Source organism: Centropristis striata, chromosome 23, assembly GCF_030273125.1.
Source record: "Centropristis striata isolate RG_2023a ecotype Rhode Island chromosome 23, C.striata_1.0, whole genome shotgun sequence".
Taxonomy (NCBI): domain Eukaryota; kingdom Metazoa; phylum Chordata; class Actinopteri; order Perciformes; family Serranidae; genus Centropristis; species Centropristis striata.
This window is the reverse complement of record NC_081539.1, coordinates 28,436,738-28,580,916: the sequence shown is the minus strand read 5'-3', so window position 1 is coordinate 28,580,916 and position 144,179 is coordinate 28,436,738. Positions and strand designations below refer to the sequence as shown.

Sequence of the window (144,179 nt, the reverse complement as noted above, 5' to 3'; positions counted from 1 at the left end):
CTTTTTACCTAGCTGCCTATAAGCCTTGAGTTTAAGGCAAACATTGTAACCATGTTCTAGTTAAATATCATATTATAATGCTGATGATTGCATAGGTAACCCTACAAATATCAGCCTTGGTCCTCAGAGGCTAAATCGTTGTCAGACCAATAGCAAATTGTTTCCAAGATTGTCTGGTTGATGTTTCAACGGGTCAACAGCCAAAGAGGACCCGCAAAAATCTCATAGGATTCATGAATGAATTCAAAAGACCCACAGCTCAGTTGACCTAAAAACTCCAAACTGCCACTGCTTGCTCACTTCAGTCCCCTCATTCATAATAAACCCCCATATACTTCAATGTGACCTCTAAGGGATCCTTCAGGTTTTGCTTTTTCCTCACATATGTGTTACTCAACAGCTCCCTGTAGGTTTGTGTTGTCAATTTAAGGAGATAAACGTTGGTGTCCTGGTTTATTCCCATTTCCGCTCTCCCACTAAGAATCTTACTGACAGAATATATGGCGTCAGCATGCTCCAAATCTTTGAGCCTTTTAGCCTCTTCTGTAATGCTTACACAGGGAAATTGAACAAGAGGACAAACTGTGCCACCCAACAATATTATAGACTGTAGAGCACAAACTTCATTCTCTTAAGCCTTAAACTTTTGTGACCCTCCCATTGGCTTGTTGTCACAAAAGCTGTTTTGTTTAAAGCCAAAACTTAAATGACTTACATCAACCCTATGTTTTTGCTATTTTCTAATCTATTAAGGCCAATTAAAGCATGTATACATAGTTAACATGAAAGTGAAAACACTACTCAGAGAAGGTGAGATTGCGCAAATTATGCCAATGTGTAAATCATTTCTATTTAACTGAAGATTAGATTTAATGTTTTCATAATTATGCCTCTTGCAAATGATGGCTGTTCTTCTCAGTGATTGCTCTATCCTTTCATTTTATTCATCCAGAAGTAAATCATGTAAACGTGGACCAAGAGTGGATAACAGCGACCCAAACACCAGTTAGGATATCTTTCAAAGCCACATAACCATGCAAGCATAGGTTGTGCCAGCGCAAAAAGATCAAAGTAACCAACCAAAAGTTGTTCTGGTGTATTCTTTAAGTTTGGGGTGACTCTAACGAGTTTTGAGGGGCAACAAAACAGCATCATCATCCACATAATACCATAATTAGCCCATTCTGAGGCCAGGGGACTCTTGGGCAGCTGATGATGATGATGCAGGATCTGCCCCCTTGTTTCATGTTGGCTAATATCCAGCAATTTGCCACCTCACTCCTCTCTTTTCTCTCTGAGGAGTCTTTGATGCTGTGTCAAATGTCTCCCTCTTCAAAGTGTTCAAGGATATGGACCGCAGTACCAAAATTGGTTACATCCATACACTGCCGGGCCTGTTATGAACCTGCCAAATGGAGAGGGCATTGATGGAGGAGTATGCTGATGCAAGGTTGTATGTTTTATCAGCTCTCAAAACAATGTGAGCCTGGCTCGATTTTCAATTTGATGGGACGAAGAGAGAAAAGTTTTGTATGACTGCACTTTGTGAATGTGCCTCATTCATTATGGTCCTCAACGTCATCTCTCAAAGTTCAAACACAGTGTCTGATGAGTTAGACTTTATCATACGGTGTGAGACATTTAATCCTTTCATGGGGCCAGCTCTTCTCTTTCCTGCCATTGATTTTGACCATCATAAGCTGTACTGTAGATAACGATCAGAGTCTAATCACCTGCATTATCAGTATGCCCTTCCCGATCAGAGCAGCCAACACCTCAGGCTGTCCAGTCAAACGCTGCTCTAGTGCACAACTCAATGGTAGATAAACAACCTTGCTATGATGTGCCAAACACTTGTGAATTAATGTCCTTTTCCTTTCTGCTTTTGTTGTTTTTAGTTTTTTACTTCATTCTTCTATGTACACATGTAATTATATGGGTGTTATAACAATAGATGTGTTAGTCATTAAGCTTTGAATGGAACTAAATGCATTTTAGATTTGTCTTTAGTCATGCCAGAGGCTTGGCTCTAGGCATGGCAGTGTTGGTGAAATATCTCAGCAACTCAACAAGTGCCATGGAATTTGTTTAAAAAAATGCATCTAAATTTTGACAAATTAACACTATCAGTTAATTAGTTAAAAAAAATATATATATATATATATATATATATGTATATATATATATATATATATATATATATATATGTATATATATATATATATATATATATATATATATATATATATGTATATATATATATATATATATGTATATATATATATATGATTGAAAAAAAGTTAATGTAAAAACAAACAAACGTTGGACTGTCAACCAGGAGAACGGGGGTTCATGTCCCGTGTGAAAACTTTTAACGTACCTTAAGTTTTCTATGCTTTTTTATGTAGCTTATGTAATTTCCGTGGCTCACGTCACCCTCTTAACTATTTCACTTCTGGCATTTACGTACATTTATTTACTTTTTATTTTTGCGTTTCACGTTTTTTGTTTTATTTAATTAACTTTTTATTGATTCCATTCAGCATTGTCCCATTAGCATTTAACATCTCACACATGTTTTCCATGTAAACAAGACATGCAAATATTTTACACCAGGGATCAAAAATATAAATGGACACACAAAAAAATCACAATTAAACCCAAAATTCAGTAGACAACAGATGAGTTTTCCTATTATTTTCATTTTCCCTACCATCCACATTTACATTCCCCACTTGTAAATACATTTCTCTCCTGATGAAGGATAATGCTGAGCACAATCTTGTGAACATTAATTCTTGTGACGTTTTGTAGCATAAATTCCACCGAAACTGCAGCTTTTTTTTTTTTTACAACCACGAACCGTACGTGTATTTATAATGACTTGTGTGCTATTTTGAGAACGATCCGCTGTACCGCTTGCTGATTTTGACAAACGCTCATATGTGTCGTTATGGGGGGTATTGACAAACAGTCCATTCTGTCTTTTAGGTTAAAAAAGGTTTGTTAAACAGTTGAAAAAAAAACCCACAAACAAAGCTACACAACCTCACAGAACTACTTCAGAAGTACAATTGTTTCACAAAACTCTCAAAAAAGACACAGCAGTTAAAAACTGGATTACAAAGCTGAAGCAAAAGTACCCGGGTTTTTTTTGTCCCGTTAGATCAATTGGAACAGCAGTAAACAGTGCACATCATAGGTATTTAAGCTGTGTTGGTAGTCATTGTCTCAGAACCTGCCTCCTGTTTCCTGTCCTCTCTCTGAAAAGCACACTGATGTATGACGTCATATGCAAAGAAGCTATTACATACAGCTATAATGCTTCCAGTGTGGCTATGACTGATTGTGGGCAGATCCACCAGTGATTTAGGAAAGATCCCGAATGTGTGTCCTCCATCAGTTATAACTCCTTCATCCATGTCACTCTGTGGTATGCATTATTTCTGCAGCTATTACTAAGAATTCATTATTTAAGTGATTTGCTATCAGCAAAGAGGCAAGCAATTTACTTGTCAAAATACATTACTATGTGCGGTTTGAAATATGACTGGGGGGAGCTCCGGCCTGGTGCGAGCGGAGAACAGGCAGGAGCCGTCTGCTAAATTATGGATAGTAGGCTATATTTCAAATTGGGATGCTGAAAACAGTACATCTCCCATTTTTTCTTTTAAGGTTACTTTGAATCCTTTCAACTGGATCCCTCTTCGCCCAGCTTGCTTTTCAGAGAGGTAAATGGAATTACCGCTCTTTTCATTTGGTGAAACGCTGCTTTTTTTTAAATGGGTACTTATGCTGGTTCGCTGGTATACCTGCCATTAAAGGCAATCCAGAAGTGTGTGATTCACGGTGAAGATCACTGCCGAGGCCCAGGAAACTTTTTTTTTTTTGCATCTGTCAAGTCTTTAATGCTAATCTACCTCTTCTTGTTACATCAGCTTTTCCCTCCTCAAGACTTCTCTTATTTTCGCTGAAACGGCTTTGATCCCCCACAGACCCAGGTGATCTCCACCGCACCTCTTTGGTTAAGTGCTTAGGCGGGATTAGGAGGGATGGATGAGGAAAGGAAGGAAGCAGCCCTATCTACGCTCTCTTTACCCATAACACCATGGGAAAAGGCGACATCCAGCTGTGCTGATTGGCAGCTGGCAGGGCAGCAACCCCGGCGCTGCAGACTTATCTTGTCTTCTACCTGGTTCAGTGTGGGGCTTTTTTTCTCCCCAATCTGTCATCTACCTCTTTACTTTGTGCTTCCTCATCTGCAACCCCACCCTCCCGAGACCCCCACTTTAGAGGATTAAAGGCGCTCTAATTTGATTCATGAGATACATCGAACTCATTCTCTTCTAGTTAGAGAACAACATTACACTCCCGAGAGAGTCCAAGAGAGAGACTTGGAGAAAAAAAAGATTATCTAATGGAGTTTTTTGTTTCGGTGTTGTTAAATGGCTGGCCTGCCTAGCGCTGTCTAAATGAGGACTGTCGTTTAGTCCCTGGTGGGGTTATCTTTTTCCTCTCTACCCACGCGCATCGCCCAGGCTCTGTTGGCTGCTACCCACTTGGGAGAACAGGCTAGATGATCCGCTGCTGCGTAGCTCCCAGCAAATCTAACACAAACCAAAGAACCTTTCAAAGTTAAACAAATCACCCTTGGGCGTTGTGTCCTTCCACATTTGGCTCCAACTCTCAGAGCACAGTAATGTTTGTAGACTGCATAAACAGCTGGGCGGCACAGAAAGTGAGAAACAATATTGGACAATAAACTGGCCTTATTCATCTGCAGGATTATCTGAAGAGGCAACAGGAGAGAAGTTATCCCTCTATGGTGAACACTGGATAGTTGAAATGCGGTCATTCTAACTTAATGGATGTTGTCACAAACTTTGACATTATAAGGTTAATATTAAACATTAAGTTAAAATGTTGGGTCTTGTTTTTTAAATATTTGCCTCTGTTCATCCAACAACCTCCAACATCCATCGCAGATTACAGACCGACCTCGTGCTTCACCTTCAGTGAAGTTTCACTTTGCAGTTTTAGTGAATTTAGGCTACAAAACCACTGACCTAGCTTTAGAGCAAGAAACTTCCTGGATAGGCGGTATAGAAGACAGTTTAACCCATTGACGCCTAAAACTGCCTGTAAAATCTCTGGGCGATTTTAAAATCAGCCCCTAAAACCTGAAGTTTTTCTGGAAATTCAACAGAAGTGTCAACACTTCTACTAAATAATAGATTTTTCAGCCTCTGTAGCAAATAGAAATTAAATTCAACTTTAGAAATTAAACTTCAGAAGATATTGGTAAATGAGGCTCAATGTTATCAAAACTGACAGAAATTAAAACTAAAAACAGTCTTGCGATGGGATCCCATCAACTGTGATGCCAAATCAAGCCAATTTGATCTTTGCTACACACTTTTAAATTCACACTGACAAAATTTGTCCACAGTCTGACTCACAGAGACATATATACACTTGCAAAGTACTCTAAACTGCTTCTGTGGTAGTTCTTGCTACAGTAGGTGTCTCCAGGACATACAGGATACACACACACACACACACACACACACACACACAATGCTAACCACACACTGTCACAGCTGGTAATTGTAGGAATTATGCTTTGGGACTGATGTAAGAATCATGTACAAATGTTATTTTTATGGGAACTCCTTAGTAACAGCTTTTCAATCTTAAGTTTTCCACCCAAAATCTACCAAGAGCTTGTGAGAAAGCCTGCAGATGAGATACCATACAAACATCACGGCCATCAGCAGAGGCCATCTGCCTCTTCATTATGTATCTCCAAATGTGTCACTAGTGGGCTTTCACAGTTTAGGCAGCATTAGGTAGGTGGAAGTGAGTCAACTGCACCAAACAAACAAAGCGTGTTGGCAACAAATACCAAAGCACTGTGGACTTTTAACATTCAAGGGGGAGAATTGCTTGATAATTGTATTTCAGAGCTACTAACAAACAATAATTAAAACTTAGGTGAGAGGCTGTATTGCGACATATCGCTCCAGTACACTGAAGAAGAAACGATGAAAATAATACAATGTTCTGTCAGTGTACTCTTCCTTTCTCCCTGCAATCCAGAGCCATAATTATTGTCTGGCCATCTACTATATCCGAGGTCCAGAAATTACAGAATCAATAACTCTCATTTTGGACTTGAATAACTGCAAAAAAAAGAAGCCTGGATTTCATGTTGCATTATAAGATATGCCATAGAGAATCAGTGGAAATTGCTAGGTCCACACATGCTATAGATTAAATGGTCATTAGGCTGAACGAGGATACTTGTGCCTCCACTGTGACATAGTTAAAAGCTCCAAGAGCTCTCAGATCACAGTTATTTCAGACAGAAATGGCTGAATAACTGCCAGGCTATTAAACACTATTATCTGACAGCTATTGCTCTGGCTGGGCAAAGCATCACATATGGCAGGTTCAGAGAGGGAGGAAAGATTATCTTGATCATGACTGAACTACAGTACAGAAGAAAAGTAGTACAATATGAGGTTAATGCTTGTCATATTAACCCATTGACGCCGGGAAAGCATTACCGCATTTCTCCCGTTAAAGCCGGAAGCAATGTTGCGTCACTCTACCATTAAGGCCGGGACAGCGGATATGTCATTTTGTAGTATTTGTATTTTTTTCCACCTATTTTCGGTCTCTTGGACAATGAAATGCATCAGAACATGATCAGAATACATGCGGGAGTGTCGCAATGCAACATTGGACTTTTCCAGAACTTTAAATCATGTCGTAAGACGACTATAGTGGAGGAGCTCAGCAGGAAGTGACGGAAGAGATCTGATGAAAACAGCGCCGATGATTTTATTGCTGATCTGGACTTTGAACCCTCGGAACCAATCGACCGGCATTTATGGATGAGGAATATGTTTTTAGACGACATATTTTCACCGAAGAACAGACAGATTTGTGGCCATCTGGAGATAATAATAATATTATTAATAATATATTAATATTAATAATAATAATAGGCTAATTGATTGTGATGATGATATAAGAAACCATGACTGTTTATGTCTTATATTACTTTATGCGTCGTTGAGTACCCTGAAAAGTGCAATATATAAAATGTATTATTATTCATTATTATTATTATTATGATAATAAAAATCTTTTTTTATTAGAGTAGGCTAATGAGAACTATGTCTTGTTCTTCCAGTGGTCATATCATGTTTGCATCTTGCTAATGGGCATGTATTAGTATTATGCATATGATTTTTATTCAGTCAAATGTAACATTTGCTGAGTTTGTTGATTTTTTAAAAAACTTTATTGAAGGTTTGGACAAATAAACTCAACTTCGTATGAAAGCCACGGGTATAAGCTCTCAAATACTTTTTGAATTTCATTTTTATCTGCTACAGAGGCTGAAAAATCTATTATTTAGTAGGTGTTGAATTTCCAGAAAAACTTCAGGTTTTAGGGGGTCATTTGAAAATCACCCATAGGTTTTCCAGGCATTTTTTTCCAGGCGCTTTAGGCCTTAATGGGTTAAGAGTCTTGATAGGTCAGTTTAAGAAATTGTTTGTGTTGAAGTGCTGGAGAGGAATAACACACAGACATGCAGGAACAATCATAAAGTTGACTGCCTACTTAAAAATGTACAGTATATATAAATGGGACTGGGAAAGCTGTAAATCTGTCTGAATCACACATACATAGTCAACACCTGTACAAGTGGGTAGCACTTAGCAGCAGCATTCATGATCTATTACTGCTGCTCCATCTTAGCCCACTGGGAGCTTTTCATCTTCAGCCATATCACTCCCGTTTGCATACCCTCTTTTTATTTTATCTCCCATATATGACCTGTTTTCAATCTTTTCATGTTCAATAAACTATGCATGCATTCTGTATCTCGAGCCTTTTAGACTGCACACTTAATGATGACAGCAGTAAAGAGCGCTGTCCTGGGTGCTGATCAGGGTTCAGCTATGTATTGTGCCAGTCGGTCCCTGCAGAAAACTCTGTTAAACTTATAGTGCAGTTAAGGCACTTGGATCAGATATTATGGCAAGACTCGTTACCTTTATGTCCTCTAAACTGTACATAAAGTATATAATTTGCTTGTGGGGAAAATCATCATTTTCTGTTTTAACGTGTACAAATCAGAAATAGAATAGTTTCACATAATAAATTCCCATATTCCTTCCCTTCCCACCCCACATCCCAGATCCTCTAGACCAGCTATTCTCAACCTTGGGGTCGGGACCCCAATTGGGGTCGCGAGATGATTTCTGGGGGTCGCCAAATCATTTTGGAAATCAGCTCTGTCTCCACTGTGTTAAAGTGTTCGTGTGTTAATGTGTTTTAGTCTTTTTGGTCACTTAATGTCTTTTTTTTGGTCATTTTGTGGTAAATTGGTGTCTTTTTTAGACCATTTTGTGGTAAATTGGTGTCTTTTTTAGTCATTTTGTGTCTTTTTTTGATCATTTTGTGGTCAATGTGTGTCTTTTTGGGTCATTTTGTTTCCTTTTTTTAGTCATTTTCGGTCTTTTTGGTAATTTTGTTTCTTTCTTGGGTCATTTTGTGTCTTTTTTTGGTAATTTTGTGTCTTTTCTGGTAATTTTGTGTCTTTTTTGGTCATCTTGTTTCCTTTTTTTGGTCATTTTGTTTCTTATTTGGGTGATCTGAACTGTGCGTGTGAGATTCCGTTCAGTGAGCGGGGGTCACGGACAACATGCATGTTAAATTGGGGGTCGCGACTCAAAAAGGTTGAGAACTACTGCTCTAGACTGCAGGTACTTAAAAAAAAAGAATATAAATCACACAGCAAGATCATAGACGGATGGAAAAGGTAAATAAATACATAAAATATGAATAGGTGTTTTTATATAATAAAATATATATATTTTTAAGCTACACAAGAAACCAAGTACAAGACAAATTAATCAGACAGCCTCAACAATATTTGCCAAATAATCACATAACAATACATCCTGCAACTAAGTCAAGAGAGATCCCAGTTTGTTTCACTTGTTAGGTTCTCAAAGTAGATCTTTTCTTGAACTTGTCCTTATTACCCATTGAGGTCAATTTGATCTTCTCCAACTTGAGATGAGACATTAAATTTCTCATCCACAGAACATGGGACGGAGGTTTTGAGCACTTCAGTTTGACAATATTAGGCGAGCAGGGTGGTGAAGGCCCCCATCATAAGCATGTTTAAGGGGGCCAGTCGCAGTCTTCAGGTCTCACACCAGATATAGAAATCAAAGGATGTATTGAAAACTTTACTGAGGGAATATGACTAGTCAGAATGCACATAGAGCATGTCCAAAATGTGTGTATTAAGGTAGCTGGTATTCCCAAATCTTTCGTAGTTTTTGTGTTCAATACAACATTTCTACATTGGTTTCACAACCACAACATGATTTCAATCCAGCTTCTGTCGTTCCAGTGAGGTATAAAGACTTATTAATTAAACACTGCTATCAGATTACTTGGTATGGGCCAATACCCAAAGTTCAGGTATCTTTATCAATATCTGAACTGAAAAAGTCAGAAAGGTGCATCTCTAGTGAATCATTAAAATCTGTCCAGATCAACACAAATTACTTGTATACTTTTGGAAATGTCTGTATGTACTTGAATTGCATGCTTGTCTGTAGACAAATGTTGCATATCCTGCTGTGTACTGACTAAAAGTGTTTCTAGGATACACTACACAGTAAGCAGAACTATATATCAATCAATCAACCAATCAAACTTTATTTATATAGCGCTTTTCATACATATAAATGCAACTCAAAGTGCTTTACAAAAGCCATCAGCCCGTCCAAACATATAAAACACCAACAAACAATATGACAGAGGTAAACAGGACAGGGAGACAGAGTATGAAGAGAGAGAAATACAGCACAACATGAGGGGAGGAAAGGAGGGAAAAAAATAACCTATATAATTGGGAGCTTCCGTCTCTTCTTTCCCCTTTGTAGTACAAAGTCACAAAACACATTTCTATACAGTGACCTTTGTCAGACATGTCCTTCCTATTACCTACCAGAATGTGACTATCCATTAAATTGACCATACTGTATGTGTTGTCAGGGTGTTGGTGCTGCTTTTGGTTATTTAAACTCATCCCTCAGCACCTGGATGTATGAGGACGTGAAAAGACGACCTTTCCTAGTATTACTTCCAATATTTAGTTCTACATTGCATAGATGGTATATAGATTTCTAAGTACCACCCTAAAAAATAACTGTGATTCAGTTAAAGTCTCTCTCTAGGACACTTTAAAGACAAGTCCTTAGTCAGTTTTTGCTACAATACATTAAGCTATAAAACCATCTTACAGCAAGTAGAGCTGTTTACCTAGCTAGGAAAGGGACCAAGCAACTCTCCTCTCTCCCTCTTTCTCTCAGTGTAAGAATGATGGATCTCTCCATCGGTGATAAGAAGCTCTTCTCCATCATGCGCCTGCTGCCACCTCTGTCCCACTTTCCCTGAGCTATCATAGCGAGCCTGTCTGAGAGGCCCATGATAACGACAGGCCTGGGACACAAAGGTAAATCAATCTCAGCAAGGGAAGTGAGGGAAGGGCTCGCTATGTCTATGAGCGTGTGCACATCTGTGTATTTATTTCTTGCAACAGCTGACAGGGAGATGTTACCAATAAACATATCTGCATCATTTACATGTGATAAGATATTTGCCTCGATACTGAACCCCAAAACAACACATTCGGTCATAAGTAGTACACTTATGACTGATTAAATGAAAAAAACATTGTGACAACACCATTTTTTTTCCCTTTCTTTTTTTTAACCACTGAATGTTCAGGTGTCCCGCCTGGCAACCTTGTAATTTTCGCCGTTTTTTTTAGCGGGCTCAATTTTAGGACTATACTAGTGACCTCTATATTTATTTTTCTATTTTTTTTTATTTATTTTTTTTTATTAATGAATAAACAAAGAAAAGAACAGTGGATTACTTATTAGGAGCCACAATATGAAAACAAAACACTAAAACACAACTCTAGATAACAAAGACATATTTACAAATTATACATAATGTACACACAAATAACATACAAAGAATAATATAAAGGATAACCACAACAACAAAAATGAAAACAACGATACACCAGTACAAAGCCACACGGCGAAAACAGACAGACAAACAAAAGACCAAAAAATAAATAAATTAAATAAAAATAAAAAAAACAACATGAATTTATTCATTTATTATTATTTAGTGGTCATGTGACCTCTGATGTCATGCTATCTCAGTGAAAATAAGCTCTCTGGGTTCCCACAAGTCTCCTCTTTACACACGACTTTATGCTAATAACATGCAGTTTAAAGCAAAAAACAGTTTTTCTCATGTAGTACAAATTTTCCGCCTACTTTATTTGAATATTTGTGCACACTGAAGTCCCTAAACAGGCTTTGAATTAAATCAACTGGGTATCAGTGGAGAGCTGAGCCAGTTTTCTTCATGTAGGATGATGTTAGTCATCAGTAGTACTAATGTTATGACCCTTTATACACCCTATTAGGTTTCAATAAAAATAAAAAAAAGAATTAATTAAGTCATTTTTATTGGATATTGTTGATCAGAACAACTTGACACACAGTGCTGAGCTGCATCTCAAATTAAGCTTAAAGCATGAAGCTTTCAAAAGATGTTCACCACTTCTATGTGGCATTTATTGTTGACCACACAACAACCAATTCTCAAAAAAAAAAGAAAAAAAAGAATGGTAAGTGGATTAAAAACTCTAAGAATTGTTACTACGCCTATGTTGACTTTGGCTGCAACACATAGTTTGTTAGACAAATACATTTGCTTCATTAGATTCAGTTTTAGATCTACCAGTAACAGGGTTTCCCATTAGTTACCCGCCAGAGTAATGGTAATTGGTAATTGGTAATTTTGCAGGTGTAGGTACCAGTTGTGCTCGTACATACGGAGTCAGCACATGAATGCAGCATAAATGGCCTATTTTGCCAAAACGAACATGAAAAATCTGCCCTGTAATCCGGATCCACTCCAAAACTTAATGGGTTCTTCTTTGGCCCATGCTTCAGCCTTCCACCAACTTTCATGAAAACCAGGCCAGTAGTTTTCCTGTAATCTAGCTGACGGACAGACAGACAAACAAACAAATCAAGCTGAAAACATAACCTCCCTGGTTGAGGTAATAACGAATTAGGCTGGGGTTTCTGGAGCTTAAACTTCCTCAAACCCAATAAAGAGGAGTTTGCCTAAACTTTGATAGCGTGCAGGAATGCCTCCCACATTGTGAAGAATTACTAAACAGCACGTCTCACCATGAATGGGGCCTTTTTTTAACATAACCTGTCTATTTATAAGACCTCCAGTGTTCTGTTTTGTCATAAAATTCACTTAGGTCAGGAAAGGGCAATTAACAGCATGATTAAGTATTACAGATAATTTAAAAACACCTTTAATTATGTTTCGTCAAACTAAAGCAAAGAGATTAGGGATGGGCATTGCCAAGTGGAGCATCAATAACGTTAACAATGAATCGATTAATCGCTATGTTTTCATACATATTCCAGTATAAAAACATGCATACATGGGCAAAATAAAAGATATATATGTATATATATATATATATATATATATACAGTAGGTATATATATATATACAGTACTATGCAGAAGCCTGTTTGTATAATGGATGCTTTTAATTTGAAAGAATGAAAAGAGACTTCCTGTCGATTGTAAAACTAACTCAAGTGAGATTAAACTGTAAAGGTAACGTCATGGAGATCATTGTGTCATGTTTAGCCCCTGAAGAGGCATGAAGTTACTTTTCCCAATAATCTTGCATAATTATTTAAATGTATTTTGTGTTTAAATAAGTTTTGGAAAAAATTACACCAAGTAATTCATGCTAGCAAGGTTTGACACAGTAAGCTAGTTTTGCTCTAATCAATACTCAGATACGCAGTCAGAGATAGAATTCAAATAAAAAAATACACAGATCGATTACAAATTCCACGTGATTGACCAAATTCTTAACTATTAATCGATCATCGATTAATTATTCCCATCCCTAATTCTGATAGCTTGATTATGTGACAATGTGGTTACCCTGTTTACTAACACTTCTAGGTTTATGGGTGATTGGTGAAAAGTATTGCTTATTGCTGGCTTTGTTTTATTGTTGCGTATACATATGACGGTCATATGTGTAAGAATATACATGATTGTCAGTTCACTTTTTGTTTTCTGAGTCAGTCAAGAAGGATTTTGAGTTTTTTGGTTTTTGTATTAATTATTTATTTTAGTATTCTTGGAAAAGTTTTTTTGTGAATATAAGTGAATATATTTAAGCTTCCACATTGCTATTTTGAGATGACATTTCCGCTCGTTTCTAATCTCTGTACTTTATCATCAATTGCTGAAAAATGTCTTGAAGAAAAGTTTCCGTCAGATAAAATGGAATATAAAGGTCTCAAAAATGACATCTGGCATGTGAATTTTTATGGTAACTATCAAAATACTTCATCTGCCGTTTGGAAAAAATAAGAAGTTTACAAACAACTGGAGCCGCACCAGTGTTGTAGTGGTTGGTAAAAAGAGCTGGTGCATCCAACTTTACATCAAAAGTTTTGTTTAAATTTAATATTCCTCATGAATGGATTGTGTCGGAGAACTTACAAAACACACTGCAGATACACAGAACATTCCAGTGTTGGATGGAGTCTACCAAATTGACATATGAAGATGTCCACAGTGAAATATAATGAGGGTTAATGATATTGTCTGGGCAAGTCATCCAAAATAACCAAATCATATGGGCACAAACCCCACTACAGGGGCTATATCCATCAATAGCAATAAAGGGATATCTATCATTATACCAATTATTTCAACAGAAATAAGTGCATTATGTACACTGTATGCCACTGCAAACACACAGACAGGAGTAGGTGTGGATGGGGCTTTTAAATCACAATGTTGGGCTAAGTGGTCAATGACTGTCACCACCATGATGAATGGTGACATCGTCCATCGGCCAAACCCCAGTATGATCAGTGTCAACAGTCTGAATTTTATGGCGCCTAGAAAACCTTTTCCCATATAAAAAGTAGATGTTTATTAATGTAAGGGGTTGGAGTACAACAGAAATCAGTGTCACCACACATGTAGGGCCATACGTATAAACACTGCATACAAAAAATATGCCTCTTCCTGCACATGCACTGGTATCTATATAGGATGAAAGTGCGGTGATAATGATAATAGGCTTTTAGAGCCAACTCTTCCACTGCGCCCTAAAAGTCATTGATTCCAATCGGTAATGCAATGACGCCCTTGCAATGCAGCAAGCAAACCTTAATTTTTATTTGCAAAGGATAAATTTAGGGATGCAACTAACGATTATTTTAATAATATATTAATCTGTCGATTATTTTTTCGATGAATCGGATAAAAAAAAATATACAAAAAAAACATTAATTTCCAACCCTTTATTCCAAAAACAGAACTGATAGTGCAAAAAAACTTAACAGGATTTTTTTGAAAGTTAGAAGTTGTTCTCTACGCTACACTCACAGACGCACACACTCTCACACTCAGACACACACGCACTCACTCTCTCCCTTTGTTGATACACTTACCATTGCAATTATTACCATCATTGCAGTAAGTGCAAGTTAAGTTCATTTATACACCACATTTAAACACAGCTTAAGATGACCGAGTGCTATAAAATAACTTGAATGAAATTAAAAAGTACAATACACACAAATATATTTGTCAACACTAAACGATATGGGACAAAGCACAGAATATAAACATAACAGATTGAAAATTAATTGGCCAAAAAAGGCGAGTGAATAAAAATGTGTCTTTAGTCTTGCAGACTATACCAGCCCTGCTTTACCACTGTTATTAACGAGCTAACGCTAGCTTGTCAAGCTGGATAACAAGTAAACAGCAGCACCAGAAGAGCTGCTGGAGGAACGTTACCTTCCTCACTTTGAAACAGAACACACACCTTGGATGACTGAGGTCTCCGACATGTCGCAGAGAAACGTTACTACGTCTGGTCTTCCCTTAGTTTTGTCTCTCTAATGCTCTTTCCTTTTTCGTTTTTACTTCGTTTTGCTCCGCTCTGCTCTCAACTCAACTTTTTTTTTTTTAGAAGCAAACATCTCCACGACTTATTGAATGGTGTAATAATCGCGCAACACTAGTCAATAATGAAATTCGTTGCCAACACTTTTAATAATCAAATTTTATCGATTCGTTGTTGCAGCCATAGATAAATTAATGATGTCTTAAAATATAGTGGTGTACGATTGGAACTTCACCATATACTGCAAAGAACAGTTCTTCACAGATATTGTTTCTCAAATTAACCCCAACTGAAAATTCAACTTTCTCTTAAATTATGCTTCTCTTTATATAATGTGTATAAAGTATATACTTGTGTAATGTAATGCATAGTATATTAGAAATTCAATCAACTTATATGGAGAAAAAATATTGAGCTTTGACAGATTTACCCTCCACTGCATTCCCACATATCAAGCAGTACAGTCTACAAATTTTCTGCTCCATTTCTGCATATACCGTGCATACAACTTAAGAGCATAATTGCATGCAGCGTGTGCATGTGTGTGTGTGTGTCTGTGTGGCCCAGGTGCTGTCAGAGCGAGGATTGCCCCTGACAGGGACAGGTCACCATGAAGCCTGTAATTCATGAGCAGTGATGTGATCTCTGAGAGACAGGGGGAGATGAGTAATTAGACCCTGTCCTCGTGCTTGATTACAGTCTTGTTTCTACATAAACCACATCTACCCAGGGAGGCCACATTACCATTTCCCCAGTGCTGCCTGGTTATGTCAGCGAAGTGCTTGGAGGACCCGCTTTTTCTTTTCTTTTGACAGCTAAGATACTCTACAGATATTACATGTGTGCACCTATTCAATCTTGAAACGCATTTCACTCATCATCATCTACTTATAGACACACTGTCTCATCTATGTACAGTAGGAGCTGATCACAGCAATGAAAGTGATACACATGTTGAAGTTCTGGGACAAAAAATAGTTGAAGCATGCACATTCTCTTAGCGAGGTAAACAGTGTTATTTACAGTTGACGTTAAATATCACTTAATGACCTGTTCCTCACAAACACTGTAAGCTGTGATTTAGTGACGGGGGTAAAAGTACCTACGACCAGTTTTCCTGCTGTTTTATTTGGAGAGGAGAATTTACAACATTTTAGGCTGACGTTAATCTGTATCACATACTGTAAAATAATTTAATAGCACTGTAAATTCTGACCTTGCATTAACTTCCTGACTGCCAGTATAATACCTAGACCGAAACTCTTTCAGTATCCCTGCCCCTTCATCTTTTTTTTTTTTTTTTTAATACGTTAAGGCTTTGAAACATTTATACCTTCAGCGATGCAAATTTCCAACAGATGCAACACATTTTTGGTTAAAGGTTAGAACAGGTTTACAGGTTTAGCCTCTAGAAACAAGGGGCTGATATTTCTGCGGTTCCTGTGTAGCCATTGAATATCCAGGTTAATGGATATTTGCTTAAAAATTTCTGTGTGCAGTCATTGTTTACAGTCCAATTAGCAACTTAAGACAAGAGAATGGAGTTAGAGTTGAAAGATAATGTCAATGTCTGGAATATTTCATAAATAGCCAGTTCAGCTAAGTTAGCTTAGCTTATATATATATATATATTTTTACATATACACACACACATTTTACATACACTTTATAAAAAGACAAATATGCTTTTCATTTCACCAAGATTTTAGCCAACATGATGCCAGCGACACGTTTTACAGTCTTTTCTGGCATGCTGCTTCTGTCTCTGCCTCTTGTCTGCTTTATGTGTCAGTTTCTCACACACACACACACACACACACACACACACACACAAAAGTTAAAGAGTGTACTATTATTTTATGATTACATCTGTGGCATTAAATTGTTTCACACTTAACAAAATAACATTTATGGGACAGTATATAATCCAACAAAATGTGGTTATCATGACAGGCTGACTAGTACTACAAACAATATATTCAGTACCAACAGATATTCCATTTAAACAAGAGATTCTGTTTGGATATAAACAATCAGTATTTCACTTCCTCTCTCAAACCTCCCATTTTCCACAAAGGCGTCAACTTGTTCCCAGCAGTAAATACATCTTGCCCCATTTCTAATACAATCAAATTGGGATGAAAATACTGTGTGGTCAGTGTTTCCCACAGGATTTTATAAGACTCTTGGTGGGTCACCGAACCACCTAGGGGGTCCAGGGGAGGTCTCACAGGGGGTCCCCCTGTGAGAAAATTTTGTACATTTATAAGTAAAATGCATTGTGCACTTTGAGAGCTAAATGAGAACAAACACCTCCCAAAACATTTTTCACAGTCGGGAGATACCGTATTATAGAATCTTTGTTATCCTACTGTGTCATTAATTGCTGTCAACATGCTTTCCACAAGAACATGGAGTAGCCAGCCATTGTGGAAAAATAGCTGGCGAGGGGGGTTCCCCAGAGATCTTTTGTTTTTTCAAGGAAGCCCAAATTTGGTGCCTCTCACACGTTCTAATGCTACTATTCCATCATTTGCACTGATCTTATCATTGCATATTTTAAGAATTATTTTAAAGGAGAATAAGGGTTCTTGTATATTTTATTTAAAGCATCTTATTTTGACAGTCAAATTATGTGGTTGCTTCTGTTAACACACTGCTCTTATTCTGAAAGCTGCTTGCATCTAGCGACAGGCAGTTATTCAAAACAGTTAGTCACAGTTAAGTGTGATTAAAACAACTTTAATTGTTAGGCTAATGTTAGCTCGCGGCTACAGAACGGCGTATGCAGCAGTGTGTTTCGACCTCTGACCGGCCCGGACTAGTTGATGGTATTTAGTTCGGCGCGGACACACACATACGGAGCAATCAAGTGGGGGCGGGACTAGGGATGGGTACCTTTCACATTTGAAAGGTTGCAAGTGTGTCCGTGTGATTTGTTGTGATGATGTAGTAGCCGTGCGGCTCAGCACCGGTCAGACAGTATTGTGGGCGTGGCACAGTTGGAATAAACAAAGTTGAGTCGGGCTGCTCTGTGCACATATCGAGGATGACGCAGGAGTCCAAGGGATTTCATTTCGTCAAGGCAGTTTGGAGTAAAGTGGCAAGTAATATTCCTGAGTTGAAGAGCGGAGTATTGGCGGACGACCAGAGATGCAGCAGCTAGCTGCTAGCAGTTAATGACTGGTCTACAGAAGAATGGAGAGAACAAACGGAGTAAGGAAGGTCCAATTTGGAGGCAGACGAAGGCCAAGGCTGGGTAGAGACATTGGAGAGATAGCAGATGGCGGCTAGCAGGCCTAGAGCCGGGCTGTTCGTCTCTGCGCTGGGGTGGAAGAGGGCAGCAGCTAGTGGGAAGTGTCCACGGTGAGCAGACAGGACCAGATGAGGAGGGAATCATCCAAAATACCAGGAGTCCAGGCAGGGTAGGACCATAGATCCTAAGGTAATAGCTGTTCCACTGGGTCAACGGCTGGTGAGGCAGGGCTGACGGCTATCAGAGGAGCTAGCCACTGATCGGGGGCTGACAGCTAAACGTCAGGGATATGGTGAGTAGCCGGCTAGGATGATGGAAAATGATATCCAAGTGGAAAAAGTTAATCCAGGAGCAGGAGCTGGAAGCTGAACTGGTTGTAGAGGAGTAGCAGTGGATCATGTGAAGGATAGATTGCACACAAAACACAAACACGACGTGAAGAACCTGTGTGTTGCTTGCCCATTAAATAGTGCGATAGTCAGCACGCTTGTTAATCAAAGACGTCAAATGAAAAGAGGTTGAAATCAATAATCAGTTTAAAGGAAACACCGTTTAGGTACCGAAACATGGTTCCGTTTGATTTTACATGAATCGATAATCGGTAGTACCGATGGAATTCGGTCGGTACCTATAAAAGTACCGAATTCGGTACCCATCCCTAGGCGTGTCCATGTCTCTGAGGAGGACGGAGAGCCGTGGCTCTGGGTTTTGACTGACTGACGGGTGACAGACATTCTCCTGAGCAATGGCAACACAACGCCAAATAAGTTTATACTATGAATCATGTAAAAATACTTTCAGTAGCTTAAAATGTGATGTTAGCGCAGCATATGAGATTCTGGCGGGACAGATTAGAGTCTGGCAGGCTACCAGAGTCCAGGTAGTTAACGGGAAACCCTGGTGGTGTATTTAAGGACATGCTATGTGGCTTGTGTTGGAATCCATTCATACTATATGCATGTATTGTGTGTTAGTTCAAATTAGTTTTAGGAGGTATGGATGCAGGTAAAGTTAAAGACGGCTGTTGCTTGGTGGAATTGGCTGACCGAACAATAAATAAACTAATGCACTAACGGATTCAACAGCCATTCAAAATGCCAAATAAGTCAATTTGCATAATTAAAAATGGACCAGCAGACCCAAAGAGACATCCAGTAATTGTGAAATGTATCTCTGTCGTCATACTAAATCAATTTAAGTTGAACACTATCACACACATTTGTTAATACCTCCCAAAAGACCTTTGCCAAATACATTTTGACATTAAGCTAATGTCCTGGTCGATCAATATGCATTTCGCAGATTGAACAGCAGCTTGATTAAGTGAGTAAACAAAACACTGGCTGCCTGCTGGGTGGTAAAGTTTAAATGTGATGAGTAAAAAACATAATTATTCATTGTTTCCAATCAAATATGTTCATTTATTCTAGTATTTCCCACTAAGCCCAGCTCTCCAACTGTTTCCCAGTCACAGAAAAATGAGTCTTTGCCATCCTGCAAAGTCAATCTGATGTCACATACTTGACAACAAGATAGAAAAAAAAAAATCAATATTTGATTATAAAATGTATATTTCTTATCTATGTTGTTAGTATCGCAACAGAATCTTGTTATCTTCAAAAGCTCGACCTTGACAAGGTTATATGGGATTTACTGATGGTTGCTGCAAGCTGTACTGTTTGAGAGGCACCAGTTGGAGGCCTTGGATATGCTGGGAAAATCAGAGGGGAGAAACTGAATGCAAAATGACTGCAGCCTAAAAACTGTGGCAAGACATTACAACTGTTGATATGACATGGTCCACACATGATCCTGAGATTTGAGCGAACTGTGACGTCACTCATTGATTTGTGGACTCTCATCCGGAAGTCTCGTCACCTGTCTTAAAGGAAACTTGAAAGTGGAGTGGAGTGCCCCCTGTTGGCCATTATGCAGGCATTCGCACATAACCATCACTTTTCAGACTCTCAGACAGTACTAACTGTACTGTATCATTAGCAAATGATAGAATACTAACAAGCGTAACTCAGGTGGTAATAATTATATCTCTCGTACTAAGGATGTAAATGTAGCCTTTAGCTTAAACCTGATATACCTGAATAACTCATCTGTTCAGCCACCCTGGACAGTAAAAACAAGCTGTGAGCACAGCTCTGGCATCTCATTTTGGAGATGTGGTGAACTTGTTAATAAACTGTTGTTTACACAACCAGCTGCCACTGAGTGACATTATCATTCTTTTTCAAGTCGTGTGTGTCAGCCTGGCAAATTTAAGTCCAAAATTCACATACTTGTAGCTCTGTTTTTGGCCAACTCCTGAGGGAATTATTAGCGGCTAACTGCTCTACTGTGTTCACCAGCTAATCGCTAACTGTGTCACCAGCTGTGGTAACTGGCTGCTGAGCAGGTAGTGCACAATTAGATTTTACAGCTGCCTGCTGTGGCCAAAAACATGAAACTGAACTGAAACACTAAAGTTGAGGGCTGGACAGCTAAACAATGAGTTGAAAGTCACTATAAAGCCGAGGGAGCAGCAGATACAGGTGTTAGTTCTTGAGTTAGTTATAGTTCTGTAGGTTCATCACATCAAGTGACATATTTCATTGTCACATTGTTTTCACATTGACATTTGATACATTGTATAAGAAAAAAACATCTATTTTAGCAGCTGTAAAGCACCGCTGTGGCTGAGTACAGCAAGCTGAAGACAGAAATATATGTACTAGCTTTCATTAGAGCACCTGCTAGGGTGAATCATACTGAGATGTCTACTAAAGTCTAAAAAAGGACTACATTTATAGGGAAATTGCTAAATTTTCCAGTTCACACTAGGAAATTCAATCATTCTGGTTTTCTTAAGATTCACTTTTCCTTGGCTACACTTTTGCCTCATGTGGCAAATTATTTAAGTTATATATTCTGTTTAAAGTGGACTGTGATTGCTGGACTAAATCTCTGCCATTGTTTTTCATCAGAGCCCCTCCTTCCCCTCCCTCTTCCCACCACAACAATGTAACTTGTATGATATCAGGTCTGCACTGCTATATCAGTATTCCTCACCTCCCAAAATTAAGAATGCAATTACAGTGGCACAAAAGAGCAGGCGATGGCTTGTTCTCCTCTGCGCAGCTTTATGATAATTAAGCGACAGGAGGTCAAAGGCAGTATGTGTAAAAGTAATCATGGAGTCACACTTTATGAATTTTAAGTGACCAGATAAAAGGTAAGGTTTGGGGAGAGTTAACACTGAGGGGAGAAGAAACAGAATCTGCTCTTCTCATATGCCACAGAGGGAATCTAGCAGAGGGATTTCAAACATTTTGCCATTTTCAGGGAGACGTCTGTTTGCAAAAGATACCGGGAGGTTCACGACCCGGTCAGCGCATCGGTACGACGCTGGTATTCATGTTGAAAGAGCCTTGTGTTGCCATTTCCATCCATGACGAGTATTCGGGGAGAGAGAAAAAAATACTGATGAGCCTCCCGCTTTCCTAATTTGCAACACAAGCCAACTCAGTCTGCCCACAATTTACGCTGCTGTCTTTGTTCCTGAATTATGTCTCAAACTGGTACCCAAGAAAATAATAATGGCAATTGCTGTTGGTGTAATGTGTCCAGATTGATAAAGTCAAGTCAAATTATTTGCTCAAATTTAAAATGGTAAAATAATGAGCGAATATTTGGGCCTGTGGCAGAAATAATGTAGTTTATTCATAATTAATTTCATTTCTCTGAATCACAGTGTGTTACTCTCTGCTGGGAGGAACACATTGGCAGTATCTGACACTAAATGAGCTCTCACCGTGTAAGGAAAGTAACTGAGCCTGGTATTTCTTAAAAGTACATGGGAATATATGCACATGCTTCTGTTATGACTGTGGTCATATTATAGTTATTGTTTAGCAAACTGCATTTGTATGTGTGCCCTGTGTTTTTGTTTTCCTTTTTAATATGCAGATTGGAGTGTGCCATAGCCACGGTGCGATTGGTGGAGAGGTTTCACGCCTGGGCTGGGATTGGCTGCAGCCAGAACCACCTGGTTTAAATGGAGCCAAGATGGCGGCCGTCGGTGGCAGCAGGCTTTTTCCTCATCCTCCTCTTCTCCCAACCGGTTCACACCTTTTGAGTTAACTTGTGGTTTTGGACTTAATTCCCTCGTTTTGAGCAGTAAGGGTGGGTTGCCAGGTTTTGTTTTTGTCTTGTTTAAGTAGGTAGGGAGGTAAGGTTTTGTATCTTTTGGTTTTTCAGGTAAATTTCTTATTTTTAAGATAGGATTGTTTTGTTTGTTATTTTGGCTTTAGTCCACCCTTAAGTTGAAGAATATTTGTATTTACCTAAGTTCTCTTTGTAAATAAATATTTACCCATTCTTCAAACTTATCTTTGTTTGTGGCTACTTGGGAGATGGGGAAGATGGGGTCTTTTCATGTTGTGCTCTAGGCCCCTAGACTGGGGCATAACACTTCACTCTGTAGGAGTACCAAAACCAACCAGCTCACCTTGCTATGCTACTCATGGGCCTTTCTGGCAACAAAATCCATGTTGGCTAAAATTGCAGGTGTGAAGTTTTCCAACATAGAAAGAATTACAAAAAAACATTATCAACTAAAATCAATGACAAAATTAGTTGCGACAAATTTATTTGTTGATAATTACTATTGGTTATGTCATCGCATGTTTTTTCCGGAGGTGAGTTTCTGGGGAGTGAGTCATCTTACACCAATATTATTTTTGCTGAAAGTTGTGCGTGCCAAACAGCGGGATCTCTCCTTTTCGCACAGCTGGCGCACCATCCAACAAGAAGTGATGACGAGTGGCAAAGAGGAGGAATAAATCTCTGAAATGGAGGGAAAACATTTGCCGATGGAAGGAAGCGTCATCTTAAAAACAGTTAACAGTTATCTGTTAAAGAGGTCAAGGCTTAGTGTGTCAATATTGTTGATGAGAGAGAAAATATTAAATCCGCTGTTTGCTGTATGTTATAGGAACCATAGCTGTAAATGTACAGCGTGGCATGAAACGCATTAGGCAGATAAACCGAATTCTAATCAATTTAACTTTGCATTGTAGTTGTGTTTGTGTCAGTCGGACTTGTGGATGACGCCAACTCGTCCACGTAAGATAATTAGCTTCTCAGCTAGCCAACACCAGCTACCAGTAGATTGAGTTATATTAGCTTTAAACCTCTTCCACACAGGTCTTGTAATCAGAGGGTTAAAAGCTGCTCTCACCTTGGCTCTTACTTACTATTATTAAAATATCATATTATTATATTTTTTCTGTTGTATTAGTAGTGGCTAAATTAGTAGCAGTTTATCAAAAGTCATTTTTGAATGAAGTCATATATTGTCTTTATAATTTGTTATCACATGCTTGAAGGGTAGGGATATTTAGCTTAGCTGTAACTAAAGTGTTAAAACTATTATTTGTTAAAAAAACGTCAGTGACTTTGCAGAAGAGCAATGGGCAAAGACTTTTGCCCACACCCAGAAGTTAACTGTGAATAGAGGAACTTGTTGGCACTCTGACTTTGTGATCCCGGCTTGGACACAGTAGAGTCCAGCGCTGCTTATTACATTTGGCTATTATTCTTTCAATAAATGGTACACTGTGTTCAGTTGTTTTGAGTCTTTTGTAAAAACCAAGTCCAGAACAAAAGAACCGGGGCAGAGTGAGGGAGGCTTTAAGAGCCCCGACTTTAACATGCTTAAAAGAACCTACAACTAAATCTAAAAGCTTAATAGCTAAATAAGAGCAAGTAGTATTTACAAGTGCAATTGATTGTCCGATTTGTCGACTAATCAGTTTCAATAACCTATGACTCGGCTATCAAAATAGTCACATATAGCCCTATTGTATGATGAAATTTGGATTACCTGACCACACAGGACCACAAGCATCTGCACGAGTAGAAACATAAATTAATATGCGAAAACATCACAATTCAACTCCCAGTAAGCACATAAACGCCAGACAAAACAGAGAAAAAGGCTACACAGCAGTACAAAAAAAATTACAACCAAGGTTCCATAAAAGACAAAGTGGAGTTGTCAGCCTGCTGTTCTGAGTAGCTAAGGGATGTTAAGGATTGGAGTCTTTGGCGCTACCACATTGGCTTCACTTGTCAGCCCCGGATGTTGACGCTTACAGAAAATGTTCATGTAACCCATTACATTTTGAATCCAAATCACATGGTGGATACTCAAATCCTTTTTCACTTCATAAGTCTGTGCTCTCTGAGTGGATTTCTAGTTTTCTGAAGGATTGTGGATCTGCTTCTTCCTCCTTGTTCTCTAATGTCTCAAAAAACTATGTCAGGAACTGATGTTTTTCCAAGTGAAGCTATGCAAATAAAAAATCATGTTCTTGCAGTTAGTGAGCACAAATGAGCTTTGTTATTATAAGATGAGATAATGAAAAAACTCTTTAAGCTAAAACTGGAGGAAAACAATTACTGTAGAGCACCATTTGTCTAATAGTACCATAATGCATCGGTAGCAACGACTTCTGGCTGTCGGCCTACAAATACAAATTTCCCTTATAACCTTTGCAAGTTTAATGTCTACCTTGGGTAGCTTTGCATTGCCACCAGCGATTTTAGTATGCAAGCAGGAAAAAAGAGCAAAGTCCGACTAATTTGTTACTCTGCTTAGATTTACATTCCCCGGCCCTGGGAACAGCCGCTCGCCTGCTCCGGCCCATTTGTTCAGCACTTAATAAATTGCATAGCAGGTTCAGAGAGGTGATATGATTGATCACTAGATATGGAGCTCCCTAGCAGCAATATTTGTCTGAGGACGCAGGGAGAATTAGCAATAACTATGTATTTGGGAATTTGACTTTCACAGATGGCATAACTAGGGCGATGAAAGTGCTTTTATTAAATGCAATGAGGCTCTGCTGTGTTTTCGTAAAATAGTTTTAGAAGAACAAGGAGAAGCCGAGCAAGGAAGTCACGCTCATTCATCAAAAACAGTTAAATGAAGACATTTTATTGTCAATAACATTTACTTTAGAGTCTGCAATCACATTCATATTGGCCTGTGTTTTTTACCAAACAGATTACATTCAGGCCTTGTTCACTGACTGTTTAATGAACATCTCCAACTCAGTTTGGTAGTAATACAAGGGATAAATGAATTTCACCTTAGTCATTCAAATGAAGGGCTCAGTAATCAGGGTAATTGCAGATAATAACCCCGGCCTACACTGTAGGGCCTAGGGTTCTCAGCCATCCCCTCCCCTTCACATCCCCTGTTCTCACTGATGTCGCCATTAACGGAGAGGGGCTCTGAGGCATTCCCCACTGTTCAGCATGATTAAGACAGCCTCTGACTCTTAACATGCCACCCAGGGAGGCGTGTTGAGAGTCAGAGGCTGCCTGTGCCATGAATTTTAACAGCATCACTTCGCAACTTATTGAGTATTGTTTTTTCCCCCCAAAAGTAACAAAATATATAAAAGATATTTGACCATTTATCATGGTGTTTAGTGTAATGGTTTACAACCTTCTTTCTTCTGATACGAAATCAAGCAAAGTACCTCTTCACCAACCATCATGTTCCAAATGTGTTAAAATGAATGGTATTCATATTACTTGTTACATAGCTGCTGCTGTTGTCTGCGCAACCATCTGCTCTCGAAAAAACGGGTTTGGGTCAATATATTCCCGCTAGTTCCCGTCGTCTTCTGACACTATTTCCTGTGTCCCACCCTCTATTTCTCATTGGCTGTTGGCAACACATGTTTGCAGTTGGGTCAGTAATCAGTTCAAACTACGCAATTGCGCCCGATTTGGCAAAACAAATTCAAACATGTTTAACTGATTCCGACTGAGGATGGGTCGGGTCTGTTCCCCTCACACACCAACAGATTTTTGTGCCAACTAGCCATGCCAACTGTTCCCAACTAGTGGGTAATTGTGGGTCAAATCTGGCAAATTATCTTGTAGTATGTCCCCAGCATTAGCTTACTATTTCCACTGTTTAACCCTTACCTTTAGCTCTCTATAGCCACTTTCACACAAGCAACGATTCCCTGAAATACTCAGGAAGGTTTCCCACCTCAAGACCTAATCATGGAAAATGCCAGTATGGCTGAGCTGTCAATGAAAGCAGTAACATTGTAGGGGAAAGTACATAACATCATTATGTAGAAAGACGCCTTTGCGTGAAGTGAGCAAACCAATCACAAGACTCTGCTGATGATTATAAGAAACATATTACAACACGGACACGTGCACCCGGCCTTGCCCCATCTTTTTCTGCTGTTGGCATTCAGAAGTGTTGCATTACCGCCATCTGCCGGACTGTTCCCTGCCCAATCTATTTTGGCAATGCCATGGTATGTGTGAAAAGGCGCATGGTCGGAAATGTTCCTCATCGTAGTGCATGTGTGAAAAGTGATGCCCAAAAAGGTTATTGCAGTAATTTACTGTGAAAGAGGCTTATGTTAACCATTCATTCATTACTTTTAGCTAGCGGTTTAGGCTTCTCTGCTTTCTAACTCTAGTGATTGTAAAAAGTAGTTGAGCTGCTTTACAATCTTTTTCAAGTAATCTGGCATCTTAACAAGCATCTGTTGGCACTCCTGGTTAGGAATCCCGAGCTTGACATTGTGGGAAACATGCCTATCACTTTGTCTTGCATGTGTGTTTAGCTGTAACCTTACATTCAGTTGATGTATAGTATATGAGAGTAACTTCTCATCTGACGTGCCACCAGAAAGTGCCTCCATAATCAAATAATCAGCTGTCTGTTTTTGCCATTTAAGACATCAACCCAGCAGTTGATATTTGTCCTGAGTCTCAATGTTCAGATCCCTGTCTCTTAATTGATGTTATTCTGCAGACAGGAATATTGATGGCGCAGCTCAGGCGGATTGGCAGCTGCATGAATCGTTATTAGCCAGGTGGTTGGACACCCCGGTGGGCTGGGAGGAAGTTCAATAGGCTGCCTCTGATACAGCGTTATGCTGCCGGGCCCCTGGGGAGGTGATCACGGCTCAGACAAGAGATAATTAACCATCTGAGGCTGGCAGCCCACAGGCCAGCGGCCAGGTGAGGAGGTGAGAGGGATAAAACCACAGGACAACACAGAGAGGAAAGCAACCCTCTGGTGTACTAACACCATGCAGGCAGTTGGTGGACGTCAGGCTGGAAATAGAGACTGACTGTATATCAGACAGGATAATATGGGATGAAACTGTAATGAGGCCTGTGGGGAAACTGAGCTGTTGCAGCAGCAAATAAAGATTGTACACTAAATACACACAGTAACACTTTTAACAACAAATAGTAACAGGATATAGCAAAGGAAAATAAGATTTATGAAAGCAATATCACATAAGACAAGTAAATAAATCTGTCAATGTCATTACTGGAGCACAAATAACAAAAGTATGGATGAAACCATGGGGATAATGAGGTAATGGCACTGAAAGTGTAAGCATAACAGCTCTCTTAGCAGACAAAATTACAACATGCATACTATTTTGGAGAATGAAATTAGTTGGGGAAACATAAATATTATATTCCTTCCTTCCTCCCTTGGCTTAACCCATTGACGCCTAAAACTTCCTGTAAAACCTCTGGGCGATTTTAAAATAAGCCCCTAAAACCTGAAGTTTTTCTGGAAATTCAACAGAAGTGTCAACGCTTCCACTGAATAATAGATTTTTCAGCCTCTGTAGCAGATAGAAATTAAATTCAAAAAGTATTTGAGAGCTTATACAAATACTACAAAACGACGTATCCGCTTTACAGACTTCAATGGGTTAATGCTAACTTTCACCACTGCAAACTAACTGAACCCCACCAACCCATGGGCGGGTTTCAAAAAGTATGTTTTTTCTTTCATTTTTGAAAGAAAAAAAAGCGTTTTGCCATAAAAGCGCAAATTTGGTGGCCTCTCGCACATTCTAATAGCATATAAACTATATACAAGGTTAAGGAATCGCCGAACTGAAAGTTACCAACCTGACAACTGTCTACATCACTTTGAATACTCTTTGTGAAAACCAGAGTTTGCTATGAGTCTTTGAGCTCTGACTTTACTCAACTAAAGCTTATTGTTGATGTTTGGTGTAGATAGATAAATTCGGTGCGCGCCTAAGTGTGTGAATGCCTGCGGAGGGGGGCGGAGAGGTGGGGGGTCAGGGGATTTGACTGACAGGAAGTGACAGAAACGCAAAATATCTTCACGTTATGAAAACAGTCAAAAGACTTTCAGTAATTTATAAAAATGTAACGTTGAAAATCAAAATAGTCTGAAAATCAGACAGAACGGCAAGCTCAAACCTAATTCTTTTTTTCCTTATTTTTTTATAACACTTGAAGGCACAAGTGTTTTTCTTTTTTTTAAATGATGTATGTCTTTATAACTGTTATTCTTTGAGCTGTTCTAGCCATGTCTGTGCTGATTACATAGACGTGTGTTATATACTGCAGTGAAATACAAGGCCACATGTAAAAAAAAAAAAAAGTACTCAAGTAAAAAAAAAAGTGTTTAAAAAGTGTTAAAGAAAAGACCTTACCAAATGTATTGATGTACTGTAAATTCCTTAGGCCTGCAAAACTTTCCCATTGCCTATTAATTAATTGGCCTGCCACAATCTGTTTATATATGAAAGCATGTCTACAACATAACTTGTCAAACAACAGTGATTTTTCCACTGTATTTTTCTATTAATATTCCATCTCCTACCAAGTACAAGCAAAGAACTTTCCAGAATGGCGTTGACAGGTAATTATTAACCTGCTGTACTCCATGCTGATGAACTGTGCACTGAACTAGGATGCCATTATTGGAAAAATGAAAAAAAATCTAATCTTTTCCCTCATCTGTACTGTGCCTGTTCACTTTGAAGATTCTGGTGGAGGTGCTGACGACAGCATCAACGTAAAGATGAAAGACCTTAGTGTACCCTGCTTAGCTCAGGTCCCATACTGTACCACCGTCGATTAACATAAACACTCAGGATACAGCTCTAGGACTCAATTTGTCCCGTTTTTTACCGGAGATTGTCAAAACCTTGCTAATCCCAACTTTACATAACGGCTCCTTTTTAATCGCATTTGTCAGGGAAGTGAGACGATGATCATCAGACCGACTCATCGCAAGAGCTGTCACAATTTCCACTACTTCTGCCAATTGAGCCCTTTTCAAAACAAGTCTAGGAACGGCTTTTGCAGAGTGTAATCCATATAGCTTCTCATCACATGTGCTCACAGAAACCCACACAGTGCTGGGTCTAATAAACCCACACCCCCTCTGTCTGTGCCCTGAGGCTAGCAGTGGAAGGTAAACTGAACGGCAGCTCGGGTGAAGCAATGTGATGGAGCAGACTATTGTTGTGGACATAGGATTAAACACCATGTTCATTTTGTGCTCAACACGGATATTGACTTTCTGTTGTCCTATAGTCAGTTCATCCCCTCTCCACACTGTTGAAATGGAGACTCAGCTTTAAGCATTACACTGACACTAATGTAGTGGCGGGCCGGAGCGCGATCTCTGCAACCTTTCAAAGTGCATCCAGTCAAATTACTTAATTCTCTAGTGGCTCCTATTCATATTCATTAGCCACATTATTGTGGCTCAAAGGCTCCTTGATGACAACAAGAATGCCATCATCCTTCACTTTGTGTCTTGTATTGTTGAATAGATAACGTTTAATCAATACATGGAAATGTCTTTCATTCTCATACTCATCCATCTTAGGTGACAAAACACAAGCTTGTCAGGTACTTGTGTATTGTGGAGGTCCTAGAGGGCAATATGGTTGAACATGTTTTTTTGTTTCTTATATATGAGTGCTAAAATATTAGTCAAAGACTCAATTGACAGACATTAATCAAATGCAATTCAATAAATCTGGCAAGCTGTGCTTTTTTGCTCATGTAGTTGTCTAATATTCCATCCATGTGTTTTATGTTGAAGCTAACACAGACTGAAACTACTGAAAATGTTGCAGTACACACACAATGAAGCTCTACTGTTGCATTTCTGGGGCCTGATGTATAAATGAGATGTGGGCACAGAAACCATATGTATGCCATTCCCCACACAGAAACAGACTTATGTTGTACATTGTTTTTATACACACTTTATATATCACACCCAGTGATGGAATTTAACAAAGTGCTTTTACTCAAGTACAAATTTGAGGTCTTTCTTTTATATGCCACTTTCTACTTCTACTTCACTACATTTCAGAGGGAACTTTTGTACTTATTATCAAACAAAACATATCTAGACTATATAAAATAGGATGGTTTGTATTAATTAAACTACCCAACAATATATAGGCCTACAAGTGAAAACTGAAACAATGAAATGATTAACTAATTAATTCAATTAGTTGACTGACATATTTTTTGCTTTGTTCTAGTCATTTCGAATGTAACAAAAAAAATCATGTCCCAAGTTTGTTAAATGCGAAGACTTGTCTGCGATGTGATTACTTCTACTTTTAATACTTACTACTGACTAAATTTTCTTGATTATACATGCATACTTTTACTTAAGTCACATGTTCAATGCATGACATCACCGTGAGTATTTTTACAGTGTGGTAAGTAGTTAGTTCTTCCACCACTGATCCAACTTCCCATTTACAAATTTTCACACCTTTAACTCTGCAAGTGAACCTGGTCTCACAGGAATCCGTGAAATAGCCACGGATTCGCTTAACTCAAAATCCGTGGAATAGCCACGGAGTCACTCAAATTTCCGTGAAACTGACACGGATTTCGCTACAATGCAAGTTAATATTTTTTCCTATTGGTTTGTTCCAAGTCACGTGACTTTCAAGGTCCTGGCGGTCAGAACAAAAAACATGGCGGACAGTTCTCTCATTTTTAGTGAAAAATCAATATTTTGACTCAGTTTCTGCATAAAAATGGATTTTGATTACATTTCTAGCGAGAAATATATGTTTTATTTTCTAAATGTTCACTCAGTGAATGTACATAATCACTTTGTATGTTGGAATAGCCACGGGATATGACTGTCATTAACTTGCATTGTAGCCAAATCCGTGTCAGTTTCACGGAAATTTGAGTGATTCCGTGGCTATTCCACGGATTTTGAGTTAAGCAAATCCGTGGCTATTTCACGGATTCCTGTGAGACCAGGTCGCTGCAAGTAGAAAGCATGCTTGTACATGTAGAATCTGGTTATTTGCCTACTATTTTCTCAATGAATTGTGATGTCTACAAAATGTCATATTAATCGACAGTTTCAGTTTTAGTACACACAGCTAAATGTTTGTACACAAACTCTTATGTCCGCCATGTTTTTTGTACACAAACTTTAGGCTGTGAATCTAAACTGAGTTATATGTAATTGACCGGTGGTGTTGTATCTTTTGAGACATTTCTAGTGGCCTGTTTGCAGGGACCCACCACAGAGTGCGGCAGCATTTCAGACCGGAGTGAGCAACACCTGCTACTTGGCCCTCTCCAGCTCCGGCCAGTGGGACTTGATTAATCATACCGTGACAGCCCCTCCACCAAGATACCAAATTTAATTATGAAAGCAATAAATAACCTTTTCTAGGACTGTATAGATCATCTGCTGCTCAGGATCCACAACTGGTGAATTATCTTCCCGCGGGGAGCATCCCATCTTTGGGAGTGGGGTGATAGATTACCGACATGAGGCTTCTGGGGCTGAAATATTTATTTACATCCAGAGTAAAATGCTCTCATTATTAATGCTCTGCATCTTCATGTGGAATTATGATCATTCAGACTTTATTCCCTCCTCTTTTTCTTTTTTTTTTAAATGAGTAAACAAGAAATGTGTGCTTGATGTTGTTTTGCTAAACTTTTGAAAAGCAGTAAACATATTTGTTTATATATAATAAGATTATGTCAGTCCGAGAAGATGTATTTACTTGCTGTTGTAGCTATAAACAAATTGCCATCTGATTTATTAACAATTTTCTTTTCAGTTTACCATCTGTGGTTTTGGAAATTATGATGCAGTGCAAGGACTGTATTTCATCACCCGCACACACACTCGTACTCTATTACTATTAAGCAAATTCTGATTATGTAAAGGACCTTTAGAGATAATAAGTAATTTACTGAACTTTTCCCAACCTCGTGCATGTATATATATTTTATTGTTTTATTATACTCCGTTCCTCTTTTTACCCCTTTTCTGCCACTTTCTGTGTTCTCAAGGATGACAATGGCTGTTTGTGGTGTACATACACAGATCGTTCGTGGCAGTCTGAAGGTTACAAACAGCAGTAGAAGCAGAGTGAATTTACTCTGGATACTTCAGAGCGTCAAGATATATCAGTGAGCATCACAAGTGAAGGGAGGACGGGAGGGGAAGGAGGAAGAAAAAAATCAAATAAATTCAGAGGCAGGCTGGCAGACATTATGTCCATTTGTCACCTCGCGCCGCGCGCAGAATAAAAGGCCTGTATGAATGGAGTCTATTATGGGAAGAGAGAGCCGCTAAGCTGCTTGCCACTGTTGATTTCTTGCAGCAGTCGATAAATTGAGCAAGGCCTAAGCAGGCCGTGTATGTTCCGTTAAACAGCGAGTGCCGCTTGGCGTGTCGCACTTTTCACCAACGCTCGAGCAGTTTCTCATGATTGCTATTCTCTGTATTGATTTGCTGTATTCATGCGCTCGCCATGCAGAAAATGCAGAGGAGACAGATGCGGTCTTTTTGGGAGACATAATGGTCCTAAGAATATACCTCTGGTGATACAGGCCTGCACATTAAACCAACATTAGCACTGAGGGCTGCAGCCGACGTCCCTGTTACACAGACATTTGTAGATGTACACTGAAGGTCTAATACTGACATTATACCATTCCTTATAACTGCTTCAACTGTAGAATATCAAATCCTTTCACATTATACAAATGTTGCTTCATTATACAATCGTTTCACTTGGGTAAAAGTTGAACAGCAGTCTGAAGGCATGATGAGACAGTTGTGTCAGTGTTAAAGCTTTCATTTGTGTCTTTTTCAGTGTCCCACCATGGTACAACATACACCAGAGTCGAGATATGAACAACATATGGGCAAGGAGTATTCTTTGTGAAACATGTGACCATGTTCACAACAATTTTCTATTTTCAACTTGGCGTGTTATATGTATTTTACAGTTGACTGAGAATGACCTCTTCTTCAATCTCATCTGAAGAAGAACTGGCTGGATTTGACATATTTTAACCTGTTTTTGCATAGGGATGGTAATCAATAACCTGCTCCAGGTATGAAGCATTTCCAATTCCAATTGTCAGATCTATCCAGCTTATTAATTCCTTTTATTTATGGTTTTCTTGATAGTGATTTTGGTTATTATCAAGAAAACCATGGAAAATGGCTAGATTCCAGCTCTTAAATTAAACTCTTATGAGCTATTTTTGTTGTTATCATTATATTTGTCCAAACAAATGTACCTTTAGTTGTAGCAGGCATAAAAATGAACAAGAAATTGAAAAAAAATAATGGTCTAATATTTTTTTCCATGACTGGATATACACTAGTACTCAAATGTTTGGGGTCACCCAGAAAATGTCTGTGTTGTTTTCCATGAAAACAAACTGCTTTATTCATGAAATGAGTTACAAAATGAATCAAAACTATAGTAAAGACATTGACAAGGGTAGAAATAATAATTTTAACCTGTACAAATCCAACTTTACCTCTAGATACTCAACTACTTTATTGCTTCTCAAATCAGCACAAAACCGTTTTCAGCTGTGCTAACATAATACACAGGTGTTTAATGATCAATGAGTCTTTCAACATTATAAACATGTATTAACACAATGTGCCACTGGAACACAGGAGTGATGGTTGCTGACAATATATAATAGATATATCATAAGAAAATCAACCGTTTCCAGCTATAATAGTAATTTGCCACATTACCAATGTCTAGACTGTATGTCTGTTATTTTATTTTTTTTAAATTGTGCTTTTCTTTAATTGAATAAGGGCATTTCTAAGTGACCCCAAACTTTTGAGCGTTAGTTACATTTTTTGTTGTGTTAACCATAGTTAAGGGTTAAATTTGATTGGTTCAGAGCTATGAAATATTAAATCATTAATCTTTGCTCAAAATTATCTTATCGGTATGGGCCATAAGAACCAAGTTATTATCACTGTTACTGGTAAAACAATCCTTATCATGCATCCTTACTTTTTTCAACTTTGTTTCCACTCAGAAAATGTATCAAGAATCAATAAGGGAATCATTGAAGAATCTGACTGTTTAGCAGAATGGTATGAATAAAATATTATCAACTCCCATCTCTATTACCTGAAGACAAATTATACTTTAATTATCTTCCACAAAGTTAAATGAGAGCATGCAAAGGCTACAGCAGTTTTCATTATTTTGCGGCAAAAACAGCTTTTTACTGTACTGTTAAAAAGAAAGATATTATTAGAACTAGATGACATTCGACCTTTAGCCAGGCACATACTCTGTTACTTGGAAACTTTATGTAAATACACTAGCACTAATGTGTGGCTTGTGTAGCGTCCAATCTATTTCTGTGCATTAAATAAATCTACTCTGGCCTGGTTTAGTCACACAAAGGTAGTTTATTAAGAGTAGGGTGCGAAAACAGAATCTGCCTGCGGAGAGCCCATCCTCTCATTACTGCGGCACTCTTATATCACAGAGATAGAACTGTGCCATAAGAGGCACAACAACATTTCTCCTACAGGTTCCATCAAGTGTCCTGTCTCCTAATTACCAATCTGTGATCTTTCCTCCATCTTTCTCCCTCCCACCAGACTGCGTGCCTCTTCCTCATTATTCACCCTCAATTATGTGAGGAGTTTGTCCTGCACTGCTTAATTACTTCATCCAGGAAGATGATAAGTTAATTTTGTGATTAACCCTCTGACACCTGAGCAGACAAGAATATCATGAGGCGATTATCATTTTAGTTTGTGTCCCCTCCAGAATTGCTCTCTGACATTGGGACACTTATTTGCAACGGGTGAGTGGATGTCAAAGACGCCGCGCGGCCGAATTTAAACACGGCAATTTTTTTACATGCAAAAACATGTTTTAATGTTTATTCATTAGTCATTTAAGCCACATAAGTAGATGGACTCAACAATAAATAGCAATCCATTAAATCAGAAGCTCTATTTGTGGCATAGAATACATTTTCTCCTCAGGGCCTTGGCAGCATTGTCATGTTAAGAGGATGGCAGGAAACAAGTTGCAGGTACAGTTTAATTAGTGCTTAGGCTCGCTGTTGGCTTCCCTTCATTTCTCTCTCTCCACTGTACCATCTACTCTGATTACTGGCATTACAGCAAATTTGCAGTTGATAATCAGCCTCAGATTCCTGCTAAATTTCTCATTACGCTGCTGGAGATGTCACTTGGGCTTTGAGTTTGCATTAATAGGGTTTAATCTGCGAGTGTTTGTGAGTGTGAGTGTGTGTATGTGCGTGTGTCTCCGGGTGCGCATCCATGCCAACACGACGCCTCGTACACATCGCACATGTCAGGTACAATCTTGTAAGAATTCCCAGGAGGCCACTTGTTTAACAATTACCCTTCATACTTCATTATTTCATATTGGTGGAGAATGATTACATTCAACCCTTAGAGCACAGGGCTCGACAGTCTCTGCAATAAGGAAAGTGCTCATTAAAGACACGATCCAAACTCTGAAACACAACACCACCGCCACACTGCATTGTCTCAATTCTGATATTAAAGTATGGAGGCAAATTATGGCCAGAAAGATTTTAATACTATTGGCAGATACCTAATTGTGAAATGTAATTATCACTATCACAAGTGCTTAGTATTCAAAACTTTGTTTATATTTTTTCAAATTCATTAAAGCGGCTGAAGAGGGCCATTTATTTTTGTGTCATTGGGGAAAAACAATAATTTTTGAGCACATTTTAATTCAATTTGTTTGAGCTATGGGAAAGGCAAAAAAACTGAATTTGAAAATACAGCCCTTCTCCTAAGCCCCTCCCTCCAGAGGAGCATGCACATATTAGGGTTGGATCATTGTATACAAATCAAGCCCCCCTAGTTGGCTGGAGAGCCATGTCATTATGTCACTGTATACATCTGTATACAGTACAGGCCAAAAGTTTGGACACACACCTTCTCATTCAATGCGTTTTCTTTATTTTCATGACTATTTACATTGTAGATTCTCACTGAAGGCATCAAAACTATGAATAAACACATATGGAATTATGTACTTAACAAAAAAAGTGTGAAATAACTGAAAACATGTCTTGTATTTTAGATTCCTCAAAGTAACCACCCTTTGCTTACTAGAATATAAGACATGTTTTCAGTTATTTCACACTTTTTTGTTAAGTACATGATTCCACATGTGTTCATTAATAGTTTTGATGAATCTACAATGTAAATAGTCATGAAAATAAAGGAAACGCATTGAATGAGAAGGTGTGTCCAAACTTTTGGCCTGTACTGTACGTCTACGCTTTCCTACAAACACTAGCGCCAACTTCAAGCATAATAAAAACAATGACAAAATATATTGTTTCTCTACAAATGTTGCTCCTGGCTTTGTGAGCCTACATTGGCATCCAAACACGACTGATTCAACACATTTGTGCTGCTCGTCTTGAATGCTATGGGTGGCAATTACGTTCTCATTAACACTGAACGTAAGATGTTAATGTTAGCCTTTGTGGTAAGCCAACGCTAGCCTGCTAGGTCTGACTAGCTACCTAGCACAGACTACCTGCTATCAAGCAAACTGCAGTTAAACAGACAAATTAAAATGAATGATACACGTTGCTGCTCTGGAAGCAGTTGTCTTGGCTGAGAGCCAGTTCTGTGGCTGGAGAAACGTGAGATCAGGCAGTGTATATACACTACTGGTCAAAAGTTTTAGAACACACCAACTTTTCCAGAATTTAATTGAAAATTATGCAGTTTAATGTCTCAGTGTACTCTGAAATGAATGCACATTTGCAACATTTAAAATTCTTTATTGAGCATGATAGTGTTTTGAAAGTAAAAAAATCACATTTTATGTTGGACTAAAGGTCTAAAAAAAGACACAAAATGACTAAAAAAAGACACAAAATGACTTACAAAGACATGAAAAGAATTCAAAAATGGACAAAATAGCCCAAGACTCCATAGAGTTAAGTTGTTAACCCATTTCTTGTTCCCTGAAAAAGGCCTACTTGTATAATTCTGAAATGTACATTATTTTCCAGTTTTGGTTAAGCTTACCTTTTTTTATTTACCTCTGGCAGTTCACCACTTACCTTTGTACCCTTTCAAGCTGTTCATTTGATTTGAACTGCTTGAATTTCAATAAAAAACTGGAAAAATTGGGGTGTTCTAAAACTTTTGACCGGTAGTGTATATATATACACAACATAAAACTTACCATGGCAGTGTTTTTCTGACACAAATAAATAACCAAAGAGATAAGCATTGACAGTTGTTTCAAACCATCGTCTATAGTCAATTCAGAAGACCATCAGCCCAAGCCTAGCACATATGGTCATGCCTCACATAGTAACCTGTCCCAGTACTAGTCATTCATTTCAATCATCCCCATCATGACTGTGTTCTCAATACCATTATATATCGCAAACCTGCCAATGATCACCTTTTCAGTGTAATGTGTTTCTGAATGATAAATTAAGATTAAGATTAATTACTTTATTAATCCCACAATGGGGAAATTCAACCTCTGCATTTAACCCATCCTTTTTTTACACACAAGTGAACACACCATGCAAGGAGCAGTGGGCAGCACATTAGTGCACCCCGGGGGGCTGTGGAGCCTTGCTCAAGGGCACTTCAGCCCTTGACCTGTCAGTACCGGGATTCGAACCGGCGACTCCAGTTACAAGCCCGATTCCTAGGCCACCGACTGATGCTTTTCTTCTGATTACAGTTCAAGGAATCATAGAGTTTGATGACTTAAATCATGAGCTAGCAAGTCATTCCTGCTAGATTTGGACTGAAGCAATTTTTTCACCAATTCAGTCACAGTCAAGTATTTATTTTCATTATTTACTTCTATACCAAACTGAAATGAAAAGATAGTAAGCTCTTCAGTAAACAAGCAGATGATAAGCAGTAACCTAGATATTAATGCTTAAACAAATGTAAGACTGCACCCATTAACTTTTTGTTCTTGATTAAAGTGTGAAGCATCACGCTGTGCTCTGCAGAAGTGACTTGTAATCAACTTCCAATCATTAATGGCCCTGTTATCTGCACCTGGCTCCTGAATAAACAAAAATCTCATTGCCCCCCTCAATCACTTGAAAGTTATCCCACTGAGTGGCACTTCCAACATCATCAGCGATACAACTGGCTGATTCTGGTACCAGAGAGGCAGAAAACTCCCTCCGAAGAAGCTTGATCACTTTCCTTTGGGCTCAACATTGCTATTCTTTGAGTCATGCTGTTCACTGAATAATAATCACAGCTCGGCTCAATTGGACTCATTGTTGCGGGGGCCTGCAAGCCTGTTTTGTCTGCTGATTGATTCATGTCATGTGAGAGCAAGATACTCAAAAAGACCTATCATCATTCATTTGTGTTGCTTTCTGTTTATAGGCCACTCTCTATTGATGATTACTATATCGGAGGATCTTTAATTAGTGGCTTTTGTGTGGAAGACAAATGAAGAACAAAAGGCAAGCGTGGTGCAGTGAGATCAAAATGAGAGAACGCTTGATGAGTAAACATTTTAATTACGGTGTTAAATATAAAATGAAAGGTTACATTTCCGAACAAATTAGTCTAAAGGTCAGTCCGGTGTTCGGCAGTGATGTTATTCCTGTCCTGTCTGTTGTAGTTAATTGTGTGCAATCTGTAAATGTAAGCTACATCCTATACATTCAGTCAATTCTCATTTTTCTTTTACGTAAATGTGATTGATTGCGCATTCTCATTAGAAATATTTATTTTTGTAGCAGTGGCATTTCAATAGTCGGGTCTTGTGAAGGAAAGACTGTTCTTGCACATGAACTACGGGTGAGTCATGAAAAAAAAAATGTTTTCTTCAATTTCTTGTTCATTTTAGTGCCTGGTACAAATAAAGGTACATTAATTTGAAAAAAATATAATGAGAACAACAAAAATAGCTCATAAGAGTTTACTTTAAGAGCGGATATCTTGCAATTTTTCATAGTTTTCTTGATAATAACCAAAATCATTATCAAGAAAACCATGGAAAATGGCTAGATATCTGCTCTTAAATTAAACTTTTATGGTTAAAACGTGTATTGATCTTTAATGAACACAAATGAAAATATTCAGACTTATTTGGCAGATGTAGATGGGTGTTTATGAGTAGATCCTGAGGTTTCCTTTTATTTTGTTGTATTTTTTATGTTTAGTTTATGTTTACATCTATTTTTATTGTTATCACTTTCCAAACAAATGTTCAGTTGTACCAGACATTAAAATGAACAGGAAATTCGAAAAAACAAGGGTGGTCTACTAATTATTTCTATGACTGTATATTAACAGCCTGTATGAAACATCTGTCTCATTTGCTGTCAATGTACGAAGGTTTTGCTGATTTTCTTTGTTTTATATGATGGTATGGTCAAACACAATAAGACATCTACTGACATCACCAATCATTACTGGATTCCTACCAATATTAGGGAATTAAAAAAAAAAAAGTATTGTTACAGCCTGACATGAGCACAACAGTGCGTGGAATTGACATTGGGCCAAAAACAAGTCACAATTTTCCTGTTAAAAGCTACAAACCACAGATGGACTATAAAAAGAGGTAAATTGAAAACACACCAATGCACCTGATGTATCACCATACCTGCAGCAGTGAATTAAAGACATAACTAGGGGTGACCCAACTCTCCAAATTTACGATTTGATTATACTTTTGATTTTAATGTCACAATTCTAATCTGTTTTTAACTTACTTATTTAATTTACTTCTTTTGTTGCACTGTAGTTGGACTATTGAGTCCAGATTTTCAAAGATCAACAGATCATTGGTTTTATTTTTTTATTTCACCGATCCTGCTCAATCGATTTTAGATTTAGAAATAAAATCATGACACCTCTCGACTGAGGAGAGCCTCTTTGCAATTCTTGTTGTCATTCCTAGGTCATCACATATAGACACTTTTTTACTCACATGCACTCACCACCAGAGCAGCTACCACAATAAAGAACAGAGGAACTTGGATTACAGCACAAACAGAGGGAGTGGTGCTTCATTCTCTTGGCAGAACTCCATAACTCCACTATATCCTTACATGGCAAATATTTGTTTACTGCTATATTAATTTTCTGAATGCTGTGTACAGCCCCTTTACCTACACTGCAGGTATTCATTTGTGCATATTAAATAGTAAATTCATGGCCTTTAGCTGACACTGAAACCCCCTTATTAAATATTATGCAGCATCATAAACTGAGGACAATCAGTACATGGACTGGAGCTTTGGGTGCCAATGAAAACAGATACAGCAGCAGTTTAAATGTAACCCATCGCAACGCTGTAGAGATGATAAGAAACCCAGAGTGCATCAGTCTAAAGTGACCCGACTGAGTTTTTATTTACAATATCTTTGCAATAAATTAATTTCATCATTCAGTATTCCAGGTTTCACTCAATTAACTTGTTTTTGGTCATCATATGTCCTAATTTTTTGCTTTCATTTCTTACTTTTTGAATAAAAACCCTTTTTGTATCACTACGCTTCTAATGCACAACATGGGTGAAAAATGTCATCATGGGGTATTGTGTGTATAATTTTAAGGAAAAATGAATTTAATGAATTTTGGATTAAGGCTGAAACATAACAAAATGTGGAAAAAGTGAAGCGCTGTGAATACCTTCCAGATACAGTGTATGTGTGACAAAATGATACATAAACATGTTAAATATATTAAATATATGAGTGTTTGGTCCCTCTTACTGCTAAAGTTTCTATTCAAAACAAATTACCATTATTATAGTATTAGGTCATTTAATTTTAAATCAAATTTGGATGAATGAGTCATTTTTTACCCATGTGTGTAAAATGGATGTAATACAAAAACTATTTTTCTTTATAAAGTATGAAAGGAAAAATGGACATAATGATCAGTTGTAATAAAAAAAGATATTCAAAGAATACTTGGACTATTCAATCATAAAATAAATTGATTTAAAAAGATAGAGCAAAGAAATACACAGCCAGCATGAAATAACATGGGAAATAAATTAGCAGGGGTGTCAATATGTTGTGCATCAAAGGGTTAAGCACTTCAGCCATTACACATACACTCACACACTCATTTTTCAGCAAAAGCATGTAGACACGATATTGCACCTGCGACAAAAAAGAACAGCTGAGCACCAAGCAGTGCAAATCATCACATTGTTAAAATAATCGACTAAGTCATTTTTTGTCAAAATTGTTTTTTTTTTGCCTAAATCATCTCCTCATGACGCCGGCCACCTATGGTAAAATCGCCTACATCCTCAGTTGATCAGATCATGTGATTTTACCCCTTTAAGATAATGGCCTATGTCAAGTGTGTGACCTAGACAATTTTTGAACATGCCTTTGTGACTTAAGCAAGATACGGTAACACTTTATTTTGAAGGTGTCTACATAAGAGTGACATGAGTGTGTCATAAACATGACAAAATCTTTCCTTCCACATGCCATCACACTGTACAATAACAAATAATAGTCTGGTTCATTACATACTGTCTATGCACTTTATGTGTTTTTTATGCACACTGTTCATTGCACCTTATTTGTTTCATAGCACCAACATTTGTATACTGTATATTCATATTTATTCTGCACTGGAATTCTATTCTACTCCTTAATACATACTCCTTCTTTAGACACTTTCTTTTTTGTATTTTTATTGTATTTTTATATTTTATTGCTTGAAGTATGCCTAGGTTGTTCTTCTTATTTAATTGTGTTGACATTGTCTATGTGTGTAATGCTGCTGCTACACTGTAATTTCCCAGCTTGGGATAAATAAAGTATATCTATCTATCTATCTATCTATCTATCTATCTATCTATCTATGACATGGGATGTGTCATGAACATTAATGACACTTTGAAGTAACATTAATACTCATGATACTTGTCATGTCATGTTTCTGACAGGCTTGTGTGACTCTTATGTAGACACCTTCAAAATAAAGTGTTACCATATCTTGCTTAAGTCACAAAGGCATGTTCAAAAAATTGCCTAAGTAATTTATTTCTCTTAAGTTACATAATTTACACACAGTGTTATTACTATGCCAATAGCCATCCTTTGTAACATCCTTTTTGAGTGAAATGATCAATAAATGTCATATGTTACACTTTTGGTGAGTTTTTTTGTGTTTCCTGCAAATCTTGAAAAAATAGTTAGGCGATTATTTTAACAGGGTGACGAAATCATCATCTGTACATCAGCCTCGTAGTTGTACTCCACCCACAAGACATCATTGACACACCTAGCTTTATGCACTTTAGTGGAGTCGCAAATAGTAACCTTACCTGGTGAAGTGAAGTAGCATTCCCAGGCATCTTAGCGGAGAAGACATCGCAGGAAAAGTCGATTGAAAGCAGCCACAGAGGAACATGTCCGGTCGCGTGGAACAGAGCTGCGGGTACAGGTGTAACAACACATTTAGTAACCCGTCACATTCTGTGACTTGCTAGTTGTTTACCCATTAGCTTTAACTTTAACTGGTTTTCTGGCCGCTTTGTGACCGCGAAGTCAAGCTGTAAACACAACATTGGCATTCATGACTTCTTATGTCATAGACAAATTTACAGAAGAGTTAAAATGACGAACAATTACTAGCAAACAGTTGCTAATTAGCATAACTAGCAAATACAGTGTAGCATTAGCATTCATTTGGAGTTGTTTGGCCACCTGTGAATTAAGGTCCAGTCTTCTTTCGACTCCACTCCACCGACCAAGTGAAATATCTGTCCCTTAAACGGCTAACTGCTACATAAGTTTACATGCTCGTTCATATCTGTTTTTGTAGTCTGATGCTTGTTAGGTTTTATCATAGACTATAAATAATGGACGTAGTCACCGTGACGTCACCCATTGGTTTGTGGCCCGTTGGAAGCATCGAGCTCAGCGTTACACTCGTCGCCATCTTGTTTCCGATACAGGAAGCAGACCATATTTGGACTGTGGAGGCGCGAGAGGGATCTGATCACTGACTACAGCCTCTCTACACCTCAACCTGACTGAGAGAAGCTGCTGCTAATTCATGTTAGCATTAACTGGAGCATTAACTGGGATGTTAGTTTTGGCTAGCAAAAAACAAAATGTACACTGAAAAAAGAACCAACTTAATTGAATTGTTTCATTTGGTAACACCTAAATGAATTAAGTTCTTTCAAATTAATTTAAAATCAATTAAATTAATGTCAAGTTCTTTCAAATTAATTTAATTGAGTTTAAATTAATTTGAAAGAACTTAATTCATTTAGGTGTTACCAAATGAAACAATTCAATTAAGTTTGTTCAACTATTTTCTTTTTTCAGTGTATGTTACTGACCTCAGAAAACTGAAAAGCGACTCCTTGGAGTGTCTGTTAGTCCAACCAAACACTGAACAAGACATTTTTACTGAACAAAACGTTCAAATAAACTGTCATTAAGTGAAAATACAGTGAAAGGGCCAAAGTTATGAGACCAAACTGGTAAACGTCCTTTTTTATATCTATATATAAGTTATAGATCATTTTATTGACACATTGCTGTGGATACACATTGCTCGTTAGCCACCTGTCAATCAAAGGTAGCCACGCCCCACATCATTCGATTCTTTATCTTCTATTTTCTTCTAAATGGGGCCATTATTTGAACTATTAACATCAAATTGTCTTGAAGAAGATTTTTTACTAGCGATTGAGACTCTAGTGTTGTCCTAAAAAAAATTCTGAGGTAATAAATCAAGTGAGAAGTTTTCTCATTTTGCACTGAAATTAATTGACAGATTTTTTTTCGTAGCCAAACTGAGCGCCCCCTGCTGGAATTTTCAGTAGAATGCAGCTTAAGGTACTTCCTGGTTTGCCTCCTTGCTCAGACCCGGAGGTTGCTGCCAGGGTTTTATGGAGGCTACATATTTCAGCAAAGTTTTTGGGTGCTTGAACTCACAGCTGGTGAGGGAGGAAACAGTGCTGCCTTAGAAAAGAAAAAAAAAAACAAGCTCTACAGTATTTAAAAGGAAGTTTAAAATAATAAGAGAAAGCATTGTTTATGTATTTATTTATTTATATAGAAATTTCATTTCTTATTTCATTCTTTCCTGTTTAGAAGGAAGCCACTTTCTACTGGGTTCAAAGACTAAAACATTACCTGTGTCTACCCCTTTCTCCTGAACAATAAAACCATGAAGCCTCATTCATGGGCATGTCCCCATCCATTTGTCTGTATCTCTGGGTTCCTCCAGGCCGATCATCGATTCCCATTCGACCCTCTGTTCATCTTCTCCTATTCAACAGAGTTTCATTGCACCCTCAACCCCAAGGGCAGTGGCGGTTCTAGACCAGTTTTACTGTGGGGGCCAAGCAGGGGCCAGTGTTTAATCAGAGGGGCACATTAAAAAACGCCAAAGATGATATTTAAGCATTCAAAACCTTTATTTTAGCTTTTTTTTTTTTTTTTTTTTTAATCTCATTGAAGTATATTTGGAAGATACAAAAACATTGATTTAAACAATGAGACTTACTAACAATAACAATTATTTTTGTACGACAATGACATTTCTCATTTTTGTGCACAATTTTTTTATTTTGAAAGTGCAGCACAGTGAGAATTATGTTTTTTACATATACACAAGCTTTTATTGCACAATTAGACTATCATACAATGTACACACAATGAGATATTCTTTGAACAAAAAATAGGTAACTGTTGGAGCTATTTAGTTCTTTTTAGTATCTAGTTGTCTGTTTAGTTTATTATTAACAATGAGTATTATTTGATTATTCTAGACGTTTGTTTATTTTGATAATATTTTGTTTTGCTAGTTAATTGTTTAGTTTAATCATCATTATTGTTTAGCATATTTAGTTTACATATTATATTGTGGGTTTTATGGAATTTGGATTGGCACCGTGGGCACCTGAGGTTATATAGGTAGGTAGGTAGGCAGAGGGCCGTCATGCACCTGGGTGGGCCTATGGTTTTTTACCAGCGCGAAGATAGGCAGCAGGAGCCATGTTTCTTTGTTCTTTTGTTTGCTTGCTCGCAATGGACAAAATAGACCTTTGGAACTATCAATCATGCATGGACATCACCTTCTTTGCCTGCGTACACCACACGCTCATGGTGCATCAGTGGTATTTTGATTAAGTTTGTTTTAAGTTTAATTTTGTTATTTTTTCGGACAAAATTGCCACTACAGGTAACAATTGTTCAGTCATTCATCATTATAAATGTATCATTTTATTATTAATTTGACACAGGGGCCACAGCAGGGGCCAAGGGCTTCTTCACAGGGGCAGTAGAACCGCCACTGCCCAAGGGGAAGGATCAAGTTTCACAAAATTTGACAAAATGTGTCCAACTATAATGACTGTGACTTTAATAGATTGCATATTTGTGAAAAGTTTAAAATCTCTCAGTAGATTTTCATTGCATAGTAAAATGGCTTGATCGTTGTTGAAAACATCACGCATATATATAGCCCCCATTGTGTCCAAGTGTACAGACTGCATGTGACTGAGGTTGCTGTTTTTTTCATCCTGTCTATTATATAAACTGATTTGGCCGGAGACCTTCGTCTCGCTGGGAGCCAAACGTGATGTGATGCTGGCTGACACATCATGACGTCCCTCCCCCTTGCTGACTCCGGGCGCTCTGGTGGAGTCTGGTGCTCCACCTCACAGCCCGCAGTTACACGAATATCACCTCACCGTTTTTTGACAGCAGGGAGAACAGCATGAGATGTGAAACACAGAAACTCAATCGTCTGCGGGAGTCATATTGAAAGATCTCTGCATGTTAGGGGGAAGATAAAGCTGTGTTTGAAGTGTGACGATAAGGAAAAATATTACATGGTGTCATACGTGTGCTCAAAGAAAATTGTGTTAGCTCTCGCAGGAACAAATATATTTCTGTGTCAAGTTGCATAGATCTTTTACTCATCTAACATATCTTACAGCATGAAAGATGCGAGTGAAGCACCGTTTCAACATTTCAACTCTAGGTGAACTATTCAAAACATTTTTTTCTTTGAGAAAAAGTGGAATATCACAAAAGATGGAACTCCAACAGAGCTGAGTGAGATTTAGGAATGTCAGAAGTCAGAGAGCATGATTCACTGTGATCGCGGAACGACAAGAAAACCTTTGATGCCAAAGAATTTCATTCTCCAGATTGTTTTCTTAGCGTCTGGATAATTAACATTTGATAATTAAACAATTTATCCCCATCCTTTATTGTCAGAAATAAGTAGAATTGTCTTTGACCCTGTACAAATACTGTAAACCCTTCACTGGTTGCATTTTTACTTATCAAAATGTCCTTGCCTGGCATCAAACAGGGTGCTTTACAGATAAGGTATACCACAGAGACTTAAGCAGTGTGAAGTAACCCAAAATTTCTGCCTCCGCGTCTCACACTGTGCTGCACCCTGGAAGTATGGCGGCCTTAACCAAAGGCAGACACATATATAAATAAATAAGTTGGTAGAAGATGTGCTCTTGAAGCTGTATTACTGGGCTGACGGCTTAAGCTTAGGGAGAGGGAATGAGGGACAAATTTAGCAGCAGATCTTAGAATAACTAGGTGGGGATAAAGCTTATAAAAAGTGCAAATGGCTGCACTTCTGGACGGTGTGCTTAAGGCCTTCAGATGAAGTGCTGACTGTAATGTTTGCAGTTTTGTAGGGAGAAAAAAAAAGTTTAATGAACTCATTTATGCTTTTCAAACCTGTAAAAACTTGAAGAGGGATTACTGGAATCTCCACAACCTTGAGTATGCAACGCTAAAGTGATCCGGTTTGGAGACAAGAGAGAGGAAATTAGCTTTTTGTTCAATACAATGAAATTGGATCAGTGGGAAAAGCCAACTTTGCTAACTAGTAATAATGATTTAATTCTGCTTTACTTTTTTTTGAAAATAAAATACAACAAAAGGGGGAAAATGTTAAATTTGAGGCTAAAACCATTAGACGCTAGTTGAGCTTAGCATTAACACTGGAAATAGAGAGGAAACAGCTCGCCTGATTTTGTTTAAACTTGGTTTTTTATATGGATTGAACAAATGAGATATAATATGTAAAGCATTTTTATGTTCATGTTCACATAGCTTCAGTAGTGCTGTTGGACAGGTTTTGTTAGCTTTTGACAGAATCAGGCTAGCTCTCTCTGATTCCACTAAGCCAGCTAACTGTCTGCTGGCTATCTTTTTGTCAAACCCTCAGGGGGAAAAGAAAATAGGCATACTTTACTTTACCATTTGAACACAGGTGTTAAACAATCCCAAAAGACTGTTTGAAAATCACTGTCACTAGGTATAAGCTGTAAATAACCGTAAAGCCGATCTTAAGAAAATGCTTTCATTTTAAAATGTGTCATTTTACGCTTTAAATTTAAAATGTTTTGCATTTGGTTAATAGAGAAAAATTACTTAAGTATCAATACATTACTTTGTAAATAAACACAAGAATAAGTAAATAAGTTCAGACATTAAAAAAGGAATAAATAAATGATAATTAAGTAACATTAAAAAAATGCATAAATGAATATGGAGAAAAGTAAATAAATCATTGCTTTAAATCTATCTTCACATTTTTTATTTATGCATTTGGGTAGGTGGTTATCTTGGGGTAGAAATACATTTAGGATATATATACATTTATGTCATCCAATCCAATCGACTTTATTTATATAGCACGATTTTAGCAAACAAAAGGTTTCCAAAGTGCTGCACAAAAAGATGAACACAATAAATACATAAAACAATAAAAGACCAATAAAAAAGATGAAGTAGACAATAAAACGCTAAAATACAATAAGATAAAATAAAATACAATAGAATAAAATAAATAAAATGTACTGCCCGCACAAAATAAAATTATATGTATACACATAAAATCATAAAATCAACACTCTACGTGGTATCAAAAGCCAAAGAGAAGAGGTGGGTTTTAAGAAGAGATTTAAAATGACAGTGAGGAGGATTCTCTAGCGGCAATTCATTCCAAAGTTTCGGAGCTGCAATGGCAAACGCTCATGCTAAATTATCACTTTTTGTATCTATCTCTAATTTCTGCATATATTTACTTTTCTATTCATTCATATTCTCATATTTATTTATTTACGTTTAAAACATTTTTGTCCGAGATATTGGCCCTCCAACACAAAGTCAAGTCAAGTCAAACTTTATTTATAGAGCACATTTAAAACAACCGGGGTTGACCAAAGTGCTGTACAGATATCACAGTTGCAGGAAATACGGTAAAAACTAAAATACTAAAATACATTAACACAGTGCAACAATAGAATAAAATAAATAAAAACATAATAAAATAAATTAAAAAATTTAAATAAAATTGTTTTTGCAAGATGTCCACTTAAACTTGATTAAAAGACAAAGACAATGAAACAGCTGGTTGAGCCAGACTGTGTTAAGCTTTGTTCACACTGATCCCAATTCCTCACCACTGAGCTCAAAAACATCAAAAACACAAGGAACAGGTGGCAAAGCATCCCAAGGCTCTTCCAACAGTTTGGGAAGACTATTATAAACCACACAGATTAAATAATGTCATAAAAGAACTGTTGCTTCACATGACAGGGAATTACACAAAAACCAAGTGAGAAAAAAAAGTAGGCTAAATATTAACCAGACCACAGCGAAACAGGAAAAATCGACAGCATGTGGAGAAATACTGGAAAATAAACATTAATTAATATGCTTTCTTACCAGCTTAGAACAAAATGAAGTGTACAGTACTTTGTTATGAGTAAAGCCAACAAAGAGCAGGTCGACCCTCTCAGTAGGAACACTTTAAAACATGTATGATTACAACACTTGGTACTGTACATCTTACTGTTTAAACCTCTAGAACTGATTGAGACTAAATTAACAATTATTCTAGGCTTAATGGCTGTTTAACATTCTCAAGTGAAAAAAAGTGGTTCTATGGGAATGTGAATTACAAAGACCTCTGTAGCCCTCTCCTCATCTCTGCCTGAGGATGTTCCCATGGTTCTATGTTCCTGGGGTCCTGTGATCCTTTGGTTCTGTGTTCCAAGTGTCCTTTGTTCCTGTGTTCTATGTTTCCTGAGTACTGTGTCCCCAGAGTCATAGGAACATAGGTTCCCAGGGAATATAGATCCGGGGAACATAGGACTCTGGGAACATAGGACCCTGGGAACATAGGACCCTGGGAACATAGGACCCTGGGAACATAGGGCCCTGGGAACTTAGGGCCCTGGGAACATAGGAATCTGGGAACATAGGGCCCTGGGAACATAGGACTCTGGGAACATAGGACCCTGGGAATATAGATCCTGGGAACATAGGACCCTGGGAACATAGGACTCTGGGAACATTGGACCCTGGGAACATAGGACCCTGGGAACTTAGGGCCCTGGGAACATAGGAATCTGGGAACATAGGACCCTGGGAACACAGGACCCTGGGAACATAGGAATCTAGGAAAATAGGGCCCTGGGAACATAGGCTTGTGGGAACATAGGACCCTGGGAACATAGGACCCTGGGAACTTAGGGCCCTGGGAACTTAGAGCCCTGGGAACATAGGACCCTGGGAACTTAGGGCTGTGGGAACATAGGACCCTGGGAACATAGGACTCTGGGAACATAGGACCCTGGGAACATTGGACTCTGGGAACATAGGACCCTGGGAACATAGGACCCTGGGAACATAGGACCCTGGGAACTTAGGGCCCTGGGAACATAGGAATCTGAGAACATAAGTTTGTGGGAACATAGGACACTGGGAACATAGGGCCCTGGGAACATAGAACCTTGGGAACATAGAACCATGGACACATAGGACCTTGGGAACACAGGACCCTGGGAACACAGAACCTTGGGACCACTTGGAAGCCTGGACTTCTCTACCATCAAGAGATTCTCAGGCCCTGGACGTGGTCTATGCTAATTTGAATGTACATTTTGTCAAACTAAGTGCATAAAAGGTACCTTATAAACCATACTTTTGATTTGTCACAAACATTAACAGCGATCTGTCAAATTTGCACACCGTAGTTGTTTCACGTTATAAACTCAAATAAACCTACGAATGCACCAGAGTACTATCTCCACCCACCCAGCAGCCTCCACATGCCCCAAAAAAGAAAGAAAAATGGGAGGTGTGATTGCACCCTCAGCCTCTGTGACTGGGACATCTGTTCCACGGCAGATACTCCTCCCTGAAGACCTGCACTCTTCCAGAGCTGGGAGTCACCCTCTTCAAACTGCAGACAGAAATGTTTCCTCTTTCCCTCCTCCATCTCCTTGACTGGAGTCAATACACTGCTGCTCCTGGAGCTATTACCGATATGCTCCGGCCAAGTGTAAAACCTCTATCTGCCACTTATCAGCACACCAACTCTCCTCTATGAAAACTTCCCATTATGCCGCACCACCTCTCCTCCACTTCCAGCACACGTGATATCGGAGCTATTTTGGTCCATTTGAGGCCTTCTGAGAAGAAGTTTGATCAGTTAGTGAAGTATCACCTGTAGCAAGCAGCACCACCATGTTTTTTACACCCGTGGAAACGCAAGAAACTACAACTCCAGCATTTCTGTAATTACCTTTATTAAAAATTCTGCTACTAAACAATACTGTATCTTTATAAAGGGTGTGTTGGAAGCTGGGGGAAGCAAGATAAATCATATTTAGTTAATTAAACTGAATGAACACTTTATGTAAATAAAACATCTGACTCAATCGGAACAGGTTTTCTTTGAAATAACAAAGTTATGGAGATTCATGAGCTTTTTAGGAAAGCAGAATTTCATTACCTTACATCTCTATTAGGATCTTTATAAGCATACATAATAAAAGGGCCTATTAAAGATTTAATAAATTAACTTTTGTGTGAAGTCAAATGGATTTGGCAAAGGCTGAGGGGTAGCAGCTCTTGCTCTCTCTGTCTCACACACACACATGTACACACAGAAAAAAAAGGGATCGGGGGTCCTATTATGCTGGAAGAATAAGCAGATGTCAGAAATGGATTAGGCGTTGTAAAACAAATTTAGTTTCAGTTTTGTAAGAATGGACCCATGCTCTACTCAGGGTCTGTTGGTAAAACAAAGCACAAAGTGCTTCAATGAAAACAACCTGTGAGATGTGATAGGCACAGTCCGCATGTACAAAACATGTAAAAGAATAAGAAGTGTGAGGAAAAAACATCAGATATCCCAACTATCAGCGAAATCACACTTCAAGAATACAAGGGGGAAAATATATGAAACAACCTTTTAAAATCTTATTATGTTATTTTTGCTCCCATTATAAAATTGCAAAACTAGGTTTTCATAGGAGATGATCAAAAGCATGACTACCTCACCTGAACTCATCAAGATTTTCCAAAGCCTTTGTTGTTTGCTCTATGTTCCAAGGTCCTGTGCTCCAAAAGGTCATGTGTTTCAACATAGGACCCTAAAAAAACACAATAAATCCTGGTCACGTTTTAATAAAGTTACCACCAGCTAAGCTGCCTTTGTGGATCTCAAATTACAAGCAGGTATATATTGGATCAAGATCAATTACATCAGTAAAAAGACAGGGATAAAATGTTTTTTTTAAATATTTGAACAAAAAACACAAATACATTTTGTTAGGCCAATCCCTTTAAGTTGCCCACTGAAAATCTAGTTGGAGTCAAATAGCACATGCAAATTTTAAGCTGAAATCTCAGTGTAAGCTAACAGGCTTCCAGGTTTATCTTGTAGGAGCAGTGGATGCAACACATGTGTTTTGTGTTAGGTGACTCTTAATTGCCAGTATGTGTGAATGTGAGTGTGAATGACTGTCTGTCTCTATGTGTGAGCCCTGTGAAAGTCTGGTGATGTGTTCAGGGAGTACCCTGCCTCTCACCCAATGTCAGCTGGGATCAGCTACATGTCTCTTTAATGTTGCAGATGGTAAATGTAGGGCTAATGGTAATTACTTCATATATTGCTGCAAAGCATAATCAATCATATTTGTTTAGTTGTTTAAAAATATCAAATTAATATAGTGGAGCAAAAAGTTTCCCATAAAGTAACATCAAATAGAAATAATCAACGACTGTGGAGTAAAACTACCTCCCATTTGGACTTAACAGGGACATATTATGCTAATTTTCATGTTAATACTTGTATTTTGGGTTTCTATTAAATCATGTTTGTATGCGTTATGTTGAAAAAAAAATACTTTTCTTATTCTGTCTACCTGAATAAACCAATAGTGCCTGTCCCTTTAAGACCCCCTCCAGAAAAAGCCCAGTCTGCTCTGATTGGTCAGTGTTTCTGGGTCTTCCACATCTGCGCTCTCAGTGCTTTTGCACTGTCATTGCAGCAGGGGAATGACTGAAATCGCTCTGTAGCACTTTCTGTCTATATATACACTGTCGCCCATAAAGTTGGAATAATTTTGTTTTTAGACAGAATCCTTTGTGAATTGTGGCTTTTCATTTCCATTGTGATATGTTTGGAAGAGATTGACAAATAAAGTTTTCAGAAGATATACACTTTATCTGCCAAGAATAAATCACATTTTCATAATAATTTTCATGGAAAGAGGTATAAAATGTTTTTTTCCAACTAGTATAAGTATAGTTGTGACATCACAAAGTCACCGAAGATGTGATGGCTCATTTAAAGGCACAGTTATTGCATGCTTTCACAGTATTTTTATAGTACCACAGCTCTTTAAATAAAGTGTTACTGACCTGCTTTCTAATCAAAACAGAGATGGACATCTCACTTTTACAATAATGAGACCTTTAAGTACTATACAGTACTTGAGTAAATGTACTTTTAAAGTGATCCTTGCTGACAAGGATTTGGTCCAAGGGGAGCATCAGAAACAGAAAAGTAATGCCATAAAACTGACCTTTGAGAGACACCATACTGAGTGATCAAGTTAAAGAAGCATTCAGTATGACGAAAGACAATTTTCAGTCATCAAGGCGTAAACAGGTTTAGAGCTATAAGAGACATGTTGAATCTCTTCTCCACACACTGTATGATTTCCCTTTGAAACTAACTGGCATATTCCAGACATCTTAAATAATAACATCTGCACGCTCTCCTTTAAAGACTAAGAGAGTGCAGCAGCTCTCCTTTAGTTATTCCATAAACATGTGTTAGCCCCTGGGGTGGCTAATTTTGAATGTAATAATCTATTTAATCACAACTTAACATTATTGATCCCTATGTTAAAAGCTATTTATGTGAGGGCCTGTGGGCTGGCAGAGTGACGGGCCCACTCCCCTCTGTGTCATTTATTTCCCATTCCACCATGCTAGCCAGAGGCCTGCAGCGTGCTGCGGAGATAACAAATTAAATATGTGTCCGCTGAGAAGGATCATGTATGCCAGGGCTCGGGAGGATGGACAAAGTCCTCACTCAGACCCTTAGAAAAACATACAGTACAGTGTTTACTGTAGACTGTATCAACATCATAATAATTTGTGTTTGCATGTGTCAATTTGAGAGGAAGAAGACATGGAATGGGCCTGAAATATGTGATCTGGACACACATAGATTAGTATTTTCTGGCTGGTAATATGAGATATAGTATAATGTTTATATATTCTCTGGTTTTAAGTTATGCAGATATAGTTCAGTTGCTCCAGAGAGGTCAGATAAGGTTATAACTTTTCACTAAAATGATCCAGACTGGATTTGTTTAGGTTTTTACTTTCTTAAAATCTCAAAAAAAAAAAAAAAAGGACAGTTAATGCCTTAATCCATCTTCATGTCTTGTTTGTTTATTGACACATTATATTTATCTGCATCGGCGGTCAGAACCCTCAGACAGCTCCAGCACTCTTGGCTGCCGCAGGATCAGCACCCTGGACAGCGGTCATGACACACTTGGGTGCTGAAGTTATGCAGGCTGAACTCCAACAGAGGAGCAATACAAATATGTTCTACGCCTAAATACATTCCGCTGTCTAATTTTACAACGTAAAGTTGGGAAAAATTCCAAATTTCAAGACAAACTTCAGCTGAAGTTAGGCAATTACGTTAAAGGCACAATGAGTAGGATTTTAAAAAGAAAAAGAAAAACTATGGCTAGACTCAGAAATAATTGCTCTCAATCATCACTTATGACCCACTAGAAGTGTATCTGTTAATCTTCAGCCCCTGGGTGTGTAGCCCAGTATCAGTAATATTTTACACAAAGAACTTTAGTTATGCTTTTGAAATACAATACATTTTTAAAGATTTAATGTGTGATTCCCACCCAATTTGGCTTTCTATTAGCCTATTAGCCTTGCACGCTCTATTTCGTTTCGAAAGGCGGCATGGTTTCCATGGCAGATTCTTAACCCTGCTTTTGGTATCCAATCACAGAACGGGGAGGGACGGCAAGATGATGACGCGTACTATTGGACAGACGGAAGCTTGTGGTTTGCTTACAGATCCAACATGGCTGCAGCAGACGCCAAGCTCTCTTTGGATCTAGCGGTAGACGGTGTTCTAGATAGTTTAGAGCCAAAGTTTATTTTAAAAGAAGAGCAACATTTTGCTTTACCACCAAAAAGGATGTTTTAGCCTTGATTCCAACAGGATTTGGCAAAAGCCTAATCTACCAACTAGCCCCGTTAGTGGCTAAAAATGAATAGGTGGTCTCTGGACTATATCTCATTTGTGATATAGTTTGGCGTTAGCGAGGCTAGCTTTCTATGAGTTCCACCTGAGAATGACATATTATATTATACTGTAGTATATTATTATTATCATTATTATTATTATTATTATTAGGTCATCTGAAATCACTCAGCATGAAAGTCAACAGATGATTTACACATCAACATTTAACTTAAAAAAGAATTAACACTTAAATACAATACTATGTTAAATGTATTACTCTGATTTTCTTCCAAATTAAAATTTGTACTTGTAATTTGAATGTCAAAAAAATATAAGCTGTGTCACAGAAGTTGTTAAAAAAAATCATATCACTCAATCATCATCACTGAATGTTACTGGGGGTTTTCATGATATAAAAATGCATACAGTTTATGGTATATTAACAGTTCAGGAGCATGAAATAAATCAAATCAAGTTTGGCTATATGGCTGCTCATACATGAGATGCAAGTCCAAGTTTATTACACCAAGTGTATATGTACCATAATCTATCACATTGATAACCGCCATGCACGCACATACATCCTTAAATACATACACATACACAGACACACACACATACACAAACACACACACACACACACACTTCTACATGCATTAGAGTCAGCTGCATGTGCCAAGTAATTAAAGCCCAAATCATGATATGTCAGAGGCCTTCCTCGGGCCCTGCAGCTTCTGGAAGGTGTCCTGGCTTATCAGAGCCATATTGATCTGAGCCGGAGGAGAAGCTGGTCTGAGGGAATCTGTGTTCATTTTGGAAGAGGACACAGCTGTCAGCGGGCCAAAGATTAGTCCGTCTAAAGAGCTTTTCTGACAGCATCACTAAATAGTGTCTGGCTGGATGCAGACAGGGAGAATCAAACCTCAGTCTCCTGTGTGTCTGATAAATCATATATGTTTCATTTGTCCAACAGCAGATGTGTGAGACAGGGTTCCTACACGAGGAATGTTAGACTCATTAGGAATCCACAGCTAAATCACCAGTCTGCCGCCATTGTTATTCTGTGTGAACTGATGGGTTCATCACTGCAACCGTCTCATACTGTAAGGTTCAAATCAGCCGATCAACTGATCTGATTAGTTGACATTGTTTCCCAATATCACTCATGTCTTTCAGCATGACACACCTCCTTAAATATACCATGTTTCATTTGTTTTGAGGTTGTAGTGACATGTCATACATACAAGGTCACCAATAAGGTTGGAATCATAGATATACACTACTGGTCAAAAGTTTTAGAACACACCAACTTTTCGAGAATTTAATTTAAAATGATGCAGTTTAATGTCTCAGTGTACTCTGAAATGAATGCACATTTGCAACATTTAAAATTCTTTATTGAGCATGATAGTGTTTTGAAAGTTAAAAAAAGATTGAAAATCACATTTTATGTTGGACTAAAGGACTAAAAAAAGACACAAAATGACAAAAAAAAAGACACCAAAAGACACAAAATGGGGAAAGGACACAAAATGACCAAAAAAAGACACAAAAAGACACCAAATGACTTACAAAGACATGAAAAGATTTCAAAAATGGACAAAATAGCCCAAGACTCCATAGAGTTAAGTTGTTAACCCATTTCTTTTTCCCTGAAAAAGGCCTTCTTGTATAATTCTGAAATGTACATTATTTTTCAGTTTTGGTTAAGCTTACCTTTTTTTATTTACCTCTGGCAGTTCACCACTTACCTTTGTACCCTTTCAAGCTGTTCATTTGACTTAAACTGCTTGAATTTCAATAAAAAACTGGAAAAATTGGGGTGTTCTAAAACTTTTGACCGGTAGTGTATATTTTTACCTCTTTCCATGAAATGATAATGACAATGTGATATATTATTGACAGCTAAAGTATATTTCTTCTCAAAACTTTATTTATCAATCTCTTCCAAACATATCACAATGGAAATGAAACCACAATTAACAGAGGATTGTGTCTGAAAACTTAGATATTCCAACTTTATACTGACTTTAGTGTTGTGAAGACTGGTAGGTGACAGACATTCATGTTTCCTCGAAGATGAATAAAAATGCCAATTAGTCTGGTACTTACCATTACGTCCAACACATCTAACAGCTGAGGAATCATTTCCGACACAACTTGAGAGTATGTGTGAGTCAGTGCCTTTACCTCTTAGCAACTACATGCTGAACACTTATTACTAAAAGATTTATGCTGTACTTGTACATTAAACTACTTCTTTACACTGTATAATTTATTAAATATATATATATATATATATACAGTGTGAAGAAATGACAAAACTGAACTTTAATGATTTATGGGATGAGTGGGTATCCATTCTTTTAAATGTTGCATCAATGTTATTTCAGTGCATGTTTCAGCTTTTTTTAGTTGTAATCTTTTGCTGCTGATGTGTGCAGCAAGCTCAGTGTTACACCCACCATTTCTTCACAGTTGCTAAAGCACCCCCGTCTGAACTCTATTCCCTCTGATGGATCCCCTTGTGTTCATTTATTGAACCCAGGTAGGTGTATCCAATTAGTGTTTCTGTGTCGCCCATGTCAGGCTATGCTAAATCTGCCTCCAAAAAGCTGGGGATCCCATTAGCTCGGAGTAACGCCTCTGTATTTTATACTATGGCTTTTATGGGCTCTCCAATGTCACTGCATCAAAGGAGCCTTGTCTGTACATGAATCTCGCCATGCCAGAATCCTTCAACCCCATTATCTGGGTGAAGTGCCCTTCCTCAGCTATTTGTATCCTCCTGCGCCTCGCGCCATTACCTTCCACTGGGTAATAGCTCTTTAGGCTTCTTGTCTTTCTGTCCTGCTTCTGTTACAAGAAAGAGAACTAAACTTGTTTTGTTTCTTTTTCTGAAATGCTTCTACAACCCTGATTCCAAAAAAGAGTTGGGCTTAATAAAGCCTAAATAAAACAGAATGTAATAATGTGCTTAACTTTTTTGACATATATTCAATTAAAAACTGTCCGAAGACATATATTTCATTTTTTACCATATCATCTTCATGGATTTTTGTAAATATATGTTTATTATAAATTTGGTGCCAGCAACATGTTCCAAAACTGTTCACTGCTTTGTAAAAAAATGTGTAGGTTGTAATCCAATAATTTAATAACAATGTTTCTCAACAAACTATTACAAAGAATTTAGGGATCTCACCATCTACAATCTATGGCACTTTTTAAAAGATTCAGAGAAATCTCTGCACATAAGGGCAAGGCTGAAAACGAACATTGGATTACGGTTGCAAAAGAGGTGGAAAATGTCCAGTAAATTTCCAGAAACTTTCCATGGGAAGTTAGGCAGGAGAATTTTAGAAATATTCCAAATCAGAAACTTTCCATGGGAATTATGGAAATTTATGGGAATTGACTGGAAATTGGGGGTAATTTAAACAAAACGTATCATATCCAAACATAAATATAAACAATTTAAACAATTTGTCATAAGAAGATATCTATGCAAAATCATCCAATAAAATTTTAATTTTATTAAGTAAAATGTTATGGGCCAACCTTCAATTATGTAAATTTACGGTTTATTTAATCATTCATTTAATCCCAAAAATTCCTGTTACTTCCCATTGAAGGTTTCCAACTTTGAAAATTCCTGGAATTTTGCAACCCTACATTGGATCCCTGTTCATTCGACCTGTTAGGTGGCACAGCATTAAAACAGACATGACTGTCTAAAGCAGCTATTCTCAACCTGGGGGTCAGGACCCCAATTGGGGTCGCGAGATGATTTCTGGGGGTCGCCAAATCATTTTGGAAGTCAGCTCTGTCTCCACTGTGTTAAAGTGTTCATGTGTTTTAGTCTTTTTGGTCACTTAATGTCTTTTTTTGGTCATTTTGTGTCTTTTTTGGTCTTTTTGTGTCTTTTTTGGTCATTTTGTGTCTTTTTTTGATCATTTTGTGGTCAATTTGTGTCTTTTTTGGTCATATTGTTTCCTTTTTGGTCAATTTGTGTCTTTTTTGGTCATATTGTTTCCTTTTTGGTCAATTTGTGTCTTTTTTGGTCATTTTGTTTCCTTTTTGGTCAATTTGTGTCTTTTTTTAGTCATTTTTTGTCATTTTGTGGTCAATTTGAGTCCTTTTTTGCATAATTTTATGTAATTTTTGGGTCATTTTGTGTATTTTCTGACAAATCCCAAAGTAGCACAGACAGGGAGATGTTTTAGTTGTTCTCTGCTTCATTATTTGTCCAAAATTCGTCGTATCAACTGAGTTTGTATGATCTGAACTGTGCACGTGAGATTCTGTTCAGTGAGCGGGGGTCGCGGACAACATGCATGTTTAATTGGGGGTCGTGACCTTAAAAAGGTTGAGAAGCACTGGTCTAAAGAACATGACTATATGGGCTCAGGAACCCTTCAGAAAACACAGTTAATCACAAGTTAAGACTGCCATTCAAAAAATCAACAATATCCAGAAACGCTGCTGACACAAAATGGACAAGTGTGGTTTGGTCTGATGAGTCCACATTTCAAACTGGTTTTGGAAATTCTGAACATTATGTCCTCTGGGCTAAAGAGGAACAGGACAGTCCAGACTGTTGCCTGTGCAAAAATCAAAAGTCAATATATCTGTGATGGTATGGATGTGTGTTAGTGCCCATGGCATTATGGGTAACTTTCACATCTGGAAGGTACATACAGGTTTTGGAGCAACACATGCAGCCACCCAGACGTCTTTTCCAGGGACGTCCCTGCTTATCTCAGCAAGACAATATCGAGACACATTCTGCACGTGTTACAGCAGCATGGCTTTAAAGGAAACGAGTGCAGATACTAGACAGGCCTGCCTGCAGTCCAGACCTGTCTCCCATTGAAAATGTGTGGCACATTGAAATGCAAAATACATCAACGGAGACACCGAACTGTTGAGCCAGTTACTTTTTATATCAAACAAGAACGGGAAAGAATTCAACTTTGAAAACCTTCAACAATTAGAGTCCTCAGTCCCTTAACCGTTGCTTATTAAAAGAAAAAGTGCCAGAGGCTAGGGGTGTGCCATATCGTATCGTTCATGATAATATCGTTGTTGTTTTTTTATGGTTACAAAAAAAATGCATATCATGATATTGGCAACATTCCTTGTCCTTGATGTAGTGGCGTAAGGCTAACAATTAAAGTTGTTTTAATCACAAAAAGCTACTTACTCTCTGTTGCTAAACACATGCACCTTTCAAAATAAGAGCACAATGTGTTAACAGAATCCACCACAGAACTTAGAAGACTTTCAAAATAAGATGCCTTAAAAAAACATACTTGAACCTTTATTCTCCTTTACAAAATGTCATTAAAATATGCCCCAGGAACCCCTAAATGGTTATTTTTATCATTTGCTCATACTCAAGAGTCAAGAGTAATTTCTTTTGTATTTGGCAACTGTTGAGATTTGCACTTCACACTACGTTTCACATTTTTATTTATTTATACAGACTAAATCTTTATCTTTTTAAGTATTTCGTAATATCGTCAAGAATATCGTTATCACAAAAATAGCCTGAAATATCGTGATATTCTTTTAGGGCCATATCGCCCAGCCCTAACAGAGGCAAACATGTTTGCCAACCTTTTTGGAATGTGTTGCAGGCATCAAATTCAGGATGGGTGTATATTTACAATAAACAATAACGTTAATTATATTGTCTGTCTGTTTTTCTAACATCTTTGGAACCGTTGTTGTACACCACTCCTGTATATGTTGTAACACTGCTTGGATATAACTGCTGCCTTATAAAGAGTTTGGCTGATGCTGGAGATAACAGGCACATCTCCGTCATGATTGTCTGTAACATGGATCCAGAAGCAGCACTCATAAAGTGATAAGCCCTGGGTAAATACCATAACAGCAGCTCAGTGAAACATCTGTCAGCGACACTACATTATATAATCTTACCTTGAGAAAAACTCCAGACACCACTTCCATCTTTTTACTGCTTTCCCATTAAGCTCAAATTAGATGATTATTTACTCTGGATCTGCTCAGTCATGCATAGCCGATCTCTCAAGTCCCCTCCGCAGAGCCGGATGGATATGAAAAAAAAAACCTGGAAAAAAAAACTCAAGGATAATGGAAAATTGATTTTTATCTCCCCATATCTGTTTAAATATGATTAACAGTGAGTTTGACACAGCACATCAAATTAATAATGACGTGCAGGGGGAAAAGGCAATCAATAATTGACAAGATAAATATAGATAACGGTTCATAATGCTCCTGACGCGGGTCGCACCGATAACAAATGAAGCATTAGCATGTGAATGATAATCAGGAGTCATTAGGCAGGTGTGAATGACAATACAATAGCACAGTGGCGACATCACCTCTAGCACTCTGAGGGCAGCCTGTGAAATTAACTGAGCCCCGTATCTCTCTGTTAATCTGCTCTGCAGCCTGATAGGAACCTAGAGGTCATTTGGCAAAGCACCGTGTTACTCCTCCACGTTGACCTCCCCTCCTCCACCACCTCCACCACCACGCAGCTCCACTGTTTCCCCTGAATCAAAAGTGAAGTGGTGGCTAATGAAAACGAATAGCACATTTGTATGTCGTTAGCGCCGAGCGGGGGCCTCCGGAGGGGAAGTGTTAGGCGCGTGAACGCAGTTCAACAGTGATTACGCCGAGGTTAACGGCCGCCCCGACATAAGTGTTAGACTCCTCGTATTATGTCGATTCACTGAGCTGTTGAACCATTACCACTCTCTCCCCCTCACAGTCAGATAAAGGTATTTGCCCACGGCGAGACAGATTTGCATTTATGAGAGCATACATTATGTTTGACATCAAACATTTGCTTAACGCTGCCTTGGGATCTGGTTTCATTTTAGTCAGGTTGCAGTTTTGTAGCAGATAGCGTTTCCTCTGTGATACATGCATTAAATAAATACATCTGGGGCTGCAGGAGTGTAAGATCTGTGCAAAGTCCCGGCCTTAACTTATCATCCGCCTGCTCAAAACTATAGGTTTTAGATGACAGGGCTCGTAAATGGGTTATCTAAAATCCAATATATATTGGAAGAGAGATCGCAGGGGGAGAGGCGCGCTTGACTGTATCATCCTGATCCATAACTTTCCCTCCAACCAGGGGCCCATTTATTGTCGATTCCATCCGAAAGATGGGTCTGTCAGTTGGGTGGGAGTCTCGCTGCTGTTTATTTTCAAATCAATACTCAATTACTATAAGGAAGATCCACTCCCCTGCCCATTTTCAAGATGAAATTATGGACTGCAGCAATAACACTTAGTCAAGGCGAAACCTGGTGTCATTAACTCACAACTGGGCAGGATAAGTACACCAGGATTTTACAACAACTGGATTTCTAACCCCCCCTCCTCCTTTTACCCTTTTAGTTTCTAATTAATCACTATGAAAAAGACCCTTCACGACATGACGGATGGCCAGAGAAAACAATTTTCACCCTAAGAGCCTTTTAATTTTAAACTCTGAGAGCTCATTGACTGCAACTCCCAACAACCCATCAATGCTAGTTTTTAATGCACTTCCTCTTTTGTTATTGAGAAGAATGGAGAGGCAGCGAAGGCCCCGGCTCCTCTTCATAACTCATGTCATTGATTTGCTAAATGCCAGACATTTGCCATAGGAGAGAGTCCTGTCAATGGCTTTGGCAGGGTGTGTGTAAATTACTCCATTAGGGAGCGTTTTTGGTTATTTATAGTTGAGAGAAATAGAGGTTAGGCTGCATAAATGAGCATGGATTGGGAAGTCAAATACACCCCTTGTTTGGTCCTGTCACATGAAGAGGTCTTTAAGTACAAGAGGGAAAAAAAGCGCTCCTCCAATATTGCAGCAGAAAAACAGAAAGGCCATCATTCACTGTAACACATTATGACAGACGGGCTTTGCTCTTGTGAAAGTAGGCTAGACAGGTCCGAGGGCAAAATCCAGCCCTGACGGAAACTGTGCCAAGCGGTTCTGTTGTAGTTATTGTGAGTGTCCACACCAGTTGGACGGGTCAGTCAAAACAGTCCTGTGACATTGCAACGTTTTGGCAAAGATGCTGTCTTTAGTAGAACGCAAAAACAACAACAAAGTCCAGCAACAACAGAGGCGGACACAAACAGGTCAGAGCTGTGATTATAATATCTTAAATCAGACTGATGGCAAAAGTTGGAGGAAAATTTGAAACTTTCCATTAAAGTTGGTAAAGTGTATGCGTTGCTTAGGGTTAGGGTCATTGATAGATTCCCAATGAGCCTACAGGGCACAGGCCCAGGAGCCCAAAGTGTCAGACTGGCCTTCACCTCAAAAATGCCTCCCAAAGAGACACATACCAACCAGGAAGAGACTCAAAAACACCAAAAAGACTAAGATGGTAAATGGTAAATGGACCTGTACTTATATAGCGCTTTTCTAGTCGCTTTGCGACCACTCAAAGCGCTTTACACTACAGACTGCGCTCATTCAACCTTTCACACACACATTCATACTGGTGGCAGAGGCTACCCTAAACGGTGCCATCTGCCACCATTGGGAATTCATTCACACACCGATGAACACAGCATCGGGAGCAATTTGGGGTTCAGTATCTTGCTCAAGGATACTTCGACATGTAGGCTGCGACGGTCAGGGATGGGGGCCAACCGACTCTACCAACTGAGCCGCAACTACAGAGACATGCAAAAGAGCTGCAAAGAGATACAAAACAACAATAAGGCTGAAAGGACAGACAAATAACTTAAAAAAGACAATTACAATAACAAACTTGAGTTCTGTGGCTCAGTTGGTGGGGCGGTCACCCACTGATCAGAAGGTCGGTGGTAAAGCGCTTTGGATAAAATCGCTATATAAGTGCAGTCCATTTACCATTTACCATTAAACCACAATGAGATTGTCCTCCCAATAGCAACACCAGCATCAGTTGTTTCAGCAAGTGGATCAAAAGTGGTAATTACTAGCGATTGTAGTAATTATCAAGTCAAGTCAAATTTTATTTCCATAGCACATTTACAGACGACTGAGTCACACCAAAGTGCTTCACATAAAAGTGCATAAAGTGTAATAAAATACAGGATTGACAAAGGTGAAAGAAACAAAGAGGGTTAAAAGACATAAAGGCCTAAAAGAGTTAAAACAAAGCAAAGGAGAAGGGATCATTTTAAAGGAACTGAGGGATTACAAGGGGACGCTATTCCCTAGCATTTGCAAGAGGAAAAAGTTAATCGAAGGCAAGAGTAAAGAGGTGGGTCTTCTAGTGTGACTCATTCAGGGACTGCGCTGCACTGATGTGGAGGGGGAGGCAGCTCCAGAGTCTGGGGGGGGGCTGCTACTGCAGAGGCTCTGTCGCCCCTTGTTTTAAACCTGGACCTGGGCACCTCCAACAGCAGCTGGTCAGCTGACCGTAGGGCTCTGGAGGGGGTGTGGTGGTGCAGAAGGTCAGACAGGTACGTAGGGGCCGGACCATGGAGGGATTTGTAAACAGTCAGAAGTTTGTAGACGGGCTCCCAGAAGACCACATCCGGTTTACTTCTAACCAATTAGATATTTTAGCTTTTACTTCCTTACTGGCAAGACGCAATCTTCTTCTTCACTGGAAGTCAACTAAAGCTCCATCGAGCACTCAGTGGCTCAATGACACCATGTCTTTTCTAAAGCTGGAGAAGATCAGATATTCAGTGAAAGGTAACTCTGATAAATTCTATAACAAGTGGCTTCCCTTTTTAAATTTCTTTCACTCTCTTCACTCTATACCTACTGATTGATGGACCCCCACCTCCTCTCTTTGTTTCTCTTCTTCTTCTTATTTATTTATTTTATTTTATTTTATTTTATTTTATTATTATTTTTTTGTTTGTTTTTCTTCTTTGGGCTTCCCTTGTATTTTGTCTACATCCTGTAGCTAAAACACTTATTTACTTATTACATACAAGAATCCTCAGTTACTTATTTATTTATTATTATTATTATTATTATTTATTTATTTTCACCTTATTTTTTAACTGTTTTAAAATTATTATTATTTTTTGATTTACACATTTGTTTGTTAGTCACCCAATCATGTTCCTATTGGGCCATAAATATAAAATAAGAAAACATCCTAGGAGGCAGACCGTATGTCTTGCTCTTCATTCTTCATGATGCACAGTATTTCTATTGTATCGATATGTTTATATTTTCAATTGTGATGTGGATTTGATGTGATACTCCATGTAATTATAACATTGGTTCCTGTTCTAATGTGCGTTACCTCCTTATAAAAATATTAAGAAAAAAAAAAAAAAAAAAGAAGTTTGTAGACAATGCAGTGACGGATGGCGAGCCAGCAGAGCGACGCGAGGACCGGGGTGATGTGATCGGGCAGCTGAGTTCTGGACCAACTGCAGGCGGCCAAGCTGCAATTGATACATGCCGGTGTAGATTTGTAGATAGCATTGCAATAGTCCAGTTGTGATGTGATGAAGGCATGAATGACTCTCTCTCAAGGTTATTCTAACTACTGCACTAACCTGCTGCTCCAACTTGAAGGCACTGTCGAAAATCACGCCAAGATTTCTGACAGAAGGCCGGATTTTGGAGGCAAAAAGGCCTAGGGCATCGTTGGAGAAGGCCGGAGAGGTTTTGCTAAATATAATGAATTATGAACCAAAGAAGAAGTCAGGGGGCTTTGTTGAGGGAGGAGGTCGTAGAGCAGGGGTGTCAAACTCAAATACACAATGGGCCAAAATTTAAAACTTGAATAAAATTGCGCGCCAACATTGAACAAATAAACCTTTTAATATATACCAAACATGTTTTGCTTTAACATTAAATTAGGAACCAGCAAGGCTTATAAACATACAATATATAACTAAATAGTGCAGACATGCAAAATCAAATTTCATATAAAAAACACATCAATGTCATTAATTTATTAAATAAAAATTAAATAAAAATCGTATGCTTCTTTTCTATTTGCATCCTTCTGATTTAAATATCAAAATAAAGTTTTTCAACAGGTTAATACATTTAAAAATAAAATAACAATAATAAATCTAGTATTAGCGGTAAATGCGCCGTATAATACTGGCGGGTCAGCTTTTATAGTACAATAATAATATAATAATTTGTTATTGGCTCCCCTGTCGTAGAGGATTCACAGGTCAACAATATATTGGACTTGGGAGAGCAGGAGAGTTTTTTTCCTGTTTCCAATTGTTAGTCAATATTAATTTATTTTCAATGTAACCACAATTGCTCCTTAAGCTTAAAGGTATAGCTCAGATTTGTACTGCTTCACCTTGGCATCAGACAGCCCTGTTTAAGTTTAGACAGGAGGAGCCATTATCTTTGCTGTCGTCAAAGACACCAGCCTCCATTGACAAAAACAGTCATTTTGCCTCACAGAACATTGGAGTTGCTGCTTTACTACTGCCTTAATCGGTGAGTTGTTATTGTGAGATTCTTCAACCAACTGCTTATTGTAGTAAAAAAGACAACAAATGTCCCCCAACTTTAACGAAGTTGTTAAACTCAAAACGAAATGTGTCCCTAAACCTTAACACTTTGTGCCTTAACCTTAAATATTAACCAGCGTCGTCACATCAATATTCAAAAGTGATTCGAAAGAGTTTCATGAAGCAAATTAATTACGTCCTACTGATAAGGGTGTCAGACCGGAACTTCGCAAACTGACAAATACAGCACAGAAGCATTAGTGCTGTCATTCAGACATAAACTCTGGGTAAGATATGAGCGTGCGTCATTAAAAAAAGACATGACTGAGTAATAATGAAGCAGGAACAACATGAACACTTCATGTTCTCTGTATACACAGATATCAGCATATATCCATGCTTCCTAGAACATTATTTCAACCGCTTTTAATGTAAAAGCACATCCTGTCAGGCACTATAAAGAGAACATGTCACCATTACTGTGTCAATAACTACAATAAAGCCTCTTGTGGATCAGAGACAACTGAATAATAGTAACCCAAACACATATACATGTGCGCCATTAAATTATGGAGTGAGTGATTGTGCATTCTTGTTGACTACAGTTATCATCAATCATGGCCACAATTCAGAAACCCTGTAGCTGTGCATGGAGTGATATAGAGGAAAATGTATATTTCTTCAGGAAGTACCTGATGGTGTGAGCAGCTATGGCCACAATCAGTATCATTATTGTCTGAGTTTTCCTCTCTAATCATGACATTTTAGGCCTTTTTTTTAGAGAAATATTTCATGGCTGCCTTTAATACATATTTCTAGTATGGAAAAAAAGTTTCCTGTTTTGAAGTGATTGCTGATGAGGCAGCATTCAACTTGATTCAAAGTTGTTTTTCTGCACTGGTGTCAAGACCTGCTAGTCTTTAAGATGCTGGGGGTGGATTCCTATAGACCTCACTATTTGTTCATCTCTGCTGTTTGTTTTCAATCACTGAAAAATTACATGGTACAACATGAGCCAATAGCAAGCCCTGCAGGAAGCACAGCACTTCAGTATCACATCCTCAGGAGACGACCACGTGATTTTGTATATTTATCTGAACTTTTTATAACTCGACTTTTTGAGCTTTTGCAACTGTTTTTTATTAAATGAGATTAATTAAATCATGCAGGGTTTCAATTTGAAATGTGTCCCATGGATTCTGATGCTGAAATGTGATCCTTGTTGCATTCTATTTATATGCAGTGAGGCTTGTTTTTGTGCCACCATGTGTGTTGCCCGTGGATGTGGGCAAAGTAGTATTCACAGATGCCACACAAACTCTTTTACTCATTCAATCTGTGAAAGTAGTGCGATGGGACTGCATTTAACGGAATAAAAGATAAATGGAGAGTAACAAAGTGCCCCTGAGGGGTAGTGATATTTTTGCCTTGACTCTTCTATGACACCTTGATAAGGCAATTATAGAGTAATTACCTTAACAAGTGGCATTAGAGGGAATTATCCTCATTTTTCAGCTAAAATAACACCAAATCAGTGGTGAGTGAATTTCAGAATCTCCAATCAGCATCTCATTAACTGTTGCAAGTGCCTGATTTAGTCAGCCTTCAATGACAAATGCAATTAGTGCTACAAAACAACAAGAAAGTGACAACATTGTGCCAAACCAGGCAGATGAATCTGTCACATCCTTCAGAGACTTCACATGTTTCTTCAATTCATACGGGCTAATTGTATTTGGAGAGTCTGTGTGCACGATTCCAGCGGCTCCTGAGATGCTATCCGTGGCCCGAGTAAAACAAAAGGTTCAAAGTCAACGGGAGCCACGCCGGGAGTGAGAGTTGGAGAGTCTTTCCTCTTCTAGCAAATGGGACAGATAAGCGGAAACGTTCTCCTCCTCTCTTCTCTCCAGTTAGCTGGTGCAGCAAGGTCAGGTGAATGTGATCAGCCACTGTGTCTAAGCGTATTATCAGGTGAAATCTGTGGAGTGACGTGAGCGAACCGGGCCAGTCAGCTGTCTGGAAAAATCATTACACAGAGCCGGACATTTTGGATAACTTTGGAGGCAATCGGCCGCTTGGGATGCTGGCATGAAACTCTGCGTGACCAAAACGCCCTTGAATGAAACACTTTCTCATCACGCCGGTCAGGAGCCTAATCAAGACTTCACTGTTCTTCGGAGTACAGGCTGAGATGAGTTTATGACTTTCAGTAAAACTTACTGTACACCCGTGCTTTAAAGCTGCAGCACCTACAGTTATATCATATGGTTTAAACGTGTCTTTCACAGCTATTTTATAGCATTTGTTCCGAGTGTACGCTGTGTATACCACCAGTGATGGAATGTAACTAAGTACATTAACCCTCCTGTTATGTTTGTTTTTCAGGAATAATGTTCAATGTTCAATTTGACCCAGGGCATGTTTAATTATCTAAAAGTGTCAGAAACTAAGAAATCCCAATAAACATTGTTTATATTTCATTTCCAACCATTTCAATCAATATTTAGTGCAATGGTGTGTTTTTACCTTTCACAGATCATGGTTCAATGAGGATAATTCACTAATTTTTCATTTAAAAAAAATGCACATTAAGACTGTTTGTATACCACCATTGATGGAATGTAACTAAGTATATTAACCCTCCTGTTTTGTTCATTTCTCGCATGTTTAATTATCTAAAAGTGTCAGAAACTCAGAAATCCCAATAAACATTGTTTATATTTCATTTCCAACCATTTCAATCAATATTTAGTGCAATGGTGTTTTTTTTTTTTTACCTCTCACAGATCATGGTTCAATGAGGATTAGGATTCACTAATTTCTCATTTTAAAAAATGCACATTAAGACTTTTTTTTATGTACATTGGAAATATCTACATATAAAATAAAAATAGTTTTACATCACATTGAGTTTTTTGAAAATTTTATTTTACATTTTAATTCTTTTTCTTTTTATTTGATTTGATTTGACTTATTTGGCACAGTTTTAAAAGAACGCAATAACAATTATACAAATGATAAATTCCCCCCAAAAATATAATATAAAAAAAGAAGAACAAGGAACATAGAATCATACAGAACAAGAAACTAGAAAAACAAAACAAAGTCTGCTGATAAATTATCACAAGTCACCACTTCTGTTCAGGGTCAGATTGACCCGAACAGTATTTATGTAACATAAATATGCAAATATGTGAAATGAGCCATTTTCATTTTGTATCCTGATTACACTTATTAAGCCAAGCAGAAGACGTTTCATCCAGAAAAAATACTTTTAACTATTTTTTTTTTATTTTTAACCTTTGAAATGTGTCAATTTGACCCACAACATTACAGGAGGGTTAAGTCAAGTTAAATGTACACTATATATTCAGAATACTCTCAACACTATACTTTTCCCTCAGACAGCCCTGTTTTAGTTTACGTGGGGGAGGCAGAAGCAGACGTCTAAGCCACCAGACTCCATTGACAAAAATGTTAATTTAGCCTTGCAGCACAAATCTACCGCTGCCTCAATCAGGTAGTTTGTTTGTAATTATTGTCTGACTTCAATCCAGACAGCAGTTGGTAAAATGTCTGGTTGCTAGATATAAAGGGCTCATAAATTCAAATTATTAGTGCCTGGTGATAATACGCTAATGAAAGCATGGTTATGAGTATTATATTTAATTTCTGCCAATATATTAGCGTTAATTCTACACAATGCTCCTTAAAGCAGTTTTTTTTCCAGCATGCCTTAATTTAAAAATTACAACTGGTATTAATCATCAGCGGATTATGAGACAATGGGCTTCTGGGCACAGACACGCAAAAGGCTCCACCAACTTTCCAACACAGGCGCAAGGCACACACACACACACACACACACACACACACACACACACACACACACTTCATATTTGTTAAACCTCTTTTTATTGTTGTATTCTGTCTCTTTATAGTCATTTCAATGTTTTAGTCTTTTAGTAGTGTCATTTTTTTGTGTGTTTTTTTTGTAGTTTTTTGCCTGTCATTGCAGTTGATTTGTGTCTCTTTGTGTTCATTTTGTGTCCCTTTCTAGTTGTTTTGTGTCATTTTGCCATTTTTTGCACTTTTTATAGTGTAGTAGTTATTTTTCTGTCCATGGTGGTTTTGCTTTTTTATGTAAGTGGCAAAAAAATTATGTGAACCCTTTGAAATTAGACAGTTTTCTGCATTAATTTGTTGTATATGTGATCTGGATAGTGGTTTGTCTGGTATTAGGTTTAGCCCACTGTGTTTGTCTATACTTGCAGATCAGATCACATTTTATGAAAACGTCATGCAGAAAACCAGGTAATTTAAAAATGTTCACATACACTGCAAAAAAAAGAAAAGTTGGGTGAACTCAAAATTTCAAAGCAACAAACTTCAATAAAATTTTAAGTTGGACAATTAAACTAAATATTTTAAGTTCTGTTTTTGAGTTTGCTCAACTCTGAATTTCTCTGGCACGATTGTAACGCCGCTATGAAATGTCAGCTAATGTTGTGACCACAATTTTGAGTTAGCATTGATACGCTAATGGCTACTCTTGTAGCTGTAACAAGCAGACATTGTGTGCTAACTTACATTATTGCCTTAAATGTCAATAATTTATATTTCCAAGTTTTACCGAATCAAATCACTGTTTCAAAAAATCACTGTTTCAAAAAATACAAGTTGGCTTTTTTGCAGTGTACTTTTTCTTGCCACTATTTTTTTGTGTCTCTGTGTAGTTGTTTTGATACTTTTTGTACTGCACTGCAAAAAAAGAAGGCAACAAACTTCGATAACATTTTAAGTTGGACAATTAAACTAAATATTTTAAGTTTTGTTTTTGAGTTTGCTCAACTCTGAATTTCTCTGGCACGATTGTAACGCCGCCAATGTTGTGACCACAATTTTGAGTTAGCATTGATACGCTAATGGCTACTCTTGTAGCTGTAACAAGCAGCGCCGCTAGCAACAGTTAGCCGCTAGCTTCAGTTAGCCGCTAGCATCAGTTAGCCGCTAGCATCAGTTAGCCACTAGCTTTCGCTAATGACCAGATTTCACAACAAAGAAATAAGAGTTATCAGAACTATTGTCCCTTGTTGTGAACCCCAACTTAAAGATATAAGTAACAACAACTCACCAACTTGTTTTTGAGCAGACAACTGGCTTCCTTTGTTGTGCTAACTTACATTATTGCCCTAAATGTCAATAATTTATATTTCCAAGTTTTGCCAAATTAAATCACTGTTTTAGGCCAAAAAATACAAGTTGGCTTTTTTGCAGTGTAGCTTTTGTCTTTTTTACCAACATGTTGTGCCTCTGTGGCTGTTTTGCCCCTTAGTCATTGTGAGTCTCTGTCATTTCATTAGCTGTTTCTTTGTGGTCATTGTGCATGTCTTTGTGGCCAGTATGTGTCTCTTCAAGTGCATTTTTTAGCCTGACAATTTGCATCCCTGGGCCTGTGCCTGCTGGTAGAAATTCACTGTATAATATTATAACTTTTTTCAAGTTTTCAATATAGTTATTACTGTTGCTCACAATTATTTTTGCTCATGGCAAGTAGCCACTGTTTCTTGCGTTTATTCCAAATATTCTTTTAATGTTTATTTCAAGTATTTTATGTAAAAATAGATCCAGAAAGACTAGTTGGTGCCAAGGTAACAACTAATGGAGATCCAAAAACCTGGACGTAAAGCACATCAAATGTAAAGCCGCCTTGTTCCACCGGCTCCCTGAGGATTCACTCATGATGCTGTTCAATCAATCTGCAATAGACAGGAAACAGATGCGTTCCGTTCCTTTAAAAGTCACCAAAGTCAACTTCTTTAATTTATTTCCTTAATGTTTAAACATCACGCAAACTTTAACTTGGAATTCATAATTAGTCTCATAATCACAGCTCATTAATTATAAGCTATAATTAGTCAGAGATCAGCCTAATGATAAGACACAATTATGTCTCCAGATGCATTGTTTCTAATCAAGCCTTAATATTCAAACACAGCCCAGTGAGTGTTAGATGTATCCTGTCTGTCATCAGGAAGTAACTTCCAGCGTTTGTGACCCCCTTTAAATACATTTCACCCTGCCTGCCTGTGTGCATGACGCGTGTCTGTCTCACTGCGTGTGTGTGTGTGTGTGCGTTAAGTGTGATGAGGTATAGTTATTACCATACATAAACTGGACGTTTGAAGTAAAATAGCATTTAATGACTTATTTGAAGTATTTGAATTGCAAAAGGGATGAAACATCCCTTTGAGGGAGGAAATGCCATATTCCAATCAAACATTTCACTGTTGCGAAGGTTAATGAATGCCATTAGCCCAGCGCCAATAAATTCAGACTTGTACTTTCACGAGATGCATAAATTAGATAAAGAGCCAGAATCCAAAGCTTCATACAGGGGGGAGAGGGAATGTATGACAGCAACACAATTACATGCCTGTGGAAGAAACGGCTGCTAAATGGAGACAATTTGACAAGCTTCTACAACTGGAAGTTTCCATCAGCTTTTTGCACAGCACACTTCCTTCCAAACAAGCTACAACATCAATAAGCTGTTTTTCTTTTGGTCTGCTAAAATATTTATCAATTAAAACAGCATTCATTAACATATATTTACAAAATGTATCCTAATTGTAGCTCATCTCCATGCACATTAGCAAGATTCATTACTAAACTAAATAATGCAACACCAAAATGTTACCAGTTCCACCGATTGGTTTGTCGCATGACTGACTGAATGGACGATAATATTTATTTTCAGAGATATTACAATAATTATTAACCAATTTGCACATTATGTTTCCTTTGAGATGCTAATATGTTGTTCATTTAGTTGTATCCTTTTGGCTAATGGCTCATCACTTCTAAAAGTGTCCTGCTTGGCACTAATAAGGTCTGACGTAGGCATTTTCTATACTTCATTACTCCTTTCAAATGATCATTGGCCTCCTTAATTAGATGATAGTTGAATTATAGCCCCACTGTAGTCTGCGACCTTGAAAAGAAGTTGAGATCTGACAAATGATACCTCAGGCTTGAAAGCTAATGGCTGAGACCCAATGACACTTTGTTTTGGTAGGTGTAACTGGTCACTTTGAGGAGTTTTCACTTTCATGCCATAAAGTTACATTTCAGCTCCATGTAAACCCCATTAGGATAAACTCTCCTGTAACAAAAGATCTCCTTGCAGTTTACTTTAAGTCATAAAAAAACAGCAGCAGGAGGGGACTGGGTTAATGTTGACTTCATGCACAGTGGGGTGGGATATTAAAAATCTCTGCTCTCACCTTTGCAGTCTCTCCAGATTGAACAGTATTATTGAGAATTCATTTCCAAACTGATTTGATGACACAAATGATAAAAAGTTTGATGATCGAAATGCTTTCAATGTGCCTACTACTGCTTAAAGTTTAGTTTGGTTAAAGTTGATTCTGCCTAGTAGTGAAGTAGAAATGTATAGCAGTGTCAGTAGGCTTCATCTTCTGAACACAAGATGCTGGACTGAGTGACCAACAGAACCTAACATGTCCATCTCTTCATTAATGTTGTATGTAATTCAGGCGGCAACCTCCGGGTCTGAGCAAGGAGGCAAACCAGGAAGTGCCTTAAGCTGCATTCTAGTGAAAATTCCAGCAGGGGGCGCTAACTTAGGCTGCAAAAAAATTCTGTCCATTCATTTCAGTGCAAAATGAGAAAACTTCTCACTTGATTTATTACCTCAGAATTATTTTTAGGACAACACGATGGTCTCAATCGCTAGTAAAAAATCTTCTTCAAGACAATTTGATGTTAATAGTTCTAATAATGGCCCCATTTAGAAGAAAATAGAAGATAAAGAATCATATGATTTGGGGCGTGGCTACCTTTGATTGACAGGTCACTAACAAGGTGAGCAGAACAATGCGTATCCACGGCAATGTGTCAATAAACTTATATACAACGTTATATAGATATAAAAAAGGACGTTTACCGGTTTGGTCTCATAACTTTGACCCTTTCACTGTATTTTCACTTAATGACTGTTTATTTGAACGTTTTGTTCAGTAAAAATGTCTTGTTCAGTGTTTGGTTGGACTAACAGACACTCCAAGGAGTCGCTGTTCAGTTTTCTGAGGTCAGTAACATACATTTTGTTTTTGTTTTCTGCTAGACAAAACTAACATCCCAGTTAATGCTCCAGTTAATGCTAACATGAATTAGCAGCAGCTTCTCTCAGTCAGGTTGAGGTGTAGAGAGGCTGTAGTCAGTGATCAGATCCCTCTCCTCCTCCACAGTCCAGATATGGTCTGCTCCCCGTATCGGAAACAAGATGGCGACGCAAATGAAATAATAAGTTAGGCCAATAAGTATTTTTAAGATCCAACACTGGTTTCTTTTCCACAAAGAAGCAAGCCCTACATAGTATTTAAGAAAGCGGGAGTGGAAGAAGAGCCAGAGCTTGTGGAGAGTTGGTGCCCCTAGTTAACCAGACCTGCTGCAGCTCCTGCTCCATCACTAAGGCACGACTATCACTCTTGATGTACACCACCACATCACTCCAGTAAGCAAAATCCCCTGAGACGGGTCTTTTTTCAGTGCTAACATGTGAAATATTGCTTTGCTGGGTGTTCACTCAGGCGAGCAAAAATCATTGCCTCTCTCTAGGTAAGGTTGACAGATGGCCATCCACACTGTGAGAAAAACAAAGGCTTGGATGGCAGAGTGAACAACCAGGTCGGCCCATGTTTTATCTCCCTTCACTTTGTAAAACGGCCTCCAAGGTTAACCCCGATTGCCTTTCTTTAGTTTTATTTAAGGGGAAAATTACAAAGAAAGCCGGTTCGGGTGGACATTCTTTGAGACATTTTCTCCTCTGTGGATTAAAAATGAGAGTGAACTTTCCTTCAATGTTTTTGATTTGAAATCCACATTAATACCTGGCAGGATATCTCTTGACATATTCTTACACTTAATCAACACGCTTAGAAATTAACAACTTCAAACTGAAATGCAATTTGCATGTGTTTGCTTGTGCAGAATAATCAAATCATGCGGTATTAGGGCACGCATCAAGCACTGCAGACAGTGGTTTTGTTCAGCCGGAGGTAATTGAGCCCCTCTGCCATCTTTTTTAGAACAGTGCCTGACATAACCACTGGTTGTCGGCAATCTGACGAGTATCAGATGAATCATTTTAATGTTAATTACATACTAGAAGAAATACATTAAAAAACCCTTTCATGATGGGCAATGAAGGAAGTTAAGGATGTCGTTAAATGCCGTATGCTGGGATATTTTTAAAAACAGAGGACATGGGAGAGCAAAGAGCTGTGTTATATTTATAAGTGTTGCAGGCCGAGTTATCATAAACTTTCTTTTCAGTTCAGATAAGTTTGAAGTTTGCTTGGTTTCTGATTTAACTCTGAAAGCTCAAAGGTTTTTTTACTGTAGTTTACAAACCTGGAAGAAAAATTGGAAGAATAAGGCTAAATAAATAAAAAAGTATTTTTAAAGCTCATATTTATATCAGAGGTAGTCTGTTATTTTTTCATTGTTTCCTAAGTGCAGAATCTTTTCTAATGGCAGCACTGCTGCTGAGGCTTTGTTATTGTTTTTCATGGCTATGATTTACACTTAATTTCCAGAATAGAAGTTATTGATTTGCTAATCTACCTGCTGTGATCTCCTCAGAACGTCTACATAACCGCTGATGATCTCATTTTCAAACACTGTGACATGCTGGATTCTTAAAATGAAATGGAAGATTGATTCGCAGGATATGATGAAAATCTGGGGTTGATCACTGGAACATTTCTGCAGGAACACAGTGACATCAGTAACACAATATATAATACTGTACAATGTTGAATATCTGGTGGATTTTATGTTACTTTAAAATAAGCCTGATTTATTAATATAATAGCATTGCAAGTATATTACTCAAAACTGTTTTAATAGACCGATAAAGGGTTACTGAGACCGATAGCAATTCCAATTTTAAAACGGGACAAAAACACCAATAATCAATATGGTGGCCGATATAGTGAATTTTGGAGCTGGACAAATGTAGACCTTTTCTTTGTGGATTGTGCACCAATACGACTACGCAAATCTACTCAGAAGGCTTTTTTCTTTCTTTCTTTCTTTCTTTCTTTCTGGACAGAAGTGTGTGCATATTTATGGGTGTTATCACTGTTTTCATCTTAGAACTTTAACTCTTTTAGTTTATGAAAGTTAATTGTAACACTTTTGTTGCCAAAAAATGTCAGTCGGTGTACAGCCATTAAATTTTCATTGTTTTGTTTAAGCCTGTATTTCGTTAGCCAAAAATTAGCATCTCAGTGAATGGATTTTTACGGATTACTGATACACCATGCTAAGCAAGGTAGCTAACCAGCTCCACCCTGTTATTCAAATACAGTCACTTGGGGCTAAAAAAAAAAGCCAAAATTCCAAATTTGAGGCTTCTATACAGTAGCCCATAAACCAATAGGTGACGACACTGGACATTCCTTCACAGTCTATGGGTTAATCAGAGCTTTTTCAATGAGAATTGCATTCAGGAAACAATTAAGGTTTTAAGAGCAGTGACAATGAACCTAAACAACAAAATTGTGAGCCATGAAAGATGCTCAAAAGCTATATATCACTATGAGACGTGGAGTCGGGTGTTGTTTGTCATTAAGAGCAAACCGATTTCCATTACACAGTCATTTCATCCAAACAAAGTATGTAGTAGAGCAGCTTTATAATAGTACATTTTTTAAAATAGTAGATAAATTGTGTGTGCTAAGATTTAAGTCAGTGTTGTATCTTTAAGTTCAAGAATTTCCCTTCACCCTGGAACAGCAGCACCAGCTATCTATCAGAGGAAGATGGATGCTGAAGTCTGGTGGGTGACATAAAGATGACCAACTCTGGCTGAGGCAGTGATGGAGAAGCTCCTTCGCTTTGATGCGTCGGCTTGCAATATGGTGTAAGCAGAATGGACTGGATGGCTGTAAACGGAGGTGTCAAGCTGTAAGTCTGCATATAGACAGGGTCACTTCACCTGGTTACTGAGGGCGAGAAGCTGCTCAGTCAACCCTGAAAGCATGTGTGGGGGGTGATTCGATCTGCTGAGGCGGCATAGAGGAGGAAAATCCATCACATGGAGGAAGAGTTCACTCAGAGGCAGGCTAGTTGGTACTTGGAGATTCAGGCGCTTGAAACTCAGGATTAAAAATAACATAGCGAGCTGCTGCATCATGTCATGCCGGGCACACCGTTAAGCTCCCATGTATCTTTTATTCTTACTGCCGAGCTTCACTGTCCATCACTCCCGGCACTTCTTCTGGGCGGTCACAACTCATGCAGAGTTTTGTCATAGAAGAAGTCTCCTGTCCTCTGGGATCAAGTCCATGTTATCCCCCTCAGCATTGATTAGCACGGTGTTACACTGACATGGACAGAGACAGATAGAGTCTCTTGGATCTGTCTGCCAGATAATCCCCACTGCCAAAAGAGGGGAAGGACGTTAAACCAAACAGGCACAATGTATTCCGACGTCTCTGCGGCTAATGTCAGAAGGAGGCGTTTCGACAATGAGGAAATGAGGGGGTGACCCGGCGAGGCCATGATGCATATTGCTTTGACCCTCCCACTTGGCCCCGCCATTGTTTTTCAATTAATCGCAGCCACTTTGCAGCGAACGACACTGACAGATGGCAAGGTCTTTGTCGGGGTTCACGGGGGTGCGAGGCAGATAGTGCTTACTGGTGGGGAAAAGTGAATTTTGGGGCCAAATGATACACGCCCCCGAGCAGAGCCACTGAGGCAGATTTCTAAGTGCTGATCTATTCAAAGTGCAAGGAACCAGGAAATAAGGTAGAGGTGTCTCTACAGGTCTAGAGGATATTACACCGCCATGTCAAGGGAGAGTTTTGCATGATGAAGAGACGTAATTTAAGTACCATCATAGTTAGTCAATTAGTCCTTTAAACTTTTATTGCGGCACACAGCCCTTTGTTAGTGATTCAGAACATCAGAACTACACTTTTGTTGATATATGGTGCTTATGTTTATGATGATTTAAAAATTATTACCTTAATTTCTTGACCTTTGTTATTAAGGCTCTCTATTAACCAGTGACACTCAATCTACGGCCCAGGGGCCACATCTGGTAATTGGGTGCCTTGGCCATTTTATAATTTACAATGAAAATAAGTAGATTCACAATAGGATATTTTGTGTGCTTGACTAGTTTTGAATTAAGTAGCAGTAACACTTGCTTTTGTGGCTGTATGTAGTTAGAGACGTCCTCGACTGAAATATACATAGGTACATACTTTTTATTATTTCTTCTGTATAGTGTTATTTATTCATTTGCACCTTGAATTCCTGAGAAATGCTTTTCATTCTGCCATGCAGAGATATGTATGGTAATAGCATATGGTATGGTATAATAACTAAACTTGTCTTGATTTCTTTTAGTTGTGGAACCCTTTCTGACCTTATGCAGTTGACTAAATGTTCAGATAATTCTTAATTCAACTAATAAAATCAAACCTCAGACTCCGTTATGAGTCAAAAAAGAAAAAGAAAAAAAAGAGAAACAGAATTTAGGTCTACCAACTAAAGAACTAAAAGAAATTCAAGTTGAACAGCTGCACTGCAAAAGCCAACATGTATTTTTTGGCCTAAAACAGTGATTTAAGTTGGTAAAACTTGGAAATATAAATTACTGACATTTAGGGCAATAATGTAAGTTAGCACAACAAAGGAAGCCAGTTGTCTGCTCAAAAACAAGTTGGTGAGTTGTTGTTACTTATATCTTTAAGTTGGGGTTCAAACCAAGGGACATAGTTCTGCTAAGTCTTTTTTCTCTGTTGTGAAATGCGGGAAAGCGGTGTAATTCGGTCATAAGAGAAAGCTAGCGGCTAACTGATGCTAGCGGCTAACTGATGCTAGCGGCGCTGCTTGTTACAGCTACAAGAGTAGCCATTAGCATATCAATGCTAACTCAAAATTGTGGTCGCAATATTAGCTGACATTTCATAGCGGCGTTACAATCATGCCAATTCAGCACATTGCAGAAGTTAGCAGAAGTAAGGATGAAAAGTTATTACAATGTAAAATTAGAAATTCAAAAAATCTGAATTCAGAGTTGAGCAAACTCAAAAACAAAACTTAAAATATTTAGTTTAATTGTCCAACTTAAAATTTTATTGAAGTTTGTTGCCTTGAAATTTTGAGTTCACCCAACTTTTCTTTATTGGCAGTGTGACAACTGCAGAATTGAAGTTTAACAAACCCATTGCAGAACTTTGAGAAGGAAAGAAGAAAGAAAAAATATGACTTTAACCACAGACTGACACAAAAAAGCCCTGAAGTCACCAAAAAATAATTTGAAAAATCAGTCATAGCTGGTTTCAGTATTGTTGAGTATTGTTAGATATACTGGTAGATGAATGTGGCGGACCCTTTACTGTCTCTAGACAGCAGACTCCAGTGCTGTTGAGGGCCAGTCCATGCCGATCCCTCTCCTTTATGGCCCACTACAGCCATGGCAGATGTGCTGTTAAGTAGCTCTCAATGATTGTTAGTGGAGCCCTAACTTCTCCCTGGTGCTGAGCTATTGATTTTGCATTAGATAAACATGAATCTTGTAAATAAGAGGTGAGCGTGGATCCATTGACCAGCCCCATTGTGCTCTGAGAAAGAGAGAGAGGGACGGAGAGAGGGAGCTTTAAACATTAACCGACACAATGAACGGAGCTTCATTTGAAGCGTAATTATCTTTCCCACTGAAGTGCAGTGAGGGGACAAATGGGAGCGCCAGAGGTGACATAGATTCTCTGCCGGTGGACTACAAAGGTCAAACCTCCGAGCTAAAAGAATAGTGAGGGAAAAAATAGAGAGCTATGATGACCAACAAATAGCATTTTGGCTAAAATCAAAGCTGCCCGAGAGATGGAAATATCGATGACTTTTGGCAAAGAAAAAGGATTGGGGTCAAGGTACTTTCAGTAATCTATCTGCTTGGCCTTTACAGTTCAGATAGCAGGAATCGGCAATGCATATGAAGATTTAAAATGCACGACAGAACAGCTGTGAAGTGAATCGAGACATTTTGGCAAAGTCTAAAGCAAGTCACAGGTCATTTTGTCTTGGGCAAGTCAAACCACAGGCTATACCAAATCAAGTCAATTCGAGTTCCTAGTAAAGGCAAGTCAAGTCAAAACCATAGACTGTATATAAATAATGGACGTAGTCACTGTGACGTCACCCATTGGTTTGTGGCCCGTTGGAAGCATCGAGTTCAGCGTTACACTCGTCGCCATCTTGTTTCTGATACAGGAAGCAGACCATATCTGGACTGTGGAGGAGGAGAGGGATCTGATCACTGACTACAGCCTCTCTACACCTCAACCTGACTGAGAGAAGCTGCTGCTAATTCATGTTAGCATTAACTGGAGCATTAACTGAGATGTTAGTTTTGGCTAGCAAAAAACAAAAACAAAACTTATGTTACTTACCGCGAAACGTCCTTTTTTATATCTATATAACGTTATATTTAACTTTATTGACACGTTGCCGTGGATACGCATTGTTCTGTTTCTGTCCTGATGACGGCTCGCCTTGTTAGTGACCTGTCAATCAAAGGTAGCCACGACCCAAATCATACGATTCTTTATCTTAGATTTTCTTCTAAATGGGGCATTATTTGAACTATTAACATCAAATTGTCTTGAAGAAGATTTTTTACTAACGATTGAGACCATAGTGTTGTCCTAAAAAAATTTCTGAGGTAATAAATCAAGTGAGAAGTTTTCTCATGTTGCATTGAAATTAATGGACAGAAATGTTTTTGCAGCCAAACTTAGCGCCCCCTGCTGGAATTTTCAGTAGAAAATTAAGGCACTTCCTGGTTTGCCTCCCTACTCAGATCCGGAGGTTGCCGCCTAGTCAAAACATGGATATTCAACGGATAACGTATATTTAATACAGCAATAAATCACGCACAGAGGTTTGTGTTTTCAATGTGATCATTGGTCAATGTGATCAACTCGGTATCAACATATCCGTGGTTTGCCGAAATATAATGTTACAATGCTAACGTTATATCCTGTCAGTTGGGTTGATTGGTGATATCAATCGTTATCAGACTAATGTTAGCTAGCTTATGAGTTGTTAGAGAACGTAATGTATCTGGCTAACACTAACTAGCTACAGAGTTTTTAGAAAACAGATTGTATCTGGCCAATGTTAGCTAGCTACAGAGTTTTTAGAGAACAGATTGTATCTGGCCAATGTTAGCTGGAAACAGAGTTTTAGAAAACAGATTGTATCTGGCCAATATTAGCTGGAAACAGAGTTTTAGAAAACAGATTGTATCTGGCAAATGTTAGCTAGCTACAGAGTTTTTAGAGAACAGATTGTATCTGGCCAATGTTAGCTAGCTACAGAGTTTTTAGAGAACAGATTGTATCTGGCTACTGTAGCCCTCACAGACACTCACTGATCCGAATGACTCTTTAAATGATGGACGCAGTCTGATGTTGTAGTAATGTTACACAGACACTTGTAATGCCAACAGCCACCACACTGAACATTTTTAATATTTCATATTTAAACTGAAAACATGAAACAGACAAACAAGTCATTTAAGCTATCAAGTCAAGTCTTAAACTTAAAAGTCGTCAAAATATCAAAGTGACTTGAGTCAACTCAAGTCCAAGTCTCAATGATTCAAGTCTACGACTTTTGTGTTTACTGTTCGCCATCCTCTATAAGCAGAACTAGATGGCAGAGAATCGGCCTTCTGGGCTTTAAATTAAATGTCCATGTCTTTTAGGGTCGAGAGTCCCACCAGATTTTCAATATATACAAGTTATGGTCCTGATCTGATCCAATAATCTAAATCTGCTGTATGTGATATGGACATAACAATAGCTCGGTGCTATGACTCTTGGCTTACCACCACAGGTTTTCATCAGGGCTTTAATGATACCAATAATGTTCTGAACACTGCAAGGACAGAAATTCATTTCAGAAAAGAGTAAAAAAGAAAAAAAAAGAAGAAAAAAAAGCCCTGGTAGTGTTTCATCCATCTGTTGAAGTGGCTTTTTTCTGCAGTGAGGAATTTATGAAAAAGTCTCTAACAAGTCTGATTTATGTTTATAGGCTTCTAAACAGACAGGTAGTCAGTGGAGCTCGGGGAGCGCTAAACAGAAGTACATAAAAACAATGGAGAGGGGATTGGATCAGCTCAGCTGAAACACATTTGTCCTGGGGGAAAAAGCCTCTTCGGCAGCAAAAAGAGCAGCGGCAGGCAGAGACAGTATATCTGGGAAATGGAATCCTTTGACCGTTTATTAATCAATAAACACATTGGGTTGCATCAAAGCGTGACGCATTTTGGTCTGTTTTTTAATGTCACTGATTAATTTTACCAGGGTCCTTCGGTACTGCAGAGGCCTGACAGCTAACAAATTGTGTGCAAGCCTGTGTGTGGTTGAATCTGACGTAGTAAATACCTCACTGCTGGAAAGAACACGGATGAGAATGGGCAGCACATTATCAGCTTTCACATTTCTCATTATAAAATACAGTTATAAGTTGAATTCAAAACAACCGTACTGGTTCAATGTTTAGTTGGCTCAGTTTTTTACACATACGCAGTTGAGAATAAAATGCCCATATATGTTGTCTCTGCGTGTTGACATCCAAAGTCCCTCTATCTCCTGAATCTCTCGGTCGAGGCATGTAAGTTGGAGGCTGGATGAGATTGAAAGTGAAAGCCTTCCAGTTTTATTTAACCCTGTCCCTCTGATTCAATATGAAGCCTGCCTGTGTGCAGATGATAACTGAGAGCAAAAGGTTGACATCAATAGGACTGACTGACTGTCTCTGCTTGTGTGTGTACCAGTCTGTCTACATGCATACATGCATGTTCAAGGGGATGGGGGGGTTATGACTGTGATTACACATGAGCGTCCGAGTGTGTGTGTGTGTGTGTGTGTGACAGCAACACCCCAGACAGACAGGGCTGCTGGCACAGAGCCGGTCTGTCAGTGAGTGATTAGTGAAACCTGCTACACTAATAATCCTCCTGTAATAGTTTTCTCAGAAGATGGCCTATTTGATTATTGGAATTCATTGGGGCCTTTAATTACATGCGCTAGGCATTTCCAGGCTAATTTGTACCTCCGCACCGTTTAGCATTTCAAAGTGGCAAATCGTTCTCGGCACCTTATTAGACATCTCCGATTCCTGACGCAATATTCTCTGCAGCCTCAGCCACGTCAATATGGAAGTATTTTCAAGAAAGTTGAAGTATAAAAACTGATTTGTTGCACAGGAACGTCAAGGTATCACAATCAAGGTACATCTGCAAGTATAATAATAAACGGCAGGCTGATTTCGCGGATTTTTTCCCTTAAAGGGACAGTTCACCCCCCAAATTATATTTAAAAAGTTGTTTTCTTACCCGTAGTGCTATTTATTAGGGATGTAACCATACACTCAACTCATGATTCGATACAATTTCCGATACAGGTTTAACGATACGATTTTCTCACAATTTTCTCCTTAACAAAATGAGCTTGCAGACAATTTATGACTGAAAATGATTCCTTTATTTCTCAGACAAAAACACATGTTTACTACTACAAAATGTATTTTCTCTTATCTTTAACCAATTAAAGAGAATTTTATTTTATTTTATTTTTATTTCTCAGAGGTAGCATAAACTGTGCAAAACCACACATATGTCCTCTTAAAATTGCAACTGAAATTATATTTATGTTAAATAACAAAAATAAATTAAAAATTGGACTTAGACAAACAAATCCCACATCAAAGTAATTCAATGAAAAATACAAATCAATAAACTATCTTCAAATAAACAAACAAACAATGTAAGCTAATATCTACTTTAGTGCATTTCACCACTTAGCAGACATTATTCTGTTGTTTGCTAACAGAGACTCCTTCATTAATTACAAAGACAACGCAGAGCGATGATTGTTTTGCCCTCCAGTGGGGGCGGGGCTGATATGCGATCTCTCTCTATAACTGACAGTGACGTATGGCGTCCAACAAATTAAATCAAAAGTAGACCACGCCCTCTGCTGTTGAAAAAGGGTATCACAATTCATTTTCTACCTCGACCGATTTAAATCGTCACACATTTGTATCGCAATTCATGGTTACATCCTTACTATTTATCCATCTTGATTGTTTTCTTGTGAGTGTTTGAGATATCGTCTTTAGATATGTCTGCCTTCTCTATAGCAGAAAGAAAACAGTTCCTACATGAAGCTGCTCACAGGTCTGTGAATTATCTTGACTAAACAGATCATGATTACTGCAAAGAGAAATCTCTCCAACACTCAGCAACTCACACCGAAACATTTGAGATAGACTGATAAATAGCAGGTAAAAAGTAAAATATATAATTTGTATTTTAGGATGAATTGTGTCTTTTCTATTATTGAGTAAACTGACAGTAAAGTGACATATTTTATGAATATTTTATATTATATTAAATGCATAACAATAACAGGACAGAACCAGTGATGAACTGTACAATTTAACCAAATAGTTAACACAATAACTGCAGGACGTTTAAGAAGATTATTTCCTAATTTATTTCATAATATTTGAATACAATTATAATACTATTGTCTGAATTATGTTACTTCTTAAATGATACATACTTAATAGGCTTTTTCTTTTCCTTTTTTAAACAAATTTCAGAGTTCTCTTCGTTTGTTATTTTAGGTTATCCTGTAAATAAACTGTAAAAACCGATCTCTATGCCCACACCTGTAAAATTATATGTTTCCTGTAAATACTGAAGTTTATTATGAAAAGGTGCAATGCATGTAATGAGCAGAAACTATAGGGGTACGTAGAGCAACACATATTTATTTCATGTATAAGGGGAGCCAGTTTATATAAGGGGATGTATAAATGGGTTAAAAATGACCTGGCTGTAATTATAATATTTCTGCATGTTGTATTCCACGTATTTCTCAAAAATTCTCTTTGATAATCTCTAAGTAGACCTTTTATCTACCAAATGCATTATAATCAATGTGTCTTTCATTACCTGTTAAAATACCAGTAAGACTGAGAACCATCCAGCTAATGTCACAGTAGTTCACGTTTATGCTAATTGATTCAATATTAATGCAAACATTAACATATTTTTTTTTCCATCTGTATTTCTTTTGTCGCCAGATAAAAGGAACTTCCATTCATATGAAAATCTAATAACATTCATCTCAAAGGGAGTTATTGATGTTCTCCCTATGAGAGCCATTTATATAACTTAACAGGAAATCAAAAGCCGTTTGACAATCCGAAGAATCAAACAGAGCTACACAGGCTTATCGTTCTCATCTGCTCTTGAAATTTTATAAAAGTCTGCGATTGTTTCTTCATTTCTTCTTCCCTCTTTTTTCCAATCACAAAAGCCCCCAAGGCATACTTTTGTTGTATTTTTTTTCCCTCCGTCCTGTTTCTTAGACTTTTTCTCTAATTGTTGCACCACTGCTATTACAGCCATGAATTACTCCTTTTCCTCCCTTCTGGCCGTAGATGCTTGAAATGATTCCTCTGCCTGCCTACACTGATAAGGTGAGGGAGCCTATCTGATGGTGCTTGCTGAGGAAGCATGATTAGATCTAAGCTATAAAGTCACTTTAGTCTTTTCTAAAATAGCCATGAGGCAAAAAGTTCTCACTGTAGAAAAATGTAATCTACAGGACAAAACGGTCAAACAATCCTCTATACATTGTTACGTGGTCCATGATCTCTCAAACATGGTGATATTTTCAAGGAACATAGCTTTTGTTACTTGGGAAAGACCAGTCACAAAAAATTACAGATGAATGTGCCTTTTTTTTTTTTTTTACAGAAACATCCTTAGAGACAAACCTGTTCTGGTGCAAGGTAAATATAGAAACATCTCTTATTTCCTGTTGCAGACAAATATATTTTTGACTCTCCCTGTGCTGTGCTTCTTTCCACATGTTTGTTAAATAATACACTTCACATTTTCTATATCAATTATCTCTGTGTTCTCGGTGAGCAGAGATTAAAAAATGGAGTAAACCCTTTATTACCTGAAATAAATGGGGACCATTTTTAATAAAGATTTGCTCAGGTTTTGGATTCTCTGTTTATCACGGTGGCATGCAAATAAAGTTGTCTTCAAGCATTCGATTCTCATTCTACTCAAATTAGCATGCAGGCTAGTGCTGCTAGCTAGCTAATGCTAACAGTGAGAGAATTATATAGGTGCAGCACCACAGTTTCGGCTAATCTTTGCCAGTCTGCTAAGGTGGCCCTGACAGCTCACATCGTTGCAACTTAAGAAAACACATGCAAATACACAAAACACAAGCAAATTGAGAAAACATCTTCATCAATTTGACAACACGAGCGCAGCATTTAGAAAACCACTAAACCACCAAGGTTATTATAGTTTGGGATTTTTCATTAGTTTTAGTTTTAATTTCGTTGTGATCTTTTGTTTTTCAGTTAGTTTTAATTCGTTTTTAGAGTGAGTTTGCTAGTTTTAATTCGTTTTTATCTTTTGGAAAATGCTTAGGTTTAGTTTAGTTTTTATTAGTTTTAGTTTTTTTGTAATGGGGTATTTGTTGGCTGCCAGATTTAAAAAAGTTACAATGAATGTTGCCTTTATTTCCTTTTATTATCCATCTCAGCCCCAATAAGTTTATTAAGTCATAAAACCTGATAGATTAAATAGATTTCATATCAACCACAAAGGTGTACATATGAAAAAAATTGACAAAGATGAAAACGAAGGACATTTTCAGTATAATTTTAGCGAGTTTTAGTTAGTTTTGTAACCACACAATACAGCTCTGGTTAGTTATCAGGTTGTTTTTTTTTTTAAAAACTCTGTTTTTTATTTTTATTTCAGTTAAAGAAAATGTTTTTTCAATTCTAGTTTTTGTTATTTCGTTAGTTTTTGTAAACTATAATAATCTTGTGACATTAAAAATGCTGCAAAGGGGTTTGGAGCTCATTGTGGTGGTTTTCTGAACCCTACATTTCACTGTTTGGTTAAATCCCACAGCTCTCATTAACACCTTTTCAAGTAGCATCAGTGGTTTTCAGCAAGAAAGCCCCAGACGGCAAACAGACAAATTTAACATCCTTTACATGCACAATGACTGAACCATTCCGAAAAAATAAAAAGTCTGTTATGATGCTACAACAACCATGCAGCCACTTATGCTAGCAACTACACTGTGATTTTCCAGTGACAAGATTGTCAAAACAGGCTCCTCAGTTAAACATCTTACTTCACAGCTGTGTTCTACCAGCACAGGGCTTCACTTTAACTTTGGTTAAGTTCCAGCTTGTATTTCTGCGAGTGGACACAGTAGTGGTCTATCTTGTGGCCGTGGGGGTAGAGCAGCCAGACTTTGACTTCTGGTTCAAGGTTAATGCCTGTTGGCTCACCTCTGGACACACACGGCTGTGATTGATGCATGCTCAGTCGCTATGCTCGAGGGATTAACACTACCCGAATAACAGCAGCGTTTACATTCACTGACCTCTTGCATCACCTTCCCACTCCAGCATGGATTACTGTCACAAACGTCATTCGTGTTCCCTGTCTACCTTTGTTTTCCCACTGGAATACAAATTTCTTGAGAAGATGCGAGGGAGCTTTATCTTTGGAAAATCAGAACCAGGAACTGTTTTAACCCATTGAGGCCTGAAATGCCTGTAAAACCTCTGGGCGATTTTAAAATAAGCCCCTAAAACCTGAAGTTTTTCTGGAAATTCAACAGAAGTGTCAACACTTCTACTAAATAATTGATTTTTCAGCCTCTGTAGCAGATAGAAATGAAATTCAAAAAGTATTTGAGAGCTTATACAAATACTACAAAACGACGTATCTGCTGTCCAGGCTTCAATGGGTTAAGGACCATTTAATATTTTATCCAACCACTTTGTATGAGTAAAACGGTAAAACTGAAGACATTGACTTTGGAGTACACAGCTCGTATGAGATCTTAGTTATGGCCGGATGCAAATTATGACAGATAATATGACAGATAGCCTGTGCTCCCACGTACTGATCTGTTGAAAAAATATCCCAGAAATAGTCATCCGTGTCATGCTGCATTTCTTGCGCCTTATAATGCATGTGAAAAGTAAACTGGGCCCTTGGGCGATGGACGCGCTGCATGTGTATTGCACCACATGAGAGTCGATCACAGGCCATCTGGTCAGGCCCAGCAACAGCTCTGCCCCAGGCAAACTGTACAAGCAAGTCATTTATAAGTGTCGCAGGTGGTCCCCCGCGTCCTCAAACACTGTAATGAGTAATGAGGGTTAGTCCATTGAGGATCTGTCTTCCAGCAGGGGCTGCAAATGCAAGGACACCGCATTCACCAGCAGGTAGTGGTTTGATAATGCAATATGTGAATATGACCAGCAGGCTATGCATTAATGGACACCTTGACCTTCATTTATTTGATTTATAATGCAGGTCCCTACAAACGTTTTTTATGTTGTTGACGATGAAAATCTAATAGGAAATCAACCGAAGCATTTTTATATAAATCAATTTTTATGTCGCCAACTCAGCAACTTTGATGTTGCTAAATGACTTTTGAGATGACCAATGCGTCTTACTCAAAAGCAACTTGAGACAAATGGTGAATGTGTACATTATGTGTTCTGCTTCTGGTTGTCCAAGGCAAAATGTCTTACACCAGTTTCACACCAAATTTAGTTTTTCACAAGATCTAGTACACACTACAATCCATCTATAATTTGTAATCCTGACTGTCTTCGGTACATTTTATGACGTTGGTCTACTCCAGCTATTCTCAACCTTGGGGTCCCGACCCCAATTGGGGTCGCGAGATGATTTCTGGGGGTCGTCAAATCATTTTGGAAGTCAGCTCTGTCTCCACTGTGTTAAAGTGTTCATGTGTTTTAGTCTTTTTGGTCATTTAATGTTTTTTTTGTCATTTTGTGTCTTTTTTATGGTCATTTTGTGTCTTTTTTTGGTCGTTTTGTGTCTTATTTTGGTCATTTTATGTATTTTTTTGTCATTTTGTGTCTTTTTTGGTCATTTTGTGTCTTTTTTGTGTCTTTTTTGGTCACTTTGTTTCCTTTTTTTGGTCTTTTTTTGTTTGTTTGTTTTTTAGACATTTTATGTCTTTTTTTGGTCATTTTGTTTCTTTTTTGGGTCATTTTGTGCTTCATTATTTGTCCAAAATTTGTTGTATCAACTGAGTTTGTATGATCTGAACTGTGCGCGTGAAATTCTGTTCAGTGAGCGGGGGTCACGGACAACATGCATGTTAAATTGGGGGTCCCGACTCAAAAAGGTTGAGAACTACTGGTCTACTCTACACACTGTACCACATTATCAATTTGAAAGGTATTAGGTTCTTGGGGGAGCTCACCAGTGGGCAGTTCCTCTCATGGAGTGCCCACAACCTTTTGGTCTGAAACCTTATGACACCGACTACTTTAGCAAACAAAATATTGTATAAATATTGTTCCAAATTTCAAAGCACCTGACCTCGTGTCAGTACTACAGTAGTAGTACTACTACAGTAGTAGTACTTGGGGGCAGCTGTGGCTCAGTTGGTAGAGCAGTCAAAGTCAGCACTGACCATGGCAACCTAAAGTCAAAGTGTCCTTGGGCAAGATACTGAACCCCAAATGGCTCCCGATGCTGCATTCATCAGCGTGTGAATGAATTCCTGATGGTGGCAGATGGCACTGTTTAGGGTAACCTAAGCCACCAGTATGAATGGGTGTGAATTGTGAATTGGTGAATTAGCGCTGCCTGTAGTTTAATTCAATTCAATTCAATTCAACTTTATTTATAGAGCGCATTTCATGCACAAGGCAGACTCAATGTGCTTCACAATACACATAATTACAGTTAAAAAACAACAACAACAACAACAACAACAAAAAACACAGAAAACAAAAATCGATTACAAATTAATTGAAGAGTGCAGGTAGACAAGCTATTCCATATTCACCACATATACACTTACTTACTCACACATGTGCACCCACTTTTTTTTTACACCCAGTTTAAAGCACTTTGAGTGGTTGCAAAGACTAGAAAAAGTGCTATACAAGTGCATTATTGCACATTTAGTATGTGGAAGTGAAGAAGAGCATGGACGTATGGTATAAAAGCATACACCAGTACAATATCATCAAGTGATTTGTTGCTATAGGGCAAACACTTGAATGTAAAGATCATGAAACTGTGAAAACACCATGGATGAACTGACAAGAAAAAAAAAGATAGAAACTCTTGTGTGATCAACAGAAAATCCAAGGGAAAGAGGTCCCAGTGCCACCCACACTGTTTGACTGACAGCTGATCTCTGGCAAGTCCAGTGCAGACACTCCACAGCATCTTTGGCTGCTAAACACCAAATACAGAGCCAGAAAAAGAGCCAAACATACACACATAAACACAGATTCATGGATTACTACTACTTTACTGCTCCATAACCAATCCAAAAAGCCATTGATAAAAGAAAACCCTCAGCGTCACTGCTGCCACACAGGGCAGAAAGTTCTGCAGCATAGATCAGAGCGACGTATACATGGGGATCATGGTGTCCTTCCCTCCTCTGCCACAGTCTCCCGCTCTTCTATATCTGAGGACCTAAAGACTGCTGTCCCTGGCTAATAATTGCTGACACACCAAAGCCAACATAGCCCATCGAGCCTTTAATAGTTTTCATTTTTCTTCCTTACAGGATGGCCTCTAAGGTGCCATCATGAATGATCAGCACACAGCACTGCAGCTCCCTGTGCAGGCTGCAGCACACATACACACACATACACACACACACGCTCCCTCTCTGATCCTATAGCCATCCCAGACATTTCGCAGCTCTCTGGCCATTACTCCCTCTGTGTCTTCCTCACCTCTCATCTCCACCCCATACAGACAATTTATATAAAAGATTTTCCTGCCCACACCTTTCATCACAGCTCCTATTTTCATCACAGGACCCATTTCACAACATTAATACTCTCTCTCTTACCAAAACCATCAAAACATTAATTCATAAACTATTTCCGGGGTACGATTTATCAGATCCTGACAGAGGATTCTGCACAAACATAGAGACAGGATGGTAGCTGCTATATTACACTGACCTCAGCGCTGGTTACTAACTGACCATTATTTAGCCCATGAGGCTAAAATCGTGATAAGTAATGAATAGAATGAATCACTGGAAAACTGAGAGCCCACAAGGCTGAAATAACCCACCTGAGTGGAAGTGTCTGTGAGGAATTGGCCGCTCTTATGTTCGGCCTTGCGACTCATTAGCGCAGCGGTATGCATGGGTGGAGGAGAAGCAGAGCATGGAGTCTCAGCAGAAACAGATAATTCCCACATCACTACTTGGTGCCCAGTGTGGAGGCGACCTGCAACACTGCACCATCTGATGTTAGTCCTATTATTATTAATAACTCTAAACCATTATTAGGATCCACAACATTCATATTGTAAGATGCATGATTTATGTGTCCTCACGCAATATTCCAACAAAACAGGGACCTGCTCATATAAATATTACCCCATGGTCAAAACTCCACATTTAACCTAGCTCCATGTATATATATATATATATATATATATATATATATATATATAGTACAGGCCAAAAGTTTGGACACACCTTCTCATTCAATGCGTTTCCTTTACTTTCATGACTATTGACATTGTAGATTCATCAAAACTATTAATGAACACATGTGGAATTATGTACTTAACAAAAAAGTGTGAAATAACTGAAAACATGTCTTATATTCTAGTAAGCAAAGGGTGGTTACTTTGAGGAATCTAAAATACAAGACATGTTTTCAGTTATTTCACACTTTTTTGTTACGTACATAATTCCATATGTGTTCATTCATAGTTTTGATGCCTTCAGTGAGAATCTACAATGTAAATAGTCATGAAAATAAAGAAAACGCATTGAATGAGAAGGTGTGTGTCCAAACTTTTGGCCTGTACTGTATATATATAATGTAACAGTGCATTCATACAAATAGATAAGAAAAACTTTTCTTCAGAAATAGCTCCCAGTAACTAATTTACTTCTTCTAATGTGTCTGGTGTTGGTTTGCAGGTTAATATTCAGATAGGCAGAGACAGCTGTCAGTCCCAAACATATTCCCCTCTTTAAGTCCCTTCTTGTTGCTTGTCACATCTTAGCTTCACCCGACCTGTCCCACCTAAATCTGGATTTTCAAATCGAATCACCTTTGAGGACGATAAATGGCACAACAGACGCTAAAAACACGTTAGTTTCTACAGTCCACTGTAAGGGCTCATCCTCTTTTTTCAAAATTCCAGAAAACTAGAAGTCTCTGATAGTCTTTTTAGATCAATGTGAAACTGGTTATAGAGCCGGGCTGGTGCTGGTGCTGGTGCTGGTTTGCAGTTGATTTAACTTGCGCACCTTCTCAGAACCAGTTTGCTTTTCCACAGGCTCAAGGGCCACGTCATTACGTCACTGTCTCCATTTTCCCAGAAAACCTAGAGCCAACTTCAAGCATAAAAGCATAAAAAGCATTGAAGCATTTCGTGTCCATAGTGAAGCTCTGTTTTTAAAAATGGCGGTCAAATCGATTTTGTTGGTCTTGTTGGTCACGATAATCCTGACCCCAGCTCCTGAAAGAAGTGTTTTATGGTTTGAGACCAGAAAAGACTTTGTGCTGCATTGGAAACAGTTTTCCTGGCCAAGAGAAAGTTCTTTGGCTATTGTAATGTGAGGAACTGGTTCAAGATTAGGCACCGGCTCCGAACCGTCCCTCGAATCTGCCTCGGTCGAAAAGGGGTATGAGTGTAATGGTGCCGTGCCATTGTTCCGACTTCCCATTTGTCCGAAGAAGTGATCTTTCTCTAACCAAGTCGTTTTTGTGGATGAACCTAATCTATATCTATAAAAGCAAGAAGTGTCTGTCTGTCTGTCTGTCTGTCTGTCTGTCTGTCTGTGTGTGTGTGTGTGTGTGTGAGTCAGACTGACCTCAGATTTCTTATGTGGTTTGCGCATGTCATGGAGGTGTGCATCCTCGATTTCGAAGATTTTTTAATTCATTTTTCAAAATATCATTATTTACTAGGACGTGTTGCAGCATAACGATCAGACGCCTTTTAGGGGAGCTCCGCCCCCTTTTAGGGGAGCTCCACCCCATTGTGTGATAGACCTACACCTAGTCAGTAACACAATTCACTGTGGATTTACACGCCTAACTCATCCCATCTGAAGTCTATTTAGCCTACCTTTCTTTTAGAGTTTTAAAGTGGCTACAAGGTTAGATTTTACAAAAATATTCAAATAATTTCCAGTGAATATCAATGTTCAATGTGCATGTGCTGGATGGTGCGCGTACCTTATGAAAAGTGTTTTATGGAGTTTTCAAGAAGCATGCTGGCAGTAACTGGACTCCAGTGTGTATTTTTTGGACTATTGGGCCGTTAGACGAGTATATCTATTTGTCTATCTTCTGTTTAGCTTCAATGCGTGTTCACTTGCTTCCCTCCAGTGTGTGTCACATCTCTGAACTGTGTCAATCAAAAAAGTTTCATGCATCAGCCTTAAACTCAAACAATTCTGTTCTAATCCCTCTGACTCACTCTCACTATCAATCAAACATCTCTGACTGTCAGCTGCGAGAAACGTTTGATTGTTTATGATGACAATTTGCATCTTGTTTGTCATGATTGTTTTACATCAATATTCTACCCTCCAACCCTCCCAGAGCACCGTGGCTGACATATTTCCCCCATCTACCCCGGTTCTGCTTCTCCTTTCGGGGCTTCCTGAGTTTAGCGTACTGCCGCCGCTGCTGGGGCCCCAGCTGTCACACGAGGGGAGGCTGGGAGACAAACGCCACTCTTTTTTCAACACTGGTTGTCGGGCTTGTTTGGTTGTTTTTTGCCAATAGGCTTCATGTCTGGTTGGACACAACAGGAATCAACATGAATGTCGCTGTTTGGGGACATTTGGGACACAATGTGAAGGATATCACTGAAATCACTTTGGTTTGATGACATATTGTGTTTGTCGGTATCCAGACCAACACATACCTGCTGGTGTCAGTGCCTAAAAATACCACAATGGCAGCTCATTTAGGCCTCTATTTCATCCGTGTGTGAACGAGCACATGATAAGTCGTGTGCATGCTCCGTCAGGCGTGGTTGAACTAATGGGACAGGCCGTGATGCACCTATGATAATTGCTCAGATGAAGTTTGACGTCACTCTACATTCTCACAAACCCATCTCGGAGAATACTGGGGCGTTTCATGCGGGAGCACATACTCCTCCATGATTGATCACTCTGCTTATAATTTCCTAATTTCCAATCCACTGGGGGACTTAACTGGAAGTAGCCATTTTTCCTGAGCACCGACCAGCTTCCTTTTATTTCCGCACAGGGCTAAATGGGAAGAATCTTCCAGCCCATTAAGCAGACTTTCTGTGTCATAAAAGTTTGGTGGCTGAGTCTCTTCCCCTCCCTGTTTCTCTCCCTTTTCCTCAGCGGCAGCCAGGAACAGTCTGTTTGATCTGCAGGCTGCAGGTTAATAGAAATCAGCCTGCTCATCAGCAATAGTGGATTGAACTTAACCACCCACCTCCGCCCTGTCAATTCAGATTTGGAAAAAACCCACTAACACTGGCCGTAGTCTCATTTCCCTCTGTCAGGTAATCAGTATTTCACTATAATCTCTTCCAGGAGTAAAATTACAATGACCTATCCCTGGTTCCTGAGCCGGGACTGGGAATTTGATTTTGGGAATGTAAGCCAAGGGGTGTAAAACCTAAACACCCAGAAATAAATGGGGCTGTTACATGAAGATATGTGGTACAGTACAGTCATGACTTTGGATGGGAAATGTAGTATTTTATTTAATTCTCTTCATTTTGTTTAAGGTAACATTTCCACATAAAACCGTCTAAAAATGACTGGATCTATATTTTTTTGTGTACATACATTATACTAAATGTTTCCAACAGTGTTTAAACCCAGAGTAATTCAGTCCATTTTCTTTGGTTGCCAGTCAATGGTATCATATCCCCTTTAACACCAGATGATGTCTGAGAATATAGCATTTATTGTAAACTATAATGTGCTACATGCAGCTATGAGGTGCTACCATGGAAAGGGGCTCATGACAGACACCAAGCAATTGTTTTTAGTATTGTTTGACCATGAATAACAACAGTGGGAGAGCCCACGATATAATTTGCCACATAAGAATAGCTACGTATCTGTATGGTTAGTCGACTCATCTAAAAGGTAAGAGATGAATGTTATTTTACTTAAAGACCACCGGTGTCATTAATAACAATGATTTAAAATGAGTTTTTGCTTTTTTAGTACATTAAAAAAAAGGAAGAAAAAAAAGGTCTGTATTGAGCAGGCAAAACAGTTATTTATCGTGCTATCAGTTATTGGAATAATTGCCCACTGAATATACATGAACTGAATAGTCAAGTATCTTTTAATTATTACTTGAGAATGCACTATTTAAATTTGTGAGTAGTGAATTAACATATTTACTGTATAAAAAGTGAGAATTAATGTAATAGATATGAATGTAATAACTTATTCGGAATGATTTCTGATGACGTATATAATAATGTCTACAATGTTTAATTGTTAAGTGATTTTTGTTTTGTCTTGTGGACCCCAGGAAGACTAGCTCCTCCCACTTTTGGTGACAGCTAATGGGGATCTTTTTAACAATAAACAATAAACAATTAGTTTAGCTTATTATAAAGACTAGAAGAAGGGGGAAACAGCTAGCCTGCCTGACTACCAGCAACTCTAAATATTACAAATTAACACTCATTATAATGTTAGCTTATGTACAGTTTAAACAAAGGACATGTAACATGTTAATTAGGTTACTTAGGCTTCAGGACATAGCCGGGCTAGCTGTTGGTTTTTATGTTACCGAAGCTAAACTTATCCCCTCTTGCCTCAGACTTCACAACGTGAGAGTGGTATTGATCTTCTCATCTAACCCTCGGCAACAAAGTGAATGCGCATGCCCCAAATGTCAAACTATTTCTTCATGCTGTATTCAATGGGATGTAATTAAAGCTGTTTTCACACTGTGCACAGCCTTTTCATGCTCCAGTCAGAGCTTCTGCTCATAACTGGTTTCTTTTAGAGCACCACTCATATCTATTATAAGATATAGCAAATTCTTTGTAACCAATATGAACAGACACTATTGTCAAAATGTACACAGAGCCATTCACAAAAGGTGTCGCATTCCTTTTTTGTACCTGCGCTTCTCCTACTTGTTTGAGGACTTTTCAATCATTCTTTGTGCTCTCAACTTTTGACTGAATTTAGACGCCTTTCCCAAGTACCAGTCAAGTCTTCTGTTTGGCTTTCCTTCTTTGGGATTAAACACAAACCTGATGTTGCTCATTTGCATGTCCCAGAATCTGATTTTATGCCAGATATTTGTACGATTCAGGAGTTGAAAATGCCTCACTGTGTGCACCTTTTTTTGTGGTTTGCAGTGATAAGGAAACGTCAGATCTGCGTCAAATGTGAGGGGAAAAAATTGGGACACAGTCTGGGCTGTGGTGTCAGTTTATCTGAGACCATAGCTGCCTCCTAGCTCTCTGACTGGCCAATCAATCACCGAGAAAACATCAAGCCCAAGATTATCAGTCTCTAACTTGGTTTAATGTGTTGGTTGATGGAGCGATGGAGGTTGTAGTGAAAGACAGCGAGTCTAAACAAAGAGGGGATGTGATAGGAAGCACATTTACTGACCTTAACACCATTAACTGATTAATTGAGATAAATGGAGAGAGGATTTTGGCACGGGGATGTGGCAGGAGCACCACTGTATGTTTGCATGTTATAATCAGCTGTTGATTACAGATCTAGTTGCTGATTGAGAGACTTCAATCAGCAAACTAAATACATCTCCATAAGCAGTCAGGTGAGAGAACTTTCAATCATCATTTAATCAGTAATTAATAGTGAGGAGGGAGAGATGTGACTCCACAGTACCCTACTTTAGATATTGGGTTAAAAAAAGTGACAATCTGCAAGGCAACATGAACTGTGCATAGGTTAAAAATATCTATAGGGAGTTTGGAAATCTATTATTCAGAGAAGCTGAAACCAGAAGTTGATCGGAATAATATAAACTTTTTCTTCACTGTTTCTCTTTTCCTGTTTAAGGCGTTTGGATAGATCTCCGAGCTGCTGAATCAAACTTGCCCAAAATGGCAAAGAGGAGGGTAACGTGTTTGTTTAACAGTGTAAATTCACTTTGAAGGGAAGCAGGAGCCTGAAGCAGCCCTGCACAGAATGCATTGTTGTGTGGTAATCAGAGTACATCTCCCTGCTTCTTACCTTGGATCTTTTCTTATTTATCATCTTTTCTTCAATGTGATGTTTCAAAGCAGCCTCATTAAACCGAAGGGTGTTTTCATGGAGGTGCGGTAAGCAAATGGTTTTCCTGTACAATGAAAAAAAAAAAATCAATAATTAAGTATCTAAATGATTAACTGCAGTCAGGTATTTTACTCCTAAATGTTTTGCCATGAATGATAATTATGAGGGTGCCTCTCCCCATAACGTTCACACACTCAATATGTTCATGTTTACTATGTTTAATATGTTTTTCATAGCAGATATTTTGACAGGAGAAGAAGGTGTTTTAATCACCATACAACAGTTTGTATGACATCGTAGGAAATATGGCCATTCTGTTTAATGTTTACAGTGGCACAATCGCTGTTTTAAACATGTGACCACTCTATTTAACGTTGTGAAAAAGTCTCAGTTTTGAGCACATCCTGTGTAGAAGGAAACTTGGTTAGGTTAAGGTACCAAAACTACTTGGTTAAGCTCAGAAAAAGATCATGGTTTGGATAAAAATAAGTACTTCTGCGTACTTGGCATAGTTATGTACAAAAGTGAACTTACACTAGTAATACATACCCTTACTTGCATTTATAATACATACAAGATAACTTACAAGTTAACTTACCTATGTAACTTACGTACGAATGTTAAAATAACTTGGTTCAATTTAGAAGATAAGAAGGTTAAAATAAGTACTTCCGTTCATAGCTGCGTAATGTAATTGCTAGCACTTCGTAGTTATGTCAAGAAGCTAACTTACATTAACATTACATACAGAACTTAATTTACCAGTTAAATTAGGTTAACAACACGTTAGGAGGTTCACTTTCTAGAGCACAATCTGATCGCATTGCTTTAGTCTCCCTCTTAGTGAGAAGAATCATTTTACTCAATAGGAAACAGGCTGCCCCCCCACCCTCATATAAACATTGGGTTAGAGATAAGTATGAAATTTTGTCCTATATGTTGTGTATATATTGCCATTTATTGTTACTTTCTTTTTTGTTTGTTTGTTGTTGTTTTTGTCTGTTATTTTGTTTTGATTGTTTTTGTCAATGATATAATGCCTATAAAGTGGGAAAATGAGGAAGTTAACTTGCATGCATTACTTACATATGTAACTTAAGTACACAACTTAAAAATAGTGTTGAAATTTTTGACAGACTGGTCTCCTAGAATAAACTCCTGTGTCTTTTCACTCATCCATCCGACTCATGACTTCATGACTTCCTCCCTATATTCAAACTGTGCCGTGTATGATACATCACCTGACTTCCTCCTTTGCTCCCGTCATAATAACTATGGCCACTTAATATGGGTGATAATAAGCTGCACCTCCTGGCTCACAATTACATGGGTTATATACCAATTATAGTGCAGTACTTTTTACAGCTGTAAGTGCATTTGGTATACTGTAGCATCCACTATATTTTGCAAACATTATTAATAATAATCCAGAGTGAGGGGGGTTCTGTACTGTAATTGTGCTGCTGGCGAAGACCAGAAATTTCATATGCTTTTAAAAAAAATATGCTTACATACGTTAATGTGTGTTGGGGGGCTTTAGTTCTTTAAGCCAGTGCTGCTGATAGTTTTTTTTCTTCCACGTCCATGTGTCATGTGAGCTAGCCAAAGCCAACAGATGTGTCCAGATGTGTATTGTGTAGTAAATGAGTGCAATGAGTCAAATTGTTTGGTTACAGGTATTTCTATGGACTGGGTTAACTGTGCTACTAAACCTAAAACTGCCCAACTTAACTCTCCATACTGGGAACAAAAGTGTTTTATGGACACTCCTAATAAAAACATTAGGATATAGATAATAGATACATTTGTACAGAGAATACAAAAAATTATAATTATGTAATGCTTTAAAAAATATTTACGATTATTAATGAGTACATAAGATTAACTACAGAGCCTGGGAAGGAATAAAAAAAACTTCTTGTGTCTATGACTTCTCAGCTTTTCATTCTAGTGCAGCGACAACGGCAAAAAATAAAAGATTACTTTCTATATATACACACATCAATATCATACAATCAGAAACATAAAAACAAAAGGCTCACTGCAGTATTGATAAATGTTCTCAGTGTTTTCTGGGTCAGTGTTAAACCCCAAAGCAGATGGCTCTATCCACTGTTGTGAATATTTTCATAGTCAGTCTGCATTTTGGGAATGAAATGTACCCTTTATACAAACACTACAACTACTATTAAGAATTATATTACAGTGAGAGTTTTCAGAGCATGAGCCGAGTTCTGAATAACGCCAGTGACAGCCTGTGAAAACATTTTTTTGTTTCTGGAATATAAGTAGTTAAATGTGTGCGCAGATGTGTGAGAGAGAGTGACATGTTGTAGGGGAGCAGACAGGAACACCAGGTGCTGACAAGCAGAGAACTGTGATTGTTCCAGAAGCTTCTCCAACAGGAAGTCACGGCAGATGCTGGAGATGACAGAGCGGTCTGGGAGCGCAGTGACAGACTTCAGCGCACGTCAAGACCCAGCTGCAGCACACTGCGCCCGACGTTATGTCTGCAAGCTGTGCTGTTCAGCACCATGAGAGCATAAATCTGTACTGACCGGCCAGCAGAGTCCTCACAGATAACTTCTTGTACTTAAAGACCCCTTCCAGAAATGTTTCAAGACATGTAAAAATAGTCTGCTTTGAAGAATATCTCTGTCTGATTTGCTTTTTCCATAAAAATGTTAAATTACTTGTTAAAATTATTGAATCCTAATAAAAAAACATGAGACATTTCAGAAGTTTAAATGAACAACATCCGTCGTTTTTCTGCTGCTAGGGGTCTCTCAATCAAAACGAAAGCAATACAGACAAAAAAAGACTTTTTTATTGGGAGACTAGTGCACAGAGGTCTCCTCCTCTCTGAAACAAATTGATCTGGTGATTAAAACCAGTAAAATTACTGAATAAAGCTGTTAAATCACGATAAATCAGTGTTTCTCCAATGTTGTTCGGTAGTCTGATGACTAACATCCTTCATCCAGTTAAATTATAAAGTTAGAAATGACCCAAAAGTTTATCTGAAAAAAATGTGTCTTAAAACTGGAAAAGAAGTCAATTTACGGTGCATAAATTATCAATATGCAGACACCTGCAAACACAATGTGTGATAAACGTGATATAGCGCCATTAACAGGCCACCAAATTACAGATTCCTCTTGATTTGAAAATTGTTGAAAACAAGATTTAAGCTCACAACTCAGAACATTATATTTTTTTTACACATCTGAATGCAGAAAACTTACATATTATATCTTTAAGTGCTGGACCAACATGTCTCCTACGTTACTGAAAAGTCTATTCTTGGTGATTTTGGACTGGAGGCTCCAAGTTTCCACATCACATTTGTTTAAATTGCACAGTGGACCAAGATTGGCTTCCAGACTTGAGATGTCACAAAATCCTGGTCAGACAGTTACAGTCAGATTTTAAGGTGAGCGTACGTACGTACGTAGAAACTTTTCTTCTTCATTTATTCAGCAAAGCTCAAACATTAAAGTTAAATAATATGAGGGTATTTTTGGGTGGAATGGGTCTTTATAATAAACCACTGAATGTGTTCATGCAAACATTTAGAGAAAAATGGCAAAAAACATACCTTTTTCAGTGTATTTTCCTTCCCTTTTTACCACAGAATAAAAAAAAATACAGAATACGATATAGTTAAAAGCCGACATGCCTGTGTAAAACAAAATGTTTTGTATCTTTTAAGACCAACAAACACTGATTAGGAAGAATCAGTGCCATCTGTTACCTTTCAATGAGCTTATACTACTCTCTAGTGGTTACCTAACACTATTGCAGCAACACAGAAGTGTAGATATTAAACTTACTCAAAGTCTTTGTCTTTTCATAAACTTTCCTCCATATATTCCCCAAATTAAAATGTTTTGCTGCCAAAGAATACATTTTCATGTATATTTTAGCTCTACAGACAACCATGACTGCCCTAAAATGTAGTTTCTTGCTTATGAGAAAATATTTTAATTGAATCAAGAAGTAATCTGACATGAATCAGGGAATTTTCTGTTTCCCTGTTTTCAGCCGAAGTTGTGAAAACCTTGAAGGAAACGAGGCTGCATTCAGCATCCGGCGGATTTGCCCATTATCATGTCCTAATAGCTTGCTCAATGGTGCAGCGTGTTATGTGGGTTCACTGGTCAACCAAGACACACGCCATTAGCCCGAGCAAACGTTGCCTTGCAATGCTACACAAAGCACACCTTATTTGTATCACATTAGCTCTTTGATGTGGCATAGCATATTATATCAACAGCTGCAATTTATCAAACAATTTTGGCACTGATTTGCTTCAGTACCAGCACCACAGCAGCAGCAACACCACCGTCACCCATCCTCAATTCTTTCCTCCGTTCCTCTACGAGAAGCTGCAGCAGCAAATAAATTAAACATGTGTCATTGAGCATGCTAAATGGCTTGCAACACATAATCATCTAAATAATTATGAGGCTGCCATTAAAGTGAGCTAGATGGATGACACATGAGGCATTATGGAAAAACTGGAGGTAATGGTGCAAGATTTGATATGGGAGAAAAGGGGAGATGGTGGGGGGATAAAAAAAAAAAAAAAAAAAGAAATGCAGTTTTCTGTGCGATTCTTTCCCGTCAGTCTCCTCTTCTTGCTGTTAAAATCCCGAACTCAAAGTGCTAAGGGACAATGGGGTGATTAGCCCAATCAGAAAAAGCAGTGAGGGATTGTGGGTAGGCTGTGGCACTGCTCACAGCCGTCTTTTTGTCCTCCCACATTTCATTAATCAGCAACCTGAGGCCCCTCCGAAATCAGTTCTGCAGATTGGCAGCTCGCTCATTTGTTCCCATGTGGCAATCAGAGAGGAAAGGAAATCAGTTCACAACCTTTATGCTGTTACCTGACATTATAAACCATCTCTTTGTATTCCCTTTGTTACTTTTCTCAGCTTTTTTTCCCCCATTTCACTGTGATTTGCTGCTGAAAATATATGTTCCCGACACCAAATGTGACCTCCATTAACCCTCACAGAAGGTAGTTTTTGTGCTTCATTGTAACAATGCTGTCAATTTAATCTGCCAGTTAAAGATAAAAAGAAATACAACATAAGTTATGCTTGTTTTTAACAATCAGCATTGTTAAAATACACATGTACGGCATATTCCCTGCGTTAAAAATCAGCTGTAAAATAAAGTCTGCCATCAAGCATCTCCGAGTACAATACTTTAATGAGCCTCATGTATCAGCCTAAATGATGCAGCACGTCACCAGACATGCATGACAAGCACAATGATATTCTGTTCATGGAGGATATTGTTCACGGCTCTCCACTTTTTACGCACCATTACCTCATAATGTCTGTGCAGTTTGTGCTTTATATGATCCCACTTTAATGTGGAAGATGGAAATAAACTGTAAATAACCTAAAGTGCTCTCTTTAAAAGAAGAATATGAGAAACACAAACACACTTTGTGCAAATGAGTGCAAGGGTTACACAAATGCTTATAGTACTTTATATAGGGTGCAATCATATTATTTTATTAGCAGAATAATTGTTTTAGGCAATGCTTTAGATTGCAGCCTGCAAATTACAGTTAAATTATAGACTGTATAAAGATGGACGACACATCTTTGATTCTTCCCGTTGTACAAAAGTGAAGCCAAAATATAAAATACTTTGAAGTCAATTATTGATAGAGTGTAGCTGCAGTACTGAGTTCCCGCCCAAACACCTGTCCGACCAATCAGAGCACAGTGTGAGCTGTCAATCACAACATTACACCCTCGATTAAAAGCACCAAATAACTTACATGAGTAAAAGGAACACTTGAACATACATCAGTGTGATGGGAACTACCTAAAGGAACAGAAGCAATCTTTGGAAAAAAAATTATTTGATGTGTACTTTACTCAGAGGGGGTGGGATTTATGACCTACATTGCAGCCAGCCACCAGGGGGCGATCAACATCTTTTGGGTTCACTTTTACCTGTCTTTATGTACAGTTTAAGGCAGTGGTTTTCAAACTTTTTGGGCCAAAGCAACACCATCAGGGCTTTCCACTTGGACATGAAGTAGCCAGGAGAACGGGGTTCGTGTCCCATGTGAAAACAAATGTAAACGATGTGGTTTTAACGAAGTTCCATGCCTCACCGTTATTACGCAACTAAATTTAATGAACCTGCAGCCTTTTTTTTCAAGCACAAACCTTACGTGTATGTATAATGACGCATTATTTTTAAAATGCTCCGCAAACTGCGATATGGGTCGTTTTAACTAAAGGCTCATATGGGCTGTTTCAGCAGGTGCATGTGATGTCGAGTGGTAAAAGGAGTGCACTTCTATAGCGATTTTATCCAAAGCGCTTTTGGATAAAAGCTGCTCATTCACCCATTCACACACACACCATACTGGTGGCCGAGGCTACCAGACACACTGGTGCCACCTGAATTCATTCACAAACAGATGAACGCAGCATCAGGAGCAATTTGGGGTTCAGTATCTTGCTCAAGGATACTTTGACATGTAGGCTACCATGGTTAGGGATCGAACCACCAACCATCCAATCAGTAGACGGCCAACTGAGCCACAGCCGCCCCAGCCAACTGCAGCCAGAGTCAACTTTTACAAGACAGGTGCTTTCACAGCGCCTCCATGTGATTATTTTTGTGCCTAAAGCTAAACAACCTGCAACCCCTTGACAACATTAACCACATGTTTAAAATAGCAATTATTACATCTAGGTATGAGGACACTATGATCTCCTGCTACAAGAAGCAGTCACTCATTTTGGCAATACTGCTGTAAGTCATACTACATTAATAGTATAAGGTTGTCACAAAATTCCACGGCACACCTGAGCTTGTCTCGTGGCATCCCGGTGTTCCACGGCACACCATTTGGGAACCACTGGTTTAAGGCACCTACCAAAGAGCAAACTCCGTCTCTGAAAACTGAAGCCTAAATATTAATTCTCCCTAATGGCCAGCAGGGGGCGGCTTCTCTGGCTGCAAAAATATATTTGTTATTGTTCACATATGCATTGTTCAATCCATAAACAATAGTTGGTATTTGTTTGTTTTCAATTTGAACAAAATGTTCTTGTTATTAAAGTGTCAGTGTTCGACATATATATTTATAACTTCAAGGTAATAATTTACTTTTCAAAAGCATCCTGTGCATAATATAAATACAAGTCTAAACCCTCATTAAAAAGACGTTTGCAAAAACAGATATGATAGGAAAATGAAAATATATGAATACAGATATTTGGTGCTGTCTAGGGATCAATCACACTGCTTTTGGGTAGTTTTGATGAGATATATCAATCTTGTTGGCTGTGATGGTTTATTGTTGGTTTGGTGTTTTTTTTTTTTTTTTAACATTTATTTACAGATTGTTTAATGTGTGCACAGATGATCTGACCAGCGTGAGTTACAGTATGAAGACTTTTTAAGCTTTTTCTTAAACACACGTTGCATTGGAACCCTCAATTTCAAAGTACAACAGACCTTTTTCCCAAAACCATAGACTGTATAAAATAAACTCTTGTGTGATCAACAGAACAGAAACACATTTAGCCAAATTTTTACATGGTATGTTTCAGTCTCATTTGGCGCAACTTTAATTCACTGTCTCTACTGCTTTGGTCATTTCAAGCAAACCCTTTCCCAACCCCTAAGGATTAGGATAGGACTATTTTTTAATGGGAATATCACAAAAACCAAGCCAGTCACAGCTTGGTTGGCAGACGTCTTCTTCTTTCGCAGTAGTGAAACTATAAGCCGAAATGGATGTGTATTGAAAAATCCATATTTGCACATCTTATTTTATTTGTGGGCCAATGAACCCTTTCCACACATTTTCAGCAATATTAAGACTTATTTATCTCCAAAGATAAGAGGTTAGGTGATAACAGGGCTAACATTGTGTTTAAGACAGATTTAAGTATAAATTAAATGGAAATTATATTTCTTAGAGCCTACTTAATTATGACACTGTAAAGCATTAAAATATTATTGGGCCATAATAGTCAAATAAAGCCCAAAATGCCGGGGGAAAAATGTAGCTAAAACAATAATTTATTTCCGAATAATAAGACAGGAAACTTAGTAAAAATAGGGTAAATAAATAGTAAAAGGAGGGTAAAATAAAAACATTTAAAAAGAGATGGAGCCAATTAGCAATATTTTTCCTTAAACTACAATAGTTCACCATTTATACCATAAACATGCTTCCTTTGCAAACTTCTGTGATTGACATAACTTGCTCCCTGTGGTTCAGCAACGAGGCAGCAGTTCTTCTCCTGGGATGAATAAAGATTGAGCTCCGTCCCTTCAGGACACAACATCTGCTAAAACTTATCCCAACAAAAAGGACCAACCTGAATGACAACCTCCAGCCAATAAACAAACAATCAATGTGAGCTTATATTGCACAAACCCGCTCAAATTGGGACCTGATTTCCCCTGGGGTGCAGATTGCAGCTCAACAATGCAATAAGGGACGAGGTTTTTGGTGTAAAATTGCAAGGAGGAAATGTAATTTGACAGAGATGAGGTCCTCCTTAAGGGACAGAAGACGGCTGGGATTTAAAATGGTGTCATGAGTGACCTCTGCTGGGAGTGCATGGTTACAATCAGCCTCATAGGTTTCACTAATGCCTCATAATGTAATATGCTTAGGTGCTATGGTGGTATTTCAGTTGCTGATATATTAGATATCACCTATGAGCTGATCAGCATTAATCAGCTTTGATACGGTAACATGAAGGCTCTTCTCTGGCACATGACAGAAACAACTGTATAATGCTGCAGTCTTTAGCCATGCTAGTGGCTCTGTGAACAGCAATGGATAATGTATTGGATAAAGTCTACTGACTTTGGTGATCCCCTGACTTTTCCTCTGGCACCATCACAAGGCTGACAATTTCAATTTGAGATTTGGTACACTGTAAAAAATAATCTGTTAAATTTACGGTAAAATACCGGCAGCTGTGGTTGCCAGAATTACACCGTAAAAATTACATTGAGTGGGTTTTCTACTGTAAATTTAAATGTAAATATCAGCAAAAACTGTAATTTAGACTGAGTAGTCCCTTAATTTAAAGGTAATTGTGTCCTTGAGACAATATGGTATTTCTCCATTCATTTTACATGATTTTTTAAAAAGATTTTTACAGTAAAACTGTGTGTTTTTCAAAAGTTTTGTTCTATTCTGTGATTTACAGTAATTAAAAGTGTCTATTATGGTGATATGCAATTTTTTATTTTTAGGCCGTATTTCTCATGCAATTTGACAGCTTTTTACTGTAATTTCTACAAACACTTTTTACAGTGTACAGACAATTATGATCCCCTCCGAGTGAATTGTAATAACTCCTGGTAAAAAAAAAACCAACAACAATAACTTCTTGCATGCAAAAAAGAAAGATGGATATCAGCAGAAGACATTATCTATAAGAAATTAGTGTAAAAGTATTATTTTGAATCTCATATCGGTTGAGGCGCATAAATTCAAAACTCATTATAAGCTGTCCCATGCTTGATAGCACACATTTATTTAATACTTTTGATTATTTTGTAATAATTTTACAAGAATGTGGGATTTAGTTTTCTGTGGAAATGCTCCTTTTACAAATTATGTTTACATTCAATGTGCATTCTACTTTGTCACCAACGGATGCATCAACATAATAATTTAATATATGCAGTAAATGGAAAAGTTGCATTTGCTGTTATTAATACCTAGTGGCAGTTCCATCCTGGAAATGCTAAATGACATAAAGTAGTGCTGCACTTTACTGTGCAGTTAGGATAAGAAATAGTTTAAAATAAAAAGCAAAGAGTGCATCCTTTTCAAATATCATTGACATACACCCCTGGGATTAACAGTTTGAGAAGTGCCTCGCACAAACACCTCAGCAATGGCTGCTTAGCAACAACGACGGAGACAAAAACAAGCTTTCCACTTAAGACGGCTACATATAGATGTAATAATTCAAACTCAAGACTTCCATGCAAGTGCACTGACTTTTAAAAAGCTGCCTTTCATACAGTCTCATGCATGGGGAGCTCTACCTGCAGGCTACCACAGCATTACATCTCAGATGTCACATTCGCACCCTTTGCCCCTGAACGCACCATTAAACCTCACCAACACCAGACAGAGCCACAGACATGAACACATTCATTTCCCTTCAGTGCAGCTTATTCAAGCATTCTCTTCACATCCAGTATCGTTTTCATTGCAGGCTTGTAGGATGAAGCTAACAGAGTGTAACAGGCAGAAACAAAGGCTCGGTTTCCTGTGTGAGCCAGCTCTTTAAATACACAGGTCTATTTACTGTACAGGTAGTGTGTGAAAACAGTGCTGATGGCAACCCGCCAGCCAGCAGAGCTCTCTCTGGGCTGTTTACATCTCTGTACGTGAGAGATAACTCTGGTGTTTCTCACACTTTCTAACTTGATATTTTAATTGGAGGCTAAGGGAAATTCTACCTGTCACTTAATGCTGTAATGGCTATTTACAGTAGGCTATAATCATGTAAAACTGAATGCAATACGTTGCTGCCGCTGCATAAATATAAATAATAAAGTAACATTCATTTGTCACATGGTTTAAAATTTCCTTAGCATCCCACTTTGATATTGTTCTCAGATGACACACTGTACTGTAGCGGATAACACAATTTAACAGACACAGAGCTTTCATGTTATGTGAAGCAAAAAGCTAAAGGCAAAGAATTGACGAGCTCAGATCAAATACAGAATGAAGAGGCTCTACTCGAGTTTCCAGCTGGCAGTGTCATTTCTGCAGTTTCTAGCAAAGCCATCCTCTCTGCCTCCCGTGGAGTGAAACCATATGATTGCTGTAAACGCTGGAGGGGAAGGAGGCTCACTAATGTAAAGGAAGCAATTCTCTCTCCCAGAGGGAACAGATAAAAAAAAGAAGTGCAAACACAAGAGGAGTTGCATTTGATGATAATGGGGAATTTTCCCAACCCTTTACATTTTTAATTAGCAGATTTTTACTTTAACAATGCAAATGTTTGACACAAATGATATTTGCCAATGATCACACTACAAAGACATTGATATTTTTTCACACTTACATTAACTTTCATATTAAATCATCTGAAATACTTTAATTGGCAACATGCCATATAGGACAGCCTATATGGCACTGGATCCTGTTTTTTCTAATTTAAGGCCACCCTAGGGGGCACTTCATTGTATTTTTTCACTGGAAGGGCACTGCATCATATTGTCTCAATTTAAGGCCAACCGTTAGTGGACTGCATCTGATTTTTTCACTCAAAAGGGCAAGTTAGAGGGCATTTTAACATATTTTATCTACCATAGGGGCATCCAAGAGAACTTCATCACATTTTATCCATTTAAGAGCACCCATTAGTACATTGCATCACAATTTCTTCACTGGAAGGGCACTGTAGAGAGCATTTTATCATGTTTTATCCACCATAGGGGCCTCCTAAAGCCCCTCCCTGAATCCACCAGTGTGCCACCATGTCCTCCAACCTATAAGACCCCATAGGGCGTCTGTTCCTACTCTGCAGGGTCGTTGTTTCAGCAAAAGCCAAGTTACAGCCACATGACATGGCATCTAGGACCAACTATGCTATTGAAAACTGTTTAAACAGACGTTCAGAATGTCTAATGATTGCATGTAATGCACGACTAGCATCCACAGCAGAATAAAATATCACCAAAGCAGACAACATGGAGCTGTCTGCTGAAGTTTTCAGATGAATGACTAATGTAAAGTTTGTTATAGCCTGCATTTATTGTATGATTAGACTTATTAATCAGTACTTATTAACCCTAAAAATTGTATTTCTACAAACTCTTTTATAGGCCAGTGAAATACACTACACTACACCCTTGTAACAGATCTTGCTGTTCTTGTTGACTTCTCAGAACAGAGTGTAATATAATTTTTCAAGGGGTTGACCAAGCTTTCCAGACCGTCTGTTTGCTCATTGATTAGATTAGCAATATTTTGTAATTGAGTGAGTGTTAAGTCACCTTTCAGCCTCTTTTCAGCTGGTTTTGCAGGGGTGTTAGGGTGGGACTCTGGTAGTGGCCTCAACTCTGGGGTCCGTCTGCCCTGGATGGAGGAGCAAGCACACTCATGGTCGGAGACAGAGCTGGTAGTGATGGGACGAACAACACTGGTGCGTCAGCACTGTGCCGAGCACACAAGAGTGAAACCCCGTATTGGTGCGTGTATCGCTTTAAAAAAAAAAATCATGTGACCGATACAGGTGATGTGTCGTTTCGAAGTGCTGCGCCAAAGTGTGTTTATAAGGGAACAAACTGTATCGACATGTTGTGGGTTTGTTGGATGCAGTTTTGCTGTTGCTGTTGGATTTTTGCTTGGCCTCACCTTGTTCCACTGACTTCATGGATCATTCCAAGAAGTTTTCCCCAGTCTGAAATAATTTAACTCTGAATTTTATTACAGACTAATTCGCTATATTTTACATACCAACTCAGTTTAGCATTTACACAAACAAGGTTTTAAGCACATTTTAAACTCTTCTCATGAACAACTTAACTCAGCAAACAAATTGAACTCAGCAAATGAAATTATACAATGATGGGATCATATTTTAAGTAAAGGACTGGCGATTAAATATTTCACAGGCTGATGTTGGGTTTGCAGCATGTTAGCTTTTCCATTTCATTTTCATTTTGTTTACCTCCAATGATTTTATAACTACTGCAGGGGGCACTATTGAGTGACCAACACAGTGTCAATACAGTGCTGACACAGTTTGTGTAGTGTGTCAATACACTCCTTGAGGTATCATCATCCCATCACTAAGAGCTGGCGGCAGCGGGAGCTGCAGAGTCAGCCTGGGCATTGGAAATGACAGTTGACATCTTGCCTTTGTGTGAATCAGTAGTTAAACTCTTTGTAGTGACAAATACCCCTTTATATTTACCTTTAACACCTTGCTAGGACCGGAACATGGTATTTGCTTTCCAGTTTGGTAGGATGCTAACCTAGCTTGAGAGCTGTTGACAGTTACCGTTAGCCTGTTAGCCTGTTAGCCTGCTGCCGCGCTCTGTGGACTTCGATGTAAAACGCAGTGTCCGCAAAACACCCTCTTTGTTGGATGAAGCAGGGAGCGTTGTGTTGTTATTGTAAAAGTTCCTGGCTTTAGACAAGTCCATAATAAGCAGTAGAGAGGAGTGAAAATGTAAAACTTGGATTCAGCCACAAATTCCCGCGACTTCACTGGCAGCCACCTCGCGCCGCCATGGGGACGACGTCGCGTCTGACGTACGGGTCTGACGTCACCGCCGCCTGTCATTAAGAGCGGCTGATTGCATGCGCGCAGATGGCACTATAAGCATAGAGATCCATAGTCGCCGCTTGTCACTGACGGCATAGATCGCCAAAAATAAAAATGTGTAAATTGCGTTTTATTAGTATTTGTTCAGATGAAACTGACAGTTTTTAAAAACAGACCAAGAAATACAAAGTTGGTGATAACAGTCAAAAGTCAGTCCTATTTCATTAATTTACCCTGAAGATATTATATAGTAGTTAATATTGTTTATTATATCAGTGCGTCAGGGAGGTCTCTCAATTGAACAAGGGTTAAAATAATTTTTTTTTTAATAACTTCTTTCATGAAAAACGTCCTGTAGTCTTTGACAGTAGCTCTTTATCAGGCATTCAAGTGCAAAAAAAAAATGCGGTTAGACCCGGTTTTTAAATTCGTCTGGGGTGGAATGACGTAGGCCTACATGTCCAGAAGATGCACTTGGAGACCAAACATAGCAACCATAGAACCATCCGGGCCTCTGAAACAAAATGTCTAATTTACTCAAACAACAGGAATATTTGTTAGTTTGGAGCAATTTCAATAAATCCAAATTCATTGTTAATATCCACTATGTGAGCACTACATACAGATCTGAAATAATAAAGCTCCTATAACTGATTTTGACTCATGGTATCATGACATGTTTATAAAATGAGCTCATCATAATTATTAGATGTGCACACATCTAAAGTTGAGAAGTGCCATACAGAATCTGTTTGACAAACTAAGACTACTCAGGGCTCAGCTAAAAAACAACAACTTTCCTTATTGCAAACACTGTCTGAGATATGATAAAATACTCTAGTGCATGTCTGCAGAGATCTTTGAACTTCTCAAGTGTTAAGAAATTGACAGCCGTTTGGTTCGATTTTTAAACTATTTTCTTATTTATATTATAATTAACTATTAATTATTACTCTCTTTTTTATAACAACCTGGTGTATCCTTTCACACAAAAACACTTTAAGCTGTGATCACTGCATCACTGTGAGCACACTTGTATTATTTTTCTAAAGTGCATCACATCAATGAGACAGCACCCTCTGGTGGCTATATAATTAAAACCTCATGAACATTTTATGAAAAGCACTAGTTTGAGTTTGTCCTTGTTTTATCTCAGGTTTTCTGCGGGCTAACTCTTTGGTGCTAATTTCTGCTTTGTGTATAAGCATTTCAGACAGTTACAGCTACTAAACTGTTTCGTATTGGCTTTAAAATGTGTAAAAAATAAATGTTAAATTCACTCTGTCAAAGTCAATCAAATAAAGCGTGGTTGATAAAAAACAGTTTTCTCTGAACTATTAAACACGGAGAACAAATTCATGCATTGATGAAATAATATTGATTTTTCAATATAAACATAAATGAACATTTTCTCTTGTTTTGGCATTTTATTTAAAACACTTTTTACCCTGTTTGATCATTCCAAGTTATTGTATAGTTATTGTGGTCCCTTTTCTAAGTTGAATAGAGTGAAAACAACAACAACCAAAAAAATATAGTAAACAGATTGTTTATTCATTTTTATACCCTCTCCTCTCCTCTCCTCTCCTCTCCTCTCCTCTCCTCTCCTCTCCTTTCCAATGAAAGTATTCATGCAAAAAAAGGGAATAACAGTTAAAATCGTGAGATCATTTGTGAACAGGGAAACTACAATTTATGGAATATGGTGATGACATTAGATAACGTGTTAAAAATAACAGTTAAAATCTAAAGAGAATAAAGGTGAACAGATGAATTATGAAATTATAAAGAAAATGTTTTTTACCTTTAAATAAGAGGGTTCACACTTAGTTTTGCCCTCCCACCTCCTCTCCTCTCCTCTCCTCTCCTCTCCTCTCCTCTCCTCTCCTCTCCTCTCCTCTCCTCTCCTCTCCTCTGCTCTCCTCTCGAGTCATCTTGTCTCGTCTCCTAAAAACCAATGAGACAACAGGTTTTACTGGTTAAAATCTTAAAATGAATTATGATCAGATGAACTGAATTTGATGAAATCTGGGGAGGACATTCGATTGTTGGAATTAGAAGTGTATTTACCTTTTTGAAGGACAGTGCACACTCCTCCTCCTCCTCCTCCTCCTCCTCCTCCTCCTCCTCCTCCTCCTCCTCCCTGTAAAACACAAATACAGACAACAGGAAATGACAGTTAAAATCTAAAGAGAATAAAGGTGAACAGATGAATTATGAAATTATAAAGAAAATGTTTTTTACCTTTAAATAAGAGGGTTCACACTTAGTTTTGCCCTCCCACCTCCTCTCCTCTCCTCTCCTCTCCTCTCCTCTCCTCTCCTCTCCTCTCCTCTCCTTTGTACACTCAAAAAAAGAACTTGTTCCCAGAACGAAATAAAATTATGGAAATAATTTCCACCTAAATAAAATGCTTTAATTTAGCGAGAAACAGTTTTGTTGAGTGAACAAAATGTAAATATGTTGGGTCAACATATTTGCGTTACTGTTAATTAATTACCAGGGGTCAGTCTAACTAGATTTGTAAGGGTAATTGTAACATACTAACGTAATTTTCTTGGGCCATTTAAACATGTATGACATTATTAAGAGTTACTTTATTTAATAGGGTAGTTACAACTACTTTTTAAAATAGTGAAGTACATGAATTAATTGTGCTGAGCCAACAAAACAAAGTTAGGTTGAAGTGGTTTAGCCTAAAAGATTACCTTTATCATATGAAAATGAACATAATAGTAATTATTCAGGAAATAAATCATTTTAAAACAGAATATTATATTCAGCAATTTAATTAGGTTGTTTTAACATAAAGTATTCTGGTGAATTTTAAAGTGTTGCATTTTATGCTAAAACTACATGTTTTAAAACTGTTCAACCACAAAACATAATTTTGTTTAGTAGAAGCTACATGTTAGACAAAGGAGAAGGTAACAGACACCCAGTTTGCTTTTTTGAGTGTACAGGTTTTAGTGGTTAAACACTTAAAATAGATTATGATCAGATGAACTGAACTTGATGAAAGCTGGCGATGACATCAGATAAAGTTGTAGTTACCTTTTTTAAGGAGAGTGCACACTAGCTGTTGCCCTCCCACTTCTTCCTCTCCTCCTTCTCTTCCTCCTCTCCTCTCCTCTCCTCTCCTCCTCCTCCTCCTCCTACTCACTTCTCTTAAAAACAAACAGACTGAGGGCCTGTACACTGAGGTCCTTGTTACTACAGACTTTTTGTGGTCTAGGGTGGGCGGCGACAGACATATGAACCCCCTTGACATGGTGTGGCCCGCTTATTATTAATCTGCACAGAGGAGCTTCACTGGGAGGGCGAAACACGTTGGAGGTTCACGCTATCCCCCCCAGATCACTCTCCTTCTGTGCAGACACCCTGACTGAGTCATGGAGCAGCAACAAGGACACGGCTCTCATTCACTTACAGTCAATTCAAAAATCACAAGTAAATTCAAATCAATAAGTCAATGAATTTAAAGAAACTCTGTTCAGTGCAAATCAAGACAAGTCAGTTCATTCAAATAAATTCTGTCCAGAGTATTTCAAGTAAATTCAAATAAATCAAACAATTAATTCAAAGAAACTCTGTTCAGTGCAAATCAAGACAAGTCAGTTAATTCAAATAAATTCTGTTCAGAGTACTTCAAGTAAATACAAATAAATCAAACAATTAATTCAAAGAAACTCTATTCAGTGCAAATCAAGACAAGTCAGTTAATTCAAATAAATTCTGTTCAGAGTACTTCAAGTAAATACAAATAAATCAAACAATTAATTCAAAGAAACTCTATTCAGTGCAAATCAAGACAAGTCAGTTAATTCAAATAAATTCTGTTCAGAGTACTTCAAGTAAATTCTACGGAGCCCCTAAAGGGACATGGGGAAAATAAAAAAAAACTTTGGTATCTCGTGAGCACGAGAAACATTTCTCGTGCTCACGAGATACTTTCTCGTGAGCACGAGATACTTTTCTCGTGAGCACGAGATGCATATTGCATGTGCGCATGGTGTCTGTAAGAACACCCTCTGCATTTCAGCTTGTTTCTGTATGAAAATGACATTACAGGAGTTAGTTCAGCTATATTTTGACCTGGGGCTTCATTATAAGGACATTGCTGCTTTACTTGAAAAAAAAACGACAGTTGTTTTCCCAAGATAACGATGTAATTAATTCGAGATCTTGAGAAAACAAAACAATAGTGTAGTCCAGACGCGTAGCCAGTAATGTGATGTATTTGTAACCCGGCCCGTGTGGGATGAGCCTCTCCACACCCTGGGACTCTGCGTTGTGTTGTTTATGATGATGGAGGGCGGAGGAGGGACCAGTCGGACACGGTGGTCGTTATATTGCGGCTCGGACCGCGTCATGCTTTATTTCTCACAACGGCTGGCAGCTCAACCTTAAACAGTACCAGTAAACACTGGAGTGAGACAACAGAAAGATTAAAGGCTGGTGTTGTGTCCTTACTGGTTTCCACACTAACTGGTTGCCGGAGATCTGCGCAGTTTCTGTTACGCTTGAGCTGTCCGTGGTACTGAAACAGCAATCGCCGTTAATGTGATAATTTTCTGTCTGATGCAGGTCTATGTTATGCTGTACGTTAACACTTTATCGAGCCTACTGATTGGGTTCATCTGTAGTCGGCACTTTGTGCAATAAAATGATTTATTGTGCCGTGCGATAGAGCCAATACGCATGTTTTGTCTTTCCTGTTGTATTGTGTACAGCCTTTATAAAGCTCTGTTGGGAGAGCTTGTGTGAAATATTATTTCTGCCTTCGCCACTGGTAGTATTCCCTCTGGGTCCAAAACAGATTGCACTACATACACAAAGTTTCTAGTGACCCGCAATCCTGCTGATCTGCATCTCTCAGTCATCATCTGGTATCCATGGAGACACCCGGTGGCGAAGGCAGAAATAATATTTCGGGTGGGCCAGTACAAAAGTGGATGGGCCATCTTTTCCCAGAAAAAGGACTCGTAAAAATGTAGAACTATAGAAATGACAAATATAGACAAACTGGAAAAATAGTGACTATTTTACTTTGCAACATTATGCATTACAAAGGAAATGACAGCAAAACACTGCCTCTAACACAAGCTCTCCCAACAGAGCTTTATAAAGGCTGTACACAATACAACAGGAAAGACAAAACATGCGTATTGGCTCTATCGCACGGCACAATAAATCATTTTATTGCACAAAGTGCCGACTGCAGATGAACCCAATCAGTAGGCTCGATAAAGTGTTAACGTACAGCATAACATAGACCTGCATCAGACAGACAATTATCACATTAAGGGCGATTGCTGTTTCAGTACCACGGACAGCTCACGCGTAACAGAAACTGCGCAGATCTCCGGCAACCAGTTAGTGTGGAAACCAGTAAGGACACAACACCAGCCTTTAATCTTTCTGTTGTCTCACTCCACTGTTTACTGGTACTGTTTAAGGTTGAGCTGCCAGCCGTTGTGAGAAATAAAGCATGACGCGGTCCGAGCCGCAATATAACGACCACCGTGTCCGACTGGTCCCTCCTCCGCCCTCCATCATCATAAACAACACAACGCAGAGTCCCAGGGTGTGGAGAGGCTCATCCCACACGGGCCGGGTTACAAATACATCACATTACTGGCTACGCGTCTGGACTACACTATTGTTTTGTTTTCTCAAGATCTCGAATTAATTACATCGTTATCTTGGGAAAACAACTGTCGTTTTTTTTCAAGTAAAGCAGCAATGTCCTTATAATGAAGCCCCAGGTCAAAATATAGCTGAACTAACTCCTGTAATGTCATTTTCATACAGAAACAAGCTGAAATGCAGAGGGTGTTCTTACAGACACCATGCGCACATGCAATATGCATCTCGTGCTCACGAGAAAAGTATCTCGTGCTCACGAGAAACTATCTCGTGCTCACGAGATAGTATCTCGTGCTCACGAGAAAAGTATCTCGTGCTCACGAGATACCAAAGTTTTTTTTTATTTTCCCCATGTCCCTTTAGGGGCTAAAATTCAAATAAATCAAACAATTAATTCAAAGAAACTCTGTTCAGTGCAAATCAAGACAAGTCAGTTAATTCAAATAAATTCTGTTCAGAGTACTTCAAGTACATTCAAATAAATCAAACAATTAATTCAAAGAAACTCTATTCAGTGCAAATCAAGACAAGTCAGTTAATTCAAATAAATTATGTTCAGAGTACTTCAAGTAAATTCAAATAAATCAAACAATTAATTCAAAGAAACTCTGTTCAGTGCAAATCAAGACAAGTCAGTTAATTCAAATAAATTCTGTTCAGAGTACTTCAAGTAAATACAGCTCAATTAATTCAAAGAAACTCTGTTCAGTGCAAATCAAGACAATTCAAATACATTTGATTCCAATAAAATAAGGCCATTCAAATTATTCAAATAAATTAAACTCAGCTTAGCTCAATTAAATGAGAAAAAAACTAAGTTCAAAATCAAGTTGAAGGACGAAAACGTTTAGCTGCTGACTCACCTGCTGACTTACCTGCAGGTTCAGCTGCTCTCTTGCGCCACCTGCTGCTAGACTGCTTTCTCAGTGGGGGCCTGAAAGTAGAGCAAGAGAGGGAGTTAGAAGAAGAGCTAAAGGAGGAGCGAGAAGAAGAGCTAAAGGAGGAGCGAGAAGAAGAGCTAAAGGAGGAGCGAGAAGAAGAGCTAAAGGAGGAGGGAGAAGAAGAGCTAAAGGAGGAGCGAGAAGAAGAGCTAAAGGAGGAGCGAGAAGAAGAGCTAAAGGAGGAGGGAGAAGAAGAGCTAAAGGAGGAGCGAGAAGAAGAGCTAAAGGAGGAGCGAGAAGAAGAGCTAAAGGAGGAGGGAGAAGAAGAGCTAAAGGAGGAGGGAGAAGAAGAGCTAAAGGAGGAGCGAGAAGAAGAGCTAAAGGAGGAGGGAGAAGAAGAGCTAAAGGAGGAGCGGGAAGAAGAGCTAAAGGAGGAGGGAGAAGAAGAGCTAAAGGAGGAGGGAGAAGAAGAGCGAGAGGAGGAGGGAGAAGAAGAGCTAAAGGAGGAGGGAGAAGAAGAGCTAAAGGAGGAGGGAGAAGAAGAGCTAAAGGAGGAGCGGGAAGAAGAGCTAAAGGAGGAGGGAGAAGAAGAGCTAAAGGAGGAGGGAGAAGAAGAGCTAAAGGAGGAGCGAGAAGAAGAGCTAAAGGAGGAGGGAGAAGAAGAGCTAAAGGAGGAGGGAGAAGAAGAGCTAAAGGAGGAGCGAGAAGAAGAGCTAAAGGAGGAGCGAGAAGAAGAGCTAAAGGAGGAGGGAGAAGAAGAGCTAAAGGAGGAGCGGGAAGAAGAGCTAAAGGAGGAGGGAGAAGAAGAGCTAAAGGAGGAGGGAGAAGAAGAGCTAAAGGAGGAGCGAGAAGAAGAGCTAAATGAGGAGGGAGAAGAAGAGCTAAAGGAGGAGGGAGAAGAAGAGCTAAAGGAGGAGGGAGAAGAAGAGCTAAAGGAGGAGCGAGAAGAAGAGCTAAAGGAGGAGGGAGAAGAAGAGCTAAACGAGGAGCGAGAAGAAGAGCTAAAGGAGGAGGGAGAAGAAGAGCTAAAGGAGGAGGGAGAAGAAGAGCTAAAGGAGGAGGGAGAAGAAGAGCTAAAGGAGGAGGGAGAAGAAGAGCGAGAGGAGGAGCGGGAAGATGAGCTAAAGGAGGAGGGAGAAGAAGAGCTAAAGGAGGAGCGGGAAGAAGAGCTAAAGGAGGAGCGAGAAGAAGAGCTAAAGGAGGAGGGAGAAGAAGAGCTAAAGGAGGAGGGAGAAGAAGAGCTAAAGGAGGAGGGGGAAGAAGAGCTAAAGGAGGAGGGAGAAGAAGAGCTAAAGGAGGAGGGAGAAGAAGAGCGAGAGGAGGAGGGAGAAGAAGAGCTAAAGGAGGAGGGAGAAGAAGAGCTAAAGGAGGAGGGAGAAGAAGAGCTAAAGGAGGAGCGGGAAGAAGAGCTAAAGGAGGAGGGAGAAGAAGAGCTAAAGGAGGAGGGAGAAGAAGAGCTAAAGGAGGAGCGAGAAGAAGAGCTAAAGGAGGAGGGAGAAGAAGAGCTAAAGGAGGAGGGAGAAGAAGAGCTAAAGGAGGAGGGAGAAGAGCGAGAGGAGGAGCGGGAAGATGAGCTAAAGGAGGAGCGGGAAGAAGAGCTAAAGGAGGAGGGAGAAGAAGAGCTAAAGGAGGAGGGAGAAGAAGAGCTAAAGGAGGAGGGAGAAGAAGAGCTATAGGAGGAGGGAGAAGAAGAGCTAAAGGAGGAGGGAGAAGAAGAGCGAGAGGAGGAGCGGGAAGATGAGCTAAAGGAGGAGGGAGAAGAAGAGCTAAAGGAGGAGCGGGAAGAAGAGCTAAAGGAGGAGCGAGAAGAAGAGCTAAAGGAGGAGGGAGAAGAAGAGCTAAAGGAGGAGGGAGAAGAAGAGCTAAAGGAGGAGGGAGAAGAAGAGCTAAAGGAGGAGGGAGAAGAAGAGCTAAAGGAGGAGGGAGAAGAGCGAGAGGAGGAGCGGGAAGATGAGCTTAAGGAGGAGCGGGAAGAAGAGCTAGAGGAGTTGCGAGAAGATGAGCTAGAGGAGGAGTTAGAAGAAGAGCTAGAGGAGTAGCGAGAAGAAGAGCTAGAGGAGTAGCGAGAAGAAGAGCTAGAGGAGGAGTTAGAAGAAGAGCTAGAGGAGGAGTTAGAAGAAGAGCGAGAGGAGGAGTGGGAAGAAGAGCCAGAGAGAGTTGTGGGGGGAGCCTGAGTGGAGGAGCCAGGTGGGGGGCCTCTCTTGGAGGTTGGGACTGGAATCCTCCGCAGGATGTGACATAGAAAGTCGGGGCGCTCAGGGTTGGTTAGGAGGATGCTTTCCCAGGTGTAGGCACCGACCACCTGAAGGTAAAAACCAAAACAACTCTCAGACTACTTCCTGGAAAGGTCCTCACATACAGTAGTAACGAGTGTTTTTGAGCTACTTACTGTGCTCCTCAGTGAGCTGGTACCAGGGTCACCGGCAGGGCCGGAGCCAGGTGGGCCATGCTGTTGGTCCATCTGAAGATCAAAACACATCCAAGCTTCAGACCACTGCTCACCAACATGACTTCACATCACATATTGAGTTAAACTCTTTTGACTAATTTTAACTCCATTAAAATGAAATATAATGCATTCAATACATTACAGAATAAACTAACTAACATGTCTTACTGTTGATGCCAAACTCACAAAATTCAGTCAGAATCTAATTGTGAAAACAAACTAAAACTGCACCTGACCTCGACTGATATCCAGAATATCTTTTTAAATTAATAATAAAAGAACATATGAAGGATTAGGCTGTATGAGCCTCATGACCTGTCATGTCCTGGTACCCTGGAGTCAGAGCCATGTATCATTGGCCCCGCATACAAACTTTTTCAGCTGGATTCACGAAACTGTGAAATGACTTGGGTTATTCATGTACATCACCTTATTTCTAATCCCATTTTTAATTTAGGAGACGGCTGGAACATTTATTACAGCCTACATGTGTATTTAGAGACAAACCTCTATTTTTCACCAGGTTGTTCCGGGAAGATGACATACCAACGGTGCGAGGACCCTATTGGTCCGTTTATCATCATTATTATTATTATTATTATTATTATTATTATTATTAATCTCCCAATCAGAGATTTGGGGGCTTTATCACATTCAAAACTTCTCATATTTGGAATATAAATCTCAGGTGAAATTTACGTCTAGTTTTAATTGTAATTTGAATGACGTTTTGTGTTAAATAACCTGATCAACAAACAAATGTAGCCTATGCGAAATAGTAACTTATTACAGAGAGCAATTTTTGGAAGACTTTATTCAACAAAATGTTAAGTTTCATTTCTCTTACTGTCTGACAAAAGTTGCCACTTTATCGCCGCTTTTTCTTAAAAAAAAAAACCTCTTTGCTGTTATTTCACTGCTCCCTGCTGCTCGTGGCACGATGACATGAAACTGAATATTTTTGAAGGTCTTTTTGTTTTAGAACGTTCAGATATTAAAATAGGCTACTACTCATTAAATCTTCCATTTCTAATACTTAAGATAAACTAACAATGATTATATAGTGGCGAAAGTCCTACCAACTTTTGTCTCAAGATAACTGGATTTACGAAATATCATAAATATAGCCTAGTTATTAACGTAGGCTACATTATATCATTTATAATCCCATTTTATCCTGCTGAGAGACTGGACGCTATATTAGGCTACAGGTTACATAAGTAGGCATACACTGTAAAAAAAACAACAACCCGTTGTTTTTACAGTAAAAAAACTGGCAGCTGTGGTTGCCAGAACGTTACCGTAATAAATACGGTGCAACTTTTTTTTCTAATACTACGGTAAAAAGATATTGACACTGTTGATTTCACGTTTAAGATAGCAGTTATTCCATTTTTAACCGTATAAATAAAAGGTTTTTCCATCAAAAGATTTGACATATAATTGACAAGAAAATACTTTATAAATGCCGCATAAATTAAAGATTTTACCATTAAATATTACAGTATATTTCTGTTAGATATATGGTGTTTAGTACATTTAACAGTGAGAAAAAGTATTTTTACAAAAAATAAATGCAAAAATTACAGTGATGCTTTTTGTTACAAACACGGTGCCAATGTATTTTACAGTAATAGAGTAATGTTTGTTTGTTTTTTATTTAAAACCTGTAAAAATACTGTTCTGTCTGATATATACATTTACAGTATTTAATTGTTACTAAAACTGAATTAACCCATTTATCATTTTACGGTCTTTTACTGTCATGGTTTAATAGTTTTTCACCGTAAAATCTACAGACATTTTTTACAGTGTAGCCTATTAACATTTACATAGTGAACTATGTGAATTATTATCCTATTCAAATAATAAAGATTGAATAAGATCTCCGCCGCTTGTCACTCAAGGCATAGCCAAAAGTTAAATAAAATGTGTAAATTGTGTTTGATTAGTATCTGTTTAACAGTCCGTTTCTAATACATTAGATCTATGATAATTTTAATCTAATCAAAATGACTTTATTTATCCCTGAGGGGAAATTAAGTTAGTCTGGTAACTCTGGAAGACTGAGACAGCCTAAAGATAAACTAATAATGATTAAATAGTGGCAAGTCCTACCAACTTTTGTCTCAAGCTATTTGGATTTACGAAATAACATACATATAGTTACATGTACATTATTATATTTATAATCCCATTTTATCCTGCTGAGAGACTGGATGCTATATTGTTGACATACCGTTAGCCTACTTACATTTACAGAGTGAAATATGTGAATTATTATCATATTTACGCTGTAAAAAAGGTTTGTAGAAATAACAGTAAAACTCTGTCAAATACATCAGATATAGGGCATAAAATGAAAAATTGTATATCACCATATTAGACACTTTTAATTACCGTAAATCAAAGAATAGCGCAAAACTTTTACTTTTTTCTGTCATAAACTGGAAGAAACACACAGGTTTTAGGTAAAATATAAAATTTTCATGCAAAATTTATGGAGAAATACCATGATGTGTGAATGAATGACACAATTACCCTAAAAATAACAGGATTATTCAGACTAAATTACAGTTTTTGCTGATATTTACATTTAAATTTGGAATAGAAAATCCACTCACTGTAATTTTTACGGTGAAGTTCTGGCAACCACAGCTGCCGGTATTTTACCGTAAATTAAACAGATTATTTTTTACAGTGTAGGCTATATAATAAAGATTCACTGACGGCATAGATCGCCGAAAGGTAAAAACAAATGTAAATTATGTTTCATTAGTATTTGTTCAACAGATGAAACTGACAGTTTGTATAAAACAGACCAAGAAATACAAAGTTGGTGACAACAGTCAAACGTCAGTCCTATTTCATTAATTTACCCTGAAAATATTATAGTCAATATAGTTTATTATGTCAGTGAGTCGGGGAGGGGTGGTCTCTCAATGGAAAAATACATAGACAACAACAAGAGTTAGAATAAATAAATAAAAATCTCACTTCTTTCATGAAAAACGTCCTGTAGTCTTTGACAGTAGCTCTTTATCAGGCGTTCAAGTGCAACAAATTGCGGTTTGAAGCGTCCTCTGCAGAGAAATCGTCGAGTGAAAGAAGAAAATTTGTAATTTTCAGCCGGTTTTTAAATTCGTCTGGGGTGGAATGACGTAGGCCTACATGTCCAGAAGATGCACTTGGAGACCAAACATAGCAACCATAGAACCATCCGGGCCTCTGAAACAAAATGTCTAATTTACTCAAACAACAGGAATATTTGTTAGTTTGGAGCAATTTCAATAAATCCAAATTCATTGTTAATATCCAGTATGTGAGCACTACATACATAACTAAAATAATAAAGCTCCTATAACTGATTTTGACTCATGGCATCATGACATGTTTATAAAATGAGCTCATCATAATTATTAGATGTGCACACATCCAAAGTTTGAGAAGTGCCATACAGAATCTGTTTGACAAACTACACTGTAAAAAATGATTGTAGAAATTACAGTAAAACACTGTAAAATTGCATCAGGTTGTAAAATTAAACATTGTATATCACCGTAGTAGACACTTTTAATTACCGTAAATCAAAGAATAGCATAAAACTTTCAGAAAACACATAAACATAAACGTCATAAACTGTAGAAAACACATAGTTTTGCAGTATATATAACATTTTCATGTACAATTTATGGAGAAATGCCATGATGACACAATTACCCCAAAAGTAATGGGATTTTTCAGTAAAAAATTACAGTTTTTGCTGATTTACATACGCTCACTGTATTTTTTACGGTGAAGTTCTGGCAACTACAGCTGCCGGTATTATACCGTAAATTAAACAGACTTTTTTTTACAGTGTAAGACTACTCAGGGCTCAGCTAAAAAACAACAACTTTCCTTATTGCAAACACTGTCTGAGATATGATAAAATACTCTAGTGCATGTCTGCAGAGATCTTTGAACTTCTCAAGTGTCAAGAAACTGAAAGCCCTTTGGTTCGATTTTTAAATTATTCACTTATTTATATTATAATTAACACAAGGGCGCCGAAAAGGGGGGGTAAAGGAGACGGATTCTAGGGGCCCATGATGGAGGGGGGCCCAGAGAGGCCCCTAATGATGATGAAATTATAATACAGAAAAAATAATGACACTAAGTTATTAACTAACATATAATCACACATGTTTTATTTTCCATGTCCTGGTAACAATTCCTTTATTTGTTTTGGAAGCATCAACCCCTGCAGGGCCCCCACATGAGGAAGGAGGTGAGCAGCTGTGTGTGTTGAAATAATAATAATAATAATAATAATAATACATAATATAATACAAAATATAATACATTTTACTACAGTCTCAAAACAATACAAAGATGAAGGTAATTCATTAATTAAAATGAATTAAATAAAAGGCATTTTGAACAATTTTAATGGTTTAAAAAGCATAAACCCTTTTAAAAAATGAAATAGAAGACGTGCAGTAAGAACAGAGGAGAACATCTGTGGTGTGTGCAGCAGACTGGGGTGACTGCTCTCAGTCCAATCAGAGAAGTTTACATGTTGGTGACTATGCTATTACAAATAGTTATATTATAGGAAATCCTATATAATTAATGTATGTCATGTACACTCTACAGAGCCAGGTCCAGGACCCTCTTCTGGTTTGTCAGGGAGGGATGTGGAGGAAGTGGAGGAAGAGATGGAAGAGGGTACAGATGACAGTGAGAGTGCAGAAACACAGGCGACAGAGAGTGAGGGCGAAGAAGTTGAAAGGAATTCAGAGGAGGATGGACTGAATACAGAAAGAGCCAGAAAGACAACAGAGAGGCAGGAAGAACAACAAGCTGATGTTCAGTTCTTTGAAAGGGAAGAAGATCATTTGACTGATGACCCTGGTTTCTGGCCAGCAGCTTTAACTGATCAGGATAGGGAGAAGATAGTAAGGAAATTGGCCATGAGAGAGAAAGAAGTAGAAATGCCATGTGATTCAAAGGGGAAGCCATTCCCTGACTACCTGAATTATACAAAGGCAGCAAATAAATGACTCAAAATGAATTCCATTGTATTCAGAGTGCTCAGTTCTTCCCCTACTGTACATGTCAACTGTCATGCTGTTCTTCTTTCACAAATATGGTAATGATAGTCAAAAATACCATTAAAATGCATAATTGTATGTAAAATAGCATCAAAAAATTTTGCCGCTTTGTTGGGGGCCCTGTAAAGATTCTTTTCATGGGGCCCAAAATCCCTAGCGGCGCCCCTGAATTAACAATTACTTGTCCTCATCCTTTCCGTCTCAGGGACATAGCTGGACAACTGTTGTCTCTACATGTACATTGCACACACCTATATCTCCTGTATTTCCTTCTCTCTTTTTTTCCCTCATTATTATTATTATTATTTTACCCACCACGACAACACTTATATTTTTGATCACTGCATCACCGTCAGCACATTGTAAATACATCTGTCAAAAGTACATCACATCAATGAGACAGCACCCTCTGGTGGCTATATAGTGTATTTCATTAACAGCATTCATTTGGGTTTGTCCTTGTTTTATCTCAGGTTTTCTGGGAGTTAACTCTTTGGTGCTCCTTTCTTCTTTTTTTCTAAGCATTTCAGAGAATTATAACTACTAAATTATTTTGTATTGGCTTTATGCCTTAAAATAAATGTAAAAATCACTCTTTCAAAATCAATCAAATAAGTGTGGCTGATAACAACCAAATTTTCTTTGAACTCTTAAAAGGTGGAAAACCAGCCAAGGGAGACCAGAGAACAACTAAAGTAATTTCTGTGTTTTACTACAAGGCCACCGCCTCACCTGGAGAGGAAAAACCTTCTCTACACTGCCAGTAATCACATTTCTATGGGTAAAACAAACCTTTATGTCTGTATTTATCTTGGTTTAAAGGTATTTGTCATTCAAATAAACACACAGCAAAGAAGTGTGTGAGTTTAGAGTGTTTTTATTGATAATTAAGGCACAACTGTACATCAGCAACACAGAGCTGATATGTTAACAGTCAATAAGAGTGAAGACTGGTTGATGGCTTGTCAGTGCAGGGCAGTAATGTGGTTATCCTCTTATCCTGGTTAAGTGGATATGTTGTAGACTTCCATTAAAATAACAAATTCATGCATAGATGAATTAATATTAAAAAATACTATCGCTGTAACAAAGCTTTCACATAATTAAAAAACATGTTACTAATATCACCAAGCATTTTTAAGTTACTGAACAGGAAGATGAGCTTATCGACAAAAGGTGTTTACATGTGCCTCCTCACAAAGTATTCAAGTATTGCAAATAACATGCGACTGTAAATCAATACACTCTGCTGATCATAGATGATGTCATCACACCTGGTCAGAAGTACGTCCGCATCCTCTGCACCGCTCGTCAAACACAGAAGCATGTGAGTGATGAACAAACAACCTGGTTCCACTCAAAGTCAGGTTATTAAACAACATGAGACTCAGATTAACAATCAGACACATTTCAAACCTCTTTGGCAGTCAAACTTTCACATGGTGACTCCACACACTAGTTTGATCTGTCTCTATGCAAAAATTGCATATCAAGTATGTAGACCACAAACAAAATGTGGCTCCTAAATCAAAAAAGAAATAAGCAATGAGAAAAGAAAGGAAGGATTTGCTACCTGTGGCCCCCAGCGAGGTCCTCTGGTTACCCAGCATATCTCAGTGTGACAGACAGTGCAGCGCAGCCAATCACATCCATCCCTCTTCTGCACAATGATGCCACACAGGGGACAGTGCATTGCCTCCCTGACTGCACAAGAGTCTGTTTGTGGGACAGAAAATTAGTTCATGTTTGATCTATAAGCACATGGAACTCAAATACAGCCAATACAACATGTTACAGCAGCTTTAAATGCAGCCTAATAGACAACTTAAAAGATGTCTCTTTTTCCTCCAAACTGCAAACATTACTGTATTACAGCTCGCCTTGAGTAGATGTGTCGTCCTCCTGGCAGCAGAGTCATTTATAAATATATAAATATAAATATAAAAGTTTAGGTTGCCTCTGGATTTTCTATCTTTGGTAATATGGATACCAAGGTAAGTAACAGTGTTTCTTACAGGAACGTTAAAATTGAATTCAGAGAACAGCTGTTTACTGGTAAAAGTTCACACTTGTTAAGATTGAGGGAGAGCCCAAAGGCTCACAAGTGGTTAACACGTCCAGGTCGCACGTGACGTCATTCACCTAAAACAGCGGCGTCAGGCAGCAGGCGCACTTGACAACAGGCAACTTGACAACAGCAAGCTGTTCAGCTGAAGTGTAACAAGATATCATGTCGCAAAAAAAGATTTCCATGTTTTCCCCCCAAAGGTGGTCAGCAATCAAAGAGGTAATGGGAATAATAAATATTATAATAATAATAATAATAAAAAATAGAAATTATGTAAAAATGTATAATTTCGAAAAGTGTTGCAGCTGGAACTACTAGAGCAGGGGTGTCAAACTCAAATACACAATGGGCCAAAATTTAAAACTTGAATAAAATCACAGGCCAACATTGAACAAATAAACCTTTTAATATATACCAAACATGTTTTGCTTTAACATTAAATATGGAACCAGCAACGCTCATAAACATACAATATATAACTAAATAGTGCAGACATGCAAAATCAAATTTCATATAAAAAACACATCAATGTCATTAATTTATTAAATAAAAATTAAATAAAAATCGTGTGCCTCTTTTCTATTTGCATCCTTCTGATTTAAATATCAAAATAAAGTTTTTCAACAGGTTAATACATTTAAAAATAAAATAACAATAATAAATCTAGTATTAGCGGTAAATGCGCCGTATAATACCGGCGGGTCAGCTTTTATAGTACAATAATAATATAATAATTTGATATTGGCTCGCGGGCCAAATAAAATTACACTGCGAGTTTGACACCCCTGTACTAGAGGGAAGTAGCTAACGTCAGCTAACTAGCTAGCAGCTAGTTGATATTACATGGGGAAAAACGATCTTTTATTATTAGCATCTGTCTGTAAATGCAATTGTAGTGTGTGAGAATTGTGTAACTAAAAATAATTAAGCTTGGGCTTCTTCTAGACTCGAGAAGAAGCCTAAGCTTAATTATTTTTAGGTACACAATCTATGAATCTAGAGGGGAAAGTAGCTAAAGTTAAAGTTAGGCTATAACGCCGAACCATCTTGTTTATGTTCTTTTTCATGCATGATAGCAGCTAGCTAGCAGACAGGGATGTGTTGTTACCTAGCTAGCTAATGTCAGTACATGGGTGCAAACTAAATTCGAAATGGGTCATTCAATTGATGATCTGTGGTTATGGGATTGCATCGTTTTCACCTTTTTCACCGGTGATATGACAGGTGATATTGCAGTGCAAAGTGCAAACCTGTGTGAATTGTGTGTTCTTAAAATAATTTAACACACTTTTTCTCAGATGATGATAATCAAGATGGTGCTGCTTCTGCTGGTACTGCTGCTGCCATCAGACAGACAAACACAAGGGATGTTGGAAGAGGTAGTTAGCTTGTTTCTTAAAATCACTGTGTGACTATTCAAGGTGTCTCTCCACCACTAGGTGGTAGCATTAGGGCAGGTTAACATGTTGTTCCCCAAAGCTGGTTGGGTTTAAATGAAGCTGGACAGATGGGCAAAATAGAGGAAAAGTTGGGCAATTATGCAGGAAAATAAAATATTTCAGATATGTCTTTTTTATGCTACACTAGAGTGATGTAACTGGTCCAGTGTTTGGGCATGTGAAAATCCCATAAGTTAGTGGCAACTTTGCCCATAATTATTTGTATTAATTGCAATGGGATACCAATATTGACATACATTCATAAATAAGCTTTAAAATATTATGTTTACATTTAATTTTCAGGTATGATAGCAGATAGGGATGTGTTCAGGGATCCTGCAGCAGACCAAAGGGAGGACAATGAAAGAGCAGGTACCTGTAGGCTATGTGGAGAATATCTCTATACAGTATTGAACATTTAAAAATAATAATAATAATAATAATAATACATTTTTAGCATTTCATTCTAGAAAGTCATTTTTCAGTAGCCCAGTTAGGTTTTACATTTGTAAAAGCAATAATAGGATTATCAGTGTCAGCTTTACTATACAATTTAATTTAATTCACAGTAGGCTATGGCTTAACATTATTTTGTACGTTTTTAGAAATGAGGACAGATTCAGCAGACAGGTGCTACCAGTGATGCTGCTGACCAGAGTGAGGACAATGCTTGTGCAGGTACCTGTAGTAGTGTAGGCTATGTAAAGAATATTCCATCAATAGCTCATTGGCCTTGGAACTAAAATGTGAGTGAGGCCATAGCTTTATTTTCTCTCTTTCCCCTCCTTTTTGCAATGCAGATGACTCAAGGTCAGGGAGGACAGGGAGCCTGTTAGGCAAGAATGATTTAGGGTCACGAGAAACGGGCCCAAAGCAACCCAGACTGGACCAGTACCCCTCGACCAGTTTTGGGAAGCAGCAACGATCTTTCCATAAGCAATGGTTTGATTCGTTTGGCTGGCTAGAGTATTCTCTAAGCCGAAATTCTTCGTACTTCTACTTGTGTAGGCTCTTTGGTAAACTCAACCCTAGCGCAAACAAAGATGCTCTCCTCAACACAGAGGGCTTTAAGAACTGGAAAAGGGCCTTGGATAGCTACAGAGCATGAGGCAAGTGCTGTCCACAAGTCATCTCTCCAAGCCTGGAAAAATTATAGAGCTACACTAACAGAAGGTGATGTTGTTGACTAAATGAATATGGGAAATGTTGCCCAGATTAATGAAAGGAGGGAGTACATGCGGCGTATTGTGGCAGTCACTAGCTTTTAAGGCAAACAAGGGATCGCTTTCCGGGGTCACTGTGAAAATGCTGCCAGTGATAATCAGGGGAACTTTTTAGAAGTTATGAAGCTATTAGAAAGGTTTGACCCCTTCCTCCAAAACTATCAGGCCCCTTCCCATTCTACATACCTCTCTCCTAACTCGCAAAATTGCATGATAAAATGTTGCGCTGATGCAGTCACAGCAAGCATAGTGGAAAAGATCAAGACATCCAAAATGTATGCAGTGATGGCAGATGAGGTAAGAGATGGCCATGTAGAACAGCTTGCTGTCTGTGTCTGCTATGTCGCAGCTGATGGCACAGTTAAAGAGCGCCTGCTTGAACTTTGCAACCTTCAGGGATTCAATGCAGAGTCAGTCACAAATGCGATTGAACAAGTAGTGGAATCAAATGGCCTGAATGACCTCCTTTGTGTTGCCCAAGCTTACGATGGAGCGTCTGTTATGAGTGGTTCGATTAGTGGTGTTCAAACCCACTTTCAAGAGAAACATCCAGAAGCTGTGTACATTCACTGCTACGCTCACTAACTGAACCTGGTTCTCTGCCACACATGTAAGGCTGTGCAAGAAGCCAGTGAACTCTTTGAAACATTAGAGAGTGTATATAGTTACTTCAGTGTATCAATCGTAAATCATCAGAAATTCTCTGATGTCCAGAAGCTCCTGGGCTTGGGAACAAGTGAACTTGTCCAGCTGTCTAAAACCCGATGGGCATGTCAGGTTAAGTCAGTGAAAGCGATGCTTGACAATCTGCAAGCTGTCTTGAAGTGCCTGGAAGAGAGTGCAACACCTCCCACCTCGACTACTGTCGAAATTGTCCAGGCTTTCCACTGTCCATCTGCTAGTCATGTTCAGGAGTATGCTGTCAACTACAGAGGGGCTGCACGTGTACCTCCAGAAGGATTCTGTGGACTTGGCCCAGGCAACAATTTTCAAAGATGCGGTGCAAGAAACACTAAAATCCATGCGAACGGATGAAATGGCAGACAAGCTATTCAATGAAGCAAAAACCATTTGTGCTGCCAATAATATACCTCAGAGCCTAACTGGTCGCAGACACAAGCAGAGGAGAATGGAGGACTTCACTGTAGAGTCCACCTTGGGTGCAAGGGTTCAACTGGGCACAGAAGACCAGCTGAAGCAATGCCTGTTCTATCCATGCCTTGACCGTATGCTAGCCGAGCTGGACAGCCGGTTTTCTGATGTGGGAGCAGGACTTATGAAAGGCATCCAAGCTTGTAACCCAGTGTCCGATGACTTTTTCTCTGAGGACTCCCTAGACCTCATTGCCACACTACAAAATGTCAGTGAAAAAAGAGGAGATCCTAGTAGCAAAACAGTTCATGACCAGACAGAAGAGAGAAGGTGCCGTGTCAGACAGGGGCAGTATTTACAAGCTTTTTTTTTTTTTTATTGGTGAAATGACGTAACAAACAAGGTGACATGAGAGACAAATACACTACACCATGTGGACCACAAGTAGAGACAGTAGACATACAGCGCAAACAACAACAAAGAAAAACATAAATGATAAACGATTTGCACAGAGGCATCACAGGTGTATGTGTGCGTGTGTGTATGTGCGCGTGTGTATGTGGATGAGGGGCGGATGCAACGACATATATATAAAAACCCCCCTCCAGAAACAGTGCTTTAAGTGATGCAGCGCTCACTCGGGGGAGCAGTATCGGCCAGCAAAGAGAATGCTCTTGGAGGGGTTGTGTCGGATGAAGAAGAGGAAGGGGTGGTCTGCGATGAAGGTAGCTGGACGCATGGCACAAGGCAGCATCGAGTTAGCAGTGGCAGCAGTGGCAGCAGCAGCCTCAGTTCCCTCCTCGTTGACCTCCACGAAAGCCTTGTGGACGACTTTGGACAGTACCAGGTTGTTGGCAGGGGACATGCCTGTCATGGAAGGAAAGGAGATGGAATATTTTAAGTAAGTATAGTGCTAGTTTTCACCTTTTCATGACTGGAATCTTATTATAAATATACTGTGTGTGATGTGATGTCCTACCAGAGAAGTTACATGTTCTCATGTCGAAGGCGTCCACCATGCCCATGCTCATCAGGACATTCTTCAAATCATAACTCTCCTCCATCTTGAACCGAGGTAGCCCCACCTGGACCTCAATATCCCTCATCATGTCAGGACGAGTCCACTCTACAAAGTTCTCATAGGACAGCTCCTTCTCCAGCTGGGGATGTACAAATACAATCAATTATTAACCCATCTGTGTCTTGCAGGGTTTTTTTAATGTTTATATGTAAAAGTTTGTGTGTCCTACCTTCTCCAGACCTGTTGAGCTGTCTTCCATCTTGTTTGGTAAAAAGATGAGCATGCTGAGCTCCTTTCCTTTGTAAGGCATCTCAAGGATCTGTCCAACAGGGTTTCCAACATTATATACATATTGACCAACACACTGTGTACATTATAAATTCATAACCTGTTTTAAGAACTGAATTGCTTCATTACCTGGCAGTTGGCTTCAGGGATGTACGTAAGAGGGAAATTGGTGTTCTGGTACATCATTTTCACAGGCTTGGTGTCATTCTGAAAACAAAATCAGAGAAGTAAGTGAAGGTAAAATCAGAGATTTGTATATCTTCTTCTCTGGCTCTGTAAGGAGGCGGTCACACTTTTTTTTTCTCTCCCCTTCCCCTGTTTTTCCTGCTTCGCTCCTCTTGTCTCATCTTGTCTTCTGTCTTATACTAGGAAGACTCTCTCTACACTGCTCTCCAAACTAAAAATCATGGATTCGATCAACTGGTCTCTCAATGCAATTGACACCATTTTCTTGACGAGAAACCTAGGCTCGGGGGAGCCCACCTGCCCTGCCGGGACGTTTGCAGCTGGCTACACGATGGACATGTGGGAGAGAGAGGTGGCTAGTCGTGTGCCTGGCAGCTCTTTCCGTGGAAGATATCGAAGATCTCTATCTATTCGGAGGCATGATAACAAGTCTTTTGCTGATTGGATTAGGCATTGCTCTGGTTTATCGAGATACACAGAAAACGGTGACAGCTTGGACATGTTGACATCCAACCTCCAGCACGCTGTCCAGTCCGACCCACGTGACTGACTATTTTCCCACCGCTCCCACCCACCCACACGCGTCCCCCCCTCTTCTTCTACCGCGCCTTCTCATTCCACTACTCTTACCTACTCCCCCTACAGGCCCCTGCTGTCACTGCACCCCTCATCCCACACTGCTGCTGCCTTCCCCATCACAACCATTGTATCTGTCAGACCCCTCCGCCCGCAATCTACTCTCAAAGTTGTAAACAAAAATAACCTTTTCTACATAAAACTCAGTGCCCCTGCCCCATCATCCCTCAAACTTGAAAACACCACAGCCAACTTTGCACTACTAAACATCCGCTCACTGACAAGCAAGGGACAGCTCATTCAGGACATCATCAAGGACCATAACCTGGATTTAATCTGTTTAACAGAAACATGGCAACAACCCACTGATTTCACTACTTTGAATGAATCCACTCCTCCAGGTTTTATTTACAGCTGTCGCCCACGTGACTCTGGCAGGGGTGGAGGTCTCGCAATTATCCATCGCGAAAAGTGGAACGTCCAGCCAGTCCCCACCCCTGCCTATCACACATTCGAATCCATCACCCTACAGTTATCCAGCCCCACCCCCACCATCCTTTCCACCATATACCGTCCCCCCAAGCCAAAAAAGGAGTTCCTCGACGATTTTGCTATATTCCTGACTCATCTCTCCACACTCTCTCCGAACATACTACTCCTGGGTGATTTCAATATCCACATGGACAATATCAGCAACACTCTGACAAAGAATTTTACCTCCTGCATAGACAGTTTTGGACTCCAGCAACTCACAAACTTCCCGACACACCTAAAAGGACATACCTTGGACTTAATATGCTGTTCTGGTCTTTCCCCCATCAATTGTAAAGCTACTCCCCTCCCCTTTTCAGATCACATGCTAGTTTCCTTTAAAGTCAACCTTGCACTCTCCAAAATCCATCTCCCACGCACTATTTCATTCCGTAATATTAAACACATTAACCTGGACACTCTCTCTTCTGGAATCAACTCCCTCCCCAATGCAGACAGTTTTTCCACCCCTGATGAGTTGGTCCTCCACTACAACAACAGTCTCCATAATCTCCTGGACTATCTCGCCCCACTCAAAACCAGATCTGTCACCTTCACCTGCTCCTCACCGTGGTTCACGCCCGCTCTCAGACAACTCAAATCCATAGGACGCCGCCTGGAACGCCTCGACAATAAGACTGGTCTAACTGTTCACAAGGAAATCTATCATAACCACATACTCCACTACAAGAACTGCATTACCAAGGCCAAATCCACATACTACGCAGATCTAATCAGTTCCAACTATGGCAATTCAAGAGCCCTCTTTTCACTCGTCCGCAACACCACTCAACCTCCGGACTCACTACCACCACAGATGTACTCTTGCTCCCAGTGCCTCTCATAGTTCATCTCCGTTATTTCCATCTGTGCCCCCCTCCCACACTCTCTCAGCATTTACCCTCCCCCCACTCTCTGTAATTACTGATACCATCAAGAAATCAAAATCATCAACCTGCCGCTTAGACCCCCTTCCAACTACTCTTGTCAAAGCCACCATTCCCTCTCTGGCCCCCCTCATCACACACATAATCCACTCCTCTCTCACTACTGGAATTGTCCCATCACCCCTCAAAACAGCTGTCGTCACCCCAATACTAAAAAAACCTGGTGCAAATCCCAACGACCCCAACAACCTCCGTCCCATCTCCAATCTGCCATTTCTGTCAAAGATTCTGGAAAAAACTGTTGCCACTCAACTCCATTCCCACCTTTCCCGCAATGAAATTTTTGAACAATTCCAGTCTGGCTTCCGACCTCTCCATAGCACTGAAACTGCACTATTCAAAATCATCAACGACCTCCTCCTCGCAGCTGATTCCAGTCTCCTCTCCATCCTCATCCTACTTGATCTGAGTGCGGCCTTCGACACCATCTCACACACCATCCTCCTTGACAGACTCCTCTCCATAGGCATCACGCACATCCCCCTCAACTGGTTCAAATCCTACCTCTCTGGCCGCACACACTTCATCCAACTCAAATCATTCACATCACAACCACTCCCAGTCACCACTGGGGTGCCCCAAGGCTCTGTCCTGGGACCCCTCTTATTCATCATCTACCTACTCCCCCTTGGTTACATTTTCCGGAAACCTGAGTCCACCTTCCCTCCCCCCCTCCTCACTGACTGCCTCCTCGAAATACAGTCCTGGTTTTCATCCAATTTCCTGAAACTGAATAGCAACAAAACAGAAATTCTACTCATTGGCACAAAAAACACCCTATCCAAATCTCCCAGTTTCACAATATCCATAGACAATTCCAACATCCCTCCATCCCCCAAGGTAAAGAGTCTGGGTGTCATCCTTGACAGCACACTCTCATACACCTCACACATCAGTCACATAACCCGCTCAGCCTACCTCCATCTCCGTAACATCAACCGCCTCCGCCCCTCTCTTACACCCCACACAGCTGCCATCCTGGTTCACAGTCTCGTCACCTCCCGTCTTGACTACTGCAACTCTCTCCTGTTTGGACTTCCGCAAAAAACTCTTCACAAACTACAACTGGTACAGAACTCAGCAGCCCGCATCATCACAAGGACCCCATCCAGTCACCACATCACACCAGTCCTCCAGCAGCTCCACTGGCTCCCCATCACACACCGCATCCAGTACAAGACTCACACTCAAACTCCCACATATACAGATATGCATATATGCCCCCCCAACCCACGCCTTCGACGCTTCATACCCCCATCGAGACAAGCGGGTCTGTGACAGCGCCTCAAACAGCTGCAGGACTGGATGGCTGCTTGACTTTGCTGGCCCCCCCTCCCGTGTGGCATGTCATAAGTCTGTTCATGTTGTGAAGTGTATTGTGTATGTGCTTATGTTACAGAGTTTTCATTGTTTTTTCCCTCCTTTCCTTTCCTCATGTTGTGCTGTATTTCTTTTCTTTCATCTCTGTCTTCCTGTCCTGTTCATCTCTGTCATATTGTATGTGTGTTTTATACGTATCGGACGGGTTGATGGCAAATTTCGTTGTACTAGTACTTGTTACTCATGTGCAATGACAATAAAGGCTTCTGAAAATTTTACGAGGTACAAAATAATAGCTGAAAACATGACTTAAAACTATTTTTTGGGTGTGTCTAAAATCATGGCTCTATGACGCACTGGAGCTTCTTATCATAACTCCGCCTCCAACACTGTATAAGTATCTTTACCAACGGCGGTTAATGCTGATACATGTACTGTTAACGTTTGCTGAAGCTAACTTAATAAACCATTATTGTGGAAGGGTGGTCGCAAGACCTCCGTGCTGAAAACAACGGATCTGACCTGAAGTAACCGGAGAAGTTGGATATTAGATATCAGGTTTCAGCGCCTTCAGCGGACACGCCCCTAGCATTTCAGAGCAGAGAACACTGAACATTTTTTCACTATTTTACGACCAACTCAGATCACATGTACATTTTCAGCAGCTAATACTGCTTTTTAGATTTTGATAATGGCACATTTTTAAACAAATCCACCAACCGGGCTGCTATATCTTGCGGGAAAGAGTTACCCAGTGTGGTCGGAACAGTGTCACACAAGAAAAAGCTGTTCTGTGAAAGATGAGATTATTGGTGTCACTACCACCACTAAACATCTCCGAACAGAGATGTGAAGGAAGTCAATGGCTTACTTGGTAGATAATTAATACAGACATTATATGTAGTTTTAATATTTTGTCATTAATCAAATGTATGTATGCTAGGCTACTCAGAGGCTGCTTCTGGGATGTGTGGACGTGGGCCACTAATTGTCTCTACAGCACATTATAAACTGAAATAAGCTACAGTATTGGAACTGAAATGACTTCCTTGATATAAAGGGGTTGCTGCAGGAAAAAGCTGACAGAATATTAAGACTTACTGTTGAGTTTCTTTCTCAATGTTTCTGTCACAAGTTAAACATCACTTAACCCATCAAGCGCCTGGGAAAAAATGCCTGGAAAAATGCCTGGAGTGATTTTCAAATGACCCCCTAAAACCTGAAGTTTTTCTGGAAATTCAACAACTACTAAATAATAGATTTTTCAGCCTCTGTAGCAGATAAAAATGAAATTCAAAAAGTATTTGAGAGCTTATACCCGTGGCTTTCATACGAAGTTGAGTTTATTTGTCCAAACCTTCAATAAAGTTTTTTTTTTAAATCAACAAACTATAATGTAACTAAAATGTTACATTTGACTGAATAAAAATCATATGCATAATACTAATACATGCCCATTAGCAAGATGCAAACATGATATGACCACTGGAAGAACAAGACATAGTTCTCATTAGCCTACTGTAATAAAACAAAATTATTATTATCATAATAATAATAATAATAAATAATAATAATACATTTTATATATTGCACTTTTCAGGGTACTCAACGATGCATAAAGTAATATAAGACATAAACAGTCATGATTTCTTATATCATCATCACAATCAATTAGCCTATTATTATTATTAATATTAATATATTATTAATAATATTATTATTGTTATCTCCAGATGGCCACAAATCTGTCTGTTCTTCGGTGAAAATATGTCGTCTAAAAACATATTCCTCATCCATAAATGCCGGTCGATTGGTTCCGAGGGTTCAAAGTCCGGATCAGCAATTAAATCATCGCCCCTGTTTTAATCAGATTTCTTCCGTCACTTACTGCTGAGCTCCTCCGCTATAGTCGTCTTCCTCCATGATTTAAAGTTCTGGAAAAGTCCAATGTTGCATTGCGACACTCCCGCATGTATTCTGATCATGTTCTGATGCATTTCATTGACAAAGAGACCGAAAATAGGTGGAAAAAAATACAAATACTACAAAATGACATATCCGCTGTCCCGGCCTTAATGGTAGAGTGACGCAACAGCGCTTCCGGTTTTAATGGTAGAAATGCGGTAATGCTTTCCCGGCGTCAATGGGTTAAAGCAGTGCCAGTGTTTTTTTCTCCAACCAGTTCAAAGCTAAATCACTTTTTATGACTCTGGAAAGTCCAATGTCAGAATTTTTTTTTGTCAACGAACACAGCATTATCTGATCTGAGCAGTTACACTTTCTCAGGAATTCCATGTGCACTCAGATGCTTGGAAAAGCCATTGGGAAACGCTTCCTCCAAATCATGACTAATATACAGTACAAAAACATCAAAATTCACCCTCTTTGACCCTGCTTTTAACCATTTTGTAAAAAAGTAGTGTTACCTTTTTGACTCTAAACGGAGCATCACGTGTGGCACTCTCCTGAAACTGCTTGTTCCAGTTGCCTTTGAAGTAGATGGCGTTGACCAGCACCAGCATGGTCGAGCTGTGCACCACACCCTTGGCCAGCACGTCCTTAATTTTACCTGGTAAAAAATTGTCACCCATAAGCATTTGCAGCTGTTTCCCTCGGATACAATTCAGTCAAATAATATTAATTAAAACACATTTTTTCTCCAAAAGTCTTGCATTTCTACATCAATACGGAGTCTTTATGCCTTATTACAACAATAACAGGGTGCACTTAGCCTTTTTAACTGAAATTAACTCTGCTCCCATTCAGACCACCATCGAGACCATTTCAGTTTTTCAGTACAATTGCAATGGATGAACGGGACCTGCTTGTCTATTAACATGCTCAAAAGTGTGTATGTTAGTGTGTGTGTGTGTGTGTGTGTGTGTGATGCACCTTGTGTCTTTTCTTCCACCCAGGTGTTGATGTTGACCCTGGCTGCCTCGCAGTTTCTTATAAAGTCCACAGACTCCAGCTCTGCATTGTAGTGCTTCCTGGTTTTTCCTAAGAAATCCTGAAACCATCAACAAATGGTGATGGTGAACAAAATAATGTCTTTGCTCAACAATTACAGCTTAACTTGCTTGTACACTGCAAAAAAGCTGACTTGTATTTTTTGGCCTAAAACAGTGATTTAATTTGGTAAAACCTGGAAATATAAATTACTGACATTAAGGGCAATAATGTAAGCTAGCACAACAAAGGAAGCCAGTTGTCTGCTCAAACAAGTTTGTAAGTTGTTGTTACTTATATCTTTAAGTTGGGGTTCACAACAAGGGACAATAGTTCTGCTAACTCTTATTTCTTTGTTGTGAAATTCGGTCATTAGCGAAAGCTAGCGGCTAACTGATGCTAGCGGCTAACTGATGCGAGCGGCTAACTGATGCTAGCGGCGCTGCTTGTTACAGCTACAAGAGTAGCCTTTAGCGTATCAATGCTAACTCAAAATTGTGGTCGCAACATTAACTGACATTTCATAGCGGCGTTACAATCGTGCCAGTGTTTGTTGCCTTGAAATTTTGAGTTCACTCAACTTTTCTTTTTTTGCAGTGTACTCTGGCCTGCTGCTCACTCTACGTCTACTAAAACATCCCTTTATCAACCTGTTATTCACTCCATGACTGAATAATATGTTAGTCCAGCAGCTTAACTCCAATATGTATAAGAATCGTTCAGTTTGTGATAAAAGCATGAAATTTGGTACATATATTGCCAAAGGCATACTGACAAGATTTGGATATGGAGGCATCATGAATTTTCAACATGGCGCCCATGGCAGCCATTTTTCAAAATGGCCACCAGAAACAACAGTTTTCTTATGAGTGATGGATATAATGTGACATTGTACACAGAATTTGATTAATTACTTACCATAAGTGCTTGCTAATGTGTTTTTTGGATTAGACATTTTCATTAAAAATTAAAAATGGCCGCCATTGTTTCCAGACTGGTTAGATACACATAAACTCTGTGTCGAATTATACATTTTTCTTGATGCATAATTTGAATTAGCAAATGTAGCCCATGCAGCCCACACGGTCTTTTTCCCACGGCCAACAAAGCTTGACACAGTGTCGCAACCGGTCACTGCATGGAACAGTGGTAGCGCACGTGCTTTCTCAAGTCCTAGCCCTGCTGCAATTTCATGGGCTGCTAAGTATTGGAAACTCTTTCCAGTTCCGAAAGCCAACCAAAGCTCGTCTTCTGGTTGTAGAGTCTGAGCCACTGCCACAGCTAGCACCACAACATCAGTATCAACTGTTTGAATCATGATCTTATGATGGCCATTTCTTGCTGCATGGGCTACATGTAATAACATGCGACTATCGGCTTCCTCATGTGTACAAGGAGCAATCGAAGACCTATCTGGGAGTGGTGGCTTGCTAAGGACTTCTATGTCACTAGTGATAACACGCTGTCTGTCCTCCTGCAGTAACGATGTGAGCAGAGCTTTTGAGAGAAAGGCAAACAATTCTGTCTTATTGCTGTCAACTCTGAGAAAGTTTGGCCAGTTCCTGGGAATGGCTACATCACCTATCACATGTCTCTGAATCCCAGTTCCATGCTTTGCTCTTGTAGCAGCTTTCAGAGAATCAGACAAGTCGCGGTCCCACACCAGATCAAGCCTGGACACACTTTCAAGTTTTCTGGTCAGATATGGAATGAAGATCCCATGGGCATAGTCATTGAAGGTTTTTACTGAACTTGGTTTCAGCATCTGGATGATGGCTGCCCCATCTACAATGGTACAGGTAACCTTTGGACTTTCTGAGTATGCACTGTGAACTTGTTAAAGGCATGGAAGCAGATCACTCTTCTGTCCCAGTCAGAGACCTCCCCCATCATACATATCAGACCGTCATACAAGTGACGGCTGCCATCTTGGGAAATGGCATTGAATATGAAATGATACTTTTCAATTATCCTATAGACATTTACCAAGTACAATATATGGTAAATATGTCTAAAATATCACATTATGTCTGTCACTCATAAGAAAACAGGCGTTGCTGGTGGCCATTTTGAAAAATGGCTGCCAAGGGCGCCATGTTGAAAATTCATGATGCCTCCATATCCAAATCTTTTCGGTATGCCTTTGGCTATATGTGTACCAAATTTCAGGCTTTTATCACAAACTGAACGATTGTTTTGGTTATCTGCTGCACTATGTAAACAAAACCCCATCTAGTGTGGTGAAACACACACACCTCAACAAACTGGAAGGACTGCTCCCCGTACAGCCTGTTGGCCACATTGAGGGCATACGGAGCGTCAGCCTTGTTGAGCTCCTTCAGCAGCTGGGCAAAGCTGACATGGACTTCATCCTGGCAGTCCTTGGTTTTCAGGCACTGTGGACAAGTAGACGAGTGTTACAGAGATGCTCTGACCTTGTGACTGACCAGTCTTCCTTGTATATTGTTGACTTTGATGTTCTATGCTACATATTTGCATATATCATGTTGAATGATGGTGGGGAACTAGAGTATGCATTTGCTCACCTGCAATATTTACTACAATTCACACTTGAATTTTACATATTTGTAAATCAATCGGTCATAAAAATCCCTCTAAATGAGTATTTACAGGGCTGGTCCAATACTGTTAACATGATTTATGCTCAGTAGTGTTCCTTATGCAATCAAATCCAAAGATTTACATTTTTGTCCAAGTATATATTTTTAGTGTAACACACCCTTAGTTTGGTAAAATTACTGTTTTTGCCAATGGAGTCTAATGGCCTTGAAGAGATCATAGATAATGGCTCCAGTTCCCCTCGCATTAACTTAAACAGGGTTATCTGATAGCAAGTTATAGTGGTAAAAATATTCTATATATAATCCAACAGTTAAATTGATATTGATGCCATATGTAGAATAGTTTCACCCCTTTACCTTTCCATCAGACAGCCCAATTTGACATGAAACTGGAATCAGCATAGAAGCCAGAATAATAAAGGTAGATTGGTACATATCTACAGGTAAGCAATGCAGAATTTTGAATTTCCCACCACTTAATGGGTAAGGTTGTATATTAAGTTAGTTTGTCTATACTGTTGGCTTTGTTACCACCTTCAGCAGATATGCTGGAATTCTGGACTGGACCTTCTGCTGCATTTGCATCATCTGTGCTTCTGCAGGCTGTGGCTTCTCTGCCTCAGTGAAGCAGAGGACCTACAGTCGGGATGCAATTGATAGTATTCACTGTACAGCTAGATGTATTTCTGGTCATGTACAGGAAGTTATAATATCATCCTAATGGTGTTAAAAAAACAAGAATAGCTGATCAGAGAGAAGTGATTAAAGTCATATTTTATGTTCAGTAAAACCTTGAATGTATTTAAAAAGTACTCTCCAGCACAAAGGATTAGGGAGGTGGTCATTAGGGATGCAAAGGGGTGGAAAATTGCCAGGAAAATTTTCTGAAAAATTCCAGAAACCTTCCATGGAAGTTAAGTTGGTGTTAGGGGTAGCGGGGAGAGGCTCGAGCGCACAACACAGGAGGCAGGATTTAGTAGAGTTCAGGGTTTTATTAGTAGGGTGATGTGGGGGGAAAAGGCTGGGTGAGCTGGAGGGGAGCTGGAGGTGAGCTGGAGGGGAACCGGAGGTGAGCTGGAGGTGAAGAGCAGGTGAGGTGACTGGGCTGGTTGACGGGCAGGCAAGCCGGATCACTGCTGGAGAGGGGAGATCTGTGGGAAGAGAGGTTGAATATGAGTTGGAGCAAGGCAAGGAGGCAAAAAGGGTCAAAAAGCCAAAAGGCAAAAAGGCAACAGCAACAAAACACTTCTCTTCTCTTCTAGGTACTTGCCAGGTAACAATCAGGGAAGATCTGGCGATGACTGGCAGGAGAGCTGGAGTCTTGTAGGCAGAGGGGTTGATTGGAGAGTGGCAGCAGGTGTGCAGTGATCCGGCTCATTCACCTCGTCAACTAACCTGTTGCAGCTGTGTCTGAGGAGTGCCCGCTGGGAGCGAGCTGAGGTGCTGGGAGTGGCTGAGGCCGGAACAGAGGGGTGTGAAGGAGCAGAGGAGGAGGGTGTGGGTGGAGCCGTAACAGTTGGGGCATTTTTGGAAATATTTCAAATCGGAAACTTTCCATGGGAATTATGGAAATTTATGGGAATGAACTGGAAAGAAGGGGTAATTTAAACAAACTGAATCCTATCCAAACATAAATATAAACATTTTGTTTTGTCATAAGCAGACATCCATGCAAATTAATGCAATTAAAAAGATTTATTGTTCTTTTAGTCAAGATTATGCTAAAATATATTTTCCCCAAATATATTTAATTTCCCTGCTAAGGGCCAACCATTAATTTAGTAAATTCCTGGTTTATTTCCATTTATTCCTGGTAATTCCCATAAATTCTTGTTAATTCCCATTCCTGGAATTTTGACAACCCTAATGCTCATTGAAGTTGCATTTTATATTAAAAAACACATTTTGCACAGCCCAAAGACCGTCGTCAAACTATTCACCTGTGAACGTATAACTTTCCTACATATATTAGCTGAATTATATTGACTGGAAAATTGGTGAAAGGAATTGCACTGGCATTTTCAGTCAAACCTCTCACTCGATCATATTTTCTCTTTGTAAGTGAAGAGACCTTACAAATCTAGACCACACCCAAAAATCTTGCCAGGGTGAACTCACTGCACCCTGAAACTTGCAGTTAAATACCTCTTTCCAGCTTTCCTGAGATAATCAGTGTGAAACCAATACCCACATTATATAAAAAATAGTGTTGACTAGTGACTTTGAAATACATTTAAATGAAGACATCTGGATCATGACTGGTATAGGAGGAAAGGGTATAGTTCAGACAGAGCTGCGTTAGTTGGTTTAAGACCTAATTTACATAACTGTAACAAGTTTCATTAGCTGGGACTAAATGGGACCGGATCATGACAGTATCGGTTGGAGAGAAGATGAACAGCAAGTTCTCGCAAATTCAGGTGATGTCATCGCTGTGTTTCTTGGACTGCAGTATTTGTAGAGCAAATGTTGGCCAGCTTGCTAATGACCAAGTTATAAAAAGACAGTTTACACAACTGGACTTTGTGGTT

At 38.8% G+C, this 144,179-nt stretch overlaps 1 protein-coding gene and 1 long non-coding RNA gene across 3 annotated transcripts in view; both read right to left on the bottom strand.

The window, feature by feature from the left end:
* Positions 1–51,037: 51,037 nt before the first annotated feature.
* LOC131961701 (uncharacterized) lies at positions 51,038–111,295 on the bottom strand. 2 transcript variants are annotated; one of them, XR_009389878.1, is made up of 5 exons: positions 110,998–111,295; positions 110,075–110,156; positions 97,997–98,102; positions 61,089–61,239; positions 51,038–51,993 (listed from the first exon to the last, which is right to left on the bottom strand). It is a non-coding gene; the product is annotated as an uncharacterized LOC131961701 (long non-coding RNA). The 2 variants fall into 2 exon arrangements; XR_009389879.1 differs by lacking the exon at positions 51,038–51,993 and adding an exon at positions 57,133–57,211.
* Positions 111,296–131,882: 20,587 nt separating this feature from the next.
* LOC131961700 (leukocyte elastase inhibitor-like) overlaps positions 131,883–144,179 on the bottom strand; it is a 17,249-nt gene continuing 4,952 nt past the window's right edge. The window contains exons 3-9 of the mRNA XM_059326542.1: positions 141,322–141,462; positions 139,010–139,127; positions 138,544–138,686; positions 132,687–132,764; positions 132,499–132,588; positions 132,228–132,408; positions 131,883–132,115 (exon numbers count right to left, since the gene is read on the bottom strand). Of these exons, the coding sequence (XP_059182525.1) occupies positions 131,883–132,115; positions 132,228–132,408; positions 132,499–132,588; positions 132,687–132,764; positions 138,544–138,686; positions 139,010–139,127; positions 141,322–141,462 (984 nt within the window). The remainder of the gene's footprint in view (positions 132,116–132,227; positions 132,409–132,498; positions 132,589–132,686; positions 132,765–138,543; positions 138,687–139,009; positions 139,128–141,321; positions 141,463–144,179) is intronic.